This window comes from Pseudophryne corroboree, chromosome 10, assembly GCF_028390025.1.
Source record: "Pseudophryne corroboree isolate aPseCor3 chromosome 10, aPseCor3.hap2, whole genome shotgun sequence".
Classification (NCBI taxonomy): Eukaryota; Metazoa; Chordata; class Amphibia; order Anura; family Myobatrachidae; genus Pseudophryne; species Pseudophryne corroboree.
The window spans coordinates 264,144,108-264,254,178 of record NC_086453.1 but is presented as its reverse complement, the minus strand read 5'-3'; the positions used below and the strand labels follow the sequence as shown (position 1 = coordinate 264,254,178).

Below are 110,071 nucleotides of genomic sequence, written 5' to 3'. Positions count from 1 at the left end.
GGGTCACATGACAAGTACGCCCACGTGACCGGCGCTAGTGACCGGAAACGCATCATTCCCTTAGTTTGATGCCGAAAGTGGGTCACGTGATCGGATACTCAAAGTGGCATCAATGCCCTTAGTTCAATAAATGCACTTAGAAAGCATTAGGAGTTCAATATTACATGAGTATATAATTAAAAAGGAGTCACTGGTTCTTTTGTACACATTCATAGCTAAATAGATATACACAGATCGTCTAGATCTATTTTATATACCAGATAGAGAGGTATGCATCTGGCTGTATAAACACTTGAGCATCTAAGGCAGATCTTTCGATAATTCGCATTGTCTTTATAGTCTGATCATATAACCAGATACACACTAGATATAAATACAGATTATAATAAATATCTATATAGATATGATGAGGGCCATCCAATGTAAACACATATAGTATACATTTTCGCATCGTTTCTCACTACTGACATCTTGTGGTGAAATACCATAGTGACCCTTGGTAATAGCTATTCAACAATTGTTATACGTATATCCAGTGGTTTTTATCTGAGTATGTGTATTAGCTCACATGAAATATAGTTCGTGATTTTTATGGTTGTTATAACACTACATTAAGTTCCAATGCTTCGTTGAGACCACTGGGATATAGCGAATTGAGCTGAAAGGTCCAAAAGATCTCTTGCCGACATAATCTGGTAAATCTGTCTCCCCCCCGATTTGTCTGCGGAATGTGTTCCAGTCCAATTAGCCTCAGTGAACCTGGATCTTTATTATGGTGATGCAAAAAATGCCTAGATACACTGTGTTTTGTCAGACCATTGGTAATATTTCTGCGATGTTCCATAAATCTGGATTTTAGGGCCCTAGTCGTTCTGCCGACATATTTGAGGTTGCACCCACATTCCAATAGGTATACAACCCAAGATGTATTGCAATTGATGAAACTTGAAATATTTATATACTTCTCTTCTGACACTAAATTTACAATTTTAGTTCTATTCCGTGTGTATAAGCAGGTGGTGCATCTATTGGCACCACATTTATAGAAGCCTTTTGGTTTTGTAGTTAGCCATGTAGTTTCAAACTTTTTGTCTTTTTCATTTATGTCAGGTGTTTGGCTTCTTATTTGGCTAGGGGCTAATATCGTTTTTAAAGATTTATTCTTCTTAAAAATGAACTCCGGTTTTATAGGAAGGATATTATTTAAGATCGGGTCACTTTGTAACATATGGTAATTTTGTTTCACTATGTTTTTTATTTGATTCGATCTGCTATTGAACTTGGATATAAAAGCCAGTTCTTTTTTCTCCGCAGGTGTTTTTTGTTTCGGATGGAGTAGAGTACATCTTTCTATTTTATCTACTTCTGCAATAGATCTATCCAATATATGTTGCGGATAGTCTCTATCCGCAAACGATTCTAACAGGCTCGTAGCTTGTGTTTTGAAAGATTGAGTGGAAGAACAATTTCTTTTTATACGTATTAACTGGCCCTTCGGGATATTATCCTTCCATGATTGGTGGTGAGCACTCCTGTAATTTAGATATGAATTGTGACCCACTTCTTTTACGTAATTAGAGGTGTGAATACAATTATCAATTATTTCGAGTGTGATATCCAAGAAATTAATCTTGGAGGAATTAAAGTTAGAAGTGAAAAATAAATTATACGTGTTGGTGTTAAGAGAAGTAACTAAATCCGAAAAAGTGTCAACATCCCCATCCCAAATAAAGAAAAGGTCATCGATGTACCGTCCATAGAGGACAAGACGATCGCCGAGTCCGCCTCCCCAAATGAGGTTTTCCTCCAATTCTCCCACATATAGGTTGGCGTAACTTGGCGCAAACCTCGTCCCCATGGCGGTTCCCATCGTCTGACGATAAAATGTGTTAGAAAAAAGAAAATAATTGTGAGAAAGAATAAAGGAAATAGAGTCGACAATAAACCCTCTGTGTCTCTCGGAAAGGTCTCCATCCTCTGTTAATATTCGATTAATCGCCTGTATGCCTTGTTTGTGTGGTATATTTGTATACAAACTAGATACGTCCAGAGTGGCAAAGGCATATGACGGCTTCCAGGTGATATTTTGAATAAGTTCTAGGAAGTGCATGGTATCTCTTATATGGGACCTTAACCGAGAGACACGTGGTTGAAGGTAACTGTCGACATATGCTGACAGAGAGGAAGTTAAGGAATTAACACCAGATATAATGGGACGTCCCGGGGGTGATGTGATGGACTTGTGAATTTTAGGTAAATGATAATAAATGGGAATAGTGGGGTGTAGAGGAAATAAAAACTTTAATTCTTCCTTGGATATAACTCTATCAGAACATGCAGATTGCAAAAGGGCATGTAATTCTTTATGATACAGGGGGGTGGGATCGCCAGGCAGGACTTCATAGAAGTTGGTATCCTCTAATTGTCGAATTGAATGGTCTAGTTGTTGCAACAATTTTTATAATAAATTGTGATTATTATTTTTCCATATCCAGTTTTCTAGCGCTGTTTACATACCCCTATCCTTAATATATCACAAGCATGCTTACCGTAAAGTCCAGAATACTCCCAAATTTAGGGCCTAAACGTTTATAACTAATTTAAATTTTCCTCTGAGGCCTGGAGACAGGTAGTTCAGAAAATGAAATTACTTTGAAAACGATGTATTAAAACATGGGTCTGTAGATGCCCAGGGCTCCGGCCCCACCAGTGCTGGACTCAGAGTCTGTCACTCATAGGGGGTCATTCCGAGTTGATCGCTAACTGCCGTTGTTCGCAGCGCAGCGATCGGGCTAAAAATCGGCATTTCTTCGCATGCGTATACACCGCAATGCGCACGCGCGACGTACGGGTACAAAGGCATTTGTTGTTTTGCACAGGTTCTAGAGAAGTTTTCAGTCGCACTGATGGCCGCTAGAAGATTGACAGGAAGGGGGAGTTTCTGGGTGTCAATTGACCATTTTCAGGGAGTTTTTGCAAAAACGCAGGCATGTCTGAAAAAACGCAGGCATGGCTGGGCGTTCGCTGGGCGGGTGTATGACGTCAAATCCAGACACGAATAGGCTGAAGTTATCGCAAGCGCTGAGCAGGTTCAGAGCTACTCAGAAACTGCACAAACTGTTTTTGCAGCGCTCGGCTGCACATGCGTTCGCACTTCTGCTAAGCTAAAATACACTCCCCAGTGGGCGGTGGCATAGCTAAAACTAGCTAGCGAGCGATCAACTCGGAATGACCCCCATACTCCGGACACCTTTTGTAGTATTGTGAGATGGTAGCAGTCACCACTGCATGCTGTGCGGCTGGGAACAGGTAGTAAGACCGGTGTGGGGTCTAGGCCTAGCACTATGAGATGAGGAGCAGGGCCTGAAGAGGACGTCTGAATCCCTGCTCTTAGGCAGCATCTGTTCTTCTCGGCAGCATCACAGACATGATGTAATGACACCATGAAGTTGCCTGTCAGGAGAGAGAAGCCGACAGGAGCATGAAGATCAAAAAGAAGGTGAGTACTGGTATGGGGCAGCAAAAACGAGTTTTATGGTAAGAACTTACCTTTGTTAAAACTCTTTCTGCGAGGTACACTGGGCTCCACAAGGAATGGACAATGGGGTGTAGAGTAGGATCTTGATCCGAGGCACCAACAGGCTCAAAGCTTTGACTGTTCCCAGAATGCATAGCGCCGCCTCCTATATTACCCCGCCTCCCTGCACAAGATCTCAGTTTTTAGTTAGCCAGTCCAATGCAGTAGCAGGAAAAGAGACGACAACGGTTAGTAGCCACATACACCACACTCTCACGACAAGAGAAGTGTCAGCGGCTAATGCCATATCAACCCAAAGAAGCTAAGTGCGTCCGGGTGGGCGCCTTGTGGAGCCCAGTGTACCTCGCAGAAAGAGTTTTAACAAAGGTAAGTTCTTACCATAAAACTCGTTTTCTGCTGCGGGGTACACTGGGCTCCACAAGGAATGGACAATGGGGATGTCCTAAAGCAGTTCCTTATCAGAATCAGAATCAGCTTTATTGGCCAGGTGTACTCACGTACACTAGGAATTCTTTGTGGTACAATGCATCGCCAAGCAGCAACATGAAGGGGGAATACATAGCATACGAAGGGGGAAGAACATAGCATACATTACACACATTACACGTATGAGTTGATACTGCACATTGCAACTGTACAATAGACTCAACATATTAGACATATTATACATGTAGGACTAAACACAAAGGCTGCTTGGCAGAGCAGCACCGAGGCAGCCATCCGCGGCGCCAACTAGAACTCAAACAATGCACATAATACAGAAGATTTAAGTATTACATCAAAAGATAAACCACACAGACAATAAAGACAGAAAGCATAATGCAGGGTTGGTGTAAGCATTTTGGGTAATAACCTCCAGGGGTTGTGTATTCCACCCTCACAAGGTACCAGGTGCGGCAGCCATCTTAGGCGCTCTGCGTAGGATTACCCAGGGTGGAATAGTCCACCCCTAGAAGAGAACACAAAACGGGGAGATTGCAGAGTCCTTAGGTTCAGAGTAGGGTTCCAGTAAAACCATCAGGTCCATGTATTTTTCATCCCATCCACAAGTTTACCAGATGAGGCAGCCATGTTGGGCGCACTACGAAGGTTACACAGTGGGAGATGAGCCATACAAGGGCCAAATGCATTCACGGGAAAGCTGACACGAGTGTAGGAGTATGTATACCCTGCATGGAAAGATCCAAATGAAGCACACCCTGCCCATGGAGGAACCATCCGAGGCAGCCATGTGAGGCGCACTGTGTAGGTTACTGCTGGCAGGGTGAGCAACCAATGGAGGTACACATTACAGGAATAGCACACAGTGGGGGGAAAGTACCCTGTAAGAAGAAAGAAGAGAAAGACACATTTGCAGGAAAACATTAATTTGTGAAAATGATAAATGTCCTGGTCTCATGAGAGCAGTGCGGGTGTGTGTGAGAGTGTGGGGAGCAGTGCGGGTGGGTGTAAGAATGTGGAGTGCACACTAATGTCCAATGGAACTGACCCAGCAAAATCTGGTCCTGATGCGCACGCCCCTCAGTTCCCTGCTCAGCTTGAGGGGTAGTCTTGGGGGCAGTCATGATGTTCTTGGACAGAGAAGTAGCAGGCATTGGTCCTGGTGTTCTCAAGGCAGAGGTGAGGAGAGGCCACATGATGGTCCCGAGTTGCAGTGTTTGGGGAAATTGTATTATTCGAGATTTTAGCGTAGTCCAAATCCAGTTCAAACTCCGGTTCTAACTCCATTCTTAAATCATATTCTTAACAAATGCATTCTTCACAATTGCAAGAAGGCCAAGTCCTGACTGCAGGCCTTGATAATATTGCTCTTAAATGCTCCAACTATATCAGCTGGCAAAGGGGGAGGTATGCAATCAGAAGTTCAGCTAATTAACAGAGGTTATTTTGCATTGAAGAAGGATCACAGACATTTGCAGACAAACTTCATTGGGGTGTGAAAAGTGTAGCCAGAGAGAGATGAGAGACTCAGATATACAAGCATGAAGATGGTGTTTTTACCTGTGAAGAGAGGAGAAATGGTTTTCAGTTCTGGTTCTAACTCCATTCTTAAATCATATTCTTAACAATTGCATTCTTCACAATTGCAAGCAGGCCAAGTCCTGACTGCAGGCCTTGATAATATTGCTCTTAAATGCTCCAACTATATCAGCTGGCAAAGGGGGAGGTATGCAATCAGAAGTTCAGCTAATTAACAGAGGTTATTTTGCATTGAAGAAGGATCACAGACATTTGCAGACAAACTTCCTTGGGGTGTGAAAAGTGTAGCCAGAGAGAGATGAGAGACTCAGATATACAAGCATGAAGATGGTGTTTTTACCTGTGAAGAGAGGAGAAATGGTTTTCAGTTCCGGTTCTAACTCCATTCTTAAATCATATTCTTAACAATTGCATTCTTCACAATTGCAAGCAGGCCAAGTCCTGACTGCAGGCCTTGATAATATTGCTCTTAAATGCTCCAACTATATCAGCTGGCAAAGGGGGAGGTATGCAATCAGAAGTTCAGCTAATTAACAGAGGTTATTTTGCATTGAAGAAGGATCACAGACATTTGCAGACAAACTTCCTTGGGGTGTGAAAAGTGTAGCCAGAGAGAGATGAGAGACTCAGATATACAAGCATGAAGATGGTGTTTTTACCTGTGAAGAGAGGAGAAATGGTTTTCAGTTCTGGTTCTAACTCCATTCTTAAATCATATTCTTAACAATTGCATTCTTCACAATTGCAAGCAGGCCAAGTCCTGACTGCAGGCCTTGAAGAGGGGATGCACTGTAGCGGGCACAAGAATCCGGCATCCAAAGGAAGCATCCTGGGAAGCGGCAGTATCGAAGGCATAGAACCTTATGAACGTGTTCACAGAGGACCACGTAGCCGCCTTGCACAATTGTTCAAGGGTCACACCACGTTGGGCCGCCCAAGAAGGTCCAACAGACCGAGTAGAATGGGCCTTAATGTGATCAGGAGCAGAGAGACCAGCCTTCACATAAGCATGTGCAATCACCATTCTAATCCATCTGGCCACAGTTTGCTTGTGAGCAGGCCAGCCCCGTTTGTGAAACCCAAACACAACAAAAAGAGAATCAGATTTCCTAATAGGAGCAGTTCTCTTCACATAGATACGGAGAGCCCGTACCACATCCAAAGACCGCTCTTTGGGAGACAGATCAGGAGAAACAAGTGCCGGAACTACAATCTCCTGATTAAGGTGGAACAAAGAAACCACCTTAGGTAGATAGCTGGGACGAGTCCTAAGAACCGCCCGGTCACGGTGAAATATCAGATATGGGGAACTACAGGACAAGGCACCCAAATCCGACACTCTTCTAGCTGAAGCAATAGCCAGCAGAAACACCACCTTAAGGGAAAGCCACTTAAGGTCAGCTGAACCAAGAGGTTCAAACGGAGACTCTTGTAACGCCTCCAAAACCACCGACAAGTCCCAAGGAGCCACAGGCGGGACATAGGGAGGTTGGATACGCAACACGCCCTGAGTAAAGGTATGCACATCAGGTAAGGTCGCAATTTTTCTCTGAAACCACACCGACAAGGCAGATATTTGAACATTGAGGGAGGCCAGACTCAGGCCTAAGTCCAGGCCCTGCTGAAGAAAAGCCAATAACTTGGCTATACTAAACTTGTAAGCGTCATAATCGTTAGATGCGCACCAAACAAAGTAAGAATGCCAGACCCTACAGTAAATCCGAGCCGAAGCCAATTTCCGGGCCCGCAACATAGTTTGAATGACCGCCTCAGAAAACCCTTTAGCCCTTAAGACGGAAGCTTCAAGAGCCACGCCGTCAAAGACAGCCGGGCTAGGTCCTGGTAGACACAGGGGCCCTGAACGAGGAGGTCTGGGCATTGTGGAAGTAGAATTGGACGCTCTGACGATAGGCCTTGCAGGTCTGAGAACCAGTGCCGTCTGGGCCACGCTGGAGCTATGAGAAGCAGAATTCCTTTTTCTTGCTTAAACTTCCGAATTACGCTGGGCAGGAGTGACACCGGAGGGAACACGTACGGCAGCCGAAACCTCCACGGTACCGCCCGCGCATCCACGAATGCTGCTTGAGGATCCCTTGTCCTTGCTCCGAAGACCGGAACCTTGTGATTGTGTCGAGACGCCATCAGATCTACGTCTGGAAGGCCCCACCTTTCCACTAGGAGTTGAAACACTTCTGGATGGAGGCCCCACTCGCCGGCATGCACGTCCTGACGACTGAGAAAGTCTGCTTCTCAATTCAGGACTCCCGGAATGAATATTGCCGATATGGCCGGTAGATGGCGTTCTGCCCACTGTAGAATCCGTGAGACTTCCTTCATTGCTAGGCGGCTTCGAGTGCCGCCTTGATGATTTATGTAAGCCACTGTGGTGGCGTTGTCCGACTGTACTTGAACAGGACGGTTCTGAATTAAATGCTGGGCTAGGTTCAAGGCATTGAAGACCGCCCGCAACTCCAGAATATTGATCGAGAGGAGGGACTGAAGGGAGTGTTGCTCCAGCACCACGCCCCAACCTCTTAGACTAGCATCTGTCGTCAACAGGACCCAGTCGGATATCCAGAACGGACGGCCCCTGCACAATTGTTGGTCCTGGAGCCACCAGAGCAGCGACAGACGGACCTCCGGAGTCAATGAGATCATTTGAGACCTGATCCGGTGAGGCAGGTCGTCCCATTTGGCTAGAATCAGCCTCTGGAGAGGGCGAGAGTGAAATTGAGCGTACTCCACCATGTCGAATGCTGACACCATGAGGCCCAGCACCTGCATCGCCGAATGTATCGACACTTGCGGACGAGATAGGAAGCAACGAATCCTGTCCTGAAGTTTCAGGACTTTCTCCTGAGACAAGAACAACCGCTGGTTGTGAGTGTCCAATAGTGCTCCCAGGTGCACCATGCTCTGAGCAGGGATCAGGGATGACTTCTTCCAGTTGATGAGCCACTCGTGGGCTTGCAGAAACCGGACCGTCACATCTAGATGACGCAGGAGAAGTTCTGGGGAATTTGCCAGGATTAACAAGTCGTCCAAATACGGCAGTATCCTGACCCCTTGACGGCGGAGTACCACCGTCATCACCACCATAACTTTTGTAAAGACTCGCGGAGCCATTGTTAAACCAAAAGGTAATGCCCGAAACTGGTAATGGCAGTTGCCAATCGCAAATCTCAGGTATTGCTGATGAGACACTGCTATAGGAATATGCAGGTAAGCATCCTGTATATTCAGGGAGACCATGAAGTCCCCAGGTTCCAAGGCCAGAACTATAGAGCGAAGGGTTTCCATTCGGAACTTGGAAACCTTCACAAACCTGTTCAATGCCTTGAGGTTGAGAATGGGCCGGGAGGACCCATTCGGTTTTGGGACTAGAAACAGCGGAGAAGAGTACCCCCGGCCCCTCTGCACAAGAGACACCTGTACTACGACTCCTGTATCCAGGAGGGTCTGTACCACCGAATGTAGAGTGTTTGCCTTTGTCTTGTCCAACAGGACATCTGTCTGGCAAAATCGATGAGGGGGTCGATTTTTGAAGGCTATTGCGTAACCCCGAGTGACGACTTCCCGTACCTAGGCATCTGAAGTGGTCTTCAACCATTCCTGGGTATACCCTAGAAGCCGGCCCCGCACCCTGGGATCCCCCAGAGGGAGACCCGCCCCGTCATGCGGCAGGCTTATCTGTCTTGGAAGCTGGCTGACGGGCCGCCCAGGCTCTTTTGGGCTTAGGCTTACCAGGTTTGGAAGTGCGGGCCTGCTTGTTGTACGCCTGACCTTTTGCTTTACCTGAAGGACGAAAGGGGCGAAAGGAAGTACCTTTAGCCTTCGACACAGAAGGAGCAGTACTTGGCAGACAGGCAGTTTTGGCAGTAGCCACGTCAGCCACAATCTTATTTAAATCCTCCCCAAACAGAATATCTCCCTTAAAATGGAGTACCTCCAGGGTTTTTCTAGAGTCCAGATCCACAGACCAGGATCTCAGCCACAATATCCGGCGAGCCAGGACTGACGTAGTAGAGGCCTTGGCTGCCAGGATACCGGCATCAGAAGCCGCCTCTTTAATATAACGAGAAGCTGTGACAATATAAGACAAGCATTGTCTAGCATGGTCAGAGGAGATTTCAGCATCTAACTCCAAGGCCCATGCCTCAATGGCCTCTGCAGCCCAAGTAGCTGCAATAGTGGGCCTTTGTGAGGGTGTAAATCGCTTTCAGACAACCCTCCACACGTTTATCCGTAGGCTCTTTTAGAGACGTGACGGTGGTGACCGGAGAGCTGAGGAAACCACCATCCTAGCCACATGTGAGTCCACTGGAGGAGGCGTTTCCCAATTCTTAGACAGCTCCGGCGCGAGGGGATAGCGAGCCAGCATCTTCTTTTGTGGCACAAACTTCGTACCCCGGTTTTCCCAGGGTTCCTGACGTATATCAATTAGGTGGTCAGAGTGAGGTAAAACTTGTTTAATCACCTTCTGACGCTTGAACCTATCTGGTTTCTTAGGAGAAACGGATGGCTCGGGATCATCCGTAATCTGTAAAATTAACTTAATAGCCTCCAAAAGATCAGGAACATCCACATGTGAACCACCCTCCCCATCAGCCGTATCTGAGTCAGAACCTGTGGGGTCAGTGTAAGTGCCATCTTCATCAGACGAGGTGTCAGTGACAGCAGTGGATTGTGAGGAGACAAGCGCTCGCTTAAAGGACCCCTTGGACGTAGGCGAGCGACGGTCAGACATTTTAGTAGTCAGGGACTGGTTCAACTTCTTTATTTGAGCAGATAAATCGTCCGCCCACGGCGGGTTAGCTGCAGGGACCACAAACGGTTGCACCGGCATTGGGTGTCCCATAGGGGGTGTTAGTTTATGAACTAGCGTATGCAGAAGCGTGGAAAAAGCGGCCCACGGCGGGTCATTATTTGCCCCCGTTGCCACCGTCCCACTGGGGGGCAAGGAGCCTCCAGAACCAGAGCCCAAAGCTGCTATATTCTCCTCATAGGTATCTGCGGCTTCAGCAACACCGGCAGTGTGTTCAGCCCCAGAAGCGTTACCCTCAGAAGCAGACATGATATAACTTGCAGTATCAGGTAACACAGTACAATTTGTCAGCAGCACAATACCTCTAGCCCAAACCCCTGCGCAGTGTAGTCAGTACCAGCAGAGATAAAGGAGAGATATGGTGACTAAATCACAGAGAAAAATATGTAATACAGTATATCTTTGTGAAAATCCTATATTAGATAAAACCTGACGCACCAAGCCTCCTCAGGTTATAGAATATAGGGATAGCAGGTTGAGTGAAAGACACGAAATGGACACCACTCAGCTATCTAATGCACACACAAATAGTCACAGTCTGTACAATGCAGAGGTTATTACTAACAATAATAATGCACTGGACTAGCTTACACAGCTATATAATCAATAGATATAACACTACACAGTAAGAACTGGATGTATATCACAGGGTAATTGTATTAGGAAACCCTGACTAAGTGCACTCTTTCTTAACTAACACTGACTAAAAAAGGCAGGTAGAATACTTAAGTGTCTTGTAAAGTCACAGCACTGACAACCAGGCGGCTTTACATAGGAGGATTTGCCCAAGCATTCCCAGGAACAGTGAGCTGAGGGATAATGGCGCCGCAGACACTGCCAGGGAGTGAGGGAGAGACAGATATGCAGCTCCAGGGTGGGAACATTTGCAGAAAATGGCGCCCTGGGGCTGGGGGAGGGGCTTCAGGTCCAAGCTCTATCCCCCTGCTGGCAAAACCACCGGGTACTGCAGGCTCTAATAAAACGGTTTATAGAGAAAACCTGACCTGTCCTATGCCCTAGTGATCTAGTGGGATCGCCTGTACTGCCACAGCGTCCACCGCCAGCGCGCTCGGCCCGCCTCCCACTGACCGCACCGGATCGCGATGAAGACCGGGTCCCGCAAGCGTGACCCACTTACCACCTCCCGAAGCGTGGCCACGCGATCCCGGAGAACCCCCGTCGTGTGTGCCTGACAAGAATAAAACCGGAGCCTCCTGCTGTAGTTACCCGGCAACCAGGGCTCGGGAGTGTACAGCGCCGCTGGGGAGAGCGGGAGCTGCATCCGTGAATGTCCACTGACATGTAACACTGCTGCTGCCCTTGAAGTCTTCACTTTTTCCTCAGAAAAAAAGCTCTTCTTAGGGCTGCCTGGAGCAGCCCCTCTGTTAAGTGCCTGCTTACTGCAGCACCAACTACAAAACTGAGATCCTGTGCAGGGAGGCGGGGTGATATAGGAGACGGCGCTATGCATTCTGGGAACAGTTAAAGCTTTGAGCCTGTTGGTGCCTCGGATCAAGATCCTACTCTACACCCCACTGTGCATTCCTTGTGGAGCTCAGTGTACCCCGCAGCAGAAAGAAAGCATATAAAATGGAGGGAGGCTGCAGTTGTGGAATTGTGCAACAAATTGCTCGGGGAAACACTAATTTTGAAACCTCAGCAGAGTAAAAAGTGAACAAAGATTGACAAGTAGTTAGATAAGGGGGATCCGTTCAACTCGCCAGCTGTCGGGATCCCGGCGGTCAGGATACCAATGCCGACAATGCGGCCAGCCGGAATCCCCGCTACACAGGACTATTCCCACTAATAGATCCTGTGGCGAGCGCAGCGTGGCGAGAGCAGCAAGCCTGCAAGGGGACACTTTGCACTCATCCCACTGCTGGCATTCTGGCGGGCGGGATTCTGCTGTCAGGATATGGACAGCCAGCATCCCGCCCACCGGTAAATCATACTGATTCCAGATCAGGGTGTCATCATTGTGACATACATCCCAACTGGTCTGCTATTCAGGGACTGTCTCACCCGCGGGTCACAGTGCCCTGCTGGAAGGGGAGCACAAACCGCTGCGTGCAACAGAAATTTTGCATGGCCTTGGCCCCTTTTTGCAAGGACATGCCCCATTTTTGGGTCCTGATTTCTGCCTCCCAGATGTTGGGAGGTATGTTGCTGTGTATAGTGGGCGTATTCACGAGTGGTCGCAATTCCAGCGAGTAGAAATCCATGTGCACATCTGTCTGTATTCTGAGTTGGCTCCGTCTATGCAGCTGCACCATCTCCAGCTCCCTGCTTGTGAGAGCACTTGTCATCACTATTATTTGCATATGCACCAGACCTATTTGTGGTGCTGGAGAGGTAACTGAGGTCAGACTTCTGCATACACTCAGCTCTGACTCTACCCTGCGAATACACACCCATGGCATGCTTCTCTTGTGTACCACCCATTTGCCACCTAGTAACGCTGATTCAGCTATAAGAGAGAAGTAACCGAGATGCATAGAACTAGAAATCGCTCATAAATTATGTGTATGTAGGGCACCAGGCTGCACAATCTAGCCGCATCCACAATCTTGTGCAACTCTGAATCATGCTCAGAGGGGGTCATTCAGGTGCGATTGTTCCTCCTACTCCTGTTGCAATGATTTGTCGTATGTAATTGCCATTTTATGCTAATATGGGCAAAAGCTAACCTGCGCAATAGGACCCCTATTGCAATTGCATATTTTGCGTACAGCGCCACATGATTGCTGGAACATCGCTAACATCATTGCAGATCCCGAAGAAGCGCAGGCTGACCTGCTCTCCCGGGATGCACAGGCCTCTCCAGTAGCAAGTGTGCTCCCAGCTGCTAATATATGCACGCCCAGAAAACGCCAGCTGAGCGGCCATGACATGCCTGCATTCACATGACCACTCCCCGTTACCACCCCCAAACGCTGACTTCCTGTCACTCACTTTGTCTCTAAAATCTTGATGCAACCGCACTCGCAAATCACTCGCTGTGTGCGCACACTGCGGCTCATACACATGCAGTGCGAAAACACTGAACGCTATGCGTACAACCGCCGCTTTTCATCCGCAACTGAATGACCCCCAGAGACTGAATTAGTGAGAAAATAAGAATTTACTTACCGATAATTCTATTTCTCATAGTCCGTAGTGGATGCTGGGAACTCCGTAAGGACCATGGGGAATAGCGGCTCCGCAGGAGACTGGGCACAAACGTAAAAGCTTTCTGACTAGCTGGTGTGCACTGGCTCCTCCCCCTATGACCCTCCTCCAAGCCTCAGTTAGGATACTGTGCCCGGACGAGCGTACATAATAAGCAAGGATCTTGAATCCCGGGTAAGACTCATACCAGCCACACCAATCACACTGTACAACTTGTGATCTGAACCCAGTTAACAGTATGATAAACGTAGGAGCCTCTGAAAAGATGGCTCACAACAATAAACAACCCGATTTTTGTAACAATAACTATATACAAGTATTGCAGACAATCCGCACTTGGGATGGGCGCCCAGCATCCACTACGGACTATGAGAAATAGAATTATCGGTAAGTAAATTCTTATTTTCTCTGACGTCCTAGTGGATGCTGGGAACTCCGTAAGGACCATGGGGATTATACCAAAGCTCCCAAACGGGCGGGAGAGTGCGGATGACTCTGCAGCACCGAATGAGAGAACTCCAGGTCCTCCTCAGCCAGGGTATCAAATTTGTAGAATTTAGCAAACGTGTTTGCCCCTGACCAAGTAGCTGCTCGGCAAAGTTGTAAAGCCGAGACCCCTCGGGCAGCCGCCCAAGATGAGCCCACTTTCCTTGTGGAATGGGCTTTTACAGATTTTGGCTGTGGCAGGCCTGCCACAGAATGTGCAAGCTGAATTGTACTACAAATCCAACGAGCAATCGTCTGCTTAGAAGCAGGAGCACCCAGCTTGTTGGGTGCATACAGGATAAACAGCGAGTCAGATTTTCTGACTCCAGCCGTCCTGGAAACATATATTTTCAGGGCCCTGACTACGTCCAGCAACTTGGAGTCCTCCAAGTCCCTAGTAGCCGCAGGCACCACAATAGGCTGGTTCATGTGAAATGCTGAAACCACCTTAGGGAGAAATTGAGGGCGAGTCCTCAGTTCTGCCCTGTCTGAATGAAAAATTAGGTAAGGGCTTTTATACGACAAAGCCGCCAATTCTGAGACACGCCTGGCTGAAGCCAGGGCTAACAGCATGACCACTTTCCATGTGAGATATTTCAATTCCACAGTGGTGAGTGGTTCAAACCAATGTGATTTTAGGAGACTCAACACTACATTGAGATCCCAAGGTGCCACTGGAGGCACAAAAGGAGGCTGTATATGCAGTACCCCTTTGACAAACGTCTGAACTTCAGGCACTGAAGCCAGTTCTTTTTGGAAGAAGATCGACAGGGCCGAAATTTGAACCTTAATGGACCCTAATTTTAGGCCCATAGATAGTCCTGTTTGCAGGAAATGCAGGAAACGACCCAGTTGAAATTCCTCTTTAGGGGCCTTCTTGGCCTCACACCACGCAACATATTTTCGCCAAATGCGGTGATAATGTTTTGCGGTTACATCCTTCCTGGCCTTGACCAGGGTAGGGATGACTTCATCTGGAATGCCTTTTTCCTTCAGGATCCGGCGTTCAACCTCCATGCCGTCAAACGCAGCCGCGGTAAGTCTTGGAACAGACAAGGTCCCTGCTGGAGCAGGTCCTTCCTTAGAGGTAGAGGCCACGGGTCCTCCGTGAGCATCTCTTGAAGTTCCGGGTACCAAGTCCTTCTTGGCCAATCCGGAGCCACGAGTATAGTTCTTACTCCTCTCCGTCTTATAATTCTCAATACCTTGGGTATGAGAGGCAGAGGAGGGAACACATACACTGACTGGTACACCCACGGTGTTACCAGAGCGTCCACAGCTATTGCCTGAGGGTCCCTTGACCTGGCGCAATACCTGTCTAGTTTTTGTTGAGGCGGGACGCCATCATGTCCACCTTTGGTTTTTCCCAACGGTTTACAATCATGTGGAAGACTTCTGGATGAAGTCCCCACTCTCCCGGGTGGAGGTCGTGTCTGCTGAGGAAGTCTGCTTCCCAGTTGTCCACTCCCGGAATGAACACTGCTGACAGTGCTATCACATGATTTTCCGCCCAGCAAAGAATCCTTGCAGCTTCTGCCATTGCCCTCCTGCTTCTTGTGCCGCCCTGTCTGTTTACGTGGGCGACTGCCGTGATGTTGTCCGATTGGATCAATACCGACTGACCCTGAAGCAGAGGCCTTGCTTGGCTTAGGGCATTGTAAATTGCCCTTAGTTCCAGGATATTTATGTGAAGAGACGTTTCCATGCTTGACCACAAGCCCTGGAAATTTCTTCCCTGTGTGACTGCTCCCCAGCCTTTCAGGCTGGCATCCGTGGTCACCAGAATCCAGTCCTGAATGCCGAATCTGCGGCCCTCTAGAAGATGAGCACTCTGCAACCACCACAGGAGAGACACCCTTGTCCTTGGAGATAGGGTTATCCGCTGATGCATCTGAAGATGCGATCCGGACCATTTGTCCAGCAGATCCCACTGAAAAGTCCTTGCATGGAATCTTCCGAATGGAATTGCTTCGTAAGAAGCCACCATCTTTCCCAGGACTCTTGTGCATTGATGCACTGACACTTGTCCTGGTTTCAGGAGGTTCCTGACTAGCTCGGATAACTCCCTGGCCTTCTCCTCCGGGAGAAACACCTTTTTCTGGACTGTGTCCAGAATCATCCCTAGGAACAGTAGACGTGTTGTTGGAATCAGCTGCGATTTTGGAATATTTAGAATCCACCCGTGCTGACGTAGCACCACCTGGGATAGTGCTACTCCGACCTCTAACTGTTCCCTGGATCTTGCCCTTATCAGGAGATCGTCCAAGTAAGGGATAATTAAGACGCCTTTTCTTCGAAGAAGAATCATCATTTCGGCCATTACCTTGGTAAAGACCCGTGGTGCCGTGGACAATCCAAACGGCAGCGTCTGAAACTGATAATGACAGTTCTGTACCACAAACCTGAGGTACCCTTGGTGAGAAGGGTAGATTGGGACATGGAGATAGGCATCTTTGATGTCCAGAGACACCATATAGTCCCCTTCTTCCAGGTTCGCTATCACTGCTCTGAGTGATTCCATCTTGAATTTTAACCTTTTTATGTAAGTGTTCAATGATTTCAGATTTAAAATCGGTCTCACCGAGCCGTCCGGCTTTGGTACCACAAACAGCGTGGAATAATACCCCTTTCCCTGTTGTAGGAGGGGTACCTTGATTATCACCTGCTGGGAATACAGCTTGTGAATAGCTTCCAATACTGCCTCCCTGTCGGAGGGAGACGTTGGTAGAGCAGACTTCAGGAACCGGCGAGGGGGAGACGTCTTGAATTCCAATTTGTACCCCTGTGATACTACCTGCAGGATCCAGGGGTCCACTTGCGAGTGAGCCCACTGCGCGTTGAAATTTTTGAGACGGGCCCCCACCGTGCCTGAGTCCGCTTGTAAAGCCCCAGCGTCATGCTGAAGACTTGGCAGAAGCGGGGGAGGGCTTCTGATCCTGGGAAGAGGCTGCCTGTTGCAGTCTTTTTCCCCTTCCTCTGCCCCGGGGCAGAAATGAGTGGCCTTTTGCCCGCTTGCCCTTATGGGGACGAAAGGACTGAGTTTGAAAAGACGGTGTCCTTTTCTGCTGAGAGGTAACCTGGGGTAAAAAGGTGGATTTCCCAGCCGTCGCCGTGGCCACCAGGTCTGACAGACCGACCCCAAATAACTCCTCCCCTTTATACGGCAAAACTTCCATATGCCGTTTGGAATCCGCATCACCTGACCACTGTCGTGTCCATAAACTTCTTCTGGCAGAAATGGACAACGCACTTACTCTTGATGCCAGGGTGCAAATATCCCTCTGTGCATCTCGCATATATAGTAATGCATCCTTTAAATGCTCTATAGTCAATAATATACTGTCCCTATCCAGGGTATCAATATTTTCAGTCAGGGAATCCGACCAAGCCACTCCAGCGCTGCACATCCAGGCTGAGGCGATTGCTGGTCGTAGTATAACACCAGTATGTGTGTATATACCTTTTAGGATATTTTCCAGCTTTCTATCAGCTGGTTCCTTGAGGGCGGCCGTATCAGGAGACGGTAACGCCACTTGTTTTGATAAGCGTGTGAGCGCCTTATCTACCCTAGGGGGTGTTTCCCAACGCGCCCTAACCTCTGGCGGGAAAGGGTATAATGCCAATAATTTATTAGAAATCAGCAGTTTTTTATCGGGGAAACCCACGCTTTGTCACAGACCTCATTTAATTCATCTGATTCAGGAAAAAATAAGATTTTACTTACCGATAAATCTATTTCTCGTAGTCCGTAGTGGATGCTGGGGACTCCGTAAGGACCATGGGGATATAGCGGCTCCGCAGGAGACAGGGCACAATAATAAAAGCTTTAGGATCAGGTGGTGTGCACTGGCTCCTCCCCCTATGACCCTCCTCCAAGCCTCAGTTAGGATACTGTGCCCGGACGAGCGTGCATAATAAGGAAGGATATTGAATCCCGGGTAAGACTCATACCAGCCACACCAATTACACCGTACAACCTGTGATCTGAACCCAGTTAACAGTATGATAACAACGAAGGAGCCTCTGACAAGATGGCTCACAACAAGAATAACCCGATTTTTGTAACAATAACTATGTACAAGTATTGCAGACAATCCGCACTTGGGATGGGCGCCCAGCATCCACTACGGACTACGAGAAATAGATTTATCGGTAAGTAAAATCTTATTTTCTCTGACGTCCTAGTGGATGCTGGGGACTCCGTAAGGACCATGGGGATTATACCAAAGCTCCCAAACGGGCGGGAGAGTGCGGATGACCCTGCAGCACCGAATGAGAGACTCCATGTCCTCCTCAGCCAGGGTATCAAATTTGTAGAATTTAGCAAACGTGTTTGCCCCTGACCAAGTAACTGCTTGGCAAAGTTGTAAAGCCGAGACCCCTCGGGCAGTCGCCCAAGATGAGCCCCCTTCCTTTTGGAATGGGCTTTTACAGATTTTGGCTGTGGCAGGCCTGCCACAGAATGTGTAAACTGAATTGTATTACAAATCCAGCGAGCAATCGTCTGCTTAGAAGCAGGAGCACCCATCTTGTTGGGTGCATACAGGCTAAACAGCGAGTCAGATTTTCTGACTCCAGCCGTCCTGGAAACATATTTTTCAGGGCCCTGACAACGTCAAGTAACTTGGAGTCCTCCAAGTCCCTAGTACCCGCAGGTACCACAATAGGTTGGTTCATGTGAAAAACAGAAAACACCTTAAGGAGAAATTGAGGACGAGTCCTCAATTCTGCCCTGTCAGAATGAAAAATTAAGTAAGGGCTTTATATATGATAAAGCCGCCAATTCTGACACACGCCTGGCTGAAGCCAGGGCTAATAGCATCGTCACCTTCCATGTGAGATATTTTAAGTCCACAGTGGTGAGTGGTTCAAACCAATGTGACTTTAGGAAACTCAAAACAACATTGAGATCCCAAGGTGCCACTGGGGCACAAAATGAGGCTGTATATGCAGTACCCCTTTTACAAACATCTGAACGTCAGGCACTAAAGCCAGTTCTTTCTGGAAGAAATTCGACAGGGCCGAAATTTGAACCTTAATGGACCCTAATTTTAGGCCCATAGACAGTCCTGTTTTCAGGAAATGTAGGAAACGACCCAGTTGGAATTCCTCTGTAGGGGCCTTCTTGGCCTCACACCACGCAACATATCTTCACCAAATGCGGTGAAAATGTTTTGCGGTTACATCCTTCCTGTCTTTGACCAGGGTAGGGATGACTTCATCTGGAATGCCCTTTCAGGATCCGGCGTTCAACCGCCATGCCGTCAAACGCGGCCGCGGTAAGTCTTGGAACAGACAAGGCCCCTGCTGGAGCAGGTCCTTTCTTAAAGGTAGAGGCCACGGGTCTTCCGTGAACATCTCTTGAAGTTTCGGGTACCAAGTCCTTCTTGGCCAATCCGGAACCACGAGTATCGTTCTTACTCATCTCCCTCTTATGATTCTCAGTACTTTTGGTATGAGAGGCATAGGAGGGAACACATACTCTGACTGGTACACCCACAGTGTTACCAGAGCGTCCACCGCTATTGCCTGAGGGTCCCTTGACCTGGCGCAATATCTGTCTAGTTTTTTGTTCAGGCGGGACGCCATCATGTCCACCTTTGGTTTTTCCCAACGGTTTACAATCATGTGGAAGACTTCCCGATGAAGTCCCCACTCTCCCGGGTAGAGGTCATGCCTGCTGAGGAAGTCTGCTTCCCAGTTTTCCACTCCCGGAATGAACACTGCTGAGAGTGTTATCACATGATTTTTCGCCCAGTGAAGAATCCTTGTAGTTTCTGCCATTTCCCTCCTGCTTCTTGTGCCGCCCTGTTTACGTGGGCGACTGCCGTGATGTTGTCCCACTGGATCAATACCGGCTGACCTTGAAGCAGAGGTCTTGCTAAGCTTAGAGCATTGTAAATTGCCCTTAGCTCCAGTATATTTATGTGGAGAGAAGTCTCCAGACTTGATCACACTCTCTGGAAATTTTTTCCTTGTGTGACTGCTCCCCAGCCACTCAGGCTGGCATCCGTGGTCACCAGGACCCAGTCCTGAATGCCGAATCTGCGGCCCTTTCATAGATGAGCACTCTGCAGCCACCGCAGAAGAAACACCCTTGTCCTTGGAGACAGGGTTATCCGCTGATGCATCTGAAGATGCGATCCGGACCATTTTTCCAGCAGATCCCACGGAAAGGTTCTTGCGTGAAATCTACCGAATGGGATCGCTTTGTAAGAAACCACCATTTTTCACAGGATCCTTGTGCAATGATGCACTGATACTTTTCCTGGTTTTAGGAGGTTCCTGACTAGCTCGGATAACTCCCTGGCTTTCTTCTCCGGGAGAAAACATCCTTTTCTGGACTGTGTCCAGAATCATCCCTAGGAACAGTAGACGTGTCGTCGGAAAAAACTGCGATTTTGGAATATTTAGAATCCACTCGTGCTGTCGTAGAACTACTTAAGATAGTGCTACTCCGACCTCCAACTGTTCTCTGGACCTTGCCTTTATCAGGAAAGCGTCCATATTTCTTTTAAGAAGAATCATCATTTCGGCCATTACCTTGGTAAAGACCCGGGGTGCCGTGGACAATCCAAACGGCAGCGTCTGAACTGATAGTGACAGTTCTGTACCACGAACCTGAGGTACCCTTGGTGAGAAGGCAAATTTGGACATGTAGGTAAGCGTCCCTGATATCCAGTGACACCATATCGTCCCCTTCTTCCTGGTTCGCTATCACTACTCTGAGTGACTCCATCTTGATTTGAACGCTTGTATGTAAGTGTTCAAATATTTCAGATCTCACCGAGCCGTCTGGCTTCAGTACCACAATATAGTGTGGAATAATACCCCTTCCCTTGTTGTAGAAGGGGTACTTTGATTATCACCTGCTGGGAATACAGCCTGTGAATTGTTCCCAATACTGCCTCCCTGTCGGAGGGAGACGTTGGTAAAGCAGACTTCAGGAACTTGTGAGGGGGAGACGTCTCGAATTTCCAATGTACACCTGGGATACTACGTGTAGGATCCAGGAGTCCACTTGTGAGTGAGCCCCCTGTGTGCTGAAACTCTTGAGATGACCCCCTACCGCACCTGAGTCCGCTTGTACTGCCCCAGCGTCATGCTACGGACTTGGCAGAAGCTGTGGAGGGCTTCTGTTCCTGGGAATGGGCTGCCTGCTGCAGTCTTCTTCCCTTTCCTCTACCCCTGGGCAGATATGACTGGCCCTTTTGTCCGCCTGCCCTTATGGGGACGAAAGGACTGAGACTGAAAAGACTGTGTCCTTTTCTGCTGAGATGTGACTTGGGGTAACAAAAGGTGGATTTTTCAGCTGTTGCCATGGCCACCAGGTCCGATGGACCGCCCCTTTATACGGCAATACTTCCATGTGCCGTCTGGAATCTGCATCACCTGACCACTGTCGTGTCTTCGTCTGGCAGATATGGACATCACATTTACTCTTGATGCCAGAATGCAAATATCCCTCTGCGCATCTCGCATATATAGAAATGCATCTATAGTCAATAAAATCTTGTCCCTGTCAAGGGTATCAATATTTTCAGTCAGGAAATCCGACCAAGCCCCCTCAGCGCTGCACATCCAGGCTGAGGCGATTGCTGGTCGTAGTATAACACCAGTATGTGTGTATATACTTTTAGGATATTTTTCAGCTTCCTATCAGCTGGCTCCTTGAGGGCTGCCGTATCTGGAGACGGTAACGCCCCTTGTTTTTATAAGCGTGTGAGCGCCTTATCCACCCTAAGGTGTGTTTCCCAACTCGCCCTAACTTCTGGCGGGAAAGGGTATACCGCCAATAATTTTCTATCGGAGGAAACCCACGTATCATCACACACTTAATTTAATTTATCTGATTCAGGAAAAACTACAAGTAGTTTATTCACACCCTACATAATACCCTTATTTGTGGTACTTGTAGTATCAGAAATATGTAACACCTCCTTCATTGCCCTTAACATGAAACGTGTGGCCCTAAAGGAAAATACGTTTGTTTATTCACCGTCGACACTGGAGTCAGTGTCCGTGTCTGTGTCAACCGACTGAGGTAAATGGGCGTTTTTACAAGCCCCTGACGGTGTCTGAGACGCCTGGACAGGTACTAATTTGTTTGCCGGCCGTCTCATGTCGTCAACCGACCTTGCAGCGTGTTGACATTATCACGTAATTCCTAAATAAGCCATCCATTCCAGTGTCGACTCCCTAGAGAGTGACATCACCAATACAGGCAATTTGCTCCGCCTCCTCACCAACATCGTCCTCCTACATGTCGACACACACGTACCGACACACAGCACACACACAGGGAATGCTCTGATAGAGGACAGGACCCCACTAGCCCTTTGGGGAGACAGAGGGAGAGTTTGCCAGCACACACCAAAAACGCTATAATTATACAGGGACAACCCCTTATACAAGTGTTTTCCCTTATAGCATTTTTAATAAGAATTTACTTACCGATAATTCTATTTCTCGGAGTCCGTAGTGGATGCTGGGGTTCCTGAAAGGACCATGGGGAATAGCGGCTCCGCAGGAGACAGGGCACAAAAAGTAAAGCTTTTCCAGATCAGGTGGTGTGCACTGGCTCCTCCCCCTATGACCCTCCTCCAGACTCCAGTTAGGTACTGTGCCCGGACGAGCGTACACAATAAGGGAGGATTTTGAATCCCGGGTAAGACTCATACCAGCCACACCAATCACACCGTACAACTTGTGATCTAAACCCAGTTAACAGTATGATAACAGAGGAGCCTCTGAAAGATGGCTCCCTAAACAATAACCCGAATTAGTTAACAATAACTATGTACAAGTATTGCAGATAATCCGCACTTGGGATGGGCGCCCAGCATCCACTACGGACTCCGAGAAATAGAATTATCGGTAAGTAAATTCTTATTTTCTCTATCGTCCTAGTGGATGCTGGGGTTCCTGAAAGGACCATGGGGATTATACCAAAGCTCCCAAACGGGCGGGAGAGTGCGGATGACTCTGCAGCACCGAATGAGAGAACTCCAGGTCCTCCTTTGCCAGGGTATCAAATTTGTAGAATTTTACAAACGTGTTCTCCCCTGACCACGTAGCTGCTCGGCAGAGTTGTAATGCCGAGACCCCTCGGGCAGCCGCCCAAGATGAGCCCACCTTCCTTGTGGAATGGGCCTTAACAGATTTAGGCTGTGGCAGGCCTGCCACAGAATGTGCAAGTTGAATTGTGTTACAAATCCAACGAGCAATCGACTGCTTAGAAGCAGGCGCACCCAACTTGTTGGGTGCATACAGTATAAACAGCGAGTCAGATTTTCTGACTCCAGCCGTCCTTGAAATGTATATTTTTAAAGCTCTGACAACGTCCAACAACTTGGAGTCCTCCAAGTCGCTTGTAGCCGCAGGCACTACAATAGGCTGGTTCAGGTGAAACGCTGATACCACCTTAGGGAGAAAATGCGGACGCGTCCGCAGCTCTGCCCTATCCGAATGGAAAATTAAATAAGGGCTTTTATAAGATAAAGCCGCCAGTTCAGATACTCTCCTGGCGGACGCCAGGGCCAGTAACATAGTCACTTTCCATGTGAGATATTTCAAATCCACATTTTTTAGTGGTTCAAACCAATGGGATTTGAGGAAATCTAAAACTACATTTAGATCCCACGGTGCCACCGGAGGCACCACAGGAGGCTGTATATGCAGTACTCCTTTGACAAAAGTCTGGACCTCAGGAACTGAGGCCAATTCTTTTTGGAAGAATATTGACAGGGCCGAAATTTGAACCTTAATAGATCCCAATTTGAGACCCATAGACAATCCTGATTGCAGGAAATGTAGGAAACGACCCAGTTGAAATTCCTCCGTCGGAGCACTCCGATCCTCGCACCACGCAACATATTTCCGCCAAATGCGGTGATAATGCTTCGCGGTGACTTCCTTTCTTGCCTTAATCAAGGTAGGAATGACTTCTTCTGGAATGCCTTTTCCTTTTAGGATCTGGCGTTCAACCGCCATGCCGTCAAACGCAGCCGCGGTAAGTCTTGGAATAGACACGGTCCCTGCTGAAGCAGGTCCTGTCTTAGAGGTAGAGGCCACGGATCGTCCGTGACCATCTCTTGAAGTTCCGGGTACCAAGACCTTCTTGGCCAATCCGGAGCCACTAGTATCGTTCTTACTCCGCTTTGCCGTATGATTCTCAATACCTTTGGTATGAGAGGCAGAGGAGGAAACACATACACCGACTGGTACACCCAAGGTGTTACCAGCGCGTCCACAGCTATTGCCTGCGGATCTCTTGACCTGGCGCAATACCTGTCCAGTTTTTTGTTGAGGCGAGACGCCATCATGTCCACCATTGGTCTTTCCCAACGGTTTATTAGCATGTGGAAAACTTCTGGATGAAGTCCCCACTCTCCCGGGTGAAGATCGTGTCTGCTGAGGAAGTCTGCTTCCCAGTTGTCCACTCCCGGGATGAACACTGCTGACAGTGCTATCACGTGATTCTCCGCCCAGCGAAGGATCCTGGCAGCTTCTGCCATTGCACTCCTGCTTCTTGTGCCGCCCTGTCTGTTTACATGGGCGACTGCCGTGATGTTGTCCGACTGGATCAACACCGGTCTTCCTTGAAGCAGAGGTTCCGCCTGGCTTAGAGCATTGTAGATTGCTCTTAGTTCCAGAATGTTTATGTGAAGAGACTTTTCCAGGCTCGACCACACTCCCTGGAAGTTTCTTCCTTGTGTGACTGCTCCCCAGCCTCTCAGGCTGGGGTCCGTGGTCACCAGGATCCAATCCTGTATGCCGAATCTGCGGCCCTCCAATAGATGAGCCCTCTACAACCACCACAGAAGAGATACCCTTGTCCTTGGAGACAGGGTTATCCGCAGGTGCATCTGAAGATGCGTGCATTGATGTACAGACACCTTTCCTGGTTTTAGGAGATTCCTGACCAGGTCGGATAACTCCTTGGCTTTTTCCTCGGGAAGAAAAACCTTTTTCTGAACCGTGTCCAGAATCATCCCTAGGAACAGCAGACGAGTTGTCGGCATTAATTGGGATTTTGGAATATTCAGAATCCATCCGTGCTGCTTTAGCACCTCTTGAGATATTGCTAATCCCATCTCTAGCTGTTCTCTGGACCTTGCCCTTATTAGGAGATCGTCCAAGTATGGGATAATTAATACGCCTTTTCTTCGAAGAAGAATCATCATCTCGGCCATTACCTTTGTAAAGACCCGAGGTGCCGTGGACAAACCAAACGGCAGCGTCTGAAACTGATAGTGACAGTTTTGTACAACGAACCTGAGGTACCCCTGGTGTGAGGGGTAAATTGGAACGTGGAGATACGCATCCTTGATGTCCAAGGATACCATAAAGTCCCCTTCTTCCAGGTTCGCTATCACTGCTCTGAGTGACTCCATCTTGAACTTGAACTTCTTTATGTACAGGTTCAAGGACTTCAGATTTAGAATAGGCCTTACCGAGCCATCCGGCTTCGGTACCACAAATAGAGTGGAATAATACCCCTTCCCTTGTTGTAGAAGAGGTACCTTGACTATCACCTGCTGAGAGTACAGCTTGTGAATGGCTTCCAAAACCGTCTCCCTTTCGGAAGGGGACGTTGGTAAAGCAGACTTCAGGAAACGGCGAGGTGGATCTGTCTCTAATTCCAACCTGTACCCCTGAGATATTATCTGCAGGATCCAGGGATCTACCTGCGAGTGAGCCCACTGCGCGCTGTAATTTTTGAGACGACCTCCCACCGTCCCCGAGTCCGCTTGAGAAGCCCCAGCGTCATGCTGAGGCTTTTGTAGAAGCCGGGGAGGGCTTCTGTTCCTGGGAAGGAGCTGCCTGTTGCTGTTTCTTCCCTCGACCTCTGCCTCGTGGCAGATATGAATAGCCCTTTGCTCTCTTATTTTTAAAGGAACGAAAGGGCTGCGGTTGAAAAGTCGGTGCCTTTTTCTGTTGGGGAGTGACTTGAGGTAGAAAGGTGGATTTCCCGGCTGTAGCCGTGGCCACCAAATCTGATAGACCGACTCCAAATAACTCCTCCCCTTTATACGGCAAAACTTCCATATGCCGTTTTGAATCCGCATCGCCTGTCCACTGTCGCGTCCATAAAGCTCTTCTGGCCGAAATGGACATAGCACTTACCCGTGATGCCAGTGTGCAGATATCCCTCTGTGCATCACGCATATAAAGAAATGCATCCTTTATTTGTTCTAACGACAGTAAAATATTGTCCCTGTCCAGGGTATCAATATTTTCAATCAGGGACTCTGACCAAACTACCCCAGCACTGCACATCCAGGCAGTCGCTATAGCTGGTCGTAGTATAACACCTGCATGTGTGTATATACTTTTTTGGATATTTTCCATCCTCCTATCTGATGGATCTTTAAGTGCGGCCGTCTCAGGAGAAGGTAACGCCACTTGTTTTGATAAGCGTGTTAGCGCCTTGTCCACCCTAGGAGGTGTTTCCCAGCGCTCCCTAACCTCTGGCGGGAAAGGGTATAATGCCAATAATTTCTTTGAAATTATCAGCTTTTTATCAGGGGCAACCCACGCTTCATCACACACGTCATTTAATTCTTCTGATTCAGGAAAAACTATAGGTAGTTTTTTCACACCCCACATAATACCCTGTTTAGTGGTACCTGTAGTATCAGCTAAATGTAACGCCTCCTTTATTGCCAAAATCATATAACGTGTGGCCCTACTGGAAAATACGGTTGATTCGTCACCGTCACCACTGGAATCAGTGCCTGTGTCTGGGTCTGTGTCGACCGACTGAGGCAAAGGGCGTTTTACAGCCCCTGACGGTGTTTGAGGCGCCTGGACAGGCACTAATTGATTGTCCGGCCGCCTCATGTCGTCAAACGACTGCTTTAGCGTGTTGACACTATCCCGTAATTCCATAAATAAAGGCATCCATTCTGGTGTCGACCCCCTAGGAGGTGACATCCCCATATTTGGCAATTGCTCCGCCTCCACACCAATATCGTCCTCATACATGTCGACACACACGTACCGACACACAGCAGACACACAGGGAATGCTCTAAACGAAGACAGGACCCACTAGCCCTTTGGGGAGACAGAGCGAGAGTCTGCCAGCACACACCAAAAAGCGCTATATATGACAGGGATAGCCTTATAATAAGTGCTCCCTTATAGCTGCTTTATATATATCAAGATATTGCCATTAAATTTGCCCCCCCTCTCTGTTTTACCCTGTTTCTGTAGTGCAGTGCAGGGGAGAGACCTGGGAGCCGTCCTGACCAGCGGAGCTGTGAGAGGAAATGGCGCCGTGTGCTGAGGAGATAGGCCCCGCCCCTTTTCCGGCGGGCTCGTCTCCCGCTATTTTGTGAATACAGGCAGGGGTTAAATATCTCCATATAGCCTCTGGGGGCTATATGTGAGGTATTTTTAGCCTTTATATAGGTTTACATTTGCCTCCCAGGGCGCCCCCCCCCAGCGCCCTGCACCCTCAGTGACTGCGTGTGAAGTGTGCTGAGAGGAAAATGGCGCACAGCTGCAGTGCTGTGCGCTACCTTTAGAAGACTGCAGGAGTCTTCAGCCGCCGATTCTGGACCTCTTCTTACTTCAGCATCTGCAAGGGGGCCGGCGGCGCGGCTCCGGTGACCATCCAGGCTGTACCTGTGATCGTCCCTCTGGAGCTGATGTCCAGTAGCCAAGAAGCCAATCCATCCTGCACGCAGGTGAGTTCACTTCTTCTCCCCTCTGTCCCTCGTTGCAGTGATCCTGTTGCCAGCAGGAATCACTGTAAAATAAAAAACCTAAGCTAAACTTTCTCTAAGCAGCTCTTTATGAGAGCCACCTAGAATTGCACCCTTCTCGGCCGGGCACAAAAATCTAACTGGAGTCTGGAGGAGGGTCATAGGGGGAGGAGCCAGTGCACACCACCTGATCTGGAAAAGCTTTACTTTTTGTGCCCTGTCTCCTGCGGAGCCGCTATTCCCCATGGTCCTTTCAGGAACCCCAGCATCCACTAGGACGATAGAGAAATATATGTAATCATATCGCCAAATAAGTGCCCCCCCCTCTCTGTTTTAACCCTGTTTCTGTAGTGCAGTGCAGGGGAGAGCCTGGGAGCCTTCCTCACAGCAGAGCTGAGCAGGAAAATGGCGCCGTGTGCTGAGGAGAATAGGCCCCGCCCCCTTTTCGGCGGGCTCTTCTCCCGGAGTTTGTGAGATCTGGCAGGGGTTAAATACATCCATATAGCCTCAAGGGCTATATGTGATGTATTTTAGCCATAAAAAGGTATTATACATTGCTGCCCAGGGCGCCCCCCCCAGCGCCCTGCACCCTCAGTGACAGTTGGTGACTGTTGGTGAAGTGTGCTGACAACAATGGCGCACAGCTGCAGTGCTGTGCGCTACCTTATGAAGACTGAAAGTCTTCTGCCGCCTGTTTCTGGACCTCTGGACCTCTTCAACTTCGGCATCTGCAAGGGGGGTCGGCGGCACGGCTCCGGGACGAACCCCAGGGTGAGACCTGTGTTCCGACTCCCTCTGGAGCTAATGGTGTCCAGTAGCCTAAGAAGCAAATCCATCCTGCACGCAGGTGAGTTTACTTCTCTCCCCTAAGTCCCTCGTAGCAGTGAGCCTGTTGCCAGCAGGTCTCACTGAAAGAAAAAAACCTAACTTAAACTTTTATTCTAAGCAGCTCAGGAGAGCCACCTAGATTGCACCCTTCTCGGCCGGGCACAAAAATCTAACTGAGGCTTGGAGGAGGGTCATAGGGGGAGGAGCCAGTGCACACCACCTGATCCTAAAGCTTTTATTATTGTGCCCTGTCTCCTGCGGAGCTGCTATATCCCCATGGTCCTTACGGAGTCCCCAGCATCCACTAGGACGTCAGAGAAACTATGGGTAGTTTTTTCACACCCCACATAATACCCCTTTTTGTGGTACTTGTAGTATCAGAAATGTTCAAAGCCTCCTTCATTGCCGTGATCATGTAACGTGTGGCCCTACTGGACATTACGTTTGTCTCGTCACCGTCGACACTGGAGTCAGTATCCGTGTCTGGGTCTGTGTCGACCATCTGAGGTAACGGGCGCTTTAGAGCCCCTGATGGTGTTTGAGACGCCTGGACAGGCACTAACTGATTTGCCGGCTGTCTCATGTCGTCAACAGTTTTTTGCAAAGTGCTGACACTGTCACGTAATTCCTTCCATACTACCATCCAGTCAGGTGTCGACTCCCTAGGGGGTGACATCACTATTACAGGCAATTGCTCCGCCTCCACATCATTTTCCTCCTCATACATGTCGACACAATCGTACCGACACACAGCACACACACAGGGAATGCTCTGATAGAGGACAGGACCCCACGAGCCCTTTGGGGAGACAGAGGGAGAGTTTGCCAGCACACACCAGAGCGCTATATATATGCAGGGATAACCTTATATAAGTGTTTCTCCCTTCTATAGCTGCAGTATATGTATTTTCTGCCAATTAGTGCCCCCCCTCTCTTGTTTTACCCTGATTCTGTAGCAGGACTGCAGGGGAGAGACAGGGAGCCGTCCTTCCAGCGGAGCTGTGAGGGAAAATGGCGCTTGTGTGCTGAGGAGATAGGCTCCGCCCCCTTCACGGCGGCCTTTTCTCCCGCTTTTTTTAGGAAAACTGGCAGGGGTTAAATGCATCCATATAGCCCAGGAGCTATATGTGATGCATTTCTTTAGCCATATAAGGTTTAAAACATGTTTTATTGCGTCTCAGGGCGCTCCCCCCCAGCGCCCTGCACCCTCAGTGACCGGAGTGTGAAGTGTGCTGAGAGCAATGGCGCACAGCTGCTGTGCTGTGCGCTACCTTATTGAAGACAGGAACGTCTTCTGCCGCCGATTTTTCCGGACCTCTTCGCTCTTCTGGCTCTGTAAGGGGGCCGGCGGCGCGGCTCCGGGACCCATCCAGGCTGAACCTGTGATCGTCCCTCTGGAGCTAATGTCCAGTAGCCAAGAAGCCCAATCCACTCTGCATTCAGGTGAGTTCGCTTCTTCTCCCCTTAGTCCCACGATGCAGTGAGCCTGTTGCCAGCAGGTCTCACTGAAAATAAAAAAAACTATTTAAAACTTTTACTCTAAGCAGCTCTGGAGAGCTACCTAGCATGCACCCTTCTCGGCCGGGCACAAAAAACTAACTGAGGCTTGGAGGAGGGTCATAGGGGGAGGAGCCAGTGCACACCAGCTAGTCAGAAAGCTTTTACTTTTGTGCCCAGTCTCCTGCGGAGCCGCTATTCCCCATGGTCCTTACGGAGTTCCCAGCATCCACTAGGACGTCAGGGAAACATTTAATTCTATGATATAGCTGAAGTGTTTGCTACTGTAAAATACCATTTTAATTCTGAGTAATAAGTCCTAACTTAATTAACATGGGCATACTAGAAGTATGTGTGTGCATATTTATATTATACACACTTAATATGTTACATATAACATTAGCGCTTGGTATTACTGTGCTTTTTAAGTGTGGGCTGAACTCCTTCTGTAGGAGATGCACAGTTCCCATGATTGGATTTCTCCTGCAGTGGAAACAATTTGCTTTTCAATTGTGGGCAAACTGTGACATAAAATCAGATGTTCTGCACTGAGGGACAGACAGAACACAGGAGGGAAATAATTTGTCAGCAGAAACATATTACACGTGTCAGTAACACTATCCGCGTTATCTACTATACCCACATTTCTCCTCCAAGAGGACCAAGACGACTATATAACAGTCACCCATGTGACTAATAGTAACAGCAATCACGTGACACAGACATTCTGTTGCCAGGAGCTCTTGTCAGTCACTGTCACACCTCTCACCCGCCCAACTTTACGACCTCACGGTTTTACGACACTCTTGCCCTACGGCGCCTGTGTATTGCACGCATGCTCGGTGGAGCCTTGATGGCCGCTCCACCCAAGCCATCAAGGCTCGTCAAGTTTATCACTGGGAGGTTCACCATCACTGTCTTCCCCGCTTAGAGTGAGACATGGATGTGGTAAAGTTACAAGCGGGATATGCGTTAGATCTGACAGCGCAGTTGTTAGAGACGTGTGAGTTATAGCTGCCCCGGGTGTACCAAGATGGCGCCTGCCAGTCTTATCGTTGTAGTCGCGCCCCCTGGCGGACGGAGGAGGCTGCAGCGCCTGCCGTAAGTGTTCCCGTTTCGCCGGGGAGGTCATTACAGACAGAAGAAGGGGACCGAGGCCCTCAGTCATTCCTCCCGCAGACATGCTCCGCCTGTGCCTGAGGCTCCGCGGCCCGCTCCGCTCTGTCCTGCCGCCCCGGGGACACGGGAACCCGGCAGGGCGGCTCCGGAGGTACCACATGGGAGCGGGGAGCCGGCTCAGAGCCCTCATCGGGGAATCAGGCAGCGCTCCTGCATCCCGGCTGCTTGGGAGACTGGGAGCGGAGGCCGGGCGGAGGTGGTACAGCCTGCCCCCCCATCAGAAGGTGAGCAGCCGGGGCTGGCAGTGGGTACAGAGGGTGTGTTACAGCCTGGCAGCACGCTGGTGTAACTACAAGTCCCAGCGTGCTATGTCTGCCTCTCTCTGTGCATGCTGGGACTTGTGGTTCCCTAGTACATGGGTTGCAGCTTAAACTTGTAAGTGGCAGTGCCCACACATAGCTACACCAGCAGGGCAGAGGGGCACTGTGGCATAATGTGACCTGGGGGCACTACAGTATGCTCAGCACATTGCTGGTTCTGGGAATATTACACATGGTACTAGTTATACCTGTGTAATAACCTCGCCAGTGTGTCACATTGTGCCTGTGTAATAACATTGCCAGTGTGTCACAGTGTGCCCCCCAGCAAACCCTCACCTGGCCGTGGTAGGGGACAGAGTGGCTGTCTGAGCCATACTGCTGGGGGCAGAGCTCTCTGCTGCTGGGTGTCAGGTGAAGGGCAGCAGGGAATGCCTATGGGATCTGTGTAATGTGTGCACATAGGTTCAAGGTGATAGTGAGTTTTCCCTGTGGTTAGATACTAATAATAATAATAATAATCGCAATTAGATATTTACTGTAAGGGCTGTAACACACTGGCCGGTTTCTCCCGGATGGCAAAAAGCCGGACAAACTTTGTCCAGCTTTTTGCCATCCGGGAGAAACCGGCAGAGTCTGTCACACAGGACGGCTTTGAGCCGTGTGTGATGGCATGCGCAGCATCAGACACGGCTTGAGAAAAAACCGTTGTGTGTGTGAAAGCTCCCCTTCACACACACGGTTTACTGGCTGCAAAGACGGCCCGGCAGCCGGACCTTCCAGTGGATAGTTCCGGCTGCAGCCCGGCAGCCGGGCCGGGGCCGTGCAGTGTGAAGGGACCTTACCCCTCACACTCTTAACTACAATGCTGGCACGGGAAAAAGCCATCCGGCTTTTTCCCGGCCGGCAAAAGCCGGGTAGTGTGTTTTAGCCCTAAGGGCTGAAACACACACGCCGGCTCCCGCCGTCCGGCTTTTTACCGCTGCCGTGCTGCTAAGACATATGAAGCGCAATGTGTCCTTTCACACGGCACGGCCCGACCCAGCTGCCGGGTTGCAGCCGGAAATATCCACTGGAAGGTCTGGCTGCAGGGCTGTCTTTGAAGGCAGTGGACCGTGTGTGTGAAGGGGCGCTTTCACACACAACGGTTTTTTTTTCAAGCCGTGTCTGCTGCTGCGCATGCGCACAGCATTACACACGGCTCAAAGCTGTTGTGTGTGAAAGACCCTCCCGGATGGCAAAAACCGGAGCGTGTGTTACAGCCCTTAGCAAGATGGCTTCAGTATTCCACCTGATGTCATACATGTCATACTAGATAACGGATAAATTCTCATGGCAGCTGTGATTCTTCTAGGGTCACCAAGTATAAACTCCTGAAGGATTAGATCTGTTGGAGCCTACCTGGCCGCTTGCCGCGCGCGGAGCGCCTACCTGGCCGCTTGCCGCGCGCGGAGCGCCTACCTGGCCGCTTGCGGAGCGCCTACGTAGGCTCCAGCAGATCTAATCCTTCAGGAGTTTATACTTGGTGACCCTAGAAGAATCACAGCTGCCATGAGAATTTTTCAGTTATATATATATATATATATATATATATAACAGAAGGGCGGCACTCAGAGCATTTCTTTAAGAAGTAAAGTGCAGTGACTTTCTTGTCGGTGAAGACTGACAATAAAGTCACTGCACTTTACTTCTTAAAGAAATGCTCTGAGTGCCGCCCTTCTGTTTGCTTGTACTATCGGGTTCCATCCCGTGGGAGGGCACTGTGAGCCAATTAAGCAGCATTACGGAACTGTGAGTGCCGGGTCAAACTGATAGATAGATAGATAGATAGATAGATATATATATATTTCTCTAACGTCCTAAGTGGATGCTGGGGACTCCGTCAGGACCATGGGGAATAGCGGCTCCGCAGGAGACAGGGCACAAAAAGTAAAAGCTTTTGGACCTAGGTGGTGTGCACTGGCTCCTCCCCCTATGACCCTGCTCCAAGCCTCAGTTAGATCTTTGTGCCCGGCCGAGAAGGGTGCAATCTAGGTGGCTCTCCTGAGCTGCTTAGAAGTAAAAGTATACTTAGGTTTTTTTATTTTCAGTGAGTCCTGCTGGCAACAGGCTCACTGCAGCGTGGGACTAAGGGGAGAAGAAGCGAACTCACCTGCGTGCAGAGTGGATTAGGCTTCTTGGCTACTGGACATTAGCTCCAGAGGGACGATCACAGGCCCAGCCATGGATGGGTCCCGGAGCCGCGCCGCCGGCCCCCTTACAGATGCTGAAGCAAGAAGAGGTCCATAAATCGGCGGCAGAAGACTTTCTTGTCTTCATAAGGTAGCGCACAGCACTGCAGCTGTGCGCCATTGCTCTCAGCACACTTCACACTTCGGTCACTGAGGGTGCAGGGCGCTGGGGGGGTGGGCGCCCCGGGAAGCAATGAATTTACCTTATTTGGCAAAAAATACATCACATATAGCTCCTGGGCTATATGGATGTATTTAACCCCTGCCAGTTTTCCAGAAAAAAGCGGGAGAAGAGCCCGCCGAGAAGGGGGCGGGGCCTATCTCCTCAGCACACAGCGCCATTTTTCCCACACAGCTCCGCTGGTAGGAAGGCTCCCAGAATCTCCCCTGCATCCTGCACTACAGAAACAGGGTAAAAAAGAGAGGGGGGCACTTATTTGGCAAAATAACAGATATAAGCAGCTATAAGGGATAGACACTTATTGTAAGGTTGTCCCTATACATATATAGCGCTCTGGTGTGTGCTGGCAAACTCTCCCTCTGTCTCCCCAAGGGGCTAAGTGGGGTCCTGTCCTCTATCAGAGCATTCCCTGTGTGTGTGCTGGGTGTCGGTACGTGTGTGTCGACATGTATGAGGAGGAAAATGATGTGGAGGCGGAGCAATTGCCTATAATTGTGATGTCACCCCCTAGGGAGTCGACACCTGAATGGATGGCCGTAATTAAGGAATTACGTGACAGTGTCGGCACGTTACAAAAAACTGTTGACGACATGAGACAGCCGGCAGCTCAGTTAGTGCCTGTCCAGGCGTCTCAAACACCGTCAGGGGCTATAAAACGCCCGTTACCTCAGTGGGTCGACACGGACCCAGACACAGACACTGACTCCAGTGTCGACGGTGAAGAAACAAACATATTTTCCAGTAGGGCCACACGTTACATGATCACGGCAATGAAGGAGGTTTTGCACATCTCTGATACTGCAAGTACCACGAAAAGGGGTATTATGTGGGGTGTGAAAAAACTACCCGTAGTTTTTCCGGAATCAGAGGAATTGAATGAAGTGTGTGATGAAGCGTGGGTTACCCCCGACAAAAAACTGCTAATTTCTAAAAAATTATTGGCACTATATCCCTTCCCACCAGAGGTTAGGGCTCGTTGGGAAACACCCCCTAGGGTAGATAAGGCGCTCACACGCTTATCAAAACAAGTGGCGTTACCGTCTCCAGAAACGGCCGCCCTTAAGGAGCCAGCAGATAGGAGGCTGGAAAATATCCTTAAAAGTATATACACACATACTGGTGTTATACTGCGACCAGCAATCGCCTCAGCCTGGATGTGCAGTGCTGGGGTGGCGTGGTCGGACTCCCTGACTGAGAATATTGATACCCTGGATAGGGACAGTATTTTATTGACTATTGAGCAATTAAAAGATGCACAGAGCAATATTGAGCAATATATGCGAGATGCACAGAGAGATATTTGCACTCTGGCATCAAGAGTAAGTGCGCTGTCCATTTCTGCCAGAAGAGGGTTATGGACGCGACAGTGGTCAGGTGATGCGGATTCAAAACGGCACATGGAGGTATTGCCGTATAAAGGGGAGGAGTTATTTGGGGTCGGTCTATCAGACCTGGTAACCACGGCAACGGCTGGGAAATCCACATTTTTACCTCAAGTCACCTCTCAACAGAAAAAGACACCGTCTTTTCAGCATCAGTCCTTTCGTTCCCATAAAGGCAAGCGGACAAAAGGACAGTCATATCTGCCCCGGGGTAGAGGAAGGGGAAAAAGACTGCAGCAGACAGCTTCTTCCCAAGAACAGAAGCCCTCTTCCGCTTCTGCCAAGTCCTCAGCATGACGCTGGGTCCTTACAAGCAGACTCAGGTACGGTGGGAGGTCGTCTCAGAAATTTCAGCGCGCAGTGGGCTCACTCGCAAGTGAACCCCTGGATCCTGCAAGTAGTATCTCAGGGGTACAAATTGGAATTCGAGACGTCTCCCCCTCGCCGGTTCCTGAAGTCTGCTTTACCAATAGCTCCCTCCGACAGGGAGGCGGTATTGGGAGCCATTCACAAGCTGTACTCCCAACAGGTGATAATAAAAGTACCCCTCCTACAACAAGGGAAGGGATATTACTCCACACTGTTTGTGGTACCGAAACCAGACGGTTCGGTGAGACCGATTTTAAATCTAAAATCTTTGAACACTTATATCAAAAGGTTCAAATTCAAGATGGAATCACTCAGAGCAGTGATAGCGAACCTGGAAGAAGGGGACTATATGGTGTCTCTGGACATCAAGGATGCCTATCTCCATGTCCCGATTTGCCCTTCTCACCAAGGGTATCTCAGGTTCATAATACAGAACTGTCATTATCAGTTTCAGACGCTGCCGTTTGGATTGTCCACGGCACCCCGGGTCTTTACCAAGGTAATGGCCGAAATGATGATTCTTCTTCGAAGAAAAGGCGTATTAATTATCCCTTACTTGGACGATCTCCTAATAAGGGCAAGGTCCAGAGAACAGTTAGAAGTCGGAGTAGCACTATCTCAAGAAGTACTACAACAGCACGGGTGGATTTTAAATATTCCAAAATCGCAGCTGATTCCGACGACACGTCTGCTGTTCCTAGGGATGATTCTGGACACAGTCCAGAAAAAGGTGTTTCTCCCGGAGGAGAAAGCCAGGGAGTTATCCGAGCTAGTCAGGAACCTCCTAAAACCAGGAAAGGTGTCAGTGCATCAATGCACAAGGGTCCTGGGAAAAATGGTGGCTTCTTACGAAGCGATTCCATTCGGCAGATTCCACGCAAGAATTTTTCAGTGGGATCTGCTGGACAAATGGTCCGGATCGCATCTTCAGATGCATCAGAAAATAACCCTGTCTCCAAGGACAAGGGTATCTCTTCTGTGGTGGCTGCAAAGTGCTCATCTCCTAGAGGGCCGCAGATTCGGCATTCAGGACTGGATCCTGGTGACCACGGATGCCAGCCTGAGAGGCTGGGGAGCAGTCACACAAGGAAGAAACTTCCAGGGAGTGTGGTCAAGCCTGGAGACTTCACTTCACATAAATATACTGGAACTAAGGGCAATTTACAATGCTCTAAGCCTAGCAAAGCCTCTGCTTCAGGGTCAGCCGGTGTTGATCCAGTCGGACAACATCACAGCAGTCGCCCACATAAACAGGCAGGGCGGCACAAGAAGCAGGAGGGTAATGACAGAAGTTGCAAGGATTCTGCAATGGGCGGAAAATCATGTGATAGCACTGTCAGCAGTGTTCATTCCGGGAGTGGACAACTGGGAAGCAGACTTCCTCAGCAGACACGACCTACACCCGGGAGAGTGGGGACTTCATCCGGAAGTCTTCCTCATGATTGTGAACCGTTGGGAAAAACCAAAGGTGGACATGATGGCGTCACGCCTCAACAAAAAACTAGACAGGTATTGCGCCAGGTCAAGAGACCCGCAGGCAATAGCTGTGGACGCTCTGGTAACACCTTGGGTGTTCCAGTCGGTGTATGTGTTCCCTCCTCTGCCTCTCTTACCCAAGGTACTGAGAATTATAAGACAGAGAGGAGTAAGAACTATACTAGTGGCTCCGGATTGGCCAAGAAGGACTTGGTACCCGGAACTTCAAGAGATGCTCACAGAGGACCCGTGGCCTCTGCCGCTAAGAAGGGACCTGCTTCAGCAGGGACACTGTCTGTTCCAAGACTTACCGCGGCTGCGTTTGACGGCATGGCGGTTGAACGCCGGATTCTAAAGGAAAAAGGCATTCCAGATGAAGTTATTCCTACCCTGATTAAAGCTAGGAAGGACGTAACCGCACAGCATTATCACCGTATTTGGCGAAAATATGTTGCGTGGTGCGAGACCAAGAAGGCCCCGACAGAGGAATTTCAACTAGGTCGTTTCCTACATTTCCTGCAAACAGGACTGTCCATGGGCCTAAAGTTAGGGTCCATTAAGGTTCAAATTTCGGCCTTGTCGATTTTCTTTCAGAGAGAATTGGCTTCATTTCCTGAAGTTCAGACTTTTGTAAAAGGGGTACTGCATATACAGCCTCCCTTTGTGCCCCCAGTGGCACCTTGGGATCTCAATGTAGTTTTGGGATTCCTAAAATCACATTGGTTTGAGCCACTTGCCACGGTGGAATTAAAATATCTCACATGGAAAGTGGTAATGTTGTTGGCCCTGGCTTCTGCCAGGCGAGTATCTGAATTGGCGGCTTTATCCTATAAAAGCCCTTACCTTATATTTCATTCGGATAGGGCGGAATTGAGGACTCGTCCTCAATTTCTTCCTAAGGTGGTTTCAGCGTTTCACCTAAACCTAAAAGCGTTTCACCTATTGTGGTGCCTGTGGCTACTAGGGACTTGGAGGACTCCAAGTTGCTGGACGTAGTCAGGGCCCTGAAAATATATGTTTCCAGGACGGCTGGAGTCAGGAAATCTGACTCGCTGTTTATCCTGTATGCACCCAACAAGCTGGGTGCTCCTGCTTCTAAGCAGACTATTGCGCGTTGGATTTGTAGTACAATTCAGCTTGCACATTCTGTGGCAGGCCTGCCACAGCCAAAATCTGTAAAAGCCCATTCCACAAGGAAAGTGGGCTCATCTTGGGCGGCTGCCCGAGGGGTCTCGGCTTTACAACTTTGCCGAGCAGCTACTTGGTCAGGGGCAAACACGTTTGCTAAATTCTACAAATTTGATACCCTGGCTGAGGAGGACCTGGAGTTCTCTCATTCGGTGCTGCAGAGTCATCCGCACTCTCCCGCCCGTTTGGGAGCTTTGGTATAATCCCCATGGTCCTGACTGAGTCCCCAGCATCCACTTAGGACGTTAGAGAAAATAAGATTTTACTCACCGATAAATCTATTTCTCGTAGTCCGTAGTGGATGCTGGGCGCCCATCCCAAGTGCGGATTGTCTGCAATACTTGTACATAGTTATTGTTAACAAAATCGGGTTTTTGTTGTAGTGAGCCATCTTTTCAGAGGCTCCTCTGTTATCATACTGTTAACTGGGTTCAGATCACAAGTTGTACGGTGTGATTGGTGTGGCTGGTATGAGTCTTACCGGGATTCAAAATCCTTCCTTATTGTGTACGCTCGTCCGGGCACAGTATCCTAACTGAGGCTTGGAGGAGGGTCATAGGGGGAGGAGCCAGTGCACACCACCTAGGTCCAAAAGCTTTTACTTTTTGTGCCCTGTCTCCTGCGGAGCCGCTATTCCCCATGGTCCTGACGGAGTCCCCAGCATCCACTACGGACTACGAGAAATAGATTTATCGGTGAGTAAAATCTTATTATATATATATATATATATATATATATATATATATACACACACACACACACACACACACACACACACACACACACACACACACACACACACACACACACACACACACACCATCTATTTAGGCGGCACTCACGGTGGAGAAACAGGACAGAAGCCAAAGATGCTGTCTTTGGCTCTTGTCCTGTTTCTCCGCCGTGAGTGCCGCCTAAATAGATGGTGTATGTTTGGGGAGGGAATTCTTCTTTGAGCAAGCCGGTGCCCTCCAGTTGAATAATGTGATTTATTTGAAGGAATTGGAGTGCTGCCTGACTGGTCGTTTTATATATATATATATATATATATATATATATATATATATATATATATATATATATATATATATATATATATATTATAATTAATGATAAGCTTACCACCCAATTAATTAATTGCATTTACTAGTAACTCCAGTGTTAATTTTGGTCCTGTGGTGGTTCAGTCCATTCACATAGCAAATATTCTGTAAGATTGTTTTTGACTGCCAGATTCTATTACTAGTTGCTTCCTTAGCAAGCTTTTACCAAGTACCCTGTGACTGACATTTTTGTTTTAGGAAACCATTTCCGATTTTTAACCTGCTTATCTCTTGTATTTCTGTTACTAACGTGTGTTTTCATTATTATTATTATTGTTAGCGATAAAGTGCTTCTGTCTGAACCTGGGGACTTGCATATGCATTTCTGGGAACATTTTCTGAACCATTAATATAATGTATGTAGTGTTCCCTCTAGAAATTGTAGTGGGCAGGGCGCCGGACTGCGGGGGCATACAGTGGGGCAAAAAAGTAATTGGACAGCCACCGATTGTTCAAGTTGACCCACTTAAAAAGATGAGAGGTGTGTAATTTCCATCATAGGTACACTTTAACTGTGAGAGACAGAATCTGAAAAAAAAACTAGGAAATCACATTGTATGATTTGTAAACAATTTATTTGTATATTCTTGTGGAAAATAAATATTTGGACAATCCAAAAAGTTTAACTCAATACTTTGTAATATAACCTCGGTTGGCAATTACAGAGGTCAAACGTTTCCTGTAGTTCTTGACCAGGTTTGCACACACTGTAGCAGGTATTTTGGCCCACTCTTCCATGCAGATCTTCTCCAGATCTGTCATGTTTTGAGGCTGTCGCCGGGCAACACAGACTTTCAACTCCCTCCACAGATTTTCTATTGGGTTGAGGTCTGGAGACTGGCTAGGCCACTCCAGGACCTTGAAATGCTTCTTACGGAGCCACTCCTTAGTTGCCTGGGCGGTGTGTTTGGGGTCATTGTCATGCTGGAAGACCCAGCCACGTTCCATCTTCAATGCTCTTACTGAGGGAAGGAGGTTTTTGCCCAAAATCATCCTCTCCTTAATACGGATCAGTCGTCCTGTCCCCTTTGCAGAAAAGCAGCCCCAAAGCATGATGTTTCCATCCCCATGCTTCACAGTGGGTATGGTGTTCTTGGGATGCCATTCATCATTCTTCTCTCTCCAAAAACGGCGAGTGGAGTTTATACCAAAAAGTTAGATTTTGCTGTCATCTGACCACATTACATTCTCCCAATCCTCCTCTGGATCATCCAGATGGTCACTGGCAAACTTTAGATGGGCCTGGACATGTGCTGGCTTAAGCAGGGGGTCCTTTCGGGCGCTGCAGGATTTCAGTCCATGACGACGTAGTGTGTTACTAATGGTAACCTTTGTGACTGTGGTACCCGCTCTCTTGAGGTCATTGACCAGGTCCCCCCATGTAGTTCTGGGCTGATTCCTCACCATTCTCAAGATCATTGATACCCCACGAGGTGAGATCTTGCATGGAGCCCCAGGTCGAGGGAGATTGTCAGTGATCTTGTATTTCTTCCATTTTTTTATAATTGCGCCAACAGTTGATCTCTTCTCACCAAGCTGCTTGCCTATAGTCGAGTAGCTCATCCTAGCCTTGTGCAGCTCTACAATTTTGTCCCTGGTGTCCTTAGACAGCTCTCTGGTCTTGGCCATGGTGGAGAGGTAGCAGTCTGACTGTTTGAGGGTGTGGACAGGTGTCTTTTATACAGATAACCAGTTCAAACAGGTGCCATTAATACAGGTAACGAGTGGAGGATAGAAGAGCTTCTTAACCACTTGCCTGGCATGGTCACATCAGATGAGATCATGCCTGCAAGTGCTCTATCCGACCTGGTCGCACAGGATGCGACCAGTCAGATAGAGAGTGTTAGCAGCGGCAGGGAAGAGAAACTTCCCTCCGCTGCTGCTGTCAGCACGGCAGGATCCCCCCGTCCAGCGGCTGCAGACAATGGCAACCGCTGGGGAGTGTAAATGAACCCTCCCAAGCCACCCCCAGACCCTCCCCTGTAAACCCGCAGGCTGTCCCGGCTTTCAAAATGAAAGCCGCGGTGGTCGAGATGTTCCGATGGTCGCAATGTTCCTGATCAATGTTTCAATGTTTGGGGGGGGGGGGGGGGGGGAGAATTCTAAAATAAAAATTTTTTTTATTTTTTTTTAGCTAAAATCATTTGGGATAGGGTTAAATTCATGTTAATCACCTAATTCACTCATAAAAAACCCCCGACAATTTCGGAGCCATTTTCGGCGAAATAAATAGTCTGTTAAGTGGTTAAAGAAGAAGTAACAGGTCTGTGAGAGCCAGAAATCTTGCTGCTTGGTAGGTGTCCAAATATTTATTTTCTACAATAATATACAAGTAAATTGTTTAAAAATCATATAATGTGATTTCCTGTTTTTTTTATTTATTTAGGATTCTGTCTCTCACAGTTGAAGTGTACCTATGATGGAAATTACAGACCTCTCTCATCTTTTTAAGTGGGTCAACTTGCACAATCGGTGGCTGCCCAAATAGTTTTTTACCCCACTGTATATGTGGGCGCATGGCCAAAAAGGGGGTGGTGGTCATGCAAAATAGGGGGTGTGGTCATGCAACGTCATGTGGGCTGCCGGCGGCGTCACTGTTGGGGGCGTGCCCAGCACCTACGAAGGATATCCCTGTATGCGATCAGTAATGAACTTAAAGATGGGGGATGGAAGACAATAAGGAGCATGCAAATATATATGTCAGTGTGTATGCACATGAATACGCATACAATTTTACGGGATGTAGATGGCATCCCGGCGGACCAGATGCTTAGAATACCGACACCTGTCAGAATGCTGACGCCAGAATCCCGGCATCCTGAATGTTAGTGTTAGACTGCGGAGAAGGACAGATAGGGTAAAGGTAAGGTTAATTCATTTATTTTAAAAAGACGTTATTACAGTGCTTGGGATGCCACTGTCTGTATTCTGACTGTATGTATGTATAATGATGCAATTCACCCTAGCCCACTTAGTGGCCACCTGCATCTCCCCTCCGGGAGGTGTGTTTGTGAGGGGGAAGGGGTTTGCAGATTAGGGGGCACTAGGCTAAAGGTTTGCCTAGGGTGCAGAGAGACCTTGCACCAGCCCTGGGTGGGAGGCATCTGTTTGCTGTACAGGTGTGTGTTTTAATGGGAACAGGTTCTCTTACAGAGTTCTACAAATTGATTTGTTTCTTGTTGGAAAAACCTTCCCGTCTCTAGGTACCTTTGCCTGCGCTTTCCCCCACAATGCAGATGGGAACCATTGCTCGTTGGGAGAAGAAGGAAGGGGAGAAAATCAATGAAGGTGACCTTATTGCTGAGGTAATAACAGCCTGATTCATGCTTGCAATTATTTCTGTTATTAGTAAAGTATATCATTTATTATATTGCTCCTGCCCCATCACACAGTATACCCATAATGGGATCAGTACTAAATACCGACGCCGGAATCCCGACCACACAATCCCGACAGGGGTGGCGAGCGGAACGCAGCCCCTTGCGGGCTCGCTTCGCTCGCCACACTGCGGGCACGGTGCCTCGCTACGCTCGGCGCACTATTATATTCTCCCTCTATGGGTGTTGTGGACACCCACGGAGGGAGAATATGTCGGGATTGTGGCGGTCAGGATTCCGGCGTCGGTATTTCGACCGCCGGGATTCCGGCCGGCAGCATCTTGACCGCATCCCCCCATAATGTGGTCAGAACAAATATTTAATGAACATCCAACCTATGAATTTCGTATGTGTTAGAATGATGTTGTTAGATCCTAATTAAGTCAGAAAGGCATATCCAGGGAACTAATTGTCAGCACTACATGAATCGGTTAGCTGCGGGAGCCGCATGTGAAGCCCCAGAGGTTGGATTTTTCCTTGCAACCTCAGGAGCTTCAAGAAAAAAATCTGCATTAAATGCACCCTCTTCATTTTTTGCTCGAGGAAACTTATTATATACTGCGTTTTGCGTGAAATCAGTTGGGTAATGCACAATGGCAGTCATTCCGACCCGTTCGCTCACTGCAGTTTGTCGCAGCGCAGCGATCGGGTCGGAACTGCGCATATGCCGGCGCCGCAGTGCGCTGGCGCATGGTAGCTTTCGTTACCTAGCGATCACCGCTGAGACAGAGGCGGTCGCTAGGCGGGAGGGGGCTGAACGGCGGTGTTAAGCCGCCGTTTAGAGGGAGCAGGCCGCGGCGGCTGCGTGATGTCTCACGCAGCCGCTGCGGCCAGCAGGAGCAACGAGCAACTACCGGCCAGCCGCAGGAGCTGCGCTGGCCGGGAGTTACTCCTCAAATACAAAGGTGGGCGATGCTTTTGTATTTGTGCAGGGGGGCCGGCACTGACATGCGGGGCGGGCTAGCCCTGTGCTGAGCGTCTCCCCGCATGTCTGAGTTTACGATCGTAGCTGTGCTAAATTTAGCACAGCTACGATCAACTCGGAATGACCCCCAATACCAGAGGTTTTACCACACGAGGAAAGGCCAAATAATTGAATAGCTCCGGGCATTAAACCTATAGATTCCCTTCCAAAGTAAAACTTGTGCCTAATTGAATATGCCCCATAGACTAATTTTCATGAATATTAGTTCATCCTAAAAAATGGCTCCCACACTGTGTATAGACACCAGGTGCACTTTTAGGGGCATATTCAATTGTTTGAAAAATTGGTTGGGTGTCTGTTTTTCCCCCCTGTCTATTAGATAGGAAAAAACAGACACCCAACTGACTTTTCAAACAATTGAATACCCCCCTTAAGGTATTGTTCTAATTTTAGGTGGCCTTCTTTATCTTATGTGTTCCTGTGGATAATATGTAGACTGATGTTATGAGTCTACATGGATTCTGTGTAAATTACGCAGGATTACCGCTTCAATTTAAATGCACATATTTGAAATGTAAACAAAGAATAGAGGGACCACATTAACAACAGCAGTGCAGTGTGGTGGTATGCTATTGGTTCACCTTATGCTGGTCCTGCTGAATAGAGGGACGACATTAACCACAGCAGTGCAGTGTGGTGGTATGCTATTGGTTCACCTTATGCTGGTCCTGCTGAATAGAGGGACCACATTAACCACAGGAGTGCAGTGTGGTGGTATGCTATTGGTTCACCTTATGCCGGTCCTGCTGAATAGAGGGACCACATTAACCACAGCAGTGCAGTGTGGTGGTATGCTATTGGTTCACCTTATGCTGGTCCTGCTGAATAGAGGGACCACATTAACCACAGCAGTGCAGTGTGGTGGTATGCTATTGGTTCACCTTATGCTTGTCCTGCTGAATAGAGGGACCACATTAACCACAGCAGTGCAGTGTGGTGGTATGCTATTGGTCACCTTATGCTGGTCCTGCTGAATAGAGGGACCACATTAACCACAGGAGTGCAGTGTGGTGGTATGCTATTGGTTCACCTTATGCCGGTCCTGCTGAATAGAGGGACCACATTAACCACAGCAGTGCAGTGTGGTGGTATGCTATTGGTTCACCTTATGCTGGTCCTGCTGAATAGAGGGACCACATTAACCACAGGAGTGCAGTGTGGTGGTATGCTATTGGTTCACCTTATGCTGGTCCTGCTGAATAGAGGGACCACATTAACCACAGGAGTGCAGTGTGGTGGTATGCTATTGGTTCACCTTATGCCGGTCCTGCTGAATAGAGGGACCACATTAACCACAGCAGTGCAGTGTGGTGGTATGCAATTGGTTCACCTTATGCTGGTCCTGCTGAATAGAGGGACCACATTAACCACAGGAGTGCAGTGTGGTGGTATGCTATTGGTTCACCTTATGCCGGTCCTGCTGAATAGAGGGACCACATTAACAACAGCAGTGCAGTGTGGTGGTATGCTATTGGTTCACCTTATGCTTGTCCTGCTGAATAGAGGGACGACATTAACCACAGCAGTGCAGTGTGGTGGTATGCTATTGGTTCACCTTATGCTGGTCCTGCTGAATAGAGGGACCACATTAACCACAGGAGTGCAGTGTGGTGGTATGCTATTGGTTCACCTTATGCCGGTCCTGCTGAATAGAGGGACCACATTAACCACAGCAGTGCAGTGTGGTGGTATGCTATTGGTTCACCTTATGCTGGTCCTGCTGAATAGAGGGACCACATTAACCACAGGAGTGCAGTGTGGTGGTATGCTATTGGTTCACCTTATGCCGGTCCTGCTGAATAGAGGGACCACATTAACAACAGCAGTGCAGTGTGGTGGTATGCTATTGGTTCACCTTATGCTGGTCCTGCTGAATAGAGGGACCACATTAACCACAGGAGTGCAGTGTGGTGGTATGCTATTGGGCCACTTTGTGCTGGTCCCACTTATAAATAGAAAACAAGTTTCTAAAATGTAACTTTTAATGCCCTCATTAACAAAAGATGCTGAATACATACACCACTGGACATATGATTTGAACACCCCCATTTTTCCAGTTTTTATTGAAATTCAGGCAATAAATATATAATAATAATAATAATATCAGTTGGATGAAGTTGGCTGCCTTTGCCTGTACATGTCACTGAACTAAGCCAGTAATGGGTAGCAGATGGCCATAGGGCTGCATGTTGCACTCTAAGGGGTAAATTTACTAAGATGAGAGTTCTATTTAAATGGGATGTTGCCCATAGCAACCAGTCGAATTTCAGTTATTATCTTCTAGAAGGTGCTAGATGAATGAGAAGTAGAATCTGATTGGTTGCTATGGGCAACATCCCTGGTTGCTATGGGCAACATCCCATCTTAAATAGAACTCCCATCTTAGTAAATTTACCCCTAATCCTTCACTAACGGTCCCCCTCCTTCCTATTTTACAGTCCCATGTTTGTTTTGGTACAGTCTATTATACATTAGAATACTTGCTGACATGCTATTACAGGCTGGTGTCTTTTTTTTTTTTTTTGCTTAACTGTATTGTTTTTCTAATTACTGAGATTAAGGGTACAGTACTGTTGGCCGTCCGTAAAGCTCTGTAATAAATCTGGTTGGCCATCACTGAACTAGGCAGAGTGAGAACTTCTCAAAGCCTTAAGAATTTTGCTTTGATAGCTGTAAGAAGAGCACAGTAAGATGTACATGGGGAATGGTGCCTGTGCCACTATTAGTGTACTCTCCTTGTTATAAGTCACATTTCTAGAGATGTGTTATGTATTTACATGTGAGGCTACTGGGTATTTCTCTAACGTCCTAAGTGGATGCTGGGGACTCCGTAAGGACCATGGGGAATAGCGGCTCCGCAGGAGACTGGGCACAACTAAGAAAGATTTAGGACTACCTGGTGTGCACTGGCTCCTCCCTCTATTCCCTCCTCCAGACCTCAGTTAGAATTTTGTGCCCCGCCGAGCTGGATGCACACTAGGGGCTCTCCTGAGCTTCTAGAAAAGAAAGTATAAATTAGGTTTTTTATTTTCAGTGAGATCTGCTGGCAACAGACTCACTGCTACGAGGGACAGAGGGGAGAGAAGCGAACCTACCTGCTTGCAGCTAGCTTGGGCTTCTAGGCTACTGGACACCATTAGCTCCAGAGGGATCGAACACAGGCCCAGCCTTGGTCGTCCGGTCCCGGAGCCGCGCCGCCGTCCCTCTTGCAGAGCCAGAAGCAAAAAGACGTTCCTGGAAATCGGCGGCAGAAGACTTCGGTCTTCATTAAGGTAGCGCACAGCACTGCAGCTGTGCGCCATTTCTCCCCATGCACACCACACACTCCGGTCACTGATGGGTGCAGGGTGCTGGGGGGGGCGCCCTGGGCTGCAATAAGAGTACCTTACTTGGCAAATTACCACATAATATAGTCATTAAGACTATATATGTGTAAAATCCCCTGCCATAACTTTCCATAAAAAAGCGGGAGAAGTCCGCCGAAAAAGGGGCGGAGCTATCTCCCTCAGCACACTGGCGCCATTTTCCCTCACAGCTCCGCTGGAAGGACGCTCCCCAGGCTCTCCCCTGCAGTTTCCAGACTCCATAGGGTAAAAAAGAGAGGGGGGGCACTAAATTTAGGCGCAATCTGTATAATATTAGCAGCTATAGGGGAAAAATCACTGTGTGTAGTGTGAATCCCAGCATTATATAGCGCTCTGGTGTGTGCTGGCATACTCTCTCTCTCTGTCTCCCCAAAGGACTTTGTGGGGTCCTGTCCTCAGTCAGAGCATTCCCTGTGTGTGTGCGGTGTGTCGGTACGGCTGTGTCGACATGTTTGATGAGGAGGCTTATGTGGAGGCGGAGCAGGTGCCGATAAATGTGATGTCACCCCCCGCGGGGTCGACACCTGAATGGATGGACATGTGGAAGGAATTACGTGACAGTGTCAACTCCTTACATAAAAGGTTTGACGACATAGCAGATGTGGGACGGCCGGCTTCTCAGCTCGTGCCTGCCCAGGCGTCTCAAAAGCCATCAGGGGCTCTAAAACGCCCGCTACCTCAGATGGCAGACACAGATGTCGACACGGATACTGACTCCAGTGTCGACGATGATGAGACTAGTGTACATTCCAATAGAGCCACCCGTTACATGATTACGGCAATGAAAAATGTGTTGCACATTTCTGATATTACCCCAGGTACCACAAAAAAGGGTATTATGTTTGGGGAGAAAAAACTACCAGTGGTTTTTCCCCCTTCTGATGAATTAAATGGTGTGTGAAGAAGCGTGGGCTTCCCCCGATAAGAAACTGGTAATTTCTAAAAAGTTACTAATGGCGTACCCTTTTCCGCCAGAGGATAGGTCACGTTGGGAGACATCCCCTATGGTGGATAAAGCGCTCACACGCCTGTCAAAGAAGGTGGCACTACCGTCCCCGGACACGGCCGCCCTAAAGGAACCTGCTGATAGGAAGCAGGAGGCTATCCTGAAGTCTGTTTATACACACTCAGGTATTATACTGAGACCAGCTATTACTTCAGCATGGATGTGCAGTGCTGCAGCTGCGTGGTCAGATTCCCTGTCAGAAAATATTGATACCTTAGACAGGGACACTATATTGCTAACCATAGAGCATATTAAAGACGCAGTCTTATACATGAGAGATGCACAGAGGGATATTTGCCGGCTGGCATCTAAAATAAGTGCAATGTCCATTTCTGCCAGGAGGGGTTTATGGACTCGGCAGTGGACAGGGGATGCAGATTCAAAAAGGCACATGGAAGTTTTGCCTTACAAGGGTGAGGAGTTGTTTGGGGAGGGTCTCTCGGACCTCGTTTCCACAGCGACAGCTGGGAAGTCAGCATTTTTACCCCATGTTCCCTCACAGCCAAAGAAAGCACCGTATTATCAGGTACAGTCCTTTCGGCCCCAGAAAGGCAAGCGGGTTAAAGGCGCGTCCTTTCTGCCCAGAGGCAGAGGTAGAGGGAAAAAGCTGCAGCATACAGCCAGTTCCCAGGAACAAAAGCCCTCCCCCGCTTCCTCTAAGTCCACCGCATGACGCTGGGGCTCCACAGGCGGAGCCAGGTACGGTGGGGGCCCGTCTCAAGAACTTCAGCGACCAGTGGGCTCGCTCACGGGTGGATCCCTGGATTCTACAAGTAGTATCTCAAGGGTACAAGCTGGAATTCGAGACGTCTCCCCCTCGCCGTTTCCTCAAATCTGCCTTGCCAACAGCTTCCCCAGACAGGGAGGCAGTGCTGGAGGCAATTCACAAGCTGTATTCGCAGCAGGTGATAGTCAAGGTACCCCTCCTTCAACAAGGAAGGGGTTACTATTCCACAATGTTTGTGGTACCGAAACCGGACGGTTCGGTGAGACCCATTTTAAATTTGAAATCCTTGAACACTTATATAAAAAGGTTCAAGTTCAAGATGGAATCGCTCAGGGCGGTTATTTCAAGCCTGGAGGAAGGGGATTACATGGTATCACTGGACATCAAGGATGCTTACCTGCATGTCCCCATTTACCCTCCTCACCAGGAGTACCTCAGATTTGTGGTACAGGACTGTCATTACCAATTCCAGACGTTGCCGTTTGGTCTGTCCACGGCACCGAGGGTATTTACCAAGGTAATGGCCGAAATGATGATACTCCTTCGGAAAAAGGGAGTTATAGTTATCCCGTACTTGGACGATCTCCTTATAAAGGCGAGGTCCAGGGAACAGTTGTTGATCGGAGTAGCACTATCTCGGGAAGTGCTACAGCAGCACGGCTGGATCCTGAATATTCCAAAGTCGCAGCTGGTTCCTACAACGCGTCTACTGTTCCTGGGAATGGTTCTGGACACAGAACAGAAAAAGGTATTTCTCCCGGAGGAGGAGGCCAAGGAGTTGTCATCTCTAGTCAGAGACCTCCTAAAACCAAAACAGGTGTCGGTGCACCACTGCACGCGAGTCCTGGGAAAGATGGTAGCTTCTTACGAAGCAATTCCATTCGGAAGGTTCCATGCAAGGATCTTTCAGTGGGATCTGTTGGACAAGTGGTCCGGATCGCATCTTCAGATGCATCGGCTGATAACCCTGTCTGCAAGGACCAGGGTGTCTCTACTGTGGTGGCTGCAGAGTGCTCATCTTCTGGAGGGCCGCAGATTCGGCATACAGGACTGGGTCCTGGTGACCACGGATGCCAGCCTTCGAAGCTGGGGGGCAGTCACACAGGGAAGAAACTTCCAAGGACTCTGGTCAAGCCAGGAGATTTCCCTACATAAATATTCTGGAACTAAGGGCCATTTACAATGCCCTAAGTCAGGCAAGACCCCTGCTTCAAAACCAGCCGGTACTGATCCAGTCAGACAACATCACGGCGGTCGCCCATGTAAACCGACAGGGCGGCACAAGAAGCAGGATGGCGATGGCAGAAGCCACAAGGATTCTCCGATGGGAGGAAAATCACGTGTTAGCACTGTCAGCAGTGTTCATTCCGGGAGTGGACAACTGGGAAGCAGACTTCCTCAGCAGGCATGACCTCCACCCGGGAGAGTGGGGACTTCATCCAGAAGTCTTCCAGCTGATTGCAAACCGTTGGGAAAGGCCACAGGTGGACATGATGGCGTCCCGCCTCAACAAAAAGCTAGAAAAATATTGCGCCAGGTCAAGGGACCCTCAGGCGATAGCTGTGGACGCTCTAGTGACACCATGGGTGTACCAGTCGGTTTATGTGTTCCCTCCTCTTCCTCTCATACCCAAGGTTCTGAGGATAATAAGAAGGAGAAGAGTAAGAACTATACTCATTGTTCCGGATTGGCCAAGAAGAGCTTGGTACCCAGAACTTTAAGAAATGATCTCAGAGGACCCATGGCCTCTACCGCTCAGACAAGACCTGCTGCAGCAGGGGCCCTGTCTGTTCCAAGACTTACCGCGGCTGCGTTTGACGGCATGGCGGTTGAACACCGGATCCTAAAGGAAAAGGGCATTCCGGAGGAAGTCATTCCTACGCTGATCAAAGCCAGGAAGGATGTGACCGCAAAACATTATCACCGCATATGGCGAAAATATGTTGCTTGGTGTGAGGCCAGGAAGGCCCCAACGGAGGAATTTCAGCTGGGTCGATTCCTGCACTTCCTACAGTCAGGGGTGACTATGGGCCTCAAATTGGGTTCCATTAAGGTCCATATTTCGGCTCTGTCGATTTTCTTCCAAAAAGAACTGGCTTCACTGCCTGAAGTTCAGACTTTTGTTAAAGGAGTGCTACATATTCAGCCTCCTTTAGTGCCTCCTGTGGCACCTTGGGATCTCAACGTGGTGTTGGATTTCCTAAAGTCGCATTGGTTTGAGCCACTTAAAACCGTGGAGCTAAAGTATCTCACGTGGAAAGTGGTCATGCTGTTGGCCTTGGCTTCGGCCAGGCGTGTGTCAGAATTGGCGGCTTTGTCATGTAAAAGCCCTATTCTGATTTTCCATATGGATAGGGCGGAATTGAGGAATTGAGGACTCGTTCCCAATTCCTGCCTAAGGTGGTGTCAGCTTTTCATTTGAACCAACCTATTGTGGTCCCTGCGGCTACTAAGGACTTGGAGGATTCCAAGTTGCAGGACTCGCTATTTATCCTGTATGCACCCAACAAGCTGGGTGCTCCTCCATCGAGTTTAACCTATTGTACATTACATTATTTAATTTAATTAATTTTTTAAATATTAATTAAATGCTGTATCCCTGGATATTTTTTTCAGCTTGGAATTTATCTAATCCATTTTTAAACTTATTGATTGTGTCCATCATTACTACCTTCTCTGGAAGAGAATTCCAAATCCTTACTGCTCTTACTGTGAAGAATCCTTTTCTCCGTTTGGTATGGAATTTTTTCTCCTCTAACCTCAGTGGGTGTCCTCGTGTCCTATGTAGTGTTTTTTTGGTAAAAAAATCGTTTGATAGATCCTTGTATTGCCCCTTAATGTATTTATAAATATTAATGATGTCCCCTCTCAGTCGCCTCTTTTCCAGTGTGAACATATCAAGCTTTTTAAGTCTTTCCTCATAGTCCAAATCCTCTAACCCCTTAATCAGTTTGGTGGCTCGCCTCTGAACCCTTTCGAGTTCAAAGATATCTTTTTTATAGTATGGTGCCCAAAACTGTACACAATATTCCAGGTGTGGTCACACCAATGATTCATACAGTGGCAAGATTACTCTCATCCCTTGTCTCCATACCCCGTTTTATGCATGATAACACCTTATTAGCCTTTGCTGCTGCATTTTGACATTGCAAACTGCTACCAAGTTTATTATCGATGAGCACACCCAGATCCTTTTCAACCACCGTTATCCCTACATTTTCCCCATTTAGTTTATAAGCTGCCTGATTGTTCTTAGTCCCAAGGTGCATAACTTTACATTTGTCTATATTGAACCTCATTCCCCATTTGTCTGCCCAGGCCTCCAGTCCAGTTAAGTCATTCTGTAGAGAATCAACATCCTTGTCTTAATTAATTATTCTACATAATTTAGTGTCATCTGCAAAAATTAACACACAAAGATCACATCCACTGCTTGACCCTTATCAATACTATCGCTCACTTTCTCGTAGAAGCTTACTCGTAGAAGCTTATTAAGTTAGTTTGACATGACCTGTCCTTCACAAATCCATGTTGAGTCCTAGTAATAACCTTGGAGGTATCCAAGTACTCTAGAATGCAATCCCTTAATATACCTTCTAGTATTTTCCCCACTATAGATGTCAAGCTAACCGGTCTATAGTTCCCGGGGAGCGTTTTAATACCCTTTTTAAATATTGGGACTACCTCTGCTATACGCCAGTCCTTTGGTAGCATTCCTGATTTAATTGACTCGATGAAGATCAAATATAGAGGTTTGGCTATCCCTACGGGTTGCAGGGGCTGCCATTGACATCATGCAGCCGCTGAGGTGTCCCCCCCCCCCCCCCCCGCATAGTCCGTCCATGCTTGTGTTTGCCGGACCGCGCCCATAAAACGGCGTCCAGACGCTGCTGTGCCGATCCCTACCGCTTAGCGACCACCTTTGCCTGTCAGTCAGGCAGAGGCGATTGCTAGGCAGCAACAGCCATGCTGCGGCGCATGCGCACTTCCGACCTGATTGCTGCGCTGCGATGAACGTCAGCTTGCAATCATAGACCCCCCCATAGAGTGTTAGCAAGGCTTCTTCAGCACTGTCCTTTTTCAGTAGCTTTTCTTATTTAATGTACCCATGTATCGGTTACATATGTTGCTGTAAGACCCATTCAGATGCCTATCCAAATATTTAGAGGGTAAGTAGAACAAATATTTTTTCTTTTTACATCTCGTTTTAAATATATATTTTTATGATTGCAACACGGCTAAAATGTAAACTTCAATGTTTAAGTACTTTCTCTGTATCTTGTCCTAGTAGTAGCTGTAAAACATGTCTATTCTGGTGCTGACCTAGTACATGTGGCTCAAATGCCAACACATCGCCTGTTACTTGTGCTTACAGTGACAGCAGTGTATGAATCCACCAGTTTACAGACTGTGACATATTTGTTACCTAGGAGACTTGAATTGAAGTTTTTTTCTGTTATATTACCCAAACTGAATATAAAACCATGGCTTCATTTCCTTGAAAACTAAAGAGGCACGTAGTGCTGTACCTGTCAAGTTAGATACATCAGTTACTGTTCAGATATATTACTCAGTAGTAGTACATCGCTTTATGTTCATTTACAAATATGGCTTTCCTTAACTTAAAATGTTTTATCTCCTATATTCATTATACCACAATTACATTATTTGTTAGCCAAAGGGCCAAGGCGCGGTTAATATGATATAATCAAAGTTCTGTATATCAATAGTGCAAATGTTGCAGTCTTTTTTTTTTCTTTTTTTCTTGCAACTATTCAACTCTCGTCTCTTACTCAGGTAGAGACCGACAAGGCCACAGTAGGATTTGAGAGTTTGGAGGAATGCTACATGGCGAAGATCCTAGTTGCAGAAGGGACGAAAGACGTCCCCATTGGTGCCGTAATCTGCATCACTGTAGACAAGTGAGTGACAGCCAGACTATCTCCTGTGGTCTGTAAACAGACAATTACATTTATATCGCTTTGTGTACTCTGTAACTACTGTAAATTCTGAGAATGGTTACAATTATTATATCAAAGCAAGAAGTTGCAATTCGGATGCTTTCATACGGGTTGGGTACGGGATCCCGGCGGTTAGAATACCGACGCGGAGATCCCGACCGCCAGAATGCTGGCAGGGGGGCAATCGCAGCGAAGCCCCTTGTGGGGTCGCCACGCTACAGGCACGGTGGCTCGCTGCACTTGCCACAGGTTATGTTCCCACTCCATGGGTGTCGTGGACACCCAGGAGTGGGAATAGCTGTGGCGGTGCTGCCGGCATTCTGGCGGTTGGGATCCCGGCGTCGGTATTCTTTCATACGAGTATGGAAATCCATGATGACTTGTAATATGCTTAATTTACAGAAAGGGCTGCTGTATTCCTTAAAATACACAAGTATTCCTAATGAACACTGAAGTCATACCACCGATTTTGTTTTTACATTTTCTCTATCGTCCTAGTGGATGCTGGGGTTCCTGAAAGGACCATGGGGAATAGCGGCTCCGCAGGAGACAGGGCACAAAAAGTAAAGCTTTAGGATCAGGTGGTGTGCACTGGCTCCTCCCCCTATGACCCTCCTCCAAGCCTCAGTTAGATTTTTGTGCCCGGCCGAGAAGGGTGCAATCTAGGTGGCTCTCCTAAAGAGCTGCTTAGAAAAGTTTAGCTTAGGTTTTTTATTTTACAGTGAGTCCTGATGGCAACAGGATCACTGCAACGAGGGACTTAGGGGAGAAGAAGTGAACTCACCTGCGTGCAGGATGGATTGGCTTCTTTGGCTACTGGACATTAGCTCCAGAGGGACGATCACAGGTACAGCCTGGATGGTCACCGGAGCCTCGCCGCCGGCCCCCTTGCAGATGCTGAAACAAGAAGAAGGTCCAGAATCGGCGGCATGAAGACTCCTCAGTCTTCTTAAGGTAGCGCACAGCACTGCAGCTGTGCGCCATTTCCTCTCAGCACACTTCACACGGCAGTCACTGAGGGTGCAGGGCGCTGGGAGGGGGGCGCCCTGGGAGGCAATGAAAACCTATTTTTGGCTAAAAATACCTCACATATAGCCTCCGGGGGCTATATGGAGATATTTAACCCCTGCCAGAATCCGTTAAGAGCGGGAGACGAGGCCGCCGAAAAAGGGGCGGGGCCTATCTCCTCAGCACACAGCGCCATTTTCCCTCACAGAAAGGCTGGAGGGAAGGCTCCCAGGCTCTCCCCTGCACTGCACTACAGAAACAGGGTTAAAACAGAGAGGGGGGGCACTAATTTGGCGTTAAAAATATATAAAAAAGATGCTATAAGGGAAAACACTTATATAAGGTTGTCCCTATATAATTATAGCGTTTTTGGTGTGTGCTGGCAAACTCTCCCTCTGTCTCTCCAAAGGGCTAGTAGGTCCTGTCCTCTATCAGAGCATTCCCTGTGTGTGTGCTGTGTGTCGGTACGTGTGTCGACATTTATGAGGACGATGTTGGTGAGGAGGCGGAGCAATTGCCTGTAATGGTGATGTCACTCTCTAGGGAGTCGACACCGGAATGGATGGCTTATTTAGGGAATTACGTGATAATGTCAACACGCGGCAAGGTCGGTTGACGACATGAGACGGCCGACAAACAATTAGTACCGGTCCAGACGTCTCAAAAACACCGTCAGGGGTTTTAAAACGCCCGTTTACTTTAGTCGGTCGACACAGACACAGACAGGGACACTGAATCCAGTGTCGACGGTGAATAAACAAACGTATTCCTTATTAGGGCCACACGTTAAGGGCAATGAAGGAGGTGTTACATATTTCTGATACTACAAGTACCACAAAAGAGGGTATTATGTGGGATGTGAAAAAACTACCGTAGTTTTTCCTGAATCAGATAAATTAAATGAAGTGTGTGATGATGCGTGGGTTCCCCCCGATAGAAAATATGGGCGGTATACCCTTTCCCGCCAGAAGTTAGGGCGCGTTGGGAAACACCCCTTAGGGTGGATAAGGCGCTCACACGCTTATCAGAACAAGTGGCGGTACCGTCTATAGATAGGGCCGTCCTCAAGGAGCCAGCTGACAGGAGGCTGGAAAATATCATAAAAAGTATATACACACATACTGGTGTTATACTGCGACCAGCGATCGCCTCAGCCTGGATGTGCAGCGCTGGGGTGGCTTGGTCGGATTCCCTGACTAAAAATATTGATACCCTTGACAGGGACAGTATTTTATTGACTATAGAGCATTTAAAGGATGCATTTCTATATATGCGAGATGCACAGAGGGATATTTGCACTCTGGCATCAAGAGTAAGTGCGATGTCCATATCTGCCAGAAGATGTTTATGGACACGACAGTGGTCAGGTGATGCAGATTCCAAACGGCACAAAGGTGTATTGCCGTATAAAGGAAGAGGAGTTATTTGGGGTCGGTCCATCGGACCTGGTGGCCACGGCAACTGCTGGAAAATCCACCGTTTTTACCCTAAGTCACATCTCTGCAGAAAAAGACACCGTCTTTTCAGCTTCAGTCCTTTCGTCCCTATAAGAGTCATATCTGCCCAGGGATAGAGGAAAGGGAAGAAGACTGCAGCAGGCAGCCCATTCCCAGGAACAGAAGCGTTCCACCGCTTCTGACAAGCTCTCAGCATGACGCTGAGACCGTACAGGACCCCTGGATCCTACAAGTAGTATCCCAGGGGTACAGATTGGAATGTCGAGACGTTTCCCCTGCGCAGGCTCCTGAAGTCTGCTTTACCAAGGTCTCCCTCCGACAAGGAGGCAGTATGGGAAACAATTCACGAGCTGTATTCCCAGCAGGTGATAATTAAATTACCCCTCCTACAACAAGAAAAGGGGTATTTCTCTAACGTCCTAGTGGATGCTGGGGACTCCGTCAGGACCATGGGGAATAGCGGGCTCCGCAGGAGCTTTTAGGTCACATGGTGTGTACTGGCTCCTCCCCCCATGACCCTCCTCCAAGCTTCAGTTAGGTTTTTGTGCCCGTCCGAGAAGGGTGCAATCTAGGTGGCTCTCTTAAAGAGCTGTTTAGAAAAGTTTTTTTTTAGGTTTCATTCAGTGATTCCTGCTGGCAACAGGATCACTGCAACGAGGGACTTAGGGGAGAGATCTCCAACTCACCTGCGTGCAGGATGGATTGGGATCTTAGGCTACTGGACACTGAGCTCCAGAGGGAGTCGGAACACAGGTCAGCCTGGGGTTCGTCCCGGAGCCGCGCCGCCGACCCCCCTTACAGACGCTGAAGAAGACGGCAGAACGGAGGTCCGGAAACAGGCGGCAGAAGACTTCACAGTCTTCATGAAGGTAGCGCACAGCACTGCAGCTGTGCGCCATTGTTGTCACACGGCTCACTGACCTAGTCACGGAGGGTGCAGGGCGCTGCTGGGGGCGCCCTGGGCAGCAATATAAGTACCTTATTGGCAAAATAAATACATCACATATAGCCATTAAGGCTATATGTATGTATTTTAACCCAGGCCAGGTCTTAAAAACCGGGAGAAAAAACCCGCCGAAAAGGGGGCGGAGCTTATTCTCCTCAGCACACAGCGCCATTTTCCCTCACAGAAAGGCTGAGGGGAAGGCTCCCATGCTCTCCCCTGCACTGCACTACAGAAACAGGGTTAAAACAGAGAGGGGGGGCACTGATTTGGCGATATAAATATATATTAAATGCTATAAGGGAGGAACACTTTTATAAAGGTTGTCCCTGTATAATTATAGCATTTTGGTGTGTGCTGGCAAACTCTCCCTCTGTCTCCCCAAAGGGCTAGTGGGTCCTGTCCTCTATCAGAGCATTCCCTGTGTGGGTGCTGTATGTCGGTACGTGTGTGTCGACATGTATGAGAAAAATGTTGGTGAGGAGGCGGAGCAAATTGCCTGTAATGGTGATGTCACTCTCTAGGGAGTCGACACCGGAATGGATGGCTTACTTGTGGAAGTACGTGATCATGTCAACACGCTGCGAGCCGGTTGACGACATGAGACGACCGGCAAACAAATTAGTACCTGTCCAGGCGTCTCAGACACCGTCAGGGGCTTGTAAAAACGCCCATTTACCTCACGGACACTGACTCCAGTGTCGACGGTGAAGAAACAAACGTATTTTCCTTTAGGGCCACACGTTACATGTTAAGGGCAATGAAGGAGGTGTTACATATTTCTGATACTACAAGTACCACAAATAAGGGTATTTTGTAGGGTGTGAATAAACTACTTGTAGTTTTGCCTGAATCAGATAAATTAAATGAAGTGTGTGATGATACGTGGGGTTCCTCCGATAGAAAGTTATGGGCGGTATACCCTTTCCCGCCAGAAGTAAGGGCGAGTTGGGAAACACACCTTAGGGTGGATAAGGCGCTCACACGCTTATAAAACAAGTGGCGTTACCGTCTCCAGATACGGCCGCCCTCAAGGAGCCAGCTGATAGGAAGCTGAAAAATAGCCTAAGAAGTATATACACACATACTGGTGTTATACTACGACCAGCAATCGCCTCAGACTGGATGTGCAGCGCTGAGGGGGCTTGGTCGGATTTCCTGACTGAAAATTTTGATACCCTTGACAGGGACAAGATTTTATTGTCTATAGAGCATTTTAAGGATGCATTTCTATATATGCGTGATGCGCAGAGGGATATTTGCATTCTGGCATCAAGAGTAAATGTGATGTCCATATCTGCCAGACGAAGACACGACAGTGGTCAGGTGAGGCAGATTCCAGACGGCACATGGAAGTATTGCCGTATAAAGGGGCGGTCCATCGGACCTGGTGGCCATGGCAACAGCTGAAAAATCCACCTTTTGTTCCCCGAGTCACATCTCAGCAGAAAAGGACACAGTCTTTTCAGTCTCAGTCCTTTCGTCCCCATACGGGCAGGCGGGCAAAGGCCAGTCATATCTGCCCAGGGGTAGAGGAACGGGAAGAAGACTGCAGCAAGCAGCCCATTCCCAGGAACAGAAGCCCTTCACAGCTTCTGCCAAGTCCGCAGCATGACGCTGGGGCAGTACAAGCGGACTCAGGTGCGGTAGGGGGTCATCTCAAGAGTTTCAGCACGCAGTGGGCTCACTCGCAAGGGGACTCCTGGATCCTACATGTAGTATCCCAGGTGTACATTGGAAATTCGAGACGTCTCCTCCTCACAAGTTCCGGAAGTCTGTTTTACCAACGTCTACCTCCGACAGGGAGGCAGTATTGGAAACAATTCACAGGCTGTATTCCCAGCAGGTGATAATCAAAGTACCCATCCTACAACAAGGGAGGGGGTATTATTCCACACTATATTGTGGTACTGAAGCCAAACGGCTCGGTGAGATCTGAAATATTTGAACACTTACATACAAGCGTTCAAATCAAGATGGAGTCACTCAGAGCAGTGATAGCGAACCAGGAAGAAGGGGACGAGATGGTGTCACTGGATATCAGGGACATTTACCTACATGTCCAAATTTGCCCTTCTCACCAAGGGTACTTCAGGTTCGTGGTACAGAACTGTCACTATCAGTTCAGACGCTGCCGTTTGGATTGTCCACGGCGCCCCGGGTCTTTACCAAGGTAATGGCCGAAATGATGATTCTTCTTAAAAGAAACTTGGACGCTTTCCTGATAAGGGCAAGGTCCAGAGAACAGTTGGAGGTCGGAGTAGCACTATCTTTAATAGTTCTACGACAGCACGAGTGGATTCTAAATATTCCAAAATCGTAGCTTTTCCGAGGACACGTCTACTGTTCCTAGGGATGATTCTGGACACAGTCCAGAAAAAGGTGTTTCTCCCAGAGGAGAAAGCCAGGGAGTTATCCGAGCTAATCGGGATCCTCCTAAAAACAGGAAAAGTGTCAATGCATCATTGCACAAGAGTCCTGGTAAAAATGGTGGCTTATTACGAAGCAATTCCATTCGGCAGATTTCACGCAAGAACTCTTCAGTGGGATCTGCTGGACAAATGGTCCGGATCGCATCTTCAGATGCATCAGCGGATAACCCTATATCCAAGGACAAGGGTGTCTCTCCTGTGGTGATTACAGAGTGCTCATCTTCTAGAGGGCCACAGATTCAGCATTCAGGAGTGGATGCTGGTGACCACGGAGGCCAGCCTGAGAGGCTGGGGAGCAGTCACACAGGGAAAAAATTTCCAGGAAAGTGTGATCAAGTCTGGAGAATTCTCTCCACATAGATGGAGCTAAGAGCAAAATTATAAGGCTCTAAACTTAGCAAGACCTCTGCTTCAAGGTCAGCCGGTATTGATCCAGTGGGATAACATCACGGCAGTCGCCCACGTAAACAGAAAGGGCGACACAAGAAGCTGGAGGGCAGTGAAAAAACTGCAAGGATTTTTCGCTAGGCGGAAAATCATGTGATAGCACTGTCAGCAGTGTTCTCTCCGGGAGTGGACGACTGGGAAGCAGACTTCCTCAGCAGGCATGACCTCCACCTGGGAGAGTGGGAACTTCATAGGGAAGTTTTTCCGCATGATTGTGAGCCATTGGCAAAGACCAAAGGTGGAAATGATGGCGTCCCGCCCGAACAAAAAACGGGACAGGTATTGCGCCAGGTCATGAGACCTTCAGGCGATAGCTGTGGATGTCCTAGTAACACCGTGGGTGTAACAGTCGGTGTATGTGTTCCCTCCTCTGCTTCTCATAACCAAGGTATTGAGAATTATAAGACATAGCGGAGTATGAACTATACTCGTGACTCCGGATTGGCCAAGAGGGACTTGGTACCCGGAACTTCAAGAGATGCTCACAGAGGACTAAGGGCCTGGGGAGCTAAGAAGGGACTTGCTTCAGCAGGTACCATGTCTATTCCAAGACTTACCGCGGCTGCGTTTGACGGCATGGCGGTTGAATGCCGGATCCTGAAGGAAAAAGGCATTCCATAAGAGGTCATACCTACCCTGGTCAAAGCCAGGAAGGAGGTGACCGCACAACGTCATCACCACATGTGGTGAAAATATGTTGCGTGGGTGAGGCCAGGAAGGCCCCACGAAGAAAATTCAACTAGGTCGAATTCTACACTTCCTGAAAACAGGAGTGTTTTGAGCCTAAAATTGGGGTTCTTTAAGGTTTTAAGTTTCGGCCCTGTAGAATTTCTTCCGAAAAGAATTGACTTCAGTTCCTGAAGTCCGGATTGTCAAGGGAGTATTGCATATACACCCCTTTTTGTGCCTCTAGTGGCACCGTGGGATCTCAACATAGTGTTGGGATTCCTTAAAATCATATTGGTTTGAACCGCTCAAATCTGTGGATTTGAAATATATCACATGGAAAGTGAACAAGCTGTTGACCAATATCTCACATGGACAGTGACCATGCTGTTGGTCCTGGCCTCGGCCAGGCGATTGTCAGAATGGGCGGCTTTGTCTTACAAAAGCCCATATTTAAATTTCCATTCGGACAGGGCAGAACTGGGACTCGTCTCCAGTTTTCTTCCTAAGGGGGTGTCAGGTTTTTCACCTGAAACAACCTATTATGGTGCCTGCGGCTTCTAGGGACTTGGAGGACTCCAGGTTAATAGACGTTGTCAGGACCCTAAAAATATATATATATATATATATATATATATATATATATATATGTGTATATATATATATATATATATATATATATATATATATATATATATATATATATATATATATATATATATATATATATATATATATATATATATATATATATATATATATATATATATATATAGTTTAGGACGGCTGGAGTCAGAAAGTCTGACTTGCTGTTTATATTGTATGCACCCAACAAGATGGGTGCTCCTGCGTCTAAACAGACGATTGCACGTTGGATCTGTAGCACAATCCAACTTGCACATTCTGTGGCAGGCGTGCCACAGCCTAAATCTGTAAAGGCCCACTCCACTAGGAAAGTGGGCGCATCTTGGGCGGCTGCCCGAGGGGTCTCGGCATTACAACTTTGCCGAGCAGCTACGTGGTCAGGGGAGAACACGTTTGTAAAATTTTACAAATTTGATACTCTGGCTAAGGAGGACCTGGAGTTCTCTCATTCGGTGCTGCAGAGTCATCCGCACTCTCCCGCCCGTTTGGGAGCTTTGGTATAATCCCCATGGTCCTGACGGAGTCCCCAGCATCCACTAGGACGTTAGAGAAAATAAGAATTTACTTACCGATAATTCTATTTCTCGTAGTCCCTAGTGGATGCTGGGCGCCCATCCCAAGTGCGGATTGTCTGCAATGCTTGTACATAGTTATTGTTACAAAAATCGGGTTATTCTTGTTGTGAGCCATCTTTTCAGAGGCTACTTCGTTTTGTTATCATACTGTTAACTGGGTTCAGATCACAAGTGGTACGGTGTGATTGGTGTGGCTGGTATGAGTCTTACCCGGGATTCAAGATCCTTCCTTATTGTGTACGCTCGTCCGGGCACAGTACCTAACTGAGGCTTGGAGGAGGGTCATGGGGGGAGGAGCCAGTACACACCATGTGACCTAAAAGCTCCTGCGGAGCCCGCTATTCCCCATGGTCCTGACGGAGTCCCCAGCATCCACTACGGACTACGAGAAATAGAATTATCGGTAAGTAAATTCTTATTTATTCCACACTATATTGTGGTACTGAAGCCAGAAGGCTAGGTGAGACCTATTCTAAATCTAAAAAAATTTGAACACTTACAAAGGTTCAAATCAAGATGGAGTCACTCAGAGCAGTGATAACGAACCGGGAAGAAAGGGACTATATGGTGTCCCGAGACATCAGGGATGCTTACCTCCATGTCCCAAATTTGCCCTTATCACTAAGGGTACCTCAGGTTCGTGGTACAGAACTGTCACTATCAGTTTCAGACGCTGCCGTTTGGATTGTCCACGGCACCCCGGGTCTTTACCAAGGTAATGGCCGAAATGATGGTTCTTCTTCGAAGAAAAGGCGTCTTAATTATCCCTTACTTGGACGATCTCCTGATAAGGGCAAAGTCCAGGGAACAGTTGGAGGTCGGAGTAGCACTATCTCGGATACTGTTACAACAGCAGGGGTGGATTCTAAATATTCCAAAATCGCAGCTGATCCCGACAACAAGTCTCCTGTGCTTAGGGATGATTCTGGACACAGTCCAGAAAAAGGTGTTTCTCCCGGAAGAGAAAGCCAGGGAGTTATCCGAGCTAGTCAGGAACCTCCTAAAATCAGTGCATCATTGCACAAGGGCCATGGTAAAAAAATGGTGACTTCCTTCGAAGCAATTCCAGTCGGCAGATTTCATGCAAGAACTTTTCAGTGGGATCTGCTGGACAAATGGTCCGGATCGCATCTTCAGATGCATCAGTGGATAACCCTATATCCAAGGACAAGGGTGTCTCTCCTGTGGTGGTTACAGAGTGCTCATCTTCTAGAGGGCCGCAGATTCGGCATTCAGTTTTGGATGTTGGTGACCACGGAGGCCAGCCCGAGAGGCTGGGGAGCAGTCACACAAGGAAAAAATTTCCAGGGAGTGTGATCAAGTCTGGAGACTTTTCTCCACATAAATATAGCTAAGGGTAAATTTATAATGCTCTAAGCTTAGCAAGACCTCTGCTTCAAGGTCAGCCGGTATTGATCCAGTGGGATAAAACATCACGGCAGTCGCCCACGTAAATAGACAGGGCGGCACAAGAAGCAGGAGGGCAGTGGCAAAAACTGCAAGGACTTTTCGCTGGGCGGAAAATCATGTGATAGCACTGTCAGCAGTGTTTCATTCCGGGAATGGAAACTGGGAAGCAGACTTCCTCAGTAGGCACGACCTCCACCCGGCAGAGTGGGAACTTCATGGGGAAGTTTTCCACATGATTGTAAACCGTTGGGAATTACCAAAGGTGGACATGATGGCGTCCCGTCTGAACAAAAAACGGGACAGGTATTGCGCCAGGTTAAGAGACCCTCAGGCAATAGCTGTGGACGTTCTGGTAACACCGTGGGTGTACCAGTCGGTGTATGTGTTCCATCCTCTGCTTTTCATACCTAAGGTACTGAGAATTATAAGACGTAGAGGAGTAAGAACTATACTCATGGCTCCGGATTGGCCAAGAAGGACTTGGTACCCGGAACTTCAAGAGATGCTCACAGAGGACTTATGGCCTCTGCCGCTAAGAAGGGACTTGTTTCAGCAAGTACCATGTCTGTTCCAAGACTTACCGCAGCTGCGTTTGACGGCATGGCGGTGGAACGCCGGATCCTAAGGGAAAAGGCATTCAGGAAGAGGTCATTCCTACCCTGGTCAAAGCCAGAAAGGAGGTGACCGCACAACATTATCACCACATGTGGCGAAAATATGTTGCGTGGTGTGAGGCCAGGAAGGCCCCACGAAGAAATTTCAACTCGGTCGATTCCTGCATTTCCTGCAAACAGGAGTGTCTATGGGCCTCAAATTGGGGTCCATTAAGGTTCAAATTTCGGCCCTGTCGATTTTTCTTCCAGAAAGAATTGGCTTCAGTTCCTGAAGTCCAGAAGTTTGTCAAGGGAGTATTGCATATACAACCCCCTTTTGTGCCTCCAGTGGCACTGTGGGATCTCAACGTAGTTCTGGGATTCCTCAAAACACATTGGTTTAAAACCAGTCAAATCTGTGGATTTGAAGCATCTCACATGAAAAGTGAACATGCTCTTGGACCTGGCCTGGACCAGGCAAGTGTCAAATTGGTGGTTTTTTTCTCAAAAAAGCCCATATCTGTTTGTCCATTCGGACAGGGCAGAGCTGCGGACTCGTCCCCAGTTCTCTCCCTAAGGTGGTGTCAGTGTTTCACCTGAACCAGCTTATTGTGGTGTCTTGCGCCTTCTAGGGACTTGGAGGACTCCAAGTTGCTAGATGTGGTCAGGGCCCTGAAAATATAGGTTCCAGGACGGCTGGAGTCAGGAAAACTGACTTGCTGTTATCCTGTATGCACCCAACAAACTGGGTGCTCTTGCTTCTAAGCAGACTTTTGCTAGTTGGATGTGTAATACAATTCAGCTTGCACATTCTGTGGCAGGCCTGCCACAGCCAAAATATGTAAATACCCATTCCACAAGGAAGGTGGGCTCATCTTGGGCGGCTGCCCGAGGGGTCTCGGCTTTACAACTTTGCCGAGCGGCTATTTAGTCAGGGGCAAACACGTTTGTAAAATCCTACAAATTTGATAACCTGGCTAAGGAGGACCTGGAGTTCTCTCATTCGGTGCTGCAGAGTCATCCGCACTCTCCCGCCCGTTTGGGAGCTTTGGTATAATCCCCATGGTCCTTTCAGGAACCCCAGCATCCACTAGGACGATAGAGAAAATAAGAATTTACTTACCGATAATTCTATTTCTCGGAGTCCGTAGTGGATGCTGGGCGCCCATCCCAAGTGCGGATTATCTGCAATACTTGTACATAGTTACAAAAATCGGGTTATTATTGTTGTGAGCCATCTTTCAGAGGCTCCGCTGTTATCATACTGTTAACTGGGTTCAGATCACAGGTTGTACAGTGTTATTGGTGTGGCTGGTATGAGTCTTACCCGGGATTCATAAATCCTTCCTTATTGTGTACGCTCGTCCGGGCACAGTATCCTAACTGAGGCTTGGAGGAGGGTCATAGGGGGAGGAGCCAGTGCACACCACCTGATCCTAAAGCTTTACTTTTTGTGCCCTGTCTCCTGCGGAGCCGCTATTCCCCATGGTCCTTTCAGGAACCCCAGCATCCACTACGGACTCCGAGAAATAGAATTATCGGTAAGTAAATTCTTATTTTTGTGAATTTTATTTTGTTTTGTCAGTTTTATATAAATAGAATTAATGGACCATTTAATTAGCTAAGGAAAGAGGATGTCTGTTTTGTTACACAGAAATGACTGGAGTGAGGCTCATACGGAATATATTCTAGAAGTGATGCAGTACAGAGACATTATTCTGGGCTACAGAGGACCTGTCCTATTTAAGCCTCTTTTACAATCTTTACCTTTCACAGGTGTGAGGGCACAATAGGATCTTGTCCATTCTGTAACTGCACCTACCGTCTGCTTAGGGTACATTAGGGGTAGCTCTGACTAATTACGTCACTGGGTTCTGTGGGTATTTACAAAACAAAGTGGACATGTTACACATAACTATAATTGTTTAATCATCTGTGCACTAGCTCTTTATAGCTGGCAGTATATGCTTAGGGCAGTGTTTTCCTACCTGGGCATGTTAACTGGCCAGGTTTTAAGTATAGTTGTACTTGCGCGTGGGCAACATATTTATCTCCGTTATTTTGATTTAACCATTTGTGCTCTAGCATGGATATCCTGGAAACCTGGACTGTTAGCGTGCCTTGAGTACTGAAGTTGGGAATCGGCTTAGGGAATAGTCTCTCTCACCCTTGTCTGGTGTTCTGTCCTTTGTAACAGCTTCTCCGATTTCCAAGGATCCTTCACTATATTGTTCCTAAAGGGCCCTACACACTGGCAGATAACACTGCACGATATGTACGTTCTCGTTCATATTGTGCAGTGTGTAGGCACCAACGATGGACGATGTGCGCCCCCACACTCATTGTCTCTGCGTTTTGTGGGTGCCATCTGGACAAACAGACCTGTCCAGACCATTTTTGGGGCGGCTGCGTGATGTCACACACATCCGCTCCGCTAAAAAAAAAATGGCGTCGGCCCGCCTGCCAACCCAGACAGGCTGCAAAGGCAGGGTCAACACTAAATCGATACATACGCAATTAAATTGCGACTGCATCGCGGGAGGCGTCACACACATGCTGGGCGGTCTCCAGCATATGAGTAGATGGACATAGATGTTGCTGAGGGAAGTAAGACATGCGTACATCTCTGAATAACCCCCTGAATCTGGAGTCTTTGTTGACACTTTAACTTGAATATAAATACACATTCTTCTAGCATCAGCCAAAACCAGGGCTTTAAGTCAGATTGCCGGATGGCAAAGACGTTTCCACTGTACCAAAGTCCAGCGGCGCTGTGCCCTATGCCACTCATGCCAACGTTTGGCGTTACCCATCTTGTACTGACTATGCTTCCAGAGGCAGTTGGAACGCTGTAGTGACTATTTCTAGCAGCTTCAGCACTCTGTGTTTCCATGCTGCACGCTGGTGTTGCCTACTGCTATGGGGCTGAGTTGTTGTAGCTCCTAGACTTTTCCACCTCACTGTACCAGCACTAACCGTGACCAGGGCAGAGACTTTACAGCCTTGTGGGACACCTGGCACCTTATGAGGAAAGTCGCTGAGCTCTTCATTATGACCTATTCTACTGCTACTATTTGAGTATGGAGACTACATGGCTGTATGCTGGATTATACCGTATGCACCGTTGGCAATGGGTGTTTCCAAAATGGGCAAACACACTACGTAGATGGGGTGTCCACATACTTTATTAGAAGGTCAACAGTACATTTAAAGAAGAATATTGAACATAAGGTCTGGCTTATTCTGATTCTATGTAACATAGTTTTGAAAACATGCGATGTGAGGATAGTGCAAGCGGTGCTAGAATATGTAGTTGGACAGAGTGGTGAGGATAATGGATGGAGCTGTGCTCTCGAAGCAAGAAGGGATATAGTGCAGAAAAATATATACTTCTCTACTGGAAACGCATGTGCTTAAATCTTTTAAGCTACATGGCATGTCTGTGTCTACGTTACACAAAGATTGCGCTTACCCCATGGAGTATGCACCAGGGTTCCCACACTACTGTAAGAAGTCTGGGGCAGATGAATTAACCTGGAGAAGTGATAAAGCAGTGATAAGTGCAAAGTGATAAGTGGAAGGTGATAACGCACCAGCCAATCTTTATGGATTGAAAAATGATAGGAGCTGACTGGCTGGTGTGTTATCACCTTGCACTTATCACTGCTTTATCCCTTCTCCAGGCTTAATACATCTGCCCCGTTGTTCCATAAATGTGTTACCAGAAGTGGGGGTCAGAAATTTTAAAGTTCACTGCAATTAGCAATGTGTGCGTTTGATATACGATAGTTTCCAATCCCAGGTTATTAACCCCTCGATTGTTAGCAATTTTAAGATATTTTAGATAAAATCAGGTTTTATTTGACTATATTGTGGCATTCCCCCATTTTTAGTTTAAATGTCTCACACTTTTAAATGACTTAGGAATCTGTGTCCTCATGTTTCACCTTTCTATATTACTGCTCTCTCCATAGAAGATGTAAGGAAGCACACTTTGCCACACCATATACAGGGAGATGTTGTCTTATTAAATAAAGAGAGAACATAAGGAGCGCAAAACAGCCTGTACTTATTTATATATTTAATAAAATATAACTCAAAAGACCAAATATAAAAATAGAATAATTAAGAATTGATTATGCACACATGTAAACCACAGAATTAATTCACGTAAAACACAGGATTCTCCTTAAAATTCCACAGGAACTAAACATAATCGTATAATGAAATCTCAAATTGCTGCTGTTTGCTTATTCACAACCAATTAGAATATGTCCCATGGTAATTGAAATTCATTCAATAATGCACTTTCTTCAACGATTACTATCGCTCAGAGTTCCTTAAGAAATTCCAAATAACCATAAGAAATGCATATAATATGCTCGCCCTTTTGTCATTAATTGCACAACTTGGTTAAAAGTTTTTAAACTTATTTCATAACAAGCACTCCGCTTATTGGGGCAAAACTGACACTTAGCACTGCGACGGCTCCGTCAGCCGCTCTCCGTAGATTAGTACTGCTGTGGTGGTAAATGCTTACTGCTTCTAAGTGAGTTTGAGACCAGCGATGCTGGGCGTCCCCGTGCGCTGGCTAGTTGTACTGCTCACTCATCAGAGATGATTGTCGGCACGGTCCCCGTTTAGCAAGGTAGACCACTGCAGGTGGCTCGAAGTCCAAATATCGGAGCGGTGCAATACAGTGCAGTAGTAGCGGGTGATGTCTGTAGAAATAGCCGGAGTCCCGAAATCGGAGCGGTGCAATACAGTGCAGTAGTAGCAGGTGATGTCTGTAGAAATAGCCGGAGTCCCGAAATCGGAGCGGTGCAATGCAGTGCAGTAGTAGCAGGTGATGTCTGTAGAAATAGCCGGAGTCCCGAAATCGGAGCGGTGCAATACAGTGCAGTAGTAGCAGGTGATGTCTGTGGAAATAGCAGGAGTCCCGAAGCCTAAGACCCTGATGCGTTTCTCAACCAAAAGGCACTGGTTGTATCTTCAGATATGCTTGATATACCTTATGGCAAACATTGGTTATAATATATCTGCACAATATCTTCATATGGTATGCGTTTAAAATACCGACAGTCGGGATTCCGGCGGCCGCAATAGCCGATGGGTACAATGCCGCCGCCGGAATACTGGCAGTTGTGGTAGGTGTCCACAACACCCATAGAGGGAGAATAGAACCTGTGGCGAGCGAGCCTGCAAGGGGCCTCGTTGCGCTTGCCCCACTGCCGGCATTGTTGTGGACGGGATTCCGCTGTCGGTATAGTGACAGCCGGCATACCGTACGCCGGGATACCATACTGATCCCTGATATATAGAGTAATACACAAGTGGTGATGATATGTATAACACAAATCATATGTATATATTGAGGTCTTACTGTTATTGTTTAAATTTGTTTACTTTCTTATGAGGAGTAACACCTCCTTACCATGATCTATATGAAAGGTGTAAACTTGTAGCCCTGTGCTTTTCTATGGTTACAGAGCTTCTCTGTGACTGATAGCAGGGCTTGATAAATCCAAGGGGCCATGTTGCCATGGCCCCTAGATTTTGCTGCCTGGCTACCAGACTATGGCGAGAGTGAGGAAGCAGATACTCTTCAGCGTCAGAGGGGTAACTGTGTGGCTCAATATGGTTGGTATACCGGGGGGTACCCCCTTAGTTGTGTGGCCGTGAAGGTTGGTTTGCTTGGGGGGGGGGGGGGGGAGCTGGTTAGTAATGTGGCTGTGGGGGGAGTCTGGCTTCTACACTTTCATCCTGGCTCATAGATTTTAGAACAGTTTGTCAAGCCCTGCTGATGGTATCCCTATAATGTACAGTAGTTGGCGCACAATACCATATACTGGCCCAGGCATCTTGAATATACATTGTGTGCCATGAGTCTTAATATGGTTGCACGTAGTGGCCTCTTAGTATACCTCCACACACCTTTATACTCGAGGCTTCAGAACACAGTGTCATTCTGTAGGCAGCAAGTAGCAACTGGAGACTGGGGAGGGAGAAATAAATCACGGATGACAAATATTCATGTTGGCTTTACTTACTGCACAATGCAGACAGGAGAAACATCCGATGCATTGGCATAGTAGAGTGACACGTGCTGGAGGGGGTCTTTATTCTGGTGACATTATGTAAGGAATATGCTCTAAAACTAATTTCACATATTATATATATTTAGTTACCTACACAATGGATAGCTTCTTGTTGTACCGGTTTCAGATGGCCCCATACAAACCAAATTAAAGTAAAAAACAGACAGGCCAATTCTATGGGATATGGCACCTATGTATTATGTGCTGTTATTCCAGGACTTTCACAAACCATTCTAATACATAACAGAACAGACATATGGTAGCAAAGCATAAAGTTATGGTTTTGCTACTTATTATAAAGATGCAATAAAGTTTTCAGATATGTTTTATTGTTTTTCTCTGACGTCCTAGTGGATGCTGGGAACTCCGTAAGGACCATGGGGAATAGCGGGCTCCGAAGGAGGCTGGGCACTCTAGAAAGATCTTAGACTACCTGGTGTGCACTGGCTCCTCCCACTATGACCCTCCTCCAAGCCTCAGTTAGATTTCGTACCCGGCCGAGGTTGGATGCACACTAGGGGCTCTCCTGAGCTCTTAGAAAGTAATAGTCTTAGATTTTTTTATTTTCAGTGAGACCTGCTGGCAACAGGCTCACTGCAGCGAGGGACTAAGGGGAGAAGAAGCGAACTCGCCTGCTTGCAGCCGGATTGGGCTTCTTAGGCTACTGGACACCATTAGCTCCAGAGGGATCGACCGCAGGCCCAGCCTTGATGTTCGGTCCCGGAGCCGCGCCGCCGTCCCCCTTACAGAGCCAAAAGCAAGAAGATGGTCCGGAAAATCGGCGGCATGAAGACTCTGTCTTCACCAAGGTAGCGCACAGCACTGCAGCTGTGCGCCATTGCTCCTCTCACACACTTCACACTCCGGTCACTGAGGGTGCAGGGCGCTGGGGGGGGGGCGCCCTGAGGCAGCAATAAAAACACCTTGGCTGGCTAATATACCTCAATATATAGCCCCAGGGGCTATATATGAGGTAAATACCCCTGCCAGAATTCCATAAAAAGCGGGAGAATAGGCCGCGAAAAAGGGGCGGAGCCTGTCTCCTCAGCACACTGGCGCCATTTTGCCCTCACAGCTCGGCTGGAAGGAAGCTCCCTGGCTCTTCCCTGCAATCTACAGTACCAGTAAGAGGGAAAAGAGAGGGGGGGCATTAAATTTGGCTATATATATATATATATATATATATATATATATATATATATATATATATATATATATATATATATATATATATATTTTATTGAAAAGCAGCTATTAGGGACATAACTCAGTTAGTCCCTATATATATATATATATATAGCGCTCTGGTGTGTGCTGGCATACTCTTACTCTGTCCCCCCAAAGGGCTTTTTGTGGGTCCTGTCCTCTGTTTGAGCATTCCCTGTGTGTGTGGAGTGTGTCGGTACGGCTGTGTCGACATGTTTGAGGAGGATAATGATGTGGAGGGGGAGCAGATGCCTTTAGCAGGGATGTCACCCCCTGGGGGGCAGACACCTGAGTGGATGAGTTTATGGCAGGAAATGAGTGCACGTATAGACTCCTTACATAAAAAATTTGACGACATGCCGACTGTGGGACAGCCGAGTCTTCAGCTCGTGCCTGTCCAGGTGTCTCAAAAGTCATCAGGGGCTCTGAAACGCCCGCTATCTCAGATGGCACAAGTAGATGTCGACACGGATACTGACACCAGTGTCGACGACGATGAGTCAAATTTAATGCCCGTTAAGGCCATTCACTGCATGATTGAGGCAATGAAAGAGGTGTTAAATATTTCTGATTTACATCCAGGTACCACAAAAAAGGGTATTATGTTTGGGGAGAAAAAACTACCTGTAGTTTTTCCCCCGTCAGATGAATTAAATGAAGTGTGTGAAGAAGCGTGGGCTTCCCCTGATAAGAAATTGGTAATTCCTAAAAAGATACTAATGGCGTTCCCTTTCCCGCCAGAGGATAGGTTACGTTGGGAAACACCCCCTAGGGTGGATAAAGCGCTCACACGTTTGTCAAAAAAGGTGGCACTACCGTCCCAGGATATGGCCGCCCTTAAGGTACCTGCTGATAGAAAGCAGGAGGCGATCCTGAAGTCTGTATATACACACTCAGGCATTATACTTAGACCAGCTATTGCGTCAGCATGGATGTGCAGTGCTGCCGCTGCGTGGTCAGATAAACTGTCAGAAAATATTGACACATTAGACAGAGACACGATTCTGCTAACAATTGACCATATCAAAGACTCAGTCTTATACATGAGAGATGCACAGAGGGAAATCTGCCGGCTGGCATCTAAAGTAAGTGCATTATCCATCTCTGCTAGGAGATGCTTATGGACTCGCCAGTGGACTGCAGATTCCAAAAGGCACATGGAAGTTTTGCCTTATAAAGGGGAGGAATTATTTGGGGATGGTCTCTCCGACCTAGTTTCCACAGCAACGTCTGGGAAGTCAGCATTTTTACCCCATGTCCCCTCACAGCCTAAGAAGGCGCCATTTTATCAGGTTCAGTCATTTCGGACCAAGAAATACAAGCGGGGAAAAGGAGGGTCTTTTCTCTCTAGAGGCAGAGGTAGGGGAAAAAGGCTGCAACAAACAGCAGGTTCCCAGGAGCAAAAGTCCTCCCCCGCTTCCTCTTCCAAGTCCGCCGCATGACGGTGGGGCTCCACAGGCGGAGCCAGGTACGGTGGGGGGCCCGCCTCATGAATTTCAGCGATCAGTGGGCTCGCTCACAGGTGGATCCCTGGATCCTTCAAATAGTATCTCAGGGGTACAAGCTGGAATTCGAGGGCGGCTCCACCCCACCGGTTCCTAAAATCTGCCTTGCCGATTGCTCCCTCAGACAGGGAGGCGGGTGCTAGCAGCGATTCACAAGCTGTATTCCCAGCAGGTGATAATCAAGGTACCCCTACTTCAACAAGGCCGGGGTTACTATTCCACACTATTTGTGGTGCCGAAACTGGGACGGTTCGGTGAGACCCATTTTAAATTTGAAATCCTTGAACACATACATAAAAAAAATTCAAATTCAAGATGGAATCGCTCAGGGCGGTTATTGCAAGCCTGGAGGAGGGGGGATTACATGGTATCCCTGGACATCAAGGATGCTTACCTGCATGTCCCCCATTTACCATCCTCACCAGGAGTACCTCAGATTTGTGGTACAGGATTGCCATTACCAATTCCAGACGCTGCCGTTTTGGACTCTCCACGGCACCGAGGGTATTTACCAAGGTTATGGCGGAAATGATGATACTCCCTTCGAAAAAAGGGGAGTTTTTAATTATCCCATACTTGGACGATCTCCTAATAAAGGCACGATCCAAGGAACAGTTGTTAGTGGGGAGTAGCACTATCTCAGGAAGTGCTGCGCCAGCACGGCTGGATCTGAATATCCCAAAGTCCACAGCTGGTCCCGACGACACGTCGAATGTTCCTGGGAATGATTCTGGACACAGTCCAGAAAAAAGTTTCTCCCGGAGGAGAAAGCCAGGGAGTTGTCTTCTCTAGTCAGAGACCTCCTAAAACCAAAACAGGTATCGGTGCATCACTGCACGCGGGTCCTGGGAAAGATGGTAGCTTCTTACGAAGCAATTCCATTCGGCAGGTTTCCATGCCAGGATTTTTCAGTGGGACCTGTTGGACAAGTGGTCCGGATCGCATCTTCAGATGCATCGCTTGATAACCCTGTCCCCCAAGAACCAGGGTGTCTCTTCTGTGGTGTTTATTATTTATTTATTTATTATTTATTTATTATTATTTGCGTTCCTTTACAATAATAATAATAATAAACAAAGAAAAAGAATCATTAATCATGAAACATTGCCTTGGGAATAGCAATGAATGAGGCATTAAAGGTATATGCTATTTTTTCAGAGATTAATTAAACTGAAACATGTGAGAGTTGTTCTCCGGGGAGATAAAGGTTTCATATTGTTCTTTGAATACTTTGCTTCCTGCCTGTAACCCATTAAAGGGCATATCACGGATTCCAGCTGGCCCTTACTATGTTAAACTTCTTCAGTTGTAAGTATTACACTTACAATGTATAGGACTCCAGCATGTGCCCACCTTTACAGAAATCATGTGCCAGCTGCATGCCATGGTGCTGTTTTTGGGGCATTCAGGTGCTCGGACACCTTATCCTATTTCAAAAAGTTTTGCCTCTAAAGGAAAAATGAGATGGTCTTGATTTAGAATATACTGTAGCATAGAATGTCCTAGCTCGTGTAGTTGTAACCATGTATTTGATTTAGTAATCCTTTTTTGTCTGCTGCCCAAAAGCATCATTGTCACAATGTAGAACACCCTCCAAACGTCTCTTGAAATCTGTAGTGTTTTTATATTTTTACAGTTCCTACGTATTCCTTAATAATCCATTGTGTTTCTCCATTCAACAGGGCCAGAACTCATTGATGCCTTTAAAAACTACACCTTGGACTCTGCAGTTCCTGCCTCCTCTACGCCTGTAGCTCCACATGCAGCTTCCCGCCCAACAAACCCCACCGCCTGCAGTTCAAGCCCCTGGCAGCACCTATCCCACTCACATGAAGGTGAACTGGGCTCTCCCTAGTGTTAGGGATGCTGTATATTTTTCAAATATTTAGCAATTTATTGCAATATTACAGATAGCAGAAGTTACTTGGGAGTTCTGTGGTCATAGAACAGCGTGAGACTGTAAGCCATGTGCTTTACTACCCTGGGGTGACTTCTAGCGCCACTTGTGTTTTAGATTGCGTCAGATAATCTAACGCGATAAAAGTTATATAGGCGAAGTTATTCTTTCTAAAAGTTGTATATATCTGCACTTCCAATGTGGTCTATTATTTTTTTTTTTTTTTTTTAAATATGTCTATGTTTATTATGTTATGCTTGATAATCACACTTGCGCAGTTCATATTACGATTTATAGTGCAATTGTTGGACAGTGTTCCAGGGCCACATTTTACAGGTTGGGTGCCCTCATGAACGTCTGGATTTTAAAATGAAAGTTTGTAATAAATATTGTATGCATTCCCGGGTTTAGTTAATGTTTAGTCATTTACTGAGTTAATTGGGCACTTTTTATGGGACTCAAAGATGCAGCCCATGACCTCATTTGCAGCGTGTTGTGGGTAACATGGTTCTAGTAGAGACTGAAGCAAAAGCCTAGTCTCTCTCTCTCTCTCTCTCTCTCTCTCTCTCTCTCTCTCTCTCTCTCTCTCTCTCTCTCTCTCTCTCTCTCGCCGACACTATTACACTTACTGCTCGGGACTGGTGGTTATCTTGTTCTAGTTTCCTGACCTCCAAGGAAAATGGATATTCAATAAAAATAAAGTATATATGTGTAGTCCTTGAGATTTCTTTTCACTTCCGTGAATTAATTCATTTAAAATAAGAGAAAATTAAAAGGGGTTTATGTTTTAATTGTGCTTTTAATATATGCATTGGGAGAAAAACTAAAAAAAAAAAACCCTATAAGAAGAAGCATACCTCATGCCTAGATAATGTATTTCTGTCCTCTGCATTTTGCTGACCAGATTGTGTTACCGGCCCTGTCACCGACAATGACCATGGGTACAGTGCAGAAGTGGGAGAAGAAGGTTGGAGAGAAACTCAGTGAAGGAGACCTTCTGGCAGAGATAGAGACCGATAAAGCAACCATAGGTATCTGACTCATGTAACGCATGGAGAATGATGTTTGCTTTACAGGGTGCAAAAACATAGGGAGGACATGTACACTTCTGCGATGCATGCCTCGCCCCCAAGATTTTGTATTGTGAGGTTATTCAATGTGATCAGAATTTATAGGAGGGGTGTCCGTGCAAAGGAAAAACAATGGCACCGTTTATTTTGCCAGTAGCGTTTGTTACACATCTGTGTAAGGTAACGCCACCCCTACAACAGGAATATTATTTCTCCATGCAGTAAATTTCTAGTACGCAAATACAAAGGGAACATAATAAATGGCTTGTTTTATTGCTGGCTTGGCAATAATGATAGTCTTATATTACAAACATTGACAGAAATGTAGTAAAGTGATGTTATTCTTCTATAGACCAGCACTGGAGCTAGAATCCTGGGAATTTACATCAAGGTTTCAATTGAGGGATTTCATTTAGATTGTAAGGTGTACAGTGGTGGCTACCAAATCATTTAGCTGCAGCAGGCCCGGCCCCTTTTGTGACATGAATATGTCCATGAGAACCATTCCATTAATGAGGTTGAAGAGATGGTAGAATAGGGGGCATCAGATGTTTTCTGTGTAGCTTGTTTTTTCTCTTGATCCTTGTGCTGATTCTTATGCTCTTTTCTGTTTTACTAAGGGTTTGAGGTGCAAGAAGAGGGATACTTGGCTAAGATCCTGATAGCTGAAGGCTCGCGGGATGTACCTCTTGGGACACCTCTCTGTATCATAGTGGAGAAAGAGTCCGATATTGGGAGCTTTGCTGATTACAAGGAGTCTGCTGTAGCATTAGACATTAAACCCCAGCCTGCTCCCTCCACTCCGGTAGGTCTCTGCTCTGGAAGGTGCAAAGAATCACAGTTCTCCCAAAAGCGAGGTTTTGTAAATGGTGCAACCCCGTAAGGCTTTATTTACCCTCAAACAATATGTACACTGTGGCATTAGAAACTGAAGAACATTATCAACAGTATAATTAAAACACATTGCTTGGAAAAATGGCCGCATGAGCTGTTCGAAAATGTTTTTAATGTTCTTTTCGTTTTGTACCTTCCAACTTAAGGTGGGTACACACTGGTAGATATATCTGCCGATCAATTGATCGGCAGATATATCTATGGACGGATCGGACAGTGTGCTGTGAATACACACTGCCCGATCAGTCGGGGACTGTCGTCATGAACTGGGCGGGCGTGTACACATGTCCGCCCAATTCAGCTGTCAATCACCGCCGGCTGCTGCAGCATGTGTACGGGCGGTCGGCCGACTGCCCGTACACACACAGCGATGCGCCAATATATCGGTAGATATATTGGCCGTCGGCTGTGCTGTGGGGCCGACGTGATACGTCTGTGAACGACGGAGTTCACAGACGTATCGGCCATACACAGTGGCCAACGCACCCACGATATATCGGCCGTTCAAGAGACCGGCGATATATCGGTCAGTGTGTACCCACCTTTAATGCTGCCATACATCTAAAGATTTATTGTTAGATCTGGCTGGTTGGAATGAAACCTGGTAAGGGATGACCGCAAAAGACAATTGACCATTTGCTCCTAAATGCCGTAAAACTGACAAAAACGGTCGTTCAGACAAATTGGTTAAATCAAATGGATTTAACCAATTTGTCGGATTGACCATTTTGGTCTTTTTTCCCAGTGTTTGGGAGCAAATGGTCAATTGTCATTTGCTCTCATCCATTACCAGGTTTTTATTTTCCATCCAGCCAGATCTGACAATAAATCTTTAGGTGTATGAGCAGCTGAAGACTATGAATAAATTATTTAATTGGAAAATATATGCGCAAGACAGTCCATTGATACTACAAACTTGATTTCTTTCACCAGCACTGGTTACATAGTTTTGGTGTTTCTTGTACAGTTCAAATTGATCTAATATATAGAGCACAAGTCAGTCTGTTCTCACTACGCTGTGTCTCTTTAAGGCCGCAGGGCTGCCGCAGGCTCCACCAGTGACTGCTGCTGCTTCTCCCACTCCAAGTTCTGCTCCTGCAGTGTCCAAAGGGAGAGTGTTTGTGAGCCCATTGGCCAAAAAGCTGGCGTCTGAAAGAGGCATAGATACCAAGCAAGTGAAAGGTGAAAATTGTGCTGCAGACACCAGTGACAGACAATATCTGATGCATCCTGTCACCCTGCTTCTTGCATGTCCCAACAAATATCTGAGAGATTTAAGGATCTGTTTGTGTGTGTGTGAGGTAGGAAGGAGGGGTGGGGGGTGAGTCTTTGACATCCTCATAGATTCTGTTGTTCTAGAACACAGATCTTTATTTTATTAGCCATTTGAGGAGAACAGACCAGTATTTATTAGTGTTACGCTGAGTCAGGGAGTGGGATACCTGACTCTGGTGAAGTGGACCTTAGTAGATTGGGGAAGTACTCCAGTATTATGTGTGTTTCTCCTTCATCCACTAGGGGACACTGGAGTATACACAATAGAGGTACAGACGGGTGGATGAGTGAAGCCTAGCACTTTACATTTCTTAAGGACTGTAGTTGGCTTCTCCCCCTCTATACCCTGTCAGCCCCAGTATAATCTACCTAAGGGAGCCGGGTGCTTACAGGGCTGTCTCCAGCCATTTTTCTTTTCTTTTTGTCTTTGATGATCTTCGAAACCTTTTTATTTGAATAGTGTATCCATCACCTACCCGCAGTAGCCAAACCAATTATGTACTTTGTGCATCAGTTCCTGGTGAGGTGCTAGATTACAGGCTTCTTCCCTGCATGTAGGTGGTGATCACACTTCTTTGTAACATTTAGAGCCTATTCTCTAGTCATTGATTCCAGCCATTCTAATATTCATCTAAGGAAATAAGTCTATTTTTTTATTATTATTATTATTGTTATTATATTATTATTACAGTGGCTGCAGTATCTTACACTTTGTTCTTTTGGGGTATATCAGGTACTGGGCCAGATGGCAGGATTACAAAGAAAGATATTGAATCCTTCATTCCTCCTAAGGCTGTGCCTGTAAGTATTCTCTGGTTCTTACAATATATATATTTTTTTAATCTCATTTGATTTATATACTTGGGTTAAATTGTGAAAGTTTTTTTTGGTTTTTTTTTGCATTTTTATTTATTTGTTAGTCTCTTAACTGTAAAGGCCAGTACTCACGGCCCGATGGCAGAGAGATGTGTGCTGAGCGAACCGCTCAGCACACATCTCTCCCGGCGCTCAGCACAGCGCGATCTGTGCTGAGCGTGCGGGGGGAGAACGGGGGGGCCGCTCACTTCACCCAGCGGGTGAAGTGAGCGACCCGCTAGATTGGCCTGCATGCAGGCCAATCTAGCAGCAGCGATAGCGATGCGCGGGGCTGCGCATCGCTATCGCTGTTAGGGCTACACACGGAGCGATCTTGCTGAAAATCTAAGCAATCTAGTCAGATTGCTTAGATTATCGCTCTGTGTGTACCCCCCTTAAACCATAAACCTCTCTGACAAGGCCTCTTTCATTAATTAAGGCTAATCAAGGCCTGTAGTAACCCTTATTTCTCTGACGTCCTAGTGGATGCTGGGAACTCCGAAAGGACCATGGGGAATAGCGGCTCCGCAGGAGACTGGGCACAAAAGTAAAAGCTTTAGGACTACCTGGTGTGCACTGGCTCCTCCCCCTATGACCCTCCTCCAAGCCTCAGTTAGATTTTTGTGCCCGAACGAGAAGGGTGCACACTAGGTGGCTCTCCTGAGCTGCTTAGTGAAAAAGTTTAAGTATAGGTTTTTTATTTTCAGTGAATCCTGCTGGCAACAGGTTCACTGCACCGAGGGACTAAGGGGAGAAGAAGCGAACTCACCTGCGTGCAGAGTGGATTGGGCTTCTTACGCTACTGGACATTAGCTCCAGAGGGACGATCACAGGCCCAGCCATGGATGGGTCCCAGAGCCGCGCCGCCGGCCCCCTTACAGAGCCAGAAGACAGAAGAGGTCCGGGAAATCGGCGGCAGAAGACGTCCTGTCTTCAATAAGGTAGCGCACAGCACCGCAGCTGTGCGCCATTGCTCTCAGCACACTTCACACTCCGGTCACTGAGGGTGCAGGGCGCTGGGGGGGGGGCGCCCTGAGACGCAATAAAAACACCTTAGATGGCAAAAAAAATACATCACATATAGCTCCTGGGCTATATGGATGCATTTAACCCCTGCCAGTTTTTCCTTAAAAAAGCGGGAGAAAGGCCGCCGAGAAGGGGGCGGAGCCTATCTCCTCAGCACACTGGCGCCATTTTCCCTCACAGCTCCGTTGGAGGGAAGCTCCCTGACTCTCCCCTGCAGTCCTGCACTACAGAAACAGGGTAAAACAAGAGAGGGGGGGCACTAATTTGGCAGATAAATCAATACAGCAGCTATATAAGGGAAAAACACTTATATAAGGTTATCCCTGTATATATATAGCGCTCTGGTGTGTGCTGGCAAACTCTCCCTCTGTCTCCCCAAAGGGCTAGTGGGGTCCTGTCCTCTATCAGAGCATTCCCTGTGTGTGTGCTGTGTGTCGGTACGTTTGTGTCGACATGTATGAGGAGAAAAATGGTATGGAGGCGGAGCAATTGCCTGTAATAGTGATGTCACCCCCTAGGGAGTCGACACCTGACTGGATGGTCTTATGGAAGGAATTACGTGATAGCGTCAGCACTTTACAAAAGACTGTTGACGACATGAGACAGCCGGCAAATCAGTTATTACCTGTACAGGCGTCTCAAACACCGTCAGGGGCTCTAAAGCGCCCGTTACCTCAGATGGTCGACACAGACCCAGACACGGACACTGACTCCAGTGTCGACGGTGAGGAAACAAACGTATTTTCCAGTAGGGCCACACGTTACATGATCACGGCAATGAAGGAGGTTTTGAACATTTCTGATACTACAAGTACCACAAAAAAGGGTATTATGTGGGGTGTGAAAAAACTACCCGTAGTTTTTCCTGAATCAGATGAATTAAATGAGGTGTGTGATGAAGCGTGGGTTTCCCCCGATAAAAAACTGCTAATTTCTAAAAAATTATTGGCATTATACCCTTTCCCGCCAGAGGTTAGGGCGCGTTGGGAAACACCCCCTAGGGTAGATAAGGCGCTCACACGCTTATCAAAACAAGTGGCGTTACCGTCTCCTGATACGGCCGCCCTCAAGGAACCAGCTGATAGGAAGCTGGAAAATATCCTAAAAAGTATATACACACATACTGGTATTATACTGCGACCAGCAATCGCCTCAGCCTGGATGTGCAGTGCTGGGGTGGCTTGGTCGGATTCCCTGACTGAAAATATTGATACCCTGGACAGGGACAGTATATTATTGACTATAGAGCATTTAAAGGATGCATTTCTATATATGCGAGATGCACAGAGGGATATTTGCACTCTGGCATCAAGAGTAAGTGCGCTGTCCATTTCTGCCAGAAGAGGGTTATGGACGCGACAGTGGTCAGGTGATGCGGATTCCAAACGGCATATGGAAGTATTGCCGTATAAAGGGGAGGAGTTATTTGGGGTCGGTCTATCGGACCTGGTGGCCACGGCAATGGCTGGGAAATCCACCTTTTTACCCCAGGTCACCTCTCAGCAGAAAAAGACACCGTCTTTTCAGGCTCAGTCCTTTCGTCCCTATAAGGGCAAGCGGGCAAAAGGCCACTCATATCTGCCCCGGGGCAGAGGAAGGGGAAAAAGACTGCAGCAGGCAGCCTCTTCCCAGGAACAGAAGCCCTCCCCCGCTTCTGCCAAGTCCTCAGCATGACGCTGGGGCCTTACAAGCGGACTCAGGCACGGTGGGGGCCCGTCTCAAGAATTTCAGCGCGCAGTGGGCTCACTCGCAAGTGGACCCCTGGATCCTGCAGGTAGTATCTCAGGGGTACAAATTGGAATTCGAGACGTCTCCCCCTCGCCGGTTCCTGAAGTCTGCTTTACCAACGTCTCCCTCCGACAGGGAGGCGGTATTGGATGCCATTCACAAGCTGTATTCCCAGCAGGTGATAATCAAGGTACCCCTCCTACAACAGGGAAAGGGGTATTATTCCACGCTGTTTGTGGTACCGAAGCCGGACGGCTCGGTGAGACCTATTTTAAATCTGAAATCCTTGAACACTTACATACAAAGGTTCAAGTTCAAGATGGAGTCACTCAGAGCAGTGATAGCGAACCTGGAAGAAGGGGACTACATGGTGTCTCTGGACATCAAGGATGCTTACCTCCATGTCCCAATTTGCCCTTCTCACCAAGGGTACCTCAGGTTTGTGGTACAGAACTGTCACTATCCGTTTCAGACGCTGCCGTTTGGATTGTCCACGGCACCCCGGGTCTTTACCAAGGTAATGGCCGAAATGATGATTCTTCTTCGAAGAAAAGGCGTCTTAATTATCCCTTACTTAGACGATCTCCTGATAAGGGCAAGGTCCAGGGAACAGTTAGAGGTCGGAGTAGCACTATCTCAAGTAGTACTACGACAGCACGGGTGGATTCTAAATATTCCAAAATCGCAGCTGATTCCGACGACACGTCTGCTGTTCCTAGGGATGATTCTGGACACAGTCCAGAAAAAGGTGTTTCTCCCGGAGGAGAAAGCCAGGGAGTTATCCGAGCTAGTCAGGAACCTCCTAAAACCAGGCCAAGTGTCAGTGCATCAATGCACAAGGGTCCTGGGAAAAATGGTGGCTTCTTACGAAGCGATTCCATTCGGCAGATTCCACGCAAGAACTTTTCAGTGGGATCTGCTGGACAAATGGTCCGGATCGCATCTTCAGATGCATCAGCGGATAACCCTGTCTCCAAGGACAAGGGTGTCTCTCCTGTGGTGGTTGCAGAGTGCTCATCTTCTAGAGGGCCGCAAATTCGGCATTCAGGACTGGGTCCTGGTGACCACGGATGCCAGCCTGAGAGGCTGGGGAGCAGTCACACAGGGAAGAAATTTCCAGGGCTTGTGGTCAAGCATGGAAACGTCATTTCACATAAATATCCTGGAACTAAGGGCCATTTACAATGCCCTAAGTCAAGCAAGGCCTCTGCTTCAGGGTCAGCCGGTGTTGATCCAGTCGGACAACATCACGGCAGTCGCCCACGTAAACAGACAGGGCGGCACAAGAAGCAGGAGGGCAATGACGGAAGTTGCAAGGATTCTTCGCTGGGCGGAAAATCATGTGATAGCACTGTCAGCAGTGTTCATTCCGGGAGTGGACAACTGGGAAGCAGACTTCCTCAGCAGACACGACCTCCACCCGGGGGAGTGGGGACTTCACCCAGAAGTCTTCCACATGATTGTGAACCGTTGGGAAAAACCAAAGGTGGACATGATGGCGTCCCGCCTCAACAAAAAACTAGACAGATATTGCGCCAGGTCAAGGGACCCTCAGGCAATAGCTGTGGACGCTCTGTTAACACCGTGGGTGTACCAGTCAGTGTATGTGTTCCCTCCTCTGCCTCTCATACCCAAGGTACTGAGAATCATAAGGAGGAGAGGAGTAAGGACTATACTCGTGGCTCCGGATTGGCCAAGAAGGACTTGGTACCCGGAACTTCAAGAGATGCTCACGGAGGACCCGTGGCCTCTACCTCTAAGAAAGGACCTGCTCCAGCAGGGACCCTGTCTGTTCCAAGACTTACCGCGGCTGCGTTTGACGGCATGGCGGTTGAACGCCGGATCCTGAAGGAAAAAGGCATTCCGGATGAAGTCATCCCTACCCTGATCAAAGCCAGGAAGGATGTAACTGTACAACATTATCACCGTATTTGGCGTAAATATGTTGCGTGGTGTGAGGCCAGGAAGGCCCCTACAGAAAATTTCAACTGGGTCGTTTCCTGCATTTCCTGCAAACAGGACTGTCTATGGGCCTAAAATTAGGGTCCATTAAGGTTCAAATTTCGGCCCTGTCGATTTTCTTCCAGAAAGAAATAGCTTCAGTTCCTGAAGTTCAGACGTTTGTCAAGGGGGTACTGCATATACAGCCTCCTTTTGTGCCTCCAGTGGCACCTTGGGATCTCAATGTAGTTTTGGGGTTCCTAAAATCACATTGGTTTGAACCACTCACCACTGTGGACTTAAAATATCTCACATGGAAAGTGGTAATGCTGTTAGCTCTGGCTTCAGCCAGGCGTGTCTCAGAATTGGCGGCTTTATCCTATAAAAGCCCTTACCTAATTTTTCATACGGACAGGGCAGAATTGAGGACTCGTCCTCAATTTCTCCCTAAGGTGGTTTCAGCGCTTCACTTAAACCAGCCTATTCTGGTACCTGCGGCTACTAGGGACTTGGAGGATTCCAAGTTGCTGGACGTAGTCAGGGCCCTGAAAATATGTTTCCAGGACGGCTGGAGTCAGAAAATCTGACTCGCTGTTTATCCTGTATGCACCCAACAAGCTGGGTGCTCCTGCTTCTAAGCAGACTATTGCTCGTTGGATTTGTAGTACAATTCAGCTTGCACATTCTGTGGCATGCCTGCCACAGCCAAAATCTGTAAAAGCCCATTCCACAAGGAAAGTGGGCTCATCTTGGGCGGCTGCCCGAGGGGTCTCGGCTTTACAACTTTGCCGAGCAGCTACTTGGTCAGGGGCAAACACGTTTGCTAAATTCTACAAATTTGATACCCTGGCTGAGGAGGACCTGGAGTTCTCTCATTCGGTGCTGCAGAGTCATTCGCACTCTCCCGCCCGTTTGGGAGCTTTGGTATAATCCCCATGGTCCTTTCGGAGTTCCCAGCATCCACTAGGACGTCAGAGAAAATAAGAATTTACTTACCAATAATTCTATTTCTCATAGTCCGTAGTGGATGCTGGGCGCCCATCCCAAGTGCGGATTGTCTGCAATACTTGTACATAGTTATTGTTACAAAAATCGGGTTATTATTGTTGTGAGCCATCTTTTCAGAGGCTCCTCTGTTATCATGCTGTTAACTGGGTTCAGATCACAAGTTGTACGGTGTGATTGGTGTGGCTGGTATGAGTCTTACCCGGGATTCAAAATCCTTCCTTATTGTGTACGCTCGTCCGGGCACAGTATCCTAACTGAGGCTTGGAGGAGGGTCATAGGGGGAGGAGCCAGTGCACACCAGGTAGTCCTAAAGCTTTTACTTTTGTGCCCAGTCTCCTGCGGAGCCGCTATTCCCCATGGTCCTTTCGGAGTTCCCAGCATCCACTACGGACTATGAGAAATAGAATTATCGGTAAGTAAATTCTTATTTTCCCCTCCAGCTCACCGTCCAGTCATCCAAATAGGAGTAGTGATGAGTGAGTTACTGTCCTCCTTATCAGCACTCCGTGCCCTGCACCTCAGTCCCCTCTCACTAGTTTTAAGATTTTAATTTAGAGCTAGGGCCAACAGTTGACTCAATTAGCATGCTAAACTGCCGGATTACTATGCTGATCACCCTGCACACTCCTGTCTCCCTGGTAGGATTTTTTTCCCACCTGGATTTATTAACAAAAAAGAACAAATCAGAAGAAGTAACATACATGTTCTTTAAAACAGAATGCAAAACTGTTCTGATAGTAGTGTGCAGCTATGCAAAGAGATCGCATAAAACCTGTCCAGGTTAAATTGTCTATTACTGGTGTAATGTTTCTTCCTACACTTATTCCATCAGGCTCCTGCTGCTGCTGCTCCCCCGACCCTTACAGCGACACCGTCTTCCCCTGCTGTGGCTGCTGTACCCACCGGGGTTTTTACAGATGTCCCTATTAGCAATATTCGAAAGGTAAGACAACATTGTTCCATATCTAATGCATCAATTCTGGTAATCTCATTGCTACTCTACTGCCTCTCTGTTTTACCACTCTCTTTCTAGCTAGCCTCTAACCATGACCTCCTTCTCTCAAACAACCTCATAGCAGTAACTGGAGTGTATGTTTTGTTCACGCCCTTCTCCACTTCCCTTCCTATTGCTGCAAATTAGGTGGGAAGTAAAGCACACCTATTTTGTGAGAGGCTTTACAAACATTGGTCTGGATGTAATAACGCCTGAGATCGCCGGCGGTGCAAAATGCTGGCCGATCTCGGACGTTTTTTTAAAGGGGCAATAACAATGCAAAACCATGCCTTGTAAGTGATGCTGCTTTAAAAAAATCATCCGAGGCCGGCCGGCATCTTCCACCGCCGGCAATCACGGGCGTCATTGCATCCGGCCCATTATATCTGATGATCCCATGTCATTTGACACTGACTTTATAGTGAGGGGCAGCTGTTTTGGGAACTGGGTAGTTATGAGATCTGTGTTATTACATTATTCAGAATGGGACATCACAATCTGTATATATCTTGCAAATATACTTGCTGTATCCTCACTGCGGTTCTCTGTAGGTGATTGCCCAACGGCTTATGCAGTCTAAACAAACAATACCTCACTACTATCTTTCTATTGATGTCAACATGGGAGAAATCGTACAGTTAAGAAAGGAGCTGAATGAGGTAAGAGAAAAAAAAATAAAAAAAATAAATAAAAAAAAAAAAATATATATATATATATATATATATATATATATATATATATATATATATATATATATATATATATATGTGTATTTATTATTAGGACAGACCCAACTACATTTTGCATACTCTGCTTACTGACGAAGTCATTGTGAGTCTTGTGTACATATGTATTTTATATGACAAAATCTACCTTGCGTTCTTGTATACAATTATGCTGTTAGCTGTTTTATTGTGAGCACAAAAACATTCCTATAATACAGTTAAATACTTTTAATTGGGGCTTTTAAAAAAGAAATAGTTGACTGTAGCGCATGTAAGGTAGAAATGCAGGGTGGGAACCTGGCACTGGCAGAGGACGAGCTGAGAGGTATATGGGAGGGTCTGCAGGATTGAGATGGGAGTGGGGATCACAGCCATATGTTTGTATAATATAAAATCTGTGAAAATATCTCTTGAAGGGGATCACAGGGGAGACGGAGTGTAGCATGTATGTAGGTGTGTGTGTGTAGATCTATCTATAAATATGCTGAAACATAAGCTATGGACCTGTGACAGATTTGTGTTCTAACGGAGTACTTCCCTATGTCTCTATGATATACTATATTGATAGCTAAAACATTATGACCACCTGCCTAATATGTTGTTGATCCTCAACGTGAGACCCGCCAATGCATGGACTCTACAAGGCCTCTGAAGGTGTCCTGTGGTATCTGATACCAGGACATAATCAGCAGATCCTGTAAATTGAGATTTGGAGCCACCACAGGCCAGACTTTTTGTTCCAACACATCCCACAGATGCTCAATTGGATTGAGATCTTGTTTGGAGGCCAAGGTAACACCTTGATCATGTTCATCAAACCATTCTCAAAGAATCAGTGCAGTGTGGCAGTATACTGTATATAATCTTGCTGAAAGAGGCCACTTCATCAGAGAACACCATTGCCATGAAAGGATGCACCCGGTCCACAACTATCTTTGGCTAGATGGTACAGGTCAAATTAACATCCACATGAATGATCAGTCCCAGGGTTTCTCTGCAGAATTGTGACCAAAGAATCGCACTTCCCGCAGTACATCCTGGAGCTATCAACTATTCTAAAATCTAACGTATTATTTACTCCTGCCACTATTGTCCACCAGTCATAAGAGGAATCCTTTGCTCACAGTTGCTTATATCACAAGGGCAGTCTAGCATTACTGCATAGTAATTTGGCTCTTCATGTTGTAGTATCACATCTTTCTCGTGTTTTTTTACATACATGTTCTACATGTTCTTGCTGTCACATTTAGTAATAAGTTTAGCTCCCATAAAGATTCCATTATGTGGAGTATATAGCAAACAAGGTATAAGCATGCATAAAGCGGGGAATTGATGCAAGGGATGAGAGTGTTATACTTCCATTATATAAGTCACTCGTAAGGCCACATCTCGAAAACTGTGCACAAATTTGGGCACCATACTACAAAAAGGATATCCTGGAACTAGAAACTGTTCAGAGACGGTCAACCAAATTGATTAAGGGGATGAAGACGCTCGAATACAAGGAAAGGCTTGCTAGGCTAGACATGTTTACACTGGAAAAAAGGAGATTAAGAGGGGACATGACTAACATTTACAAATATATAAGGGGTCAATACACAGAGCTAGCGGGGGATTTGTTTTGGGTAAGATCATCACAAAGGACACGTGGACACCCGCTTAGGTTAGAGGGTAGAGAGTAGATTTCGCACATAGAGATGGAAATGTTTCTTCACAGTAAGAATAATACGTATTTGGAATTCCCTGCCTGAGAAAGTAGTAATGGCGGACTCGGATAAGGCTATACAGGGTTATGGTGGGTAAATCATGCACTATAGTAATAAAATAATAATAATAAAAAGAAATTGACATAACGGCTAAACATTCACCAAAGTTAAAATTAGTCTTAAAAATATTACAGTGTAGGAGATCACTAACAGGTTGAACTCGATGGACAAATTGTCTTTTTTCAACCTCAGAAACTATCTGCTATTCTATGAGAAAGAGGATGTTAAACACAGTTGGATATTAATATCCATTTTTAAATTCATTACGTTAGTATTTCTGTTCATGTTGATGTGCTTGCTGATGTCACCTAAATTATGCTATGGTGACTTCGTTTTGAGCTCAAACCATTCTGCATTAAGCATACTGTCCTTGCACAAAAACACACAATTGTGATTACTGTAATAGGAGACCGCTTAACCCATACTGAAAGGAACATGATGTAACTATAACAATGTTCAAATCCACAAGAATCTCAAGATTAAAAAAAAAAATTAACAAGGTGTGTTTATATAGGGGTTGTTCCAAATGTGTTTTGCCACAGGTGTGAGGCTTCCTCAGTAAGTTTTTTTTTTTTTTTTTTTTTTATTTGTTTTTTCAAGCATTGCCATGGTTGTAACAGTATCTCGGTACATGCACAATATAGTCTGTTTGAGGGGTTTCTGGGGGTGCATAGTCCCATAAAATTGGCCTTTTTGCTTACTATGGAGAGAACTTTCCACCCTGACAGATGTCTGTGTCACTGCTGTACAGGGTGCTAGGGGGAGCATGATATAGCTGGGGAAGTCAGTGGGTCTACATATGTAAGTGGACGTATGGAGTAGGATGGCTGCTTACTCCAAATGAGATACATTCAGCTGCTCTTTATATATTACAGGTTGAGTATCCCTTATCCAAAATGCTTGGGACCAGAAGTATTTTGGATATCGGATTTTTCCGTAGTTTGGAATAACTGCATACCATAATGAGATATCATGGTGATGGGACCCAAGTCTAAGCACAGAATACATTTATGTTACATATACACCTTATACACACAGCCTGAAGGTAATTTTAGCCAATATTTTTAATAACTTTGTGCATTAAACAAAGTGTGTGTACATTCACACAATTCATTTATGTTTCATATACACCTTATACACACAGCCTAAAGGTAATTTAATACAATATTTTTAATAACTGTGAGTATTAAACAAAGTTTGTGTACATTGAGCCATCAGAAAACAAAGGTTTCACTATCTCACTCTCATTCAAAAAAGTCCGTATTTCGGAATATTTGGATATGGGATACTCAACCTGTATTGGCATTATTTTGTCACAATGATACATATTTATACAGGTGACTTACCTGAGGTATTTGGCAGAGCTGATCTGCATCTTGTACATGGTACCAGCTGCGTGGCAGTATTAATGTGTATACAAAACAAAGCGGTTTCCTTTCTGTGCTAACAATAATATACTGTAATTCTGTATGTAGCAAATAAAACATTGGGGATTCTACAAGTCCCTACACTAGCATATATGGCGAGCACACCATTACATTGCAGTTAAGGGGAGTTCTTTACAGAGCTGGCTTGTGAGCCACAACCAACTAGGCCTTTTCTAACCATGACTGAAAGCTGCCATGAAAGCACTAGGCTACATTTTTTTGAAACCAAAAATAAATTTGCCCACGCTCCGTTTCACCAATTTTGTACATGGTATAAACTGCATTAATACTACGTGGCAGTATTAATACCATATATGTACAGTATACAAAACAGAAAGACCTTTGCTATCGGTGCTATCGATAATATACTGCAAATCTGTGTGTATGAAGCAAATAAAACAGAGGAGATTTTGTCATATTTTGATCAAAACATTTAAGCTTGCAGCCCATCGTCAAGGGACCCCAATATTTTGCAAGTCCCCACCCTAGCGTATCATTACATTGCAGTGGGCAGACAGCACATCTATAGGGATTCATCCAAGAATGTAGCTATGGTTGGGGCAGGTTGCAGACAGTATAGTGTTGGAGGAAACGCTATAAAAAGGGGGGTAAATATGTGCTGTAAAAATATAGACTATATAAAATGTATACTGGGAATAGCATCCAAATATAATATAATGTTTACAGGTCTTTTGATTAGAAAGTAATTACCTGCTCCTTCATTGCAGGGGGTATAGATGCCTTTCCCTAAAGGGGGGTACACACGGAGAGATCCGTGCTTAAAATCTAAGCAATCTTGCTAGATTGCTAAGATTTTAAGCACGGATCTGCCGTGTGTATGCCCCCCAGCGATAGCGATGCGCGGCCCCGCATATCGCTATCGCCGGTGCTAGATTGAGCCTGCATGCAGGCTCAATCTAGCGGGTCGCTCACTTCACCGTTGTGTGAAGTGAGCGGCCCCCCGTCGGCTCTCCCCCTCGCTCAGCACATTGCGCTGTGCTGAGCGGGGTGAGAGATGTGTGCTGAGCGGTCTGTGTTAAGATCGCTCAGCACACATCTCTCCCGTGAGTACCCCCCTTAACTCACCCTAGTCTGCTGCCATTCATCTCCATTAGTGTTCAGCTGCTGTGATCGCACATCCTGATTTAACACTTACAGGTTCCGTCAGGCGGCAGGCGTAGACGACACGGCTCATGCTTTGTCGTAGGCTCTATACTCTGCAGGGTCTGTAAGGCGGCTGAGTATAGTTACACCAGCTTTGGCTCTTGTTTCTATTACGAGGCAGTCGGTATATAGAATGTAGTGTGTGCTGGATATATCAGGACTGTCAGTATATATAATGTAGTGTGAGGGATATATCAGATAGGGACAGCACTCAGAGGCTTTGCAAACAGATATAAAAAAAAGTAATCCAAGTTTACATACAACTCATTAACGTTTCGGTGCCCAGCGTAATCAGGATGAAACCGTATCATCTAGGTATAGTTGTATGTGTCACTATACCTATATGATACTGTTTCAGCCTGATGACGGTGCACTAGTGGTTCCAGATTGTACAGAAACTAGAACATTTGGTGCGGCATAAATTTACATTGAATAGAAATACAAGATTGCATCTGTTTTGGAAAAGTGACCTGATTGGTCTATTTAAATGTGATCTCGCCTTATGTCACAGGTTACAAAGTCTGACAACATCAAGCTCTCGGTCAATGATTTCATCATTAAGGCGTCCGCCCTAGCATGTGTGAAAGTGCCCGAGGCAAACTCCTCCTGGATGGACACTGTTATTCGGCAGTAAGTAAGAAATGCATTTCGGACACTTTTTTACATTGTGAAGCACAATCTCTGGTCTCCAGTATGCCCCAGCTGTCAGCAACTCTGTTCCTGTCTGTCCGCCCTTCAGAGGCATGGGCTCACTGACTGCTACTGTAATTGTGTCTTATTGTGTTGTATCAATATCTCACTATTTGGTTTTTGCCCTTGTACACCTAGCATCAATACTCCACATGGCGTTAGAGAGTGGTGTAGCGTCTTTTTCAACTGAATTTGCGTTGTAGTCGCAACGTGATGCAACAAAACTGCTGCACGAGTCTGCACTGATTATTTTAAATGCAACACTTGTATATCTACGTGTGCATCTGTATACGAACTTGGTGTAAAAAAGCACTTTGTATACAGATTCAGATGCACACAGATATATGTGTGACGCATATCAGATTAATCCGTGCAGTCTCGAGGAGCAGTTTTATCACGTTGCAAGAAAGACGCTCGTCGCAAACGAGCGAGTCCCACTGGACTTGTTGTGCCAAGAAGGGCTGTTTGGTGCGACTGCATGAGGACACATCTGTACTATGTTTATATTGTGTTGTTTCTTATAATGTAATTATGCATGGACGGCGCTACGGACACTTGGTGACTAATAAAAGATGTTAAAGCCTTATCAATATAAAGCACAGCACATATTAATTTATCAAATATAGCAGAGTTCTTTTGCATCCTCTGCTAAATCCAAGGAACCATGGGCCTAATTCAGACCTGATCGCAGCAGCAAAATTGTTCTCTAATGGGCAAAACCATGTGCACTGCAGGGGGGGGCAGATGTAACCTGTGCAGAGAGAATTAGATTTGGGTGGGGTGTGTTTAAACTGAAATCTAAATTTCAGTGTAAAAATAAAGCAGCCAGTATTTACCCTGCAAAGAAACAAAATAACCCACCCACAACTAACTCGCTCTGCAAATGTTATATCTGCCCCCCCTGCAGTGCACATGGTTTTTCCCATTGGAGAACAATTTTGCTGCTGCGATCAGGTCTGAATTAGGTCCTATATGTATTATATGTCTGATGCTGGCTATACACACTGTGTTCAATTTGCCTGACACCATGGCCCATGCCCAATCACTGGGCGTATCCAACATGACCCCTTTCACCCGTTACACAGTGCTCTGCTCCCGAATGTCCCACTTCTTTTTCTTTTGTAGATACTAGAGGTGAATTTATACATTATTAATAATTACCCTTCTTACCAGTGATTGAAGCTCTGGAAACTGCAATAGTAAATGAAGTGGACGGTTTGGCACCAGAGCAGCTTGGTGCCAGGTGGGAGAGGCCTTGTTAGGAGGGACTGATCTCACTGCAGTGAATAGGATCGTTACGGAGCATGTTGTGATATGTATCCAGATGATGATTACGGTTTGCTTGCGTGTGCGATTATCGGCATTTAGGATGCTGGTAATAGCGGAAATGATCCATTTCTGTTCTGTAGCGGTGGGACAGTGTCTCCCATTATAATGACGTCATTACTACATATCTCTATCATGTAGCGCCTGACATCAGTGTGGTCATGGATGTAGGCCGTCGGAGAGAAAAAGAGGTGTAAGATGTCATTTTGTGAATATCACCTTAATATCCACTTTTATTCAGGTTGTACTCCCAAATGTAGAATATTGGTCCCTGAATACTGATAAGTGTCTCACCTCCTGTGTTTTTATCTTCCCAGGAATCACGTGGTGGATGTGAACGTGGCAGTCAGCACTCCCGCCGGTCTGATAACTCCTATTGTCTTCAATGCTCATATTAAGGGCCTGGCGTCTATCAGCAAAGACGTGATGTCTTTAGCCACTCGAGCACGGGAAGGCAAGCTAAAGCCGCATGAATTCCAGGTATGCTCCTTGCAGGCAAGAGCTAAGTCATTATTTAATAGGTGGAAACCAGGCCCTTTAGGTTTTCCCCAAATAGTGCATTGGTTTCCTTCCCTGTGAGATGCTTACATGGGGTATTGTAAACCCGGGAGGATTGATGTTAGTTTGGATAGATAATAATTTGATAGTAACAGTTGTGGAAGTACAGATGTGTCCTCTCACATCTTTGCTCCATGCGCTACAAGTTGCGTTACACATAACGCGTGAGTGCCGTGTGACTTGGTAGCGCCGAGTTTTTTTTTTTTTGTCTTCGTTTTTTTTCCGTGAAAATGCATCTTAGTCGCGAAGTAATGCAGATAGTCGCAATTACACACAGAATATAGGCATGCCGCATATCATTTTATTCAGCAGAAGCTGTTTGTCCGTCATATTACATTACTTTGCTGCTAAAACACATTGTTACGGAAAAAAAAACACAAAAATACACTTGGTGCTACCAAGTCCCGCCACGGCATGGCGCGACATCAAGGGATTTTTAGCCTGGCAGCTGCAAGGGTGCAAGAGGACACATCTGTATATAAGAAGATTTGACAAATCGGTACTTTCTCTTTAAGAATTGTGTACAAGAGCCGCTCATTTTATAATGCTCTGCTTGGAAGCTCCACACACTGGTCAGGCTACCGGTCACATGCACTGACCCACTCTTACTGCACCAATAAAGTCTATTCAATGTGCTCATCTGGGAGGGCGTGGCCTGGCAGGCAACCTGGAAGGACGTGCATAAGATCAGCTCCTGGCACCAGAGCTGAAAAAACAGCCGAAATAGACCTTTATTTGGCCTGCATCCCTGCCCACTAAACTCCTGCTGCCTTAAACAATCCCCCCTGTACCCGTCACGTCGAGACCCGGAGCCGGAGGAGGCCTCCTGCCTCCTTGCGGGTTGGGGCCTAGGTGCCGGGCGGAAGCCGGGGGCTAGATTTTGGAGGAGACCCCGCTCTGTGTGGACGGGGGCTGCGGAACCTGCCGGAAACAAGCAAGACCCAGCTACCTATACTGCAACCTCACCTGCGGTCTCCGTGGGTGCAGAGTCCCGTCGGTGTCCGGCGGAGAGTGAGACCGGGTGCGGGCGGCTGCCTGCAACGAGCCCTGAGAGTGCCGGGACGACCGTCGAGGTCCGCCAGGGGCTGGCGGTAGGCCCTTTCAGCGGACGGCGGCGGCGGCTCTATCCCACAACGCCGGAGCCGCTTGCACTGTCTCTATAGACTGAGGTGCCCCACACGAGGGCCTGGAGGAAACAGGCTGGCTGCTGGCGGCCATCTTGGTTTGGAAGCACGGGCGCGGCCGGTGGAGGCTGAGGGTGAGTTCAGGGGACCCTGTGTGTCGGCTGGACCGCAGACAGGCTCCCACCCCTGTGGATCCTGGTAGTGTGCCCCCCCCCCCAAAATATATATCTCTGCAGGTATAGAAGCGGTTACCCGCTGGGCCCGTGGGACCTAACCCGCCATTACCTCATTACCCCCCACCACATGTTCACCAGTGCAGCTCAACTCACTTGGGCATACAATAAATAAGCCTAGTAGGGACCCTTGGGGCCTGACTCTTAACCAGCGCAGAGCAATTCACCACAAATATCATTCACCATTTTACTCTGCTCTGCTTCACCTATGATATATAAACCTGGAGCTCCACCTGCTGGCGGCCCTCATATCTGTTCCCAGCTGCAGGCTGCGTAGCTTATCTCTCATAATGTGATCCATTAGAACATGCCCTGAGTTTCGGGATCTACTATGTTATAAAATAGAAGCTGCTCCGTCTCCACCACCGGGACTATTTCAAACGCACCGATGCAGTAATTTTCTTTAACCAGATCATACACACGCAAGTTCAATATGTCTAAAGGCAACAAAAAGCAACAAGCGGCAGCGGCGACCCCGAACCTGAAGAAATATGCTTATTCAAACACCAAAAAAACAGGTCAAGAGACCACGCCGCAACTCGATGCCTCAGACTCGGAAGACTCCGACCACTCTCCTCTGACCCGAAAGGATCTCCACCTGCTTTTCTGCGAAATTAAGGAGACAAGAAGATCTGTACAGGCGATACAGGCGGAGGTCCATACCGCCATCACCTCTCTTAAAGCCGACATCACAGACCTGGGGGACAGGACGGACCACTTGGAGTCCAAAATGGACGAAGTGGTCGCCTTTCAGCAGGGGGTGGAAGATGATGTTCATACCATGAGGCAAGAAATGCGCCTAATCCTGGAACACCAGGAGGACCAGGATAATCGGGCGCGCCGGAATAATCTCCGCATCAGGGGGATCCCCGAGGAAATTGATATGACATCCCTTCCCGGCTTCCTTAAGAAATTGTTCGTCCATCTCTTGCCCTCAACGCCGGAGGATCAATTTCTGCTGGATAGAGCCCACAGAGCTCTTCGCCCCCGCTCTCAGGACCAAGCACAACCCAGAGACGTTATTCTCCGCTGCCACTATTATTCAGCTAAAGAGGACTTGCTCCGGGAGACTAGAAAACTTCCCAAGCTGGGTCATTCCCTCCAAATATTTCAGGACATTGCTCCCAGCACACTAATTAAAAGAAAGGAATTCCGTCCTATCACTATGGCTCTTCGTGATAAGGGCATTCGATATAGATGGGGATTCCCCTTCCGCATACTTGTGTGGCACCATAACCGCCTCCACTCGGCTAGGGACCTGGCTGAAGCTAAAGATCTCCTGCGCAACCTAGGCGTTACCCCGTCTCTGACTATGCCCGAATCTCCGCTGCGGATAAATGAGGCTCCCCCCGCATAATCGTCCGACACTCCGAGACGCTCTCTGAACAGAGACTGGACACGGGTCCCATCAACTCGGAAGTCCGCCTCTGTTGGTTGTGACTCCTGAGGACAGCCTAGCCTAAATGTTGTCTTATTCTCCTATTCTATATTGCTTATCTGTGTGTCTGTCTCCCCCGGTTGTGGCTTTCCCCTGCTTCCGCCCCAACAGCGTCCCACCCCCCCGCATCCAATACACCGCCATCTAGGTATGTTAACCTAGGCTGGCCGCTGACATATCGCTAGATAACCTAGGGGAGGGTGGAGTTGGGGAGCAGATGTTTACGCATATATCCTTTCAAACGTAGATTCCCAGACTCGGGGCACTGAGACGAGTGCCCACTACCTTTGATGCGTCTGGCCCGGCCAGGCCGCGTCCCCACAATTGGGTCTTATACCCTTGCCCGGTCGTTGTCACCTGGTGACCCCCTATGGCTTCCCCTTGACCGGCACATATGGCCAGATGCCGTTTTTTCTGGTTTCCAACCCCCCTCTTTTCCCTGTCTTTCCCACGTTTTGTCCTCCCTGTTTCTATCACTATCTTGGTATCTAGGCTTTTTCTTTTCTTTTGTCCGTCTATACATAAATGTGCTCATCTGACTCAAGGGTCCCTGGAGACTCGTTTCACAGACACAGGTGCGGCTTCTCTTCCCTATACAAATGCTGCATAATTACTCACTCTGAACTATTATTAGGAAAGAGATCTGCCGTGATCAGGACTCTGATGCAAAATCCATAGATTTCAATATTCTCTTAAATGGATCTTGTTCCCAGATTATCATGAAATTACTAGAAAATGCTTTGATGCATCAGAAAGAACAACTCTAGTACTTGAACAAGTCTCCCTCTGTGATATGCCATAGAACTACATGGACAGACCCACATTTTAAGGATATATGCACCTTTTTGAATGTGTGGCGGTTTTATTTCTCTTACGTCCTAGAGGATGCTGGGTACTCCGTAAGGACCATGGGGTATAGACGGGCTCCGCAGGAGACATGGGCACTCTAAAGACTTTAGAATGGGTGTGCACTGGCTCCTCCCTCTATGCCCCTCCTCCAGACATCAGTTAGATCCTGTGCCCAGAGGAGACTGGGTGCATTACAGGGGAGCTCTCCTGAGTTTCTCTGAAAAAGACTTTTGTTAGGTTTTTTATTTTCAGGGAGCACTGCTGGCAACAGGCTCCCTGCTTCGAGGGACTGAGGGGAGAGAAGCAGACCTACTTAAATGATAGGCTCTGCTTCTTAGGCTACTGGACACCATTAGCTCCAGAGGGTCGGAACGCAGGTCTCACCCTCGCCGTTCGTCCCGGAGCTGCGCCGCCATCCTCCTCACAGAGCCGCAAGATAGAAGCCGGGTGAGTATTAAGAAGAAAAGAAGACTTCAAAGGCGGCAGAAGACTTCAGATCTTCACTGAGGTAGCGCGCAGCGGTAATGCTGCGCGCCATTGCTCCCACACATACACACACAGCGGGCACTGTAAGGGTGCAGGGCGCAGGGGGGGCGCCCTGGGCAGCAATAAAAACCTCTGGGGACACTGGCATTAAAAATAGATACTGCAGAGGCAGTATATTAATAAACCCCCGCCAGTATAAATAATTTGAGCGGGACCGAAGCCCGACGGTGAGGGGGCGGGGCTTGGTCCTCCAGCACTAACCAGCGCCATTTTCTCCACAGCACACTGCAGAGAAGCTGGCTCACCGGACTCTCCCCTGCTGAACAAGGTTACAGAGGGCAAAAAAGAGGGGGGGCACATTTTATTGGCGCAGTGAGTGTATTTATAGATATATATAAAAGCGCTGAATACGAACTGGGATTTTATTCCAGTGGCGCTGGGTGTGTGCTGGCATACTCTCTCTCTGTCTCTCCAAAGGGCCTTATTGGGGGACTGTCTCCATATAGATATATCCCTGAGTGTGTGGGGGTGTCGGTACGTGTGTGTCGGCATGTCTGAAGCGGAAGGCTCATCTAAGGAGGAGGTGGAGCAGATGATTGAGGTGTCTCCGTCGGCAACGCCGACACCTTATTGGTTGGATATGTGGAATGTTTTAAATGCAAATGTGGCTTTATTACATAAGAGATTGGACAAAGCAGAGTCCAGGGATAAAACACGGAGTCAATCAATGGCTTTGACTGTGTCACAGGGCCCCTCAGGGTCTCAAAAACGTCCCCTTTCCCAAGTAGCAGACACTGATACCGACACGGATTCTGACTCCAGTGTCGAATACGATGATGCGAGGTTACACCCTAGGGTGGCCAAAAATATTCATTATATGATTATTGCAATAAAAGATGTTTTGCATATCACAGATGACCCCTCTGTCCCTGACACGAGGGTATGCATGTTTAAGGAAAAGAAACCTGAGGTAACCTTTCCCCCATCTCATGAGCTGAACGCGTTATTTGAAAAAGCTTGGGAAACTCCAGACAAAAAGCTGCAGATTCCCAAGAGGATTCTTATGGCGTATCCTTTCCCTGCACAGGACAGGGTACGGTGGGAATCCTCACCCAGGGTGGACAAGGCTTTAACGCGCTTGTCCAAGAAGGTGGCGCTACCGTCTCCTGACACGGCAGCCCTCAAGGATCCTGCTGATCGCAGACAGGAAACTACCTTAAAATCAATTTATACACATACGGGTGCTTTGCTCAGACCGGCAATAGCATCGGCTTGGGTCTGTAGCGCGGTAGCAGCTTGGACAGATACCTTGTCAGCTGACATTGATACCCTAGATAGAGATACCATTTTATTGACCTTAGGTCACATTAAAGACGCAGTCTTATATGTGAGAGACGCTCAGAAAGACGTTGGGCTGCTAGGTTCGAGAGCCAAAGCCATAGCGATTTCTGCTAGGCGAGCACTGTGGACCCGCCAATGGACTGGTGATGCCGACTCAAAGAGGCATATGGAAGTTTTGCCTTACAAGGGTGAGGTTTTATTTGGGGAGGGTCTTGCGGACCTGGTTTCCACAGCTACCGCGGGTAAATCTACTTTTTTGCCTTATGTTCCCCCACAGCAAAAGAAAACACCACCGTATCAGATGCAGTCCTTTCGGTCGCATAAGTCCAGAAGAGGTCGGGGCTCTTCCTTCCTCGCCAGAGGTAAAGGTAGAGGGAAAAGAATGCCTGCTACGGCTAGTTCCCAGGAGCAGAAGTCCTCCCCGGCTTCTACTAAATCCACCGCATGACGCTGGGGCTCCACTGAGGGAGTCCGCGCCGGTGGGGGCACGTCTTCCACTCTTCAGCCACGTCTGGGTTCAGTCAGACGTGGATCCTTGGGCGATGGAAATTGTATCCCAAGGCTACAAGCTAGAATTCGAAGACGTGCCTCCTCGCTGATTTTTCAAATTGGCTTTACCAGCTTCTCCCCCAGAGAGGGAGATAGTTTTAGCTGCAATTCAAAAGCTGTGCCAACAGCAAGTGATTATCAAGGTTCCCCTAATACAACAGGGGAAAGGGTACTATTCAACCCTATTTGTGGTCCCAAAACCGGATGGCTCGGTCAGACCCATTCTAAATTTAAAATCCCTAAACCTGTACTTGAAAAAGTTCAAGATGGAATCGCTCAGGGCAGTTATCTCCAGCCTGGAAGGTGGGGATTTTATGGTGTCACTAGACATAAAGGATGCATACCTTCATGTCCCCATATATTCTTTTCATCAGGCATACCTGAGATTCGCTGTACAGGACTGTCATTACCAGTTTCAGACGTTGCCGTTTGGGCTTTCCACGGCCCCGAGGGTTTTCACCAAGGTAATGGCGGAAATGATGGTGCTCCTGCGCAGGCAAGGTGTCACAATTATCCCGTACTTGGACGATCTCCTGATAAAAGCGAGATCAAAGGAACAGTTGCAGAAAAGCGTGTCGCTCTCCCTGAGAGTGCTGCAGCAGCATGGCTTGATTCTAAATCTACCAAAGTCACAGTTGGTTCCAACGACTCGGCTGTCTTTCTTAGGCATGATTCTGGACACAGAACAAAAGAGGGTTTTTCTCCCGATGGAAAAAGCCCAGGAACTCCAGAACATGGTCAGAGACCTGTTAAAACCGAAAAGAGTGTCAGTCCATCAATGCACTCGAGTACTGGGGAAAATGGTGGCGACCTACGAGGCCATCCGCTTCGGCATGTTTCATGCGAGGACTTTTCAGTGGGACCTTCTGGGCAAGTGTTCCGGGTCCCATCTTCAAATTCATCAGAAAATAAGCCTGTCCCCCAGGGCCAGGGTGTCTCTCCTGTGGTGGCTGCAGAGTGCTCACCTTCTAGAGGGTCGCAGGTTCGGCATTCAAGACTGGGTTCTGGTGACCACGGACGCGAGCCTCTGAGGATGGGGAGCAGTCACACAAGGAAGGAATTTTCAGGGACTATGGTCAAGCCAGGAGGCTTGTCTACACATCAACATACTGGAATTAAGGGCCATATACAACGGCCTACGACAAGCGGAGAATCTTCTTCGCGACCTACCGGTTCTGATTCAATCAGACAACGTCACAGCCGTGGCTCATGTAAACCACCAAGGCGGGACAAGGAGCAGAGTGGCAATGGCGGAAGCCACCAGGATTCTTCGCTGGGCGGAAAATCACGTAAGCGCTCTGTCAGCAGTATTCATTCCGGGAGTGGACAACTGGGAAGCAGACTTCCTCAGCAGACACGATCTCCATCCAGGAGAGTGGGGACTTCATCAAGAAGTTTTTGCAGAGATCACAATTTTGGGGACTTCCTCAAATAGACATGATGGCTTCACGCCTCAACAATAGGCTTCGGAGGTATTGTGCCAGGTCAAGGGACCCTCAGGCAGTAGCGGTGGACGCCCTGGTGACACCATGGGTGTTTCAGTCGGTCTATGTGTTCCCTCCTCTTCCTCTCATCTCAAAAATATTGAGAATCATAAGACGAAAAAGAGTGCAGACAATACTCATTCTTCCAGATTGGCCTCGAAGGGCCTGGTATTCAGATCTTCAGGAGATGCTCACAGAAGTTCCATGGCCTCTTCCTCTCAGGGAGGACCTGTTGCAGCAGGGGCCCTGCGTGTTCCAAGACTTACCGCGGTTACGTTTGACGGCATGGCGGTTGAACACCGAATCCTAGCTGGGAAAGGTATTCCGGAGGAAGTCATCCCTACTCTGATAAAGGCTAGGAAGGAGGTGACGGCGAAACATTATCACCATATCTGGAAGAAGTATTTATCTTGGTGTGAAGCCAAGAATGCTCCTACGGAAGATTTCCTCCTAGGTCGTTTTCTCCACTTTCTACAGACAGGAGTGGATATGGGCCTGAAGTTAGGGCCGAAATATGTACCTTAATGGAGCCTATCTATAGTCTTTCAGAAGGAATTGGCTTCTCTCCCAGAAGTCCAGACTTTTGTAAAGGGAGTGCTACACATCCAGCCTCCTTTTGTGCCCCCAGTGGCAACGTGGGACCTTAACGTGGTGTTACAGTTCCTAAAATCTCACTGGTTTGAGCCTCTTCAATCAGTTGAATTAAAATTTCTCACTTGGAAGGTGGTCATGTTGTTGGCCTTGGCATCTGCAAGGCGGGTGTCCGAATTGGCGGCTTTGTCTCACAAAAGCCCCTATCTGATTTTCCATGTGGATAGAGCAGAGTTGAGGACTCGTCCTCAATTTTTGCCTAAGGTGATTTCATCGTTTCATATGAACCAACCTATTGTGGTGCCTGTGGCTACGGAAGACTTGGAGGATTCCAAGTCCCTTGATGTGGTCAGGGCCTTAAAAATTTACGTAGCCAGGACAGCTCGGGTTAGGAAAACAGAGGCACTGTTTGTCCTGTATGCAGCCAACAAGGTTGGCGCTCCTGCTTCTAAGCAGACTATTGCTCGCTGGATCTGTAACACGATTCAGCAGGCTCATTCTACGGCTGGATTGCCGTTACCAAATTCGGTAAAGGCCCATTCCACTAGGAAGGTGGGCTCTTCTTGGGCGGCTGCCCGAGGTGTCTCGGCTTTACAGCTTTGCCGAGCAGCTACTTGGTCGGGTTCAAACACCTTTGCAAAATTCTCCAAGTTTGATACCCTGGCTGATGAGGACCTCATGTTTGCTCAATCGGTGCTGCAGAGTCATCCGCACTCTCCCGCCTGGTTGGGAGCTTTGGTATAATCCCCATGGTCCTTACGAAGTCCCCAGCATCCTCTAGGACGTAAGAGAAAATAAGATTTTAAACCTACCGGTAAATCTTTTTCTCCTAGTCCGTAGAGGATGCTGGGCGCCCATCCCAGTGCGGACATATTTCTGCAAGGTTTGTATATAGTTGTTGCTTACATAAGGGTTATGTTACAGTTAAGATCAGTCGTTGGCTGATGCTGTTTTTTTCATACTGTTAACTGGTTGCGTATATTCCAGGTTATACAGTGTGGATGGTGTGGGCTGGTATGAATCTTGCCCTTAGATTAACAAAAATCCTTTCCTCGTACTGTCCGTCTCCTCTGGGCACAGTTTCTCTAACTGAGGTCTGGAGGAGGGGCATAGAGGGAGGAGCCAGTGCACACCCATTCTAAAGTCTATAGAGTTCCCATGTCTCCTGCGGAGCCCGTCTATACCCCATGGTCCTTACGGAGTCCCCAGCATCCTCTACGGACTAGGAGAAAAAGATTTACCAGTAGGTTTAAAATCATCTTATTATTTTTTTACGGTTGGTCCTCCTAATTTTCTAACCTGTCTTTGAGAACCCATCACTTGTCCCGTCTGCCCCTGTACTGTAGGATGGCAGCCTTTGCTACTGCCCAAGCAACATGTGAGCAGCTACTGTCAGGTCTATTGCCCAATTACTGTGACTCTGGGGGAGCGGGTCCCAAATATACAGGTGTTACACAGACACACAAATTCAGTTGGCTTGTATTGCAGTAACATAATTATACCCTATGAGCGAGAGCCACAAAATGATCATATAAATGAATTTCCGTTATGCAGACGGTGTAACATTTTTAGAAAAGCAAAAAGACTTTGCACTTGATTTTGTTTTTAAAATCACCCATCTGATGATCTTGAATGTTGTATATTCTAGGGTGGAACATTTACCGTGTCCAACTTAGGGATGTATGGGATCAAAAACTTCTCCGCCATAATAAATCCTCCACAGGCCTGTATCCTTGCTGTGGGAGGGTCAGAGAACAGACTGGTTCCAGCAGATAATGAGAGAGGGTAAGTGAATTACAGAATGTTATGTATGTCCACTGGGTATAGGAATGCCTCTGAGTCTGTTCTCGTGTTGCTGTTGGCTGCTGCTTCTCAGTGACTGGCGGTTAGGGTCTGACATTTCCCATATGGTAGAGAATAAGGATGGAAGGGAGCAAGTAGCTTCCACATTACATGATCTCTGCACAATGGAAGCCACAAAGCGTATCAGATGGCTTGTTACTGGAATACAGCTTATCCGCTGAATAGGAAGCAGTGCCTCCTGAGTGCTGGTAAAAAAGCACCTATTGTAAGTGTCACTGATTTTCTAGAGACTGGGCTGCATTCTCATTGGTTCATTCCAGAAAATGGCTATATAGGCAACAGGTGCAATTTAATATGGTACATGTGGCACCGCTTTCTGTAACTCAGAGCAATAGCAATATTGTGATATCCCCCATTTGTCCTGATATTGCCTCATATGGGGCCCCCAGAAAGCATCTGAGAGCCCAATAATAATGTAGCTGCATTGATCATTATCTGGAAGGCCCGTAACCGTCTGTGTGACATAATTGATTTGAACACCAAACTGTAAGCTCAAGACCACACTGACCAGCCACTTGTCAGGCCATGACTGTAAGTGGTCCTGTCGCTTTCTTTACCCACTTACCTGGCAAAGTCATATGTGATGTGCCTGCAGCCAGCAGGGTTCTCACTGACATAGCTGCATTCCATGCGACGGTGCCATCTGCGTCTGTCCCACTGCGTAACTGAGGAAATCCATTTTGCATAAGCAGGGCCTATGGACACTGGTGGGTTGGGGGGTAATGCCACTGGGGGAGCTATTGTCACTTTGGGGTTGGAGGTAATTTTATAATGGGGGACTATAGACACAGGCGGTAAAAGACACTGCTCTAGGCCTCTCTTTATTTTAAACAAAATCCTTTAATATTTGTTTTTAAATATTATTACAACACTTCATGATACCTGGCTTCATCCCAAGTTATCATCTTCATTTTGTTCTTTTGCAGCTTTGACGTTGCCAACGTGATGTCCGTCACTCTGAGCTGCGATCACCGCGTTGTAGATGGGGCTGTAGGAGCACAGTGGTTAGCGGAATTCAAAAAGTTCCTGGAAAAGCCAACGACAATGCTGTTATAAATCCAGAGCTCTCTCCTCCTTGGGTCTACTCATACTATTTATATACTGCGGCCTCAGAACACTCATGAACACATGCATAACTTTTTTTTTTTACTTACCTGAACAAATTATTCCTCATATTGTACAGTATCCAGTCAGTGACTGCTCTCTATCTGCACAGGACTGTAGTATGTTAATGTCAATAATGGTATAAACATTTCTTACAATGGTTACTGTTCCCTGGAATGGTTTTATATCGTGGCTGTCAAGTACTTCATGAACAGGTCATACATGTATAATTACAGAAATATGTGGTGGTCTGCATATTTGCTGAATGACGAATAAATATATGTTTAGGAATCTCTGAGCCATCTGATTTATTTCACTGGTGCTCAATATTGTCCTCTATAAAGGAATCACCGTAGAACTTCATAAGATTAACAAACTGAGCAGGACCTGAAGATCTTTGGAATTGGGCTGTGTTATTGGGGGTTTACAGTCTACATACCTACTGAATGACGTGACTGGTTTAAATCCAGATCCTAAATTGCTTAAAAGAGGAAAAAGCAAATACTAGGTAATGCAACAAAGCCTGGGACTGATAGTTCCATAGTTGTCTGTATTTGTTAGCTGCCTATGGATGCCAGAATTTTCTCTAGCATCCATAAGGGATATTGGGGACAGAATTAGTACGATGGGGTACAGACGGGTCCAAAGGCGCCAGTGCACTTTAAATTTCTTCCACTGGGTGTTCTGGCTCCTCCCCTCTATGCCGCCTCCTACAGCTCAGTTTAGAAAAAAGTGCCCTCAGGAGAGGTTGCACACTCTGAAGCTCCAGAGTTTTTCTTCATTTTAAGTTTTTTTTATTTATTTTGGTATGCTTTTTGGGCAACAGCATACCTGCGCCGTTGGAGTTAGGGGAGGCGGTCACCGGCCTCTTGAGGTGCAGAGCCGCTTCCCCGCTGAGGGGCTGTTTGTTCAGCTGGGCATGGTGCCTTGGTAGCCGCAGCATGCCGCACACCCCTAACGCTGCCTGAAGGTGATTGTCGGTGGTGAGTACCAACCGGGGGCCTCGCTAGGGGGGTCCCCCGGTTTACTGTGTGGCTATGGCCCCCGTATGAGACTGGCTAATATGAGGTAAATTAAGCATTTATGTGAGGTTTTTACACATGGGGAGACATGGCCAGTATAAATATACAGAAGTAGCTCCGGCGCCATGGTGGGGGGCGGAGCTACACGAGAGCGGGCTCAGCTGCATTTTGGCGCCTTCCTCTGCATAGCAGCAGCCTCCACCGCTCCTCCAAAACTGTCCCTGGATCGCTGGTAACGGGTGTAGGGGGGGGAGAGCTGCTATTCTTGTGCACAATAATATCCGCTTGAGGGATTTTATCAGTAACAGTCTCATTGTGTTTGCACATAAAAAAACCGCTGACAGCCTCATTGGGGCTGTGCAGCGCTGGGTGCGCTCGGGTCCTCTCTTCCCTGTCTCCTCTCACATGCAATAGGGCAGGCTTGTAATATAAATAATCAGGCTGTGTTGTGTGTCTGTGTGTGTGTTATACCTGTTTTTCTGATCACTATGGTAAAACAGAAGTTATGCAGTGTATGTAATGCCAGGTTCTCTCCTAGTACATCCAGCTCAATATCATGTGAGCAGTGTAGTCAGTCCTCTCAGCATGCTGATATCAATGTGGGTGAGAGTCCAGAGCCCTCCTAGTTGGGGGCTATCAAAATTATGATGTCTGATATGTCATTTCAGCTCACTGCAAATGCCAATAATACTCAGGAACTGCAACAAGCAGTGGCTAGCCTAACTGCTAAACGTTGCCCCCTGTCTGCTTCAGGTGCACAGAAACGTGCTCTACCTGAACTCCTATCAGATACTGATGATGATATACAGGATGCTGGAGATGATGTGGACCCCATAAGTGGGGATTCCACCCCTACACAGGGTATTGAACCCCTCATATTGGCTATTCGGGATGTGTTAAAGCTCCCCCTGGAGGATGCTAATACTCGGCAGTCATTTTTCCTCCCTCAAGACGAACTGAAAGTCACATTTCCTGATTCCAAGAAATTGGATGACTTATTTAAAATAGCCTGAAATAATCCAGATAAAAATATCAAGTGTCAAAAAGGTTTTTGAATACTTTCCCCTTTGCCCTGAAGGCAGAAAATTCTGGGAAGAGTCTCCAGCAGTAGACGTCTCAGTCTCTCGCCTTTCTAAAAAGGCGGTGCTCCCTGCTCCGGGCTCCCTTACAGTAAAGGACCCGGCAGATAGGAAAATTGAGGACACTCTAAAATCTATTTACTGTACATTGCTGCAGGTGTTGCTCAAAGGCCGGCCATTGCAGGTTGCTGGATGACACATGCAATTCTTTCCTGAGCTAGTCAAATTAAGGAAGGTCTCTCGGGTGATATGACCTTAGTTAATACTGTTAGTTTCCTGACTCGCATTCAGGACACGGCTAGAGTCCTCTGTGATTCCCTTAAAGAGATTGGCAATATTAATGCTAGGACCATGGCTATGGCTGTGTCTGCGCGCAGAGACATATGGTTGCGTCAGTGGATTGCTGATGCTGACTCCAAACGTAATGTGGAATCTCTTCCCTTCACAGGTGAATGTCTCTTTGGAGGTGTCGAAGTCAAAAATATTACATAGAGAGAACATACAGACTACACACATTATAAGTCGCTATGCTTGCAAATACGCGCAGCGAGCACAGCAATATATGGTAACATGCATTTACACGGACATGCTACAGAGATGGATTCGACACATATTTCATACAGCACATAATTATAACATATCAAGCGCCAGACATCAAAAGGATTTAAAATTATATAATGGAGTAATGTCATGTATGTGTATTATTGGAGCGAAGCAAGATAGACCTGTCATATTTGGTATTAAAGCAACCAGATTAATGTGTAGATTCATTTGATACTTGTTATTAAGTTGTAGGACATTGCAACAAGTAGTTATGATTAAATGTATGAAAGCTAAAATCACTTTTATTAGAACAATAGACATTCCAAACAGGTGGTGGACAGGAAACTCAGCCCAGCCCTTTGGATGTCTTCAAGGCTGCACCTGGTTAGCATACGAACAAACTAGTGTCTCATCATGAATGAGAAAGTTCCCTCCCTTAGACTAGATGTGTGCACTCCCCCAAACTAGATAACACATTATAGAGACACACAGGAGTTAGTTGCTGTTTTGTCCTAGACGATGATGGAGGTGCTGCCAGACCAGTTCCTGTATTTATTTACAGAGAGAGAGAGTGATATGGAGGGAAGAATTTATATGAGAAAGATATGGTAATTGTATCACTGGCCTGTAACTGTATGTATTAACTCCTTACTGTATGAATTGTAACCATGTAACTATATGTATACTGTACATTGTGATATATTGAATACATATCCTTTTAATAACAAATATATACATCAATGAGCTTTGGAACTCGGATAATGTGTGGGTGTATTGTTTTCTCTTATGGGTTGCAGTGTTTTGCGATGTATAGTGCACATTCATGGCACATGGCGTCTACAATATATATTAGAGCGGGCATTTTAAATATTTGTTAGAAAGCAATTTGGTATTCACAGATGGGTGCTCGTCCGGGATATCACGGTCTTAATGGTGCACTGTACATTACAAACGCGGCTGTGATCGACCGGCTAACGATGGACGCATCGTGACTCTGACGAACAACATCCACGTGTATTGTTGTGTTACCAGTAAGCCGATGATATGAAAATTCAAGGGACAATGTGTTTCTCAAAATATTTTAAAATGCTAAAATGTGTTTTTATTGTTGCAAAACAAAGTTCAAATAAGTCGTATTGTGTTTGATTCAGATTGGATTTTTATCTGTTAAGTAGATTTAAAAGTACATTTAAAAGTTGCTGCATAGCCTTGATTATAGTTTTTTTTTAAAACTCAGGCCTAAAGTAACTTCTGGTGCTTGTATAATTTGTGATTTCTTTGTGACAAAGGAAGCCGCATGGTCTGTCCTCCATTTTGGCCTAACCACATGGCCTGTCCACCATCTTGTGTAAACCTCATGGATGTGGAAGGGGGAGGAGCAGTGGCCATTTTAGGAAGGTCACTTTCTAAATAGCTGATTTTCAGTGTGCTCAGAACAATCAGTTTCCTTTGTCACATCAAGCACCATTTATGAGTTACCAATGCATTTATTTAACCCATGCCATAGTCAATTACAAATAGTTTCAATTGGGCCTAGTGAGAGTAAATGGTGAGATAAGTGGTTTTTGTTTTTTCCTTCTTGTCTGTGCGTAATTACTTTACATCAAGTGGGGGGTTGCACACAGATAGAAAAAGGAAAGAGTTTTGTTTTTGCTTTTTTTGTTTTTCTTCCAAGACTTGTAGAATCTGCTTACTAGGGAGGATAGCCATTGAAATGCAAATTAACCTGTGTAACTACTTTTTTTTTTTTTAGCAGTGAAAAGCAAATATCTTTGATATGCAAATTAGAGTTAAGGTGTCTCATAGGAGACCAGTGAATGGTACATATATATAATATTATTATAATTATGTGTATATTTATATCCCTGTATGTTCTGCAAGATAGCTATCCAATCTGAATCATATCGTTTAAATTATAGATTATTGCAGTCATTATAGATCTGTGTGAAATCGGATACATTTGTTGCTATATAGTTAAATTTGAAATAAAAGTATTTCAGGAAGTAATTGTAAAGACACAAACGTAGGTCTCGCCCAGTTATACAGGGTTACACAGAACAAGTTGTGTCTAGTGGGCAATAGTAGTTAGTATTGCTCACATTTATAGAGTTGTGTGATTTGTTTTATTGCGTACGCACATTGGTACACGTGGTATGGAACGTGAGGACAGCAAACAAAAACGTGCACGTGGCGCAAGGCCGCACACGTGACATAGAGGTACGCACGGTTGTGTAATTATGCAAGCTTGCGTAGGGTTGTGTGCGCATAATAAGACCACACGATATTTGTTCAATTAAGGTGGGATAGTAGACATTTAATACAATAGCACATAACTATCCGATTTCAAAAGCAGGTTACGCTAAAATTTCGTTTAAAAACTGTAAGCACCTCTGGAATAAAGCTACTGACCTAAAGGGAGTAAAACAATTTTCTGTACAGAAAAACAAAGCGTATTTGAGTGAGTGAAAGCGGGAGTGAGTGGGTAGAACCCCGGAATTCAGGATCCCGTTGTTCGGTACACCAAGTGAGTGGAGGCTTGGCGGCGTGAGGCGGCTGACTCGCGTTAGTATAGATTGCAATACGCAAATCGTGAGGAGATTTGCAGAGGAGCGTAATAGGGAATTGTGCATTGTGTAGTATTGAAGTAAAAAAAATTTTTTGTTACGCTTCGGCTGAGGGTCGCAGTTTGTACATCGATTCGTGGTCGTACGGCAGCTAGGTTACAAGTACCTATACGCCGTGCGATGGGACCGCATGTTTGTGGGTGCGATGCGTAGCGCAACTTGATACCCCTTTTACGAGCTTTTGCGTAAAATCGCTGTATCATTAGCGTCATGTAGAGCATACGCAAGCGTGATTTGTGTATAAGTGCATAGGGAGTTTTCGCTGGTTTCTCTCAGGAAAATCTCCAACGGCAGATATTTGCTGGAAAAGGTAAGTCACTCCTAACACTTCCAGTAAATAGAAACCAATTAGGGACCTCACTGGGTACGCGGTGGTCACTATTGGAGTGAGTCGTGGTACTCAGCGGAGAACGAGTGGGTGAAAGCGCTCTGGGAACTTTCACCTTCTATTCGTGTCGTGCATTGGGGATTGCGTAAAAGGAAAAAGTCTGCGATGGGATCCAATTGCACAAGCGGTGGACGTATGGTGGCCAGGGTTCAGGTTGAAGAGCCGCGGCCCAAGGGGTCAGCGAGGTTTATTATGTGTGGA

The 110,071-nt window shown here is 47.2% G+C and overlaps 1 protein-coding gene across 1 annotated transcript; it reads left to right on the top strand.

Moving 5' to 3' along the window:
• The first annotated feature begins 30,938 nt into the window (after positions 1-30,938).
• On the top strand, positions 30,939-104,505 carry DLAT (dihydrolipoamide S-acetyltransferase). Its single transcript, XM_063943240.1, is given in 15 exon segments — positions 30,939-31,439; positions 42,606-42,707; positions 53,660-53,785; positions 74,493-74,588; positions 74,590-74,643; positions 75,610-75,736; positions 76,396-76,580; positions 77,701-77,851; positions 78,678-78,745; positions 85,335-85,445; positions 86,048-86,155; positions 91,090-91,208; positions 92,912-93,074; positions 102,896-103,032; positions 104,037-104,505. Coding segments are annotated over 15 exon segments (1,899 nt in total). The 5' UTR covers positions 30,939-31,217; the 3' UTR covers positions 104,167-104,505.
• Positions 104,506-110,071: the final 5,566 nt, after the last annotated feature.